This window comes from Nerophis lumbriciformis, linkage group LG04 (genome assembly GCF_033978685.3).
Source record: "Nerophis lumbriciformis linkage group LG04, RoL_Nlum_v2.1, whole genome shotgun sequence".
In the NCBI taxonomy this organism is placed as follows: Eukaryota; Metazoa; Chordata; class Actinopteri; order Syngnathiformes; family Syngnathidae; genus Nerophis; species Nerophis lumbriciformis.
Genome location: NC_084551.2, coordinates 6,324,562 through 6,445,000, shown reverse-complemented (window position 1 = coordinate 6,445,000; position 120,439 = coordinate 6,324,562). Strand labels below are relative to the sequence as shown.

Below are 120,439 nucleotides of genomic sequence, written 5' to 3'. Positions count from 1 at the left end.
GCTTGCGCCGCAGTGTCGGATATATATATATATATATATATATATATATAAAATCAGTGACGGATATATATATATATATATATATATATATATATATATATATATATATATAAAATCAGTGACGTGCAGTCACTAGAGGCTCCATCATGGAAAGAAAAAAAATGTAAAAAGAAAAAAGAAAAAAAAAAATTGTTATAAAGTTATTTTCCATTTAACTTCACCAGTTTTAGATTATTTTTATTCAAAATCGCTGAATTTTCACATTTGCCGTTCAAATACTGAGAAGAGACGGTGCGGTGAACAGCAGCCAGTTGAGGCGCGTCACTCAGTGCCTCACCATGGATTGCGCAATGACTCGGCTAACTGCTGGCCTGCTGTGCAGTGAGACTGTATTGCTATATGAATTATATTATACATTTCCATAGTTTAATTAGCTGAGGTATATAATGTACAGTGTATTTTGTCAACAACTGTATGTGTGTAAAGTATTTCTTGTGCTGAGCGATCATAAAACGGCTGCAAAAGACGCACTGGCTGAGGCTCCAGTAGCCCCGCCTCCTGCACCCCCGCCGTAGAATGCACGGCAACCCCTGATGGGAGTGTTATATCAACTAAAGCCCACACTTAAACTTTCCATGAATCTATTTAAAAAAGTTATTTCATAAGAAGCCAAAAAGTGCAAAAACAATGTTTGTGTTAGAGGAGTTGCGAATGACTGCTGGGCCACAACATTAGGTACACCTGCAGACTGCATGTGTATCTAATTCACAACTCCTCCAACACGAACATGATTGTTTTTGCACTTTTTGGCTTCTTATTAAATAACTTTTGTAACCTATTTTTATGGGCTTTCCTCTTTGTGATGTTAAGTTCCTGTTATGCGCTGTTATACAGTATATGCCTTGAGCTCTTATTTTGAAGGCGCCAAGAGCGGAATTTTGACAGGTTGAAGTGGAGCGGAAGTTTTTGAAAGAAGGTAAATAAAGTGGTCCTCGTGTAAACTGGAGCCTCCGTGTTTATTTTGTAGTTTCATACAGTATAGGCGACATTTATAAACCCTCGGTTACACTTTTTTAAATAGATTCAGTCTTGCACGTGGAAAGTTGAAGTGAGGGCTTTAGTTGATGTAACACTCCCATCAGGGGGTTCATTAATCCTGCACAACAGCGGCGCATTTCTAAGTAAAGGTAAGACCATAATAACGTTTTTTTATTAAATGTGCTTTTTTGTGTGCTACAGTTTGTATGTGTAAAGTTAAAGTTAAGTTAAAGTACCAATGATTGTCACACACACACCAGGTGTGGTGAAATGTGTCCTCTGCATTTGACCCATCCTCTTGTTCACCCCCTGGGAGGTGAGGGGAGCAGCGGCGCCGCGCCCGGGAATCATTTTTGGTGATTTAACCCCCAATTCCAAGCCTTGATGCTGAGTGCCAAGCAGGGAAGAATGCTGGTATGAGCTTTTAAACATAACCCGTTAACTGCTGTCAATCAAATGGTGAATAAGATACTCTGTAGGGTTCATATGTTTGTAAATCTGACTGTGATGAAGTCAGTGCCTCACCAGCCATCAAACTCACCGCACGTCACTGATATATATGGCTGTAGTTTGGGGACCCCTGTTCTAAATGGAAATTAAGCCAAGTTAATTATTCAGTTTCAGGGTCAAAACTGCTCCATTATAATATGTATCTTAACGGTTCAGCTAATAACATTTTCACTGATTTAAAAAAAATAAAAATCTAATTCCCTTTGAATCGTGATTAATAACAGTAAATTATTTGCTAGAAAATTTTTTATTAACTTGAAATACCCCAACATTTTGCCACAATTGCAGTTTTGTCAGAATGTCATGCACACACATTGTTTCAAATGTTTTCATATACATAATTTTCACTTAAAACTTGGTAAATAAATAATTTGGCGATTAATCTACGTTGATACACAATGGGATACATTTTGTGATTAATTACTGCACTAATTTTAACTGTCTAACTTAAAAGCCATCTCCCACTGTAAAATGAAACTAAACTAGTAACCTTTTAAAGACATTGTGCGGGAACAATAAAATCAATACTGTCACCTAGTGGCATAATATGGGTACTGCTGGAATGATAATGTGTTTGCTTATCTGCACATTCGTGAGTTTATTAAATAAAATATTATTCCGTATTAGTATTTTTAAATACTGGTTCTGTCCTTATTTCACTTTTTCAACTTCTACATCACTGATAACATTCTGCAGCAGAATTGTGAAAAAAGGCAAAATAGGTGCAAGAAATTACTTTTTGTGCAATTTCTTTGCATGTGTATTGTGGTGATGCTGTCCACGCCCACGTATGGGATATTTTTAGGGCCCCCAATGGGACATAAGGACCTATTGTTTTTCGTTCGTTTTATTCTTTATTATTATTCTTTATTATTCTTCCGCCGCCTCTTCGAGCACTAATTTGACCCACTTAACATGCTTCAAAACTCACCATATTTGACCCACACACCAGGACCTGCGAAAATTGTCTTTTAATAAAAAAACCAAACTGCAAAAATCAAAATTGCGCTCTAGCGCCCCCTAGGAAAAAAAAAAACTAGACTGCCTGTAACTCCCACTAGGAAGGTCGGAAAAACATGAAACAAAATCCTCTATGTAGGTCTGACTCAGACCTAACTTTCATAATGGTACATTCTCGGGCGAAAATCAACAGGAAGTTGGCAATTCCCCCTTCAAGACAAAAAAGTACTAAAAAAAGTCACTTTTGCCTCTTTGAGCTGTAATTTGACCCCCTTAACATGCTTCAAAACTCACCGGACTGAACACACACATCAGGACTGGCAAAAACTGTGATCTAATGAAAAAACCTAACCCCAAATCTAAAAATTGTGCTCTACAGCAATTTTTTAATAAAACGCACAAAAAACTGCTCCTCGGATGAAAAATCTGACAAAACTGCCTGTAACTCCCACTGGGAAGGTCGGAGAGAGATGAAACAAAAACCTCTATGTAGGTCTCACTTAGACCTACATTTCATAAATTTACAACCCCCAGCTAAAATCAACAGGAAGTTTGCTATTCCCCCTTCAACACAACATTTTTGTACAAACCCGTCACCTTTCTTCAAACATTATCTCCTCTGAGCGCGTTTGTTGTTTCGGCTTCAAACTAACACAGGAGAGAGATTGAACCCTTCTGATTAAAAGTTGGTGAAAGAGTTGTGATACCTGCTCCGGTTTTGATTTTATGACCCTTCAAAGACCCGCTGCACTGATGCTCCTGCGGTGCTGTTTTTTTAAGATGGCTGCTCAAAAGCAGAAAGCACCAACGTGCCCACACAATGCAGACAAGGTAGGTACACTAGACAAAAGTCTTGGGACACTTCAGACTAAAAGTAGACAAAAGTATTGGGACACTTAGGACTAGCACCTGCCAAATACGCGGGCCCGAACAACGCTGCTTGCAGCTTTAATTTTATTTTACTATTTTAAGCACATATAAAACCGCTCCTCCTTCAAAAACAAAGTATTAAGTTATAACAAAACTTGACAATAAAACAAAGCATTTAAGCTTCTTTATGGGAGTCGTCACTGTAGAAATGACATGTTGTATAAAAGAGGGTCCACATTAAGCATCCTTGGTCCAGTCTATTCAAAAAGTTCCTGGCGAGGGTGGGGTTCTATCACAAGACCCCCCACACCTCTTCAAAAGCAGAGCAGATCTTGGAACAGGTCACGGCTGCAGAGAGGGGGTAGTTACTGATGGACACCGTCTTCTCCGTGTAGTCTACGTTCACCTGTTAGGAGACGCTCGTCAGGAATCTGACACTAGACAAGACTTAAATAAGGCATCTCACCGCTCCGTGCGCAAACGCTCCGATCACCACTGCGGCCGGCCCCTGTGGCACCAAGGAGCGAGCGCACACGGCCTCTCCGGCCGAGAAAGACGTGGAAATCCGCGGGCAGCCGGGAGGCAGGTGGTCCGACACAGGGTTTTTGATCATTTTCAGGAGCTTCTGAGGACCGTCGGAGGCTCGCACGCTCAGCTTGTGCAGCAGTTGAACTGAAATAGTCAAATATATATTAGAGAGATGTTTAAAATGCAGGTCGTGTTTTAACAACACCCGTTTTACCCATCAGGCCACAGAAGCGCGGGAAGGTTCTTGGGATGCGAGTCTGCGGGTTGATCTCGATTAAGCCATTTTTGTCCGTGTGGATGTAGACCTGCAGGAGGCCCGCTCTGTTCAGTGGACTATCCATTAACATGAGCAGACACTAGAGAAGAAAGAACACTTTAAGTTAGTCATGTGTGCATGTTTTCATTCCATCTTACAAGAGTGCTAAAGAATGACAAAGGTACACACTATATTGCCAAAAGTATTTGGCCACCTGCCTTGACTCACATATGAACTTGAAGTGCCATCCCATTCCTAACCCATAGGGTTCAATATGATGTCAGTCCACCTTGTGCAGCTATTACAGCTTCAACTCTTCTGGGAAGGCTGTCCACAAGGTTGCGGAGTGTGTTTATCGGAATTTTCCACCGTTCTTCCAAAGGCGCATTGGTGAGGTCACACACTGATGTTGGTCGAGAAGGCCTAGCTCTCAGTCTCCGTTCTAATTCATCCCAAAGGTGTTCTACCGGGTTCAGGCCAGGACTCTGTGCAGGCCAGTCAAGTTCATCCACACCAGACTCTGTCATCCATGTCTTTATGGACCTTGCTTTGTGCACAGTCATGTTGGAAGAGGAAGGGGCCCGCGCTCCAAACTGTTCCCACAAGGTTGGGAGCATGGAATTGTCCAAAATGTTTTGGTATCCTGGAAGCATTCAAAGTTCCTTTCGCTGGAACTAAGGGGCCAAGCCCAACTCCTGAAAATCAACCCCACACCATAATTCCTCCTCCAACAAATTTCACACTGGGCACAATGCAGTCCGAAATGTAGCCTTCTCCTGGCAACCTCCAAGCCCAGACCGGTCCATCAGATTGCCAGATGGAATAGCGTGATTCATCACTCCAGAGAACGCGTCTCCACTGCATCCGACGCTTTAGACTTAGACTTCCTTTTTTATTGTCATTCAAATTTGAACTTTACAGCACAGATAAGAACGAAATTTCATTACATAAGCTCATGGTAGTGCAGGATAAAAAAGCAATACGGTGCATATATAAATAAATAAATATAAATAATATATAAATATATATATATATAAAATAAATAAATATATATGCGTCCATGTTTATGAATGTATGTTATACATACATCCATATGTTATACATACATCCACACAGCTTTGCATTGGACTCTGTGATGTATGGCTTAGACGCAGCTGCCCAGCCATGGAAACCCATTCCATGACGCTCTCTGCGTACTGTACGTGGGCTAATTGGAAGGTGACATGAAGTTTGGAACTGTGTAGCAACTGACTGTGCAGAAAGTCTTTGCACTATGCGGACTTCTCTCTGTCAGTTTACGTGGCCTACCATTTGGTGGCTGACTTGCTGTTGTTCCCAAACTCTTCACTTTTCTTATAATAAAGTCGACTTTGGAATAATTCATACTTGCCAACCCTCCCGAATTTTCCGGGAGACTCCCGAATTTCAGTGCCTCTCCCGAAAATCTCCCGGGACAACCATTCTCCGGAATTTCTCCCGATTTCCAGCCGGACAACTATGTTGGGGGCGTGTCTTAAAGGCACTGCCTTTAGCGTCCTTTACAACCTGAAAAGGAGACTATTATTTATGTCTCCGTTATCCATAGGTTTATCTATAACCCATAAAGTAGGCAGGCACGGAGCGATTTCTCAGCGTGTGTTTATTCCAGCCGGCACGTTAATACACTGACACACAACATCCGGATTCCCATCATGCATTGCTTCAAAACTACGGCAAGTAATAATGTCCAGCATTTCCAGCCTGACAAACAATATTGGGGGTCGTGCCTTAAAGGCACTGCCTTTAGCGTCCTCTCACCCCCCCCAAATCTCCCGAATTCGGAGGTCTAAAGTTGGCAAGTATGGAATAATTAGGAGCACGGAAATTTCACGATTTGTTACACAGGTGGCTTCTTATGACAGTTCCACGCTGGAAATCACTGAGAGCGGCCCATTCTTTCACAAATGTTTGTAGAAACAGTCTCCATGCCTAAGTGCTTGATTGTATACACCTGATTCTCATCATTTGCATGGGTGGCCAAACACTTTTGGCAATATAGTGTATTTGCCAAACAAATGCACTGCAAAAACTGAAATCTAAGTAAGATGAAATATCTCAAATAAGGGTGATATTTGCTTATTTTCTGTCTGATAAGATCATTCTTCTCACTAAGCAGATTTTATGTTAGTGTTTTACTTGTTTTAAGGGTTTTGGTCTTAAATGATCTCAGTAAGATATTACTGCGATTTTATGACCTATATTGAGTAAAACATGCTTGAAACTAGAATATCAACTGATGCAAAGCTGTGTCATCAACACTCACAAGTATAAAACTACTTTTTTAAAGTACCGTATTTTTCGGACTATAAGTCGCAGTTTTTTTCATAGTTTGGCCGAGCTCCAGTGCAACTTATATATGTTTTTTTCCTTCTTTATTATGCATTTTCGGCAGGTGCGACTTATACTCCGTGCGACTTATACTCCGAAAAATACGGTAGTCATTTCTTACTTCAAGCATGGAAAAAAAAAAATCATGATGCCGAGCGCATATCATTATGTCAAGATAATGGCACTAGCATTTACTTATTTAAGAATATTTTTCAACATATTGAGCAAAAAGGTCTAATTCTTTTTTTTCTACCAAGAAAAGTGCACTTGTTATTAGTGAGAATATATTGGCATTAGAGATGCGCGGATAGGCAATTATTTCATCCGCAACCGCATCAGAAAGTCGTCAACCATCCGCAATCCACCCGATCTAACATTTGATCAGAACCGCACCCGCCCGCCATCCGCCCGCACCCGCCCGTTGTTATATATCTAATATAGACGATGCAAGGCATTAGTAAGGTTATAAAGCTTTTGCCTGTTAAAGAAAGGAGACTGATCCAATGCAGCACAGACATTCGCGTGCCACGCTGTCACGACCCAGACGCACACCAGTGCGCAATCATATGGGAGCCGCGCTGAGCGCACCTCCAAGCGCGTCTCGCTGCCGGCGACGGTCGGGTATATGGGCCCGACGCTCCAGCGCCATCCATTTTCAGGGCTAGTTGATTCGGCAGGTGGGTTGTTACACACTCCTTAGCGGGTTCCGACTTCCATGGCCACCGTCTATATCAACCAGGGTGAGCCCCACCCCTTTCGTGAGCGCACTGCGCACGGAGTGACCCCTGTTACGCGCCCCCGGCAACAGGGGTGGCGGGCAGGTAAGCTGCGCGGGCGGAGCGCGCGGAGTGACCCCTGTTACGAGCCCCCGGCCACGGGGGTGGCGGGCAGGTAAGCTGCGCGTGACGCCGGCCGCGGCGAAGGCGGACGAGGCGGGGTGTCGGTGCGGTGGGCGCGGTGGTGACCCTGGACGTGCGTCGGGCCCTTCTCGCGGATCGCCTCAGCTACGGCTCCCGGTGGGGCCCTCTCGGGGGAAGGGGCCTCGGTCCCGGACCCCGGCGAGGCGTCCCTTCTCCGCTCCGTAAAAGTGTCCATCTCTTCTTCTTTTTTTCTTCTGTTGTGGCATATGCTGCAGGTGCCTGCTCGTTTTTCGTATGTGGGTAACAACATTTAACTATGTATATATATTTACCAATTGGTTTAACTGCCACCCGCCTGAATCTATTTAAAATCAAATTGTTTTTTATTTCAATCACCCGACCCGACCCGCCGATAAAATCTAATTTTTTTTAATTTCATCCGCCCGATCCGCGGATAATCCGCGGACTCCGTGGTTGTGCCCGCAAACCGCGCATCTCTAATTGGCATATTGGCCGTATTGGCATGTGTTGCAATGTTAAGACTGCGTGGTCGGTAGTAGTGGGTTTCAGTAGGCCTTTAAGAAAAGTGCACTTGTTATTAGTGAGAATATACTTATTTTAAATGTATTTTGGGGTTCATTGAGATTAGCTAATTTGACTTGTTTTGGAAAGTCTTGACAAGCCAAATTTTCTTGTTCTATTGGCAGATAATTTTGCTTAGTTCAAATAAAATACCCCTCATTTTTGTATGTTTTTTCTCGTTTTTAAACACTGACTTTTTGCAGTGTAGGGACTGAAAGTACTGACAGCCTACAGAACCAGGCCAGACACTACAAACTTCTACAGGAGCTTAATTTAAGAATATTTTTCAACATATTGAGAAAAAAGATTTTTTTTTTCTGTTAAAGGCCTACTGAAATGCGATTTCCTTATTCAAACAGGGATAGCAGGTCCATTCTATGTGTCATACTTGATCATTTCGCGATATTGCCATATTTTTGCTGAAAGGATTTAGTAGAGAACATCGACGATAAAGTTCGCAACTTTTGGTCGCTGATAATAAAGCCTTGCCTGTACCGGAAGTAGCAGACGATATGCGCGTGACGTCACAGGTTGTGGAGCTCCTCACATCTGCACATTGTTTACAATCATGGCCACCAGCAGCGAGAGCGATTCGGACCGAGAAAGCGACGATTTCCCCCATTAATTTGAGCGAGGATGAAAGATTTGTGGATGAGGAAAGTGAGAGTGAAGGACTAGAGGGCAGTGGGAGCGATTCAGATAGGGAAGATGCTGTGAGAGGCGGGTGGGACCTGATATTCAGCTGGGAATGACTAAAACAGTAAATAAACACAAGACATATCTATTAGCCACAACACAACCAGGCTTATATTTAATATGCCACAAATTAATCCCGCATAACAAACACCTCCCCCCTCCCGTCCATATAACCCGCCAATACAACTCAAACACCTGCACAACACACGCAATCCCACAGCCCAAAGTACCGTTCACCTCCCCAAAGTTCATACAGCACATATATTTCCCCCAAAGTCCCCAAAGTTACGTACGTGACATGCACATAGCGGCACGCACGTACGGGCAAGCGATCAAAAGTTTGGAAGCCGCAGCTACATGCGTACTCACGGTACCGCGTCTGCGCATCCAACTCAAAGTCCTCCTGGTAAGAGTCTCTGTTGTCCCAGTTCTCCACAGGCCAATGGTAAAGCTTGACTGTCCTCTTTCGGGAATGTAAACAATGAAACAACGGCTGCGTTTGTGTTGCTGCAGCCGGCCGCAATACACCGCTTCCCACCTACAGCTGTCTTCTTTGCTGTCTCCATTGTTCATTGAACAAATTGCAAAAGATTCACCAACACAGATGTCCATCCAGAATACTGTGGATTTTTGCGATGAAAACAGACGACTTAATAGCTGGCCACCATGCTGTCCCAAAATGTCCTCTACAATCAGTGACGTCACGCGCTGACGTCATCATACCGAGACGTTTGCCAGCAGGATATTTCGCGCGAAATTTAAAATTGCACTTTAGTAAGCTAAAGCTAACACATCTTAACATGTGTTGCAATGTTAAGATTTCATCATTGATATATAAACTATCAGACTGCGTGGTCGGTGGTAGTGGGTTTCAGTAGGCCTTTAAGAAAAGTGCACTTGTTATTAGTGAGAATATACTTATTTTAAATGTATTTTTGGGTTCATTGAGGTTAGCTAATTAGGGCCCGCATGGCCCATTGTATAAGGACTCCCAAAGGGAGTCCTTATACAATGGGACATAAGGATCTATTGAATTTGTAAGGTTTTATTCTTTATTCTTTCGCCGCCACATTAAACTGCAATTTGACCCACTTAACATGCTTCAAAACTCACCATATTTGACCCACACATCAGGACCTGCGAAAATTGCCTTTTTAAAAAAAAAACGAACCACAAAACTCAAAATTGCGCTCTAGCGCCCCTAGGAAAAAAAAAAAACTAGACTGCCTGTAACTCCCACTAGGAAGGTCGGAGAGACATGAAACAAAAACCTCTATGTAGGTCTGACTTAGACCTACATTTCATAATAGTACATTGTCGGGCTAAAATCAACAGGAAGCTGGCAATTCCCCCTTCAAGACAAAAAAGTACTAAAAACAGTCACTTTTGCCTCTTTGAGCTGTAATTTGACCCCCTTAACATGCTTCAAAACTCACCAAACTGAACGCACACATCAGGACTAGCAGAAATTGCGATCTAATAAAAAAACCTAACCCCAAATCTCAAAATTGCGCTCTACCGCAATTTTTGAATAAAACACAGAAAAAACTGCTCCTCGGAAGAAAAAAATGACAAAACTGCCTGTAACTCCCACTGGGAAGGTCGGAGAGACATGAAACAAAAACCTCTATGTAGGTCTCACTTAGACCTACATTTCATAAATTGACAACCCCCAGCAAAAATCAACAGGAAGTTTGCTATTCCCCCTTCAAAACAATTTTGTAAAAACCGGTCACCTTCCTTCAAAATCTATCTCCTCTGAGCGCGTTTGTCGTTTCGGCTTCAAACTAACACAGGAGAGAGAATAAACCCTTGTGTATAAAATAACAGAACAGCGTTTTAATACCTGCTCCGGTTTTGATTTTATGACCCTTCAAAGACCCGCTGCGCTGCTGTTTTTTTAAGATAGCTGCTTAAAAGCAGGAAGCACCAGCGTGCCCACACAATGCAGACAAGGTAGGTACACTAGACAAAAGTATTGGGACACTTATGACTACCACCGGACAAAAGTATTGGGACACTTAGGCCGAAAACTGGACAAAAGTATTGGGACACTTAGGCCGAAAACTGGACAAACGTATTGGGACACTTGGGACTACAACTTGCCAAAAGTATTGGGACACTTAGGACTAGCACCTGCCAAATACGCGGGCCCGACCAACGCTGCTTGCAGCTTTAATTAGGGCCCGCATGGCCCATTGCAAAAGGACTCCCACAGGGAGTCCTTATGCAATGGGACATAAGGACCTATTGTTATTCTAAGGTTTTATTATTCTTTATTATTCTTCCGCACCCACAAAAAACTGTAATTTGACCCACTTAACCTGCTTCAAAACTCACCATATTTTACCCACACATCAGGACCTGCGAAAATTGCCTTTTTAAAAAAAAAACGAACCACAAAACTCAAAATTGCGCTCTAGCGCCCCCTAGGAAAATAAAAAACTAGACTGCCTGTAACTCCCACTAGGAAGGTCGAAGAGACATGAAACAAAAACCTCTATGTAGGTCTGACTTACACCTACCTTTCATAATTGTACATCCTCGGGCAAAAATCAACAGGAAGTTGGCAATTCCCCCTTCAAGACAAAAAAGTACTAAAAACAGTAACTTTTGCCTCTTTCAGTTGTAATTTGACCCCCTTAACATGCTTCAATACTCACCAAACTGAACGCACACATCAGGACTGCCAAAAATTGCGATCTAATAAAAAACCTAACCCCAAATTTAATATTTGCGCTCTAGAGCAATTTTTGAATAAAACCGATAAAAAACTGCTCCTCGGAAGAAAAAAATGACAAAACTGCCTGTAACTCCCACTGGTCGGAGAGACATGAAACAAAAACCTCTATGTAGGTCTCACATAGACCTACATTTCATAAATTGACAACCCCCAGCAAAAATCAACAGGAAGTTTGCTATTCCCCCTTCAAAACAATTTTTTTGTAAAAACCGGTCACCTTCCTTCAAAATCTATCTCCTCTGAGCGCGTTTGTCGTTTCGGCTTCAAACTAACACAGGAGAGAGATTAAACCCTTGTGTATAAAATAACAGAACAGCGTTTTAATACCTGCTCCGGTTTTGATTTTATGACCCTTCAAAGACCCGCTGCGCTGATGCTGCTGCGCTGCTGTTTTTTTAAGATGGCTGCTTAAAAGCAGGAAGCACCAGCGTGCCCACACAATGCAGACAAGGTAGGTACACTAGACAAAAGTATTGGGACACTTCAGACTAAAAGTAGACACAAGTATTGGGACACTTATGACTACAGCATGACAAAAGTATTAGGACACTTACGACTAAAAGTAGACAACAGTATTGGGATACCTAGGACTACCACTGGACAAAAGTATTGGGACACTTACACTGAACAAAAGTATTGGGACACTTGTAGCTAATACTTGACAAAAGTATTGGGACACTTAGGACTAAAAGTAGACAACAGTATTGGGAAACTTAGGACTACCACTGGACAAAAGTATTGGGACACTTACACTGGACAAAAGTATTGGGACACTTGGGACTAAAACATGACAAAAGTATTGGGACACTTACAACTACAACTTGACAAAAGTATTGGGACACTTCGGATTACCACTGGACAAAAGAATTGGGACACTAACAACGAAAACTGGACAAAAGTTTTGGGACACTTAGGACCAAAACTGGACAAAAGTATTGGGACATTTCGGACTAAAACTGCACAAGATTATTGGGACACTTAGGACTAAAACTTGACAAAAGTATTGGGACACTTACGACTACAACTTGACATAAGTATTGGGACACTTCGGACTACCCCTGGACGAAAGTATTGGGACACTTAGGACTAAAACTGGACAAAAGTATTGGGACACTAACGACGCAAACTGGACAAAAATATTGGGACACTTGGAACTAAAACTGCACAAAAGTATTGGGACACTTAGGATCACAACTGGACAAAAGTATTGGGACACTTAGGACTACAACTTGACAAAAGCATGGGGACACATAGGACTAAAACTGGACAAAAGTATTGGGACACTTGTGGCTAAAATATGACAAAAGTATTGGGACACTTACAACTACAACTTGACAAAAGTATTGGGACACTTCGGATTACCACTGGACAAAAGTATTGGGACACTTAGGACTACAACTGGACAAAAGTATTGGGACACTTACGACGAAAACTGGACAAAAGTATTGGGACACTTCGCATTAAAAGTAGACTAAAGTATTGGGACACTTAGGACTACCACTGGACACAAGTATTGGGACACTTACACTGGACAAAGTATTGGGACACTTGGGACTAAAACTTGACAAAAGTATTGGGACACTTAGGACTAGCACCTGCCAAATACGCGGGCCCGACCAATGCTGCTTGCAGCTTTAATTTTACTTGTTTTGGAAAGTCTTGACAAGCCAAATTTTCTTGTCCTATTGGCAGATCATTTTGCTTAGTTCAAGTAAAATACCCCTCATTTGTATATCTTTTTTCTTGTTTTTGAACACTGACTTTTTGCAGTGTGGTGCTCCATATCGACACATAACTGATTACCTGGTGTGTGATATCCGGTCTGATGTGTCCTGGATCTCTTCCACTTTTAATAATCACATTTTTGTGTTGATCACAGTTCAGCAGCTCGAAGTTTTTTCCGACCTAGACAAGGTGGAACACGTACATCTTAATCATCGTCACACATTTGATCCTCAGTCAAACAAAGGCCGTGCGGAAATTGTGTTTATGGCAAATAGACCCCAAAAGGGACAAGCGGTAGAAAATGGGTGGATGAATGGGAGTCCCACTCGTTGTGGAAACTACCTAGTCGAAATGACAACACGACATGAGACTTTTACCTTCACGCTTTCCAACGAGGCTCCCTCCAGAATGACAACTAATCGTCTCTCCGACATGCGGTCATGTAGAGTGCGGAGATGTTTGGCGGCTTTAGGTTCATATTCGTCCAAATGTTCCAGGCCACGCTTCTTCCCGTCGGCGGCCGCCATCTTGTCTGGAACTTGTGTCCGTCTTCTCTCCAGTCGGCGGCCTGTCGCAGGATGGTTACGTCACTTTAGGGAAACATTGGTAATAAAATAATAACTATAGTCTTTAAAAATGATTTAGAACTCTACGTTAAAACATTCTCTACCTCCAACAACCAAAAAGCTGTGAAAACGATGATGCTGTGTTCCAAATTTTAGTTATTTACTGAAATTGAGTGAGCCTATGGCTTTGCACTTTGTTTATATATATATATATATATATATATATATATATATATATATATATATATATATATATATATATATATATATATATATATATATATATATATAGCATTCTATTGATTATTATTTTTCAACTGTTGTAAATGTTGAAATTTATAAATAAAGATTTATTTAAAAAAAATCAACTTCCGGTTCCGGTATAAAAAAAGTATTGATTGATTGATCGATTGATTCATTGATTGAAACTTTTATTAGTAGATTGCACAGTACAGTACATATTCCGTACAATTGACCACTAAATGGTAACACCCGAATACGTTTTTCAACTTGTTTAAGTCGGGGTCCACATTAATCAATTCAGGGTAGTAATAACTATAATTCTGTACTTACTTGTTGTGTTTTTTTTGTTGTTGTTGTTTTTTTGCACACTACAAATAAAGGTTTTTATTAAAAAAAAAAAAAACGTTGATAAGATTTCATTCTATTTTAGTTACTTTGAATTTACAACCCCCTGGCGCTGTTTTGTACTGTTTTTGTACTGTTTGTACTGTTTTTGTACTTATTTTGATTATTGTTTCTGTTGAAATTTATAAATAAAGGTTTAAAAAAAAAAAAATTATAATAACTATATATACTATACTACTGATGCTGTGTTCCAAATTTAAATTATTTACTGAAATTGAGTGAGCCTATGGCTTTTCACTTTAATTGTTTTATATATATATATATATATATATATATATATATATATATATATATATATATATATATATATATATATATATATATATATATATATATATATATATATATATATATATATATATATATATATATATATATATATATATATATATATATATATATATATATATATATATATATATATATATATATATTGCATTCTATTTTAGTTACTTTGAATTTACAACCCCCTGGCGCTGTTTGATTATTATTTTTCAACTGTTGTAAATGTTGAAATTTATAAATAAAGATTTATTTAAAAAAAAATCAACTTCCTGTTCCGGTATTTTAAAAAAAGTATTGATTTATTCATTCATTCATTCATTCATTGAGACTTTTATTAGTATATTGCATAGTACAGTACATATTCCGTACAATTGACCACTAAGATATTACTATTTAGATATACACAGTATGAGAAAAAAAATGAAAAGGAATTTTACCTTTGCAACCTCTTTATACTATTGGCTAAGTTTTATATTCATAAATGTAAGTTTCTCAATACCTGACCTATTTTTTGTGCCTTTAAAAAAGATTTAGAACTCTACATTAAAACATTCTCTACCTCTAACAACCAAAAAGCTGTGAAAACGATGATGCTGTGTTCCAAATTTAAGTTATTTACTGAGATTGAGTGAGCCTATGGCTTTGCACTTTGTTTATTTTATATATATATATATATATATATATATATATATATATATATATATATATATATATATATATATATATATATATATATATATATATATATATATATATATATTGCATTCTATTTTAGTTACTTTGAATTTACAACCCCCTGGCGCTGTTTTGTACTGTTTTTGTACTTATTTTGATTATTGTTTCTCGACTGTTTGTTAATGTTGACATTTATAAATAAAGGTAAAAAATAAATAAATAATAATAACTATAGTCTTTAAAAAAGATTTAGAACTCTACGTTAAAACACTCTTTACCTCTAACAACCAAAAAGCTGTGAAAACGATGACGCTGTGTTCCAAATTTGGAATATTTACGGATCTTGTGTGAGCCTATGACTTTACATTTTGTTACATATATATATATATATATATATATATATATATATATATATATATATATATATATATATATATATATTTTTTATATATATATATATATATGTATATCCATCCATCCATCCATTTTCTACCGCTTATTCCCTATATATATACATATATATATATATATATATATATATATATATATAGAATTTTATATATATATATATATATATATATATATATATATATATATATATATGTATAATTTTATATATATATATAACATTCTATTTTAGTTGCTTTATTGAGTTTACAAACCCCTGGTGCTGTTTTGTACTGTTTTTGTACTTGTTTTGATTGTTATTATTTCTTTGCTTTATGTAAACGTTGCATATTGTAAATAAAGGTTTGTTAAAAAATAAAAACAATAACTATAATTGTGAATGGTACAGTCAGTTATGTATAAAATACAAAAGAAAATTGTGTAAACGAAATAACATTCAAGTTGTTTAACTTTAAACCATTGATAGCTTATCACCTTTTTTTATATACCTTTATTTATAAAGTTCAAAATTTACAAACATAAACATATGAACAACGACAATTATAAAAGTAAAAAAAAAAACAGTGTGATACAGCACCAGGGGGTTGTTAATTCAATAAAGTAATCATAGTAGAATGTAAAATAGGATATCAACTCTTTTTTTAAACCTTTATTTATAATTTTCAACATTTACAAACAAGCAAAGAAACAATAATAATCATAACAAGTACAGAAACGGTACAAAAACAGTACAAAACAAAGACAGGGACTCAATAAAGCAACTAAAATAGAATGCAAAATATATATATGTAACAAAATGTAAAGTCATAGGCTCACACAAGTTCCGTAAATAATCCAAATTTGGAGCACAGCATCACAGTTTTCACAGCTTTTTGATTGTTAGAGGTCGAAAGCGTTTTATAGTAAAGTTATCATTCTTTTTTAAAGGCACAAAAGACAGGTCAGGTATTGAGACACTTACATTTATGGATATAAAACTTAGCCAATAGTATAATGAGGTTGCAAAGGTTAAATTCCTTTTCAATTTTTTTCTCATACTGTGTATATCCAAATAGTGATATCTTATCAACGTTTTATTTGATTTATTTATTTTATAAACCTTTATTTATAATATGCAACACACAAGCAAATGAATAATAATAAACACAACAAGTACAAAAATAGTATAAAACAGCACCAGAGGGTTGTAAACTCAATAAAGCCACATAAAATAGAATACAAAATATATATAAATATATATATGTAACAATATCTCAGCAACTTTGACTGCGAGTGAGCGATGTTTTGCGTCACACCTACGTCACTTTTGCGCGCCGGAAGTCTCTGCATCGTGGAAGTGGGTAAGATTCACGTGTGAGCTTTTCGTCCTACTTGAGCAAGTCAGCGTTCGCTTTGCAAAGTAAGTAAAATACTGTTGTAATGTCAGTGAGCAGGACGTATGTTAGTGTTTACAACAATATATGTGTTCGTAAATAATACGTAGAATGCATTAAAGTAGTGCCATCGCAAGATATCACATAATCTAGTGTCTGATGCACGATAACCATTCTGCTCATTCGCTAATTTCAAGTTGTTTTGAACATTTGTGTACAACATAACCTGATTGTGTAGCTGGGTAGTTAATATAAATTAATGTAATGTACAAATGTTAGACGTGCCGTCACATGTAATTTTGAACACGTTTTAATAATACCAGAGGTGGGTAGAGTAGCCAGAAATTGTACTCAAGTAAGAGTACTGTTACTTTAGAGATTTATTACTCAAGTAAAAGTAAGGAGTAGTCACCCAAATATTTACTTGAGTAAAAGTAAAAAGTATGTTGTGAAAAAACTACTCAAGTACTGAGTAACTGATGAGTAACATACACACTCATATCATATATATATATATATATATATATATGTATGTGTGGGAAAAAAAATCACAAGACTATTTCATCTCTACAGGCCTGTTTCATGAGGGGGGGTACCCTCAATCATCAGGAGATTTTAATGGGAGCATTCGCATACCATGGTTTATATAGGGCACAGAGTGGGTGGGTACAGGCTGGTGTAGGGGCGTGGTGATTGGCTCATGTGTTACCTAGGAGGTGTTTCCGTCTATGGCGGCATGCTGTTACAATTTCGCTGCGCTTGTTGAGGGATGACAGGTCTGGACGGTAAATAATAAACAGTTTCTCTTTCAAGCATAGGTTGCATCTTTTATTACCACTATTGTAAGGTGTGCTGGATGCAAGAATTTGCCATGTTATTGAATATTCAACATTATTGTCTTTGAGGTCCCAAATGTGTTTGCTGAGTTCTGTGGTATTTCGCAGGTTTTTGTTCCTGAAAGAAGCCTTGTGGTTGTTCCATCTGGTTTTGAATTCTCCCTCGGTTAATCCTACATATGTGTCGGATGTGTTAATGTCCTTGCGTATTACCTTAGATTGGTAGACAACTGATGTTTGTAAGCACCCCCCGTTGAGAGGGCAATCAGGTTTCTTTCGACAGTTACAGCCTTTGTTGGTTTTGGAGTCGCTCTGTCCGGGGGCCGACGGCTCATTTGCAATTGTTTTGTTGTGGTTTGAGATGATTTGTCTTATATTGTTCATGCAGCTGTAGCTCAATTTAATGTTGTTCTTGTTGAATACTTTTCTTAGGGTGTTGTCTTTGGGAAAGTGTTTGTCAATCAGATTGAGGAATTTGTGTCCAATGTTAGTTGAGACGTTTTTGCTGTATGGGGGGTTGTACCAGATGATGTCGTTTCGTTTTCTGTTATTTTTTGGCTGGTTTCCTGGCGTGGGTTCATAGGTGAGGGTGAAATTGTATCCGCTTTCATCAAGGGCTTTTTGGTACGGGGGGGTTGCTTGGTCAAATTCAGCTTTGCTAGATGACAGCATCAATAGCCTTTTATTGATTCCGGTAGGTATTCTTTTCGTGGTGGTGGGTGGATGGTTGCTGTCATGGTGCACGCATTGGAGTGTTGTGTTGGGTTTCGTGAATGGTTGGTAGCTGTTATTTCTCAGGTTGAAAGTGACGTCAAGGAAGTTGACGGTTTGCTTGTTGGCTTCAATCGTGATCCGTAGGCCGTTCTCTTTGAAAATTTGGCATATGCGCTTCTTGGTATTCTCGCTGCTCCTTGGCGAGGCGCGACACACTGCCAGTCCGTCATCTCGGTAAATACCAAGGTTCAGATTGAGCTGGAGCAGCGAGAATACCAAGAAGCGCATATGCCAAATTTTCAAAGAGAACGGCCTACGGATCACGATGGAACCAGATGGAACATCCACAAGGCTTCTTTCAGGAACAAAAACCTGCGAAATACCACAGAACTCAGCAAACACATTTGGGACCTCAAAGACAATAATGTTGAATATTCAATAACATGGCGAATTCTTGCATCCAGCACACCTTACAATAGTGGTAATAAAAGATGCAACCTATGCTTGAAAGAGAAACTGTTTATTATTTACCGTCCAGACCTGTCATCCCTCAACAAGCGCAGCGAAATTGTAACAGCATGCCGCCATAGACGGAAACACCTCCTAGGTAACACATGAGCCAATCACCACGCCCCTACACCAGCCTGTACCCACCCACTCTGTGCCCTATATAAACCATGGTATGCGAATGCTCCCATTACAATCTCCTGATGATTGAGGGTACCCCCCCTCATGAAACAGGCCTGTAGAGATGAAATAGTCTTGTGATTTTTTTTCCCACACATACATATATTGCGCTCTACTACGGTATCGAGCACTATTTTTTGGATAACCTTATTAAGACATATATATATATATATATATATATATATATATATATATATATATACCGTATATATATATATATATATATATATATATATATATACATACATATATATTGATATACCGTATACAGTATATAATTTATAAGTATTTATTTTGCTGTTTTTGTTTACATGTTAAAGGTGTTTTAATGAATATACATGCATGTTTAACATATAGATTCCTTTCTTTGATGAAGACTAGAATATAAGTTGGTGTATTACCTGATTCTGATGACTTGCGTTGATTGTAATCAGACAGTCGTGATGATAACGTCCACGTTTTCAAATGGAGGAGAAGAAAAGTTCCTCCTTTCTGTCTAATACCACATGAAAGTGGTGGGTTTTTGGCATCCTATTAGTCCAGCTTCCATATTCACTTTACAAGAAATATATTGGCGTCAAACTCCGTAGCTTGCTAGCTTGTTTACGCTGGCTTTCGGAGACTCTTGTTTTGAAAGCGCAGGCGCGATGGCGCGGCACTTTTATTGTGAAGACAGGAACGTCCTCATGTGCGGTCAGTCTTGAGGCTTTTGACGGTACGGTTGAAATAAAACAAGTATCTTTTTTCCTTCACACTTTTGATTGATTGATTGGAACTTTTATTTTTAGATTGCACAGTACAGTACATATTCCGTACAATTGACCACTAAATGGTAACACCCCAATAAGTTTTTCAACTTGTTTAAGTCAGGTCATGTGACCACCTGGCTCTGTTTGATTGGTCCAACGTCACCAGTGACTGCATCTGATTGGTGGAACGAAGTGAAACGTCACCAGTAAGGCAGGCACTTTGAAGGTCTGTCTGACAGACCAAAACAAACAAAGCGTTCATTAACAGATCGATAAAAATGAGTAGCGAGCTGAATGTAGATAAAAGTAGCGGAGTAAAAGTAGCGTTCCTTCTCTATAAATATACTTAAGTAAAAGTAAAAGTATGTTGCATTAAAACTACTCTTAGAAGTACAATTTATCCCAAAAGTTACTCAAGTAGATGTAACGGAGTAAATGTAGCGCGTTACTACCCACCTCTGAATAATACTAATTCAACGTAGTCGTTTACAGTCACCACATAGACTCGCTGGCCATTAGATTAGGTACACATGCACTAATAAATGTCATTTAAGTCAAAAGCTGCATTAGAAATTCTGTATTAAGAAATGACAATACTTTTGATTGACCCTGTCCATTGGCGTTGTTAGGCCTATTTTAGGGGGGCTCAAGCCCCCCTAAAATATTCTTAAGCCCCTTAAATAATTTGGTGTTTTTTTTTTTTTTTTTTTTTTTTTTTTTTTACAAATACATGCCGACATAGTCATTATAAAGTGGCCCGAATATGAGTTTAAATAAATAATCATATAACCTGTTATTATTCACTCAGTTTCCCCTCACTTCGTAGCGTAAGGTAGAGAGCCCCTTTAGTGTGTCGGTATCCAATCCATTCCACTTGTTCATATAGAAAATGCCCACATCACTCAAATTCCAGTCCGCATTTTCTCTGCGACCTTGCTTGCGGTCCTGCAGGTGTACGAAGCACATTATCTTCCTTTACAATGAGTGAAGCTGCACAAAACCTTGTGTGTGCAATTGTAAATCATTTATTTTTTAAGTTTTGTGTTTCTTGTAGAATCTATATAAAGTAATGTACATTAGCCTATTGTTAAAATAATGAAAAAAACATCATTAAATATATTTGTTGTATTGTATTGTTACATTAATAGCTGTTGTATTATTATAGGATGGCTTGTTAAACATTTCATAGGATTTTCAGAGGGAAGAAAAACCAAGACATTTAATATAAAATGTAAAATGAATAAATACATAAAAAGAAAAAGAAAAAAAATGGTTAAAAGCCATCGTCCCGGGGAGCATTTCATTTCGTCCCATGCATTTTTTTTAAATAATAATAATAACAATGAATAATTTCTAAGTCTTTGTTTGCCGTTTGTGAAGTTTTGTGCTTGCGCGTAACGTTCGCTCGCATCCTGTGCATCTCCTGGGGGCTAAGCCCCCCCTGTCCTTACAAGCTAGTGACGCCCCTGACCCTGTCAAATAAGACTAAGTATTACTTTAACAATACAAGATGAGTATTATGGTGGTTGTAATATTGTCTTTTTCTATTGTTAAGTAATGTGAGCAAAAATGTCCATACAGTTTACATCATAATTACAAAATAATGGGATTATTTACGGTTGCTGTGCATTGCTATTTACTTAATTAACATTATGACATGACATGGCTTTAATACCTGGAAAAATAATACCATAACAGCTATTTAAGAGGGAAATACATCCATCTTGCCATTCATGCGCGGCTGTTTTGTGTGTATTTTTGGATTTGTGCTTTTTAAGTTGTCCCGGTAAAATTCTGAAACCGCAGGAATGAAGTCCTGGTTTTTATAAGAAAAAAAGTAGTAATTGATAAAAAGACAAAAACAATATATTTTTCTAAAAAAATTAAATGAAAATACAACTTTGTGCTAACAATATTGTGGCTGTTCTAAAAAAAATAATGTTGACATGATTGTCCAAACAGTACGACTTTTAATTTTTTTTTAATTCATGTAAGATTCTGACTGTGTACCATTCTGACTTATTACATACAATGTATTTACTCCTGAAAAATGTTGTTTTTGTTGAAACTTAAGTCTTTTAACTATATAACTTGTTATCGAAAACTTTTTCCACATAACTTTATAATTTACTGTATTTTACTCCTTTAGAGCATCATTGGGCAATGTGACTCCTTTCTGTAAAGGTCCAAATTTATTCTCACAATATTGCAACTTTTTTCACATAATTGTACAGTCATTCTGTTTCTATTTTTTGTCCCTTTTGGACATGATACAATCAAAATAGAAAAAAAACACTTTTGTCCAGGAAATTGACATATGTGCAAAGTAAATGCAGTTATATTTAGTTGTTGGTTTCTCTCTATCTATATATATATATATATATATATATATATATATATATATATATATATATATATATATATATATATATATATATATATATATATGATGTGCTGTAGCAAAATAAATAAATAACATGGCTTTGCTGTTCTTCTTTTCAAGGTGTCCTTGTAGCGTGGCATCATGGGTCGTAAGTTGGATCCCACAAACAAGGTGAAGCGCGGTCCTGGGAGGAAATCCAGAAAGCAGAAGGGGCCAGAGACAGAGTTGGCCAAGTTTATCAAAGATGGTGACTTTTTTTTTTACTAAACCATAACAAATGTCTACGTGAATAAATTGTGACATGACAATAACTTTTGATATTCTTGCTTGCAGATAATGCTGATCCAAAACGTCTGTCAAGAAGAGCCAGAATAAGGTATGAGTGCGATGGAATAGAATAGATGAATGAAAATTCTCTTTGGATGATGTCTCTTTCTCATTCGTATTGTTGTCAATATATCTATCTACAGGAATGCAAAGAGAGCCAGCCTTTCAACAAAGGCTGATGATGCTGTTAAGAAGCAGCCCAAAAAAGGTTACTTTTAATTTTAGCTTACAATTAACTGCTATCACAAATGTAAAATATGCCTTTGGTTTGTGTATGTTTTTAATCATGTGTTTTTTTTCCCTTGTACTGTTTTTCTCACGAAAGGATTCACTGACGAAAACAGCAAGTGGCTGAAGCCGGTGAAGAGAAAGCGTAAACTGGAGGAATCTGACAGCGAGGACGACGATGAGCACTGGGAGCTGGAAGAAGATTTGGATGAGGAGAAGGAAGAAGAAGAAAAAGGGGAGCTACAGAAGCCACAACAAAAGAAAGGAGCAAAGATGAACAAAAAATTAGGACTACAAGAACTGGAGGGGGAGGAAGAGGAGGAGGAGGAGGATGATGAAATGGTAGATGACTACGGTGCACTTGAGGATGGCAGTGATGGAGAGGAAAGTGATGGAGAGGTATGTAAAATACTCAATAGGATTTAATACAAGAGCTGTATCAGCGATAATAATCAAGGTACCTGCGGGGTTTTAAAAAGTCTTAAATCCAACAATTTGAATTCAAGTCCTTGAAGGGTACCGTATTTTCCGCACTATAAGGCGCACCGGATTATTAGCCGCACCTTCTATGAATTACATATTTCATAATTTTGTCCACCAATAAGCCGCCCCGGACTATAAGCCGCGCCTACGCTGCGCTAAAGGGAATGTCAAAAAAACAGTCAGATAGGTCAGTCAAACTTTAATAATATATTAAAAACCAGCGTTCTAACAACTCTGTTCACTCCCAAAATGTACGCAAATGTGCAATCACAAACATAGTAAAATTCAAAATAGTGCAGAGCAATAGCAACATAATGTTGCTCGAACGTTAATGTCACAACACACAAAATAAACATAGCGCTTACTTTCTGAAGTTATTCTTCATTCGTAAATCCTTCGTCTTCGGTGTCCGAAGTGAAAAGTTGGGCAAATTTACGATCCACTGGCAGATGTTGGCGTCGTCTGGCGCTGCCTCCTCGTCTTAGTGAAGGTGTGTTCGCCTTCTGTCTTCCATTGTTCCCACGCAGTTAGCAGTCTAGCTTCGAATGCCCTGTTGACACCAATATCTAGCGGCTGGAGGTCTTTTGTCAATCCACCCGGAATGACGGCGAGTATTGAATTAAGCGCGTCAGCGTGTCTCTCAATGTGCTGTTATGAGCTAGCAAATATAACAACTACACTACCCAGCATGCAACGATAGTTACGAGCATGCGCGGTAGCCCTGAGAAGTTCCCACGCAGTTAGCAGTCTAGCTTCGAATGCCCTGTTGACACCAATATCTAGCGGCTGGAGGTCTTTTGTCAATCCACCCGGAATGACGGCGAGTATTGAATTAAGCGCGTAAGCGTGTCTCTCAATGTGCTGTTATGAGCTAGCAAATATAACAACTACACTACCCAGCATGCAACAATAGTGACGAGCATGCGCGGTAGCCCTGAGAAGCGATGTTGTATGCTGGGAGTTCGAATGTGGTTATGAGCACGCTGTGAGAAAACGTTGAGAACTCAGTTAACACGCCTCGTCTGCATTATTTATAATTAGACAGACAACACACTTAATAGGAGCCATTTGGGGTCTTTACATAAACACACAAATGGAAATGAAACGTCACATATCCCAGCATGCACCGCACGCTTCTTCTACGGGGAAAAAAGATGGCGGCTGTTTACCGTAGTTGCGAGACCTAAACTTTATGAAAATGAATCGTAATAAAGCGCACCGGGTTATAAGGCGCACTGTTAGCTTTTGAGAAAATTTGTGGTTTTTAGGTGCGCCTTATAGTGCGGAAAATACGGTAACTGTTCTTTTTGGGGGGGGAATTTTGCCTATCCTTTACAATCATTATGAAAGACAATTTTGCCTATTGTTTACAATCATTATGAAAGACATGGCGATGGGTGGATTTATTTTGAATTCATTCCAAATATCAAATAAAAGTCATCTTACAGCAAAGCCAATGGGAGCACCACTATTTCACCCATGACATTTGATAAATACCGTATTTTCCGCACCATAAGGCGCCCTGGGTTAAAAGCCGCGCCTTCAATGAACGGCATATTTCAAAACTTTGTCCACCTATAAGCCGCCCGGTGTTGTAAGCCGCATCTAACTGCGCTAAAGGAATGTCAAAAAAAACAGTCAGATAGGTCAGTCAAACTTTAATAATATATTAAAAACCAGCGTTCTAACAACTCTGTTCACTCCCAAAATGTACGCAAATGTGCAATCACAAACATAGTAAAATTCAAAATAGTGCAGAGCAATAGCAACATAATGTTGCTCGAACGTTAATGTCACAACACACAAAATAAACATAACGCTCACTTTCTGAAGTTATTCTTCATTCATAAATCCCTCGAATTATTCTCCTTCGTTGTCCGAATTGAAAAGTTGGGCGAATGTGGGATCCAAAATGTCGTCTGGCGCTGTCTCCCTGCCTCCCTGTCTTGGTGAACGTCACGTGTGTTCGCCTTCTGTCATCCACTGTTCCCACGCAGTTAGCAGTCTAGCTTCGAATGCCCTGTTGACACCAATATCTAGCGGCTGGAGGTCTTTTGTCAATCCACCCGGAATGACGGCGAGTATTGAATTAAGCGCGTAAGCGTGTCTCTTAATGTGATGTTATGAGCTAGCAAATATAACAACTACACTACCCAGCATGCAACGATAGTGACGAGCATGCGCGGTAGCCCTGAGAAGCGTTGTATGCTGCAGTTAGAATGTGGTTATGAGCACGCTGTGAGTAAACGTTGAGAACTCAGTTAACACGCCTCGTCTGCATTATTTATAATTAGACAGACAACACACTTAATAGGAGCCATTTTGGGGTCTTTACATAAACACACAAATGGAAATGAAACGTCACATATCCCAGCATGCACCGCGCGCTTCTTCTACGGGGAAAAAAGATGGCGGCTGTTTACCGAAGTTGCGAGACCGAAACTTTATGAAAATGAATCTTAATATTTATCCATATATAAAGCGCACCGGGTTATAAGGCGCACTGTCAGCTTTTGAGAAAATTTGTGGTTTTTAGGTGCGCCTTATAGTGCGGAAAATACGGTAACCATTCAAAAAGCGCCAACAAAACTCTATTTACATTTTGTGACTTAAATATTTACCAAGTATTAGTGATATTACTATTACAGACGCTAACGCAGACAAACTTTTTAGAGCGGCGCCATGATCACTTCCGGATGTGCCAATGTGTACATCATCGAGTGGTCTGCTGCCACCTCGCTTTCCTGTTGCCTGTAAGTTTATTGTAGATCATAAATCATGCATCTCACCTGGAAAATAGATGGCTCAGAATATAATCCGACAAGCTGGGACACTTTGACAGCCGTTTCAGACCTGGAACTGGCGAGGACGACACGAAAAACGCGTGTTCCCCTGCGCCCCCATCCCGTTTTTTTGTGAGGATTATGAGACATTTTTCATCTAAATGTGAATATCTGCTGTCGGCATTCTAATGACAGCAAACTTGTACAGTAAGTGAGGTATTATGTTTGTTGGCTCTCATAAAGTCTGCAGTGAGCAGAAATCATTGATAAAGGAAAAAAAAGCAGACATTGTGATGCGTTTTTGTATGCTTAAAATGATCAATACGTAATACGTTAAATGTTATTATAAATGTGCTCATTACTACTTAACATATATACTTACATCATGTTTACAGAACCCTAATTGAGGTGTTTGGATGTTTTTAGGGGCTGTATTGGCAGAATTGAACGGCTCCCATACGCTCCATTGTAAGCAGACTTTTGATCGAATATTTTAATATTTAGAATGCATTTTAAAAAATCCATCCGTCACCATGTCTTTCATGATGATTGTGAACGATGGGAAAAATTCCAAAAAAAGTGCAGTTCCCCTTTAAAATGTCTAAAATTCTCATAATATCTCATAAAAGGCCGTAAATACGATTTTGAAAGGTTTTAAAAATCTATTTACATTACTTTTATTTAAAACATGCATAAACTTTAGTCTTGCTTTTAAATTACCGTATTTTTCGGAGTATAATTCGCTCCGGAGTATAAGTCGCATCGGCCGAAAATGCATAATAAAGAAGGAAAAAAACATATATAAGTCACACTGTAATATAAGTCGCATTTTTTTGGGAAATGTATTTGATAAAACCCAACACCAAGAATAGACATTTGAAAGGCAATTTAAAATAAATAAAGAATAGTGAACAACAGGCTGAATAAGTGTACGTTATATGAGGCATAAACAACCAACTGAGAAGGTGCCTGGTATGTTAACGTAACATATTATGGTAAGAGTCATTCTAATAACTATAACATATAGAACATGCTATACGTTTACCAAACAATCTGTCACTCCTAATCGCTAAATCCCATGAAATCTTATACGTCTAGTCTCTTACGTGAATGAGATAAATAATATTTGATATTTTATGGTAATCTGTTAATAATTTCACACATAAGTCGCTCCTGAGTATAAGTCGCACACCCGGCCAAACTATGAAAAAAAACTGTGATTGATAGTCCGAAAAATACGGTATTTAAATGATAACCTACTCAGTGGCCTAGGACAGGGGTCGGCAACCCGCGGCTCTAGAGCCGCATTCTTTAGCGCCGCCCTGCTGGCTCTCTGGAGCTTTTTCAAAAATGTATGAAAAATTTAAAAAAAGATGAGGGGAAAAAATATATTTTTTGTTTTACCGTATTTTTCGGACTATAAGTCGCAGTTTTTTTCATAGTTTGGCCGGGCTCCAGTGCGATTTATGTTTTTTTCTTTCTTTATTATGCATTTTCTGCAGGTGCGACTTATACTCCGAAAAATACGGTAATATGGTTTCTGTAGGAGGACAAACATGACACACACCTCCCTAATTGTTATAAATCACACTGTTAATATTAAACATGCTTTACTGATTCCAGTATTTGGCGAGCGCCGTTTTGTCCTACTAAGTTTGGCGGTCCTTGAACTCACCGTAGTTTGTTTACATATACAACTCTCTCCGACTTTCGGGGACGTGTTTTATGCCACTTCTTTTTCTGTCTCATTTTGTCCACCAAACTTTTAACGTCATGCATGAATGCATAAAGGTGAGTTTCGTTGATGTTATTGACTTGTGTGGAGTGCTAATCAGACATATTTGGTCACTGCATGACTGCAAGGTAATCAATGCTGACATGCTATTTAGGCTAGCTATATGTACATATTGCATCATTATGCCTCATTTGTAGGTATATTTGAGCTCATTTAGTTTCCTTTAAGTCATCTTAATTCAATTTATATCTCATGACACACTATCTGTATCATGGCTTTTAATTTTTTGCTATGGCATTTTTACTATGGCTTTTAATTTTTTGCGGCTCCAGACAGATTTGTTTTTGTATTTTTGGTCCAATATGGCTCTTTCAACATTTTGGGTTGCCGACCCCTGGCCTAGGGGTTAGTGTCCGCCCTGAGATCGGTAGGTTGTGAGTTCAAACCCTGGTCGAGTCATACCAAAGACTATAAAAATGGGACCTATTACCTCTCTGCTTGGCACTCAGCAGCAAGGGTTGGAATTGGGGGTCAAATCACCAAAAATGTTTCCCGGTCGCGGCACCGCTGCTGCCCACTGCTCCCCTCACCTCCCAGGGGGTGAACAAGTGGATGGGTCAAATGTAGAGGACAAATTTCACCACACCTAGTGTGTGTGTGACAATCATTGGTACTTTAACTTAATTTAATTTTGCGGGTGCTATATAAAATGTTCACTAGTAAAATCATGCTGTAATGCCACGCAGTGGAGAAAAAGTGACACAGACGAGGATGCACGCTCAGTCGCGGTAACTCATTAGTCAACCAACTCTGGCGGAAACCCGTTCACACTCTCCACTTGCACACGCTACACACAACAGCACCATCCCTTAAAGGCACAGTACACATACACATACATCACAGATATTACAATACTATTACATACAGTAAGCAAATGCTATTTTTTCTGTGGTAGTAGTGTACTCGGCAGTAAAACGATAAAAAATACATAATTCCTTCTATTATTTCTATTGTTTGTTACAATAATTTCAGGTCAGCTTCTCATGCCTAATCTTTTCTCCAAGTTTATACCGCACCTGACACTAAACGCTGTAAATGTTGTCTGTGTTGTTGTTTGCACTAATTTTATGGTTGGGTGAGGAAAGCAAGGAATATTTAGGAATGTCATCATCCATCCATCCATTTTCTACCGCTTGTCCCTTACGGGGTAGCGGGGGTGCTGGAGCCTATCTCAGCTGCATTTGGGAATATCATCTTGTCATGCTTAAATGAAAACTAGTCCTTGTTTATTAGCAATATTATGTTTTCAGAAAAGTCACAAAAAACAGGTAAAATGTATTGCAAGCCATAATCGCCTTCTTTTTTTTTAGACACTCTGTGTCGACACCCGTTTTTTTTTACATCTTTGTGCGGCTGTAGTAGTAGTAGTAGTAGTAGTAGTAGTAGTAGTAGTAGTAGTGTAGATGTTTTTCTGTTTGCTCAATTCTGAGTCTCAAAAACAAAAGTTAACCAGCTTTAGCAGAGATGCTAGCAGTCCCTTTCACAGACAATATATTGTTGCGCTTTCCTCTACCATTGCTGACATTCTGGTTGTTGTTACGTGAAAACACTTGATATGCAGCACACCTTTGTACCTTTTTTGTCTGTATGAATGTGAAATGGTCGTAAATTATGTTCATTATGGTCTTAAAAAAGTTTTTAAAAGTCTTAAATTTGGCTTGTTGAAACCTTTAGAGACCCTTATAATGCTCAATGTAAAACGAGTATAGCTGTATCTGTATGACAAGATGTTCCAAAAGTAATCATTACATTTTAAATTGTTTTAAAATGGCAAAATATTCCATTAAAAATATTAATGTCATTAAATAGTTAAAAATGACCATGAAATATATAAAAAAACACAGATCATTAAATATAAAAAAAGTCATGAAATATATTGGTTATAAAATACATATTTTAAAATAATTACTTATGTAACGATTCAACTGTATTTCACAACTGAAGACATGATTTCACGTTTTATTCAATATGTTGTCTATTAAGCGTTATTCGTATGTGTAAGTAATAATGTGCCACACTAGCCATAATTAGATCATTTTGCTGCTTTTAAAAAAAGCATTATAAAAGTAAATTCTGTTAATGAATTTCAGCCGAGTTATTTCTCTTTTTCTTTAGCTTCTTCCCATTGAACGTGCAGCTAAGAAAAGCAAAAAGCTGAAGGCAACTCTGGGGCTTGATGACGACGATGATGATGATGATGATGATGACAATGACGGCGACGATGATGATGATGCCAAAAATGATGATGATGATGGGAAAGAAGTTAAGGATGAGGAAGACACAATCCAGACCAACATAGATGACTTGGATCAGTTCAGGTTGCCTGCAGCAGATGAGAGTGAGAAGGAAGGTGTGTAGCGGTTATTCATCTTTAATGACTGTATTTCCTCCAATAGTAACTTCCTCTATTATAATGTTATGAGAGGGGGAAAAGTTGATTATATGAAAGTAAATAAATTGTTAATTTTCCAAAATTACAGACACAATTTTAAGCAAAAAAAGTCCCTACATAAGTAAAAAGTGGTAATTTCACAGGACAAGTAGACAAAGATTCTCATAAAATATAAAAATGTGATCATTTTATTTAATAAAGTCCCAATTTTTAGAGACAACCATTCCATTATCATACAAATAAAATGTATTGTATGAGAACAGTCTCAATTTAAGGTGAAAACATTTCCAATATTATAACATTATGTTTATTATGCAATAGTACAGTCATAGTTTTAAGAGAAAACAATTCAAATATAATACAATAATATGCAGTAATCACACATTTTTGGAGAAAAAACATCGTAAAAACAAGACAAAAACAAGTGAATGTACAACAATAAAATGTCAATATAAGAAAAATAAATCTAATTTCAGACTAAAATGACAAGACATTGTTTTTAGAGAAAATGAGTAATGAGCAAAATTAGTAAATTTATGAAAGTTATGATTTTAAGACCCCAAAAATCCAATATTTTGAGGACAAAATTTTAGTTGTAAAATATATAAAGTCAACCATTTTCAAAAGAAAGATATATATGAATACTTGATTTGTTTAAAGGCTTTTTTGTTTATTGTTATTATTTCATTACAAATTTAGAAAAGACAAGACACACTTTATAATAAAAAAATCTTAATATGGGAACAAGTGTTAATTTTACAAGACAGTTGCTAATTGTAGAAGAAAAAGTTTCTAAAGATAAAGTGGCAAAAACTGATATTCGAACATAACCTTTTTCTGTAAAAATAACTTTAGTCCCCCATAATTGTGACATTCTTGCCAAGAAAAATATTACAATCTACTCAATAAATACAACTATTTTAGAAACACTGCGTCTAATAGTCCAATTTCTGGTGCGGTTAAGCAAATAATTGTCCATAATCCAAGGATGCAAACTCTTGTTTTGTCACCAACACAACGCAGGTTTACTGCCTGTGGACCTGAAGACAATCTACCAGAGGATAAAGGACAACGTCGATGTGCTGTGTAATTTTGCGGCCAAAAGAGAGGTTGGCAAAGATCGAGGAGAGTACGTATCTCTGCTGATTAAGGATCTGTGCACCTACTACAGCTACAATGACTTCCTCATTGAGAAGTTTGTGGACCTCTTCCCGCTCTCTGAGGTGAATATTCTCACAGTGACATGGACATAATGTCCGGATGAAATCTAGGATGGGTGATTTAACACCAGTCTTCTTGTCACAGCTGGTGGATTTCCTTGAGGCTAATGAAATTCAGAGACCTGTCACTATTCGGACCAACACGCTGAAAACCAGAAGGCGGGACCTTGCCCAGGTAAATCACCTAGTTGGCATTAGGGTTGTCAAAAGTATTGATACTTCGATACCAACACACAAAAAATACACCAATACCTGCTTTTTTCAGTATCATTAGTATTGAATTCTAGGAATGGCCCATATTGCCTTTAATCCATATTGCAGCCTCCTGTGATAATGATACACAGTATATCACAATATATTGTTTGGTATGTAAATAATAATGGAAACATTTCAGAACAAGTTACAAAGGCTGTTAAAAAAGGGTTAAAAATGCTAATACTTAAAATTTTCAAGATTATTGAATAATTTCTTTAAAACACAATAATAATCAGACAAAAACACCAGATAGCAGACTAACAATATTAATTAAATATTTAAATGTATTCCTACCATTGGCTCTGATTTTAAAATGTTTGGATTTTGTCTTTTAAAGCCCTCCTGTATCCACTGACTTATTTCCAAAGTTTGCAAACAATAACAATTTAAATTCTTTGCAAAAATATGTTGAAGCACAGTGATCTTAAATACTCGACAATTTTAAACTATAAGTTTCAATAAAGTAATTAATTTAAAAGCGCACAGATTAATTTTAGTTTTTTTTATTGCGTAAATTCGTGAAAATTAATTCATTCTTAAATTCTGGTAGCGTAAAACCCGAGTTGGGATTAGGAAGAATTAAAATGATCCGAATGCAAATAATTTCTTAACCCTAACAGGCTGCACCGTGGGAGTATCGCACAAATAAAAGTATTCATTTTAGAAGAATCAAGTCTCAAACTCTCAATAGTATGAGATTGTTTCGGAATTTTATTACAATGGTGGGGGGAGTTTTATTGTATGCAGTGGAACACAATGAAGTCGGGTCTGCTTAAAATGGTCAATTTATTGTATGCAGTGGAACACAATGAAGTCGGGTCTGCTTAAAATGGTCAATCTGTGGGCTTATTATTACTAAAAAGTGTTCGCTTAAGTTGACGGCTTTTGTTAACATAACATTTGAGACCTACGATCAGTTTTATTATGTCCACATGTGTTGTAGTATTATTAATTATTAATCCAGGACACGTTGGGGGGATCGTGTCTCCCAGCTGGCCTGGGAATGTCTTGGGATCCTCTGGGAGTAGCTGGACGAAGTAGCTGGGGAGAGGGAAGTCTGGGCTTTTCTGCTTAGGCTGCTGCCCCCGCGACCCGACCTTAAATAAGCAAAATAAAGATGGATGGTTAACATAATTAATGTCTACTTGGACATCATTAAAACATCCACAGGGTGACTTTCTGATCAGTGCAAAATAAGTAAAGCAAGTAAATATTGCAATCGTCATTTCCCATAAGTCTGCTAGGACAATAATAGAATCTGGACCGCACAACACTGAAATGCAATAAAAAGCAGTAATTTGGTCAACTGAATTATTTTATTTCTATTTTCAGGCCTTGATCAACAGAGGAGTGAACTTGGATCCACTGGGAAAGTGGTCCAAAGTGGGTTTGATCATCTTCGACTCCTCTGTCCCTATAGGTATGTGTGCTAAACTATGAACACTCCACTAATGTCAAGAATAAAGACAACACCCGAGAAATGCATTGGTGTGTTGTGATGACACAGGTGCAACTCCAGAGTACCTGTCTGGTCATTATATGCTCCAGGGAGCCTCCAGCTTCCTGCCAGTCATGGCGCTCTCGCCACAGGAGGGGGAGTTTGTGTTGGATATGAGCTCAGCCCCTGGAGGAAAGACCACCTATATTGGTAAGAAGTGCTAAATAGTGGCACCTATTGTTACAAAAACAGCTCCTGGATGGAATTTCATTAGATTGTGCAGGTGTATAAAATATGTGCAAATGTTTCTCTTCTAGCTCAGCTGATGAGAAACACTGGTGTGATCATTGCCAACGACGCCAAAGCTGATAGATTGAAGAGCGTAGTGGGCAACATCCATCGTCTGGGGGTCACCAACACCCTGGTGTGCAATTACGACGGCAGGGAGTTCCCAAAGGTAATGTGCATGCATGTTTAGACGTGCTTTATTAGTTGTGTACTTTAGACTAAAAGGTTAAACTTTGCATGCAGATCATGGGGGGCTTTGATAGAGTGCTGCTGGATGCGCCATGCTCAGGCACAGGAGTCATTGCTAAAGACCCCGCTGTGAAGACCAGCAAGGTAAACCACTCTTTACTGTGATTGTTTGGATATTTACAATATTTGGCAACCCCGAGAGGGACAAGCGGTACAAAATGGATGATTGTATCTATGTATGTATGTGTATATGTGCATGTATAACTGTATACAGTATATATGTATTTATGTAGGTATATGTGCATGTATATACATTATGTATGTATGTATGTATATGTGCATATATATATATATATATATATGTGTGTGTGTGTGTGTGTATATATATATATATATATATATATATATATATATATATATATATATATATATATATATATATATAACTGTTGTACTGAAACACTAGGAGGGGTTGGAAAAGAACAAAAGTTGTTTTAGACTTTATCTTCATTCGCCAAACTGCATTCATTCATGTGACACATCATTTTGTTAATGTGTTATTGTGTATAGTTAATTCCTATACGACATATTTCTGCTCAAACTCATAATGGATCTGTCCCGATACATCATCTACATGATGTACATAACTTTAAAAAAATAAAAATCAATCAATCAAAATGTAAAAATAGAGATAAAGGCATCATGTAATGACAAAAAGCTGACAAGTTGATGTTGTTAAATAAAAAAACAACCTAATATTTGTCTATAAATATATGGATATCGTTTATCTATAGCCTTTTTATTAGACATTATAAATGACATGATGGTATTACGTTCACACCCCAACACTGCTTTACTTAACAATCAATAATCATGATTTCAATATTGATAACAATAATCTTAATTATTACTTTGGCAGCCCTAGATCTCCTTGCCTTGGTGCCCTAAAATATGAGCCCTCCTTTAAGGCAACGCTTGCCCTGACCTTAAAAAGTTAAAATTTGAGGCCTATATGTAAAGTGTCTCAGTTTTTTTAAAGCGCTCTACAAATAAAAAATGTATTACTGGTAATAAAATGAGAAAAAATACATAATTTGATGAGAAGTATTTTCTATTACATTGCTGCTGTTCTTGTTTGTTTGATTTTTACAATAATTATCTTCAACTACCTGCATAGTTGGTTTAAATTGTACTAGATAAACGTGTAATAATATGCAAACTAAGAGAGAATTATTTGGAAAAAATATAATATACACTGTACAGTGGGGCAAAAAAGTATTTAGTCAGCCACCAATTGTGCAAGTTCTCCCACTTAAAATGATGACAGAGGTCTGTAATTTTCATCATAGGTACACTTCAACTGTAAGAGACAGAATGTGAAAAAAAAATCCAGGAATTCACATTGGGGGATTTTTAAAGAATTTATTTGTAAATTATGGTGGAAAATAAGTATTTGGTCAATAACAAAAATTCAACTCAATACTTTGTAATATAACCTTTGTTGGCAATAACAGAGGTCAAACGATTACTATAGGTCTTTACCAGGTTTGCACACACAGTAGCTGGTATTTTGGCCCATTCCTCCATGCAGATCTTCTCGAGAGCAGTGATGTTTTGGGGCTGTCGCCGAGCAATACGGACTTTCAACTCCCTCCACAGATTTTCTATGGGGTTGAGGTCTGGAGACTGGCTAGGCCACTCCAGGACTTTCAAATGCTTCTTACGGAGCCACTCCTTCGTTGCCCGGGCGGTGTGTTTGGGATCATTGTCATGCTGGAAGACCCAGCCACGTTTCATCTTCAAAGCTCTCACTGATGGAAGGAGGTTTTGGCTCAAAATCTCTCGATACATGGCCCCATTCATTCTTTCCTTAACACGGATCAGTCGTCCTGTCTCCTTAGCAGAAAAACAGCCCCCGAAGCATGATGTTTCCACCCCCATGCTTCACAGTAGGTATGGTGTTCTTGGGATGTAACTCAGTATTCTTCTTCCTCCAAACACGACGAGTTGAGTTTATACCAAAAAGTTCTATTTTGGTTTCATCTGACCACATGACATTCTCCCAATCCTCTGCTGTATCATCCATGTGCTCTCTGGCAAACTTCAGACGGGCCTGGACATGCACTGGCTTAAGCAGGGGGACACGTCTGGCACTGCAGGATTTGATTTCCTGTCGGCGTAGTGTGTTACTGATGGTAACCTTTGTTACTTTGGTCCCAGCTCTCTGCAGGTCATTCACCAGGTCCCCCCGTGTGGTTCTGGGATTTTTGCTCACCGTTCTCATGATCATTTTGACCCCACGGGATGAGATCTTGCGTGGAGCTCCATATCGAGGGATATTATCAGTGGTCTTGTATGTCTTCCATTTTCTGATAATTGCTCCCACAGTTGATTTTTTCACACCAAGCTGCTTGCCTATTGTAGATTCACTCTTCACAGTCTGGTGCAGGTCTACAATTATTTTCCTGGTGTCCTTCGACAGCTCTTTGGTCTTGGCCATAGTGCAGTTTGGAGTCTGACTGTTTGAGGCTGTGGACAGGTGTCTTTTATACAGATAACGAGTTCAAACAGGTGCCATTAATACAGGTAATGAGTGGAGGACAGAAGAGCTTCTTAAAGAAGAAGTTACAGGTCTGTGAGAACCAGAGATCTTCCTTGTTTGAAGTGACCAAATACTTATTTTCCACCATAATTTACAAATAAATTATTTTAAAATTCCTACAATGTGAATTCCTGGATTGTTTTTCATATTATGTCTCTCACAGTTGAAGTGTACCTATGATGAAAATTACAGACCTCTGTCATCATTTTAAGTGGGAGAACTTGCACAATCGGTGGCTGACTAAATACTTTTTTGCCCCACTATATATATACCGGTAATTTTTTTTCAAATTAGTCCTTGACTTTTTTCCTACTTTATTCTCAGAATGTAATATATTCTTCAGCGTAACTTAATTATTTTTTTGTAACATTAGGACTTAAAACAAAATTAAACATTATTCCCTCAAAATTTCAAAAAATGTTGTATCAGAACTTTCGTCCGGAACGCTACAGCTTTCGTCTCGTAACTTCAAGATTTTATTTGCATAACATTGCGCTTTTTTTTTTCTATTAAAAAAATACACCTTCTTTCTTGAAATGTTGTTTTTCCACATAGGATTGCGACGACAACATTACAACCTTTTTATTGTTATTTGACAACTTTTCCTATAACAAATACATTGAATTTCCTGACAGAATGAAGCAGACATCCAGCGCTGTGCCCACTTGCAGAAAGAGTTGCTGCTAGCCGCCATCGACTCTGTCAACGCCGAGTCGGCCACAGGTGGATATCTGGTCTACTGCACATGCTCCATAACGGTTAGTGTCTTGTGCATGCTTAATAGTCGAGCTGTGTTTGTTCACTTTCTGATTTACCTGTCGTCTGGCAGATGGAGGAGAATGAATGGGTTGTCGACTACGCCTTGAAGAAAAGGAATGTCAAACTAGTTCCCACAGGACTGGATTTTGGCAAGGAGGGCTTCACCAGGTATACAAAACTAGTCCACTTTGTATTTTGTCATACTAAAAGGTGCCTGCTTAAGTCGATGCCCATGGTAGACCACTTTTCTGGACAACATTTTACACCCAAAACGGTCATTTCAATGAAAAATGTTTGTCGACATGTGTTATTGCGAACTTCATCTTTATCCCTCAGCAACTACTGTCTGGTTGCACAGCATTACAACAAGCCATCCATTCATCCTACCGCTTATTCCCTTTTGGGGTCGCGGGGGGCGCTGGAGCCTATCTCAGCTACAATCGGGCGGAAGGCGGGGTACACCCTGGACAAGTCGCCACCTCATCGCAGGACCAACACAGATAGACAGACAACATTCACACTCACATTCACACACTAGGGCCAATTTAGTGTTGCCAATCAACCTATCCCCAGGTGCATGTCTTTGGAGGTGGGAGGAAGCCATTACAACAAGCAAATAGAGGAAAATAATTGTAACCATTCTGTTTTCGTCTGTGCGAAAATCACTAATAAATGACAACCGCTTATGTGGATGTAATCAGCCACTCTGAGAAGCTAAACCGCTTACACCAGGCTTGGGCAATTATTTTGACTCGGGGGAGCAAATTTAGAGAAAAGAATGTGTCTGGGGGCCGGTAAAATGTGATTTTTAGGAACACTAATACAACGCCTCACAATAATGTCTGATTGAATGCTAAAAACGTTATGACAGACCGCCTTAAAAACAGAATGGAATTTTACATTTTTTTACTGAATGAGACACCCAGAATGTACATCTATAAAGAATGTGGGATTTACAATATTAACTATGAACGATAAAACACTAAATATTGACAACATATTTAGTGTCCATCGACATGTTTTACAATTAAGCGAAACGCATCAAAAATGCAACAAACACAGGGAAATATGAACGTGAAGGGTAAAAAAAACCCCCACCTAAAATCTGATATATCACTAAGCTTTAGAACTTTCTTGTAAAAATCTCCTTCTGCGTCTGTCCCTGATAACCACATTTCAGGCTGGCTGCCCTGGAAACACTCTGTGGAAACGCTCCCCACCCACACTGCTTGGTGCCTCGTCTGAGCTGCTGTGACTTACATTACCACAGTAACTAATTAGATTACCATAGTAACTGGTATATCATGCACAAGCACAGATTCCAACCATTGAAATACTTTGTATAGTTCAAGACTTATGGTCATTTGAACACATCACTGCACATCATAATGATGCTATCGTAATGTTTCCATCTTAAAGATCTTCTAAAAAAAAGGATTTGGGAATGTCCAGCGGGCCAGATTGAAAAGCTTAACGGGCTGCATGCGGCCCCCAGGCCTTAATTTACCCAGGTCTGGCTTACACTGTCAAGAGTTCATCGCTGAGGTGTGTTTGTTGCACTTTTTCAGGTTCAAAGAGCGTCGATTCCATCCCACTCTGCGACTCACAAGACGTTTCTACCCGCACTCTCACAATATGGACGGTTTTTTCGTGGCCAAGTTTAAAAAATTCTCCAATGTGATTCCGATGACGCCTTCAGGAAAAGGTAACACTTGGCATTGCATCACATGCTGGCTTTCAGGTGATCAAGAGCTCATCTTGTTTGTCTGTCCCTATTATAGGGAAAGACATTGCAGAAGCTCCACAAGCGAAAGAGGTGGCAGATCAAGCAGTCAAAGCGGACAAGACCAAGAAGAGCGTCACCGCCAAGGCTGGTCCATCGTCCCAGGAGCTGGCCAAAACCAACGGTAAAGCAAGGCAGAAAAAGAACTCTTCGACTGGACCTAAAAACGCAAAGATCGCCAAGATGGACGGAGAGAGAGTGAAGGGGCTGGAGGTCAAGACCCCCTCACCTGCGGATGAGACGAAAACACAGAAGGCCGGCAAAAAGGATGGGAGCAGATTTGAGAAAAAGAAAAGAAACAAGAAAATAACATCCAATACAGCCAAGAATAGAATGGGAAAGACTAAATTCAATAATGTGAAACGCATGTCGCGTAAAGGACCCAGCAACAAGTGATCATACAAGCATGATCATGTCATTATTCTAAGATCACATTGCTGCATACATGCATTGTAGTAGGCTCATGTTTTCTCTTTGCATAATTAAATATCCTTTGTTTGTGGCATATTAAATTTTTTAAGATATGTTCTTTAATCAGAGTTTCTTGTATTCTTTCTGTTGTAACACTTATTCCATCATCAAATTTAACATTAAAATTGTGCTAAAAGAAGCTGTGATGAGCTGGAGTGAAACACAATATGCTTTTGAATATTTATATTTATATCTAACTGCTATAACTTGAAGACAATTACACATTTTCTTTTTGAACGTTAGTTTGAATGAAAGTTTACACAGCGAAGGCTCCCACGATGTCACGTGTGTGGTAACAACCAATCACACTTCACCGGAAGCTGTGTTGTTTACGTTTTCCAAGATGGCGGCGGGGATGTATTTGGAGCATTATTTGGACAGTAAGCGATACATATATATTTATCTAAAAACTATTTGAAAGCTTGTTGGTTGAAAAATAGTTATTTTTTTATCGTGTAGTCTAATGGATTGCACGCCAACGTCCGCAAGGCGAACCTTTTGGTCTTTTCCTAGCCTTTAGGCGGCATGCGGCTCAGTCTATTTGCTGGATAGGCGCAACGCAGTAAGCTTGGGAAGTCTGCCTATGTGGCCAAACACCACTTAAAATGATACATCTTTATTTAATAATAACACCATTATGATCATGTATACCTGACCATTAATTATTCTAGTTGCTACCAACAATTGTCTGCAAATGAACGAATGCTAATCTTGTCTTTTTACATTTTAGCTTCATTTAATATCAATTGAGTCTCTTTAATAATACACCCTTCTTTTTCACAATAGGCATAGAAAACTTGCCCTTCGAGTTGCAGAGAAACTTCAATTTGATGAGAGATTTAGATCAACGCACAGAAGGTGAGAATTTATTTTGAATGTGGCATCATCTGATATGTCGTCAAAACGTAAACCTTACTGCGTGTTTTATTCCACAAACGTGTTGCATTGCTGAGGTGCAACGTCATTTGTCCACATGTTTGTCTGTTAGATATAAGTGTAACAGGAATTTGAGCTACTGTGGCCAACTTCAACTGATTGTAATGAAATTGATATGGAAACGATAAAAAAGGTTATTGAAGAGATCTCAGGACCATTAATGTATATTAGTAACCTATCATTTCAAACAGGTACATTTCCAAACAAAATGAAAATAGCTAAAGTTGCACCAATTTACAAGGCTGGCGACAAACATCAATTTACAAATTATAGACCTGTTTCCTTACTTCCACAATTTTCTAAAATCATTGAAAAACTGTTCAATAACAGATTAGAGAGTTTCATAAATAAAAATAGAATACTCGAAGAAAATCAATATGGATACAGAGCTAATGTTTCAACTTCGATGGCTTTAATTGAGATTACAGAAGAAATTACCAATGCTATAGATAATAAAAAATGTGCGGCAGCAGTTTTTATGGATCTAACTAAAGCATTTGACACAATTAATCACAATATTTTAATCAAAAAACTAGAACGATATGGCATCAGAGGGTTAGTCTTAAACTGGATAAGAAGTTATCTAATGAACAGGAAACAATACGTGAAGGTAGGCGAACACACCTCTACAACGCTAAATATATCCTGTGGTGTACCTCAGGGATCAATACTAGGACCTAAATTATTCAATCTATATATAAATGACATTTGTAAAGTTACAAAAGATTTAAAGTGAGTATTATTTGCGGATGATACAACAGCGTTTTGTTCAGGAGAGAACACACAGAAGATACTACAAATAATAACAGAAGAGATTAACAAATTAAAAAGATGGTTCGACAAAAACAGACTATCGTTGAATCTCAGTAAAACTAAAATAATGCTATTTGGTAACAGTAGAAGAGAAAGTCAAACACAAATTCAAATAGATGGAATAGAAATTGAAAGAGTAAATGAAACCAAATTTCTTGGTATAATGATTGATGATAAATTGAACTGGAAATCTCACGTAAAAAATATACAACATAAAGTAGCAAGAAACACGTCAATAATGAATAAAGCAAAACATGTTCTAGACAAAAAATCACTTCATATTCTCTACTGCTCACTAGTGTTACCATATCTGAGTTATTGTGCAGAAATATGGGGAAATAATTACAAAAGTACACTTCATTCATTAACGGTGTTACAAAAAAGATCAGTTAGAATAATACATAATGTTGGATATAGAAAACACACAAATCCTTTATTTATTGAATCAAAGATACTGAAATTCTACGACATAGTGAATTTGCAAACAGCTAAAATTATACACAAAGCAAACTATAACCTGCTACCCAAGAATATACCGGTACAACAATTCTTCTCAAAAAAAGAGGAGAAATATAATCTTAGGGAGAAATGTAATTGAAAACATTTGTATGCACGTACAACACTTAAGACCTTCAGTATATCAGTATGTGCAATTAAATTATGGAATGGATTAAGCAAAGCAATCAAACAATGTACTAATATGATCCACTTCAAGAAACTCTTCAAACTTAAAGTGTTTACAAAGTACAAAGAAGAACCATGATAAACATTCTGAATTTATTTAACTCATCCATTCTTTCATTCTTTCACTCACAAAATAATCTTACTTATCTCAACATATGAAATGTAACTTACTTCACCAATTATCATTTATTTACATATTTTATTGTGATTAATTATGGAGTATATTGTGAATAAATTGAGAACAGGAAGTGAACAAAAGTTTTAGCAACTGTTATGTAAAAGAAAAGGGGTAGGATTAAATAAGCTCTGCTTCTTCCTACTCCTTTTCGAACATCTTGAAAAGAGAAACTGGAGATTGTAATGTATCATGTTGTATACTTGCATGTTCGAAATAAACTCAAACTCAAACAGAGGCAGACTATCAGTGAATGCCTAAACACAATTGATTGATTGATTACAACTTTTATTAGTAGATAGCACAGTACAGTACATATTCCGTACAATTGACCACTAAATGGTAACACCCGAATAAGTTTTTCAACTTGTTTAAGTTGTGGTGAAGAAGGAGCTGAGCCGGAAGTCAAAGCTCTCAATTTACCGGTCGATCTACGTTCCCATCCTCACCTATGGTCATGAGCTTTGGGTTATGACCGAAAGGACAAGATCACGGGTACAAGCGGCCGAAATTAGTTATCTCCGTCGGGTGGCGGGGCTCTCCCTTAGAGATAGGGTGAGAAGCTATGCCATCCGGGAAGAGCTCAAAGTAAAGCCGCTGCTCCTCCACATCGAGAGGAGCCAGATGAGGTGGTTTGGGCATCTGGTCAGGATATCACCCGAACGCCTCCCTAGGGAGGTGTTTAGGGCACGTCCGACCGGTAGGAGGCCACGGGGAAGACCCAGGACACGTTGGGAAGACTATGTCTCCCGGCTGGCCTGGGAACGCCTCAGGATCCCCCGGGAAGAGCTGGACGAAGTGGCTGGGGAGAGGTAAGTCTGGGCTTCCCTGCTTAGGCTGCTGCCCCCGTGACCCGACCCGACCTCGGATAAGAGGAAGAAGATGGATGGATGGATGAACTTGTTTAAGTTCCACGTTAATCAATTCATGGTACAAATATATACTATCAGCATAATACAGTCATCACACAAGTTATACCGAGTATATACATTGAATTATTTACGTTATTTACAATCCGAGGGGTGGGATGTGGAGGGGGTTGGGGTGGGTTGCTATCAGCACTTCAGTCATCAACAATTATATCATCTGAGAAATGGACAATGGATTGAAAAACACTCCAAACTCATCTCAGGGCATTCAATCGATCGCAACTGGACTGTTTGGGTTGTCTTGGAAGACGTTTCGCCGCTCATCCGAGTAGGCTTCACCAGTTCATGCACATAGACTTGGATTGGTCAGATATGCACATAGACTTGGATTGGTCAGATCTAGTCCAGCGGCTGGTGCCAAAACCCCAAATATTTATACTCCAAAAAAAAACAGCAGTCCTTTGAGAACAAAAATGTACAGATTCTGGACAGGAAGGACGAATGGTATGAAGGAGGAGTGAGGGAAGCCATTAGGGGTGTGGGAAAAAATCGATTGGAATTGGAATCGCGATTCTCACGTTGTGCGATTCAGAATCGATTCTCATTTAAATTTTTTTTATTTTTTTTTATTGTTTTTAATTAATCAATCCGACAAAACAATTCACAGCAATACCATAACAATGCAATCCAATTCCAAAACCAAACCCGACCCAGCAACTCTCAGAACTGCAATAAACAGAGCAATTGAGAGGAGACACAAACACGACACAGAACAAACCAAAAGTAGTGAAACAAAAATGAATATTATCAACAACAGTAGCAATATTAGTTACAATTTCAACACAGCAGTGATTAAAAATCCCTCATTGACATTATCATTAGACATTTATAAAAATAAAAAAAAGAACAATAGTGTCACAGTGGCTTACACTTGCATCGCATCTCACAAGCTTGAAAACACACTGTGTCCAATATTTTCACAAAGATAAAACAAGTCATATTTTTGGTTCATTTAATAGTTAAAACAAATTTACATTATTGCAATCAGTTGATAAAACATTGTCCTTTACAATTATAAAAGCTTTTTACAAAAATCTACTACTCTGTTTGCATGTCAGCAGACTGGGGTAGATCCTGCTGAAATCCTATGTATTGAATGAATAGAGAATCGTTTTGAATCGGGAAAAAAACCCGTTTATGAATCGAGAATCGTGTTGAATTGAAAAAAAAAATCGATTTTGAATCGAACCGTGACCCCAAGAATCGATATTGAATCGAATCGTGGGACACCCAAAGAAGCCATCTATATCAAGGTTGAAAAACCATCCTGAATGGAGGTGGTGGTCTGCGACACCACCTGTTTCCCACATACAACACCGTCCTTGTCAATCATTCCTAAAATACTTTGCAATTTAGCCTCCAACAAATTACAGGAGTTAAAAATATTCTGGTCACAGAAGGTGACCAATGTGACATTCGTTTACAACTGAATGGAATGCTTAAGCAGGGGATTCCGACTATTTTGGACTGGTATTAGTCGATCCACAGTGATCGTTCTGCCACACAATACCTCAATGCTAACGAGGGGAAAGTACACTTCAACGACTGTCGTTGGCTTTGACAGTTAGAGTTGTTCGTTTGCATTAAAACAGTTGTTTTTCTCACTACGATAGGGCGAAACCATCCTTGCCCTGGCACCCCCTCCTGGTGTTGGAGTGTAATATTTGGCTGCTGGACTAGATCTGACCAATCTAAGTCTATGAGCACGAACTGATGAAGCCTCCTCGGATGAGCGGCGAAACGTCTTCTAAGACAACCCAAACAGTCCAGTTGCGATCGATCGAATGCCCTGAGATGAAAATGACCTGGATGAATGAGAACACACATAGACGCTCCAAACACAATAACAATTTGGCATTCACAAAAGCTCTACATGACCAAAAAGAAAAATGCAAATGAAAAATGCTGCAAATGCCCAAAACACACCAAAAAGACTGCATGAGGGAAATTACGTAAGTTCATGGAACAAAACAGAAACTTGCCAGACAACCAAGGGAGGCGGACCTACTGAACACAACACTAACATTAGCTCCATCAGGGGAGACATAGGAAGTAGATCTTGCATCGGTTCATGGTCAAGAATGGGGATCCCGGGCTTAAAAATATTTGTGACCACAGACCTAAACTGGTTGCTTTATAATTTTGTGAAATATTGTGGCAAAGTCTTTACTAATGACATAAAGACAAATGTACTATTTCATTTTTCTTCTTCAAAAGTCAGCCAACTTTCTTTTGGGCATCACGTGACTTTAAAGAGGGATTTTGGCTCCACTGCTATTTTTGGCATTTGCAGCAGCAATAATGTGATTGCAGCTTTTTTCCAGTCTAATCTGTTGTGTGGTGTTTGTGTGTTTTTGGTGTTGAATCATTTCTATGTTTGGAGCGTTTGTACGTTGTTGTATTTGCGACTGTCGGCCACCGTAGAATACAGTAGTAATCGAATATTGCTGTAGTCTGCAACTTGTGCTTCTTTCATTCTCTCCTGTAGATCTTAAAGGACAGATTGACTCCCTCGCAAAAGAATACACGTCAAATGCTCGGACCCTCTCCTCTGAGCAAAAGCTGTCCATTCTGAGGCAAATTCAACAGTCGTACAGCAAATGCAAAGAGTTTGGAGATGACAAAGTACAGCTGGCAATGCAGACCTATGAGATGGTTTGTATCAGATCGCAAGAATGCATGGCATTGTTTACAGGGCCTAAAGTACAACGATGTTTTGCCTTCTCCTCTCTTGTCCTCAGGTTGACAAGCACATAAGACGTCTCGACACGGACCTAGCTCGATTTGAAGCTGACCTAAAGGAAAAACAGATTGAGAGCACAGATTATGATTCCACCTCTAGTAAAGGAAAGAAAGGTTGGTCTATTTTTCTGTACCACTTGTCTTTATTCGGGTTACACAGGCCTCAAATTTTAACTTTTTAAGGTCAAGGCAAGTGTTGCCTTAAAGGAGGGCTCATATTTTAGGGCACCAAGGCAAACATTATTTTCTTTCGAGGCAGGACACATATATATATATATGTATATAAATATACCGTATATTACCAAATAAACGCCCTTGTGCAAATAACCGCCCATGTCCTAATAGCCGCCCGGGGTCTGACCCCATTTTGTGAAATAAACGCCTCTTCCTAATAAACGCCTATGTCCAAATAGCCGCCCATGGGCTGTTATTTGCATAATTTAGATTAAAATCATATTGACTTCATTAAACCCAATTTATAAGCTAAAAGGAAAAGCAAAGGTGCAATAATTCTGGTCATTACGGTAACAGCAGACGTTACGTGGGGATTCTGGGTAATCAACATATTGCAATGGGTGACCGCATATAGCGTAACACACACTCAACGACAACAACAAACCCACGAGGAAAAGTTTCAACATGGCAAGCAACAGCAGCAGTGAGTTGAATGAACAGGATACCGGTACACCACAACTGATGGACGGGAATACTTTAAGGGGGAAGAACAGAAAGTTTGACTTAAAGTTCAAGCTAGCGGTTGTGAAGTAAGCGGAGCAGAATTCTGGTTTGGCAGCGGCCAGGCAGTTTAACGTTGACCCAAAACGTGTACGAGAATGGAAACAAAAAAAGGGAGAACTACAATCTCAGTCGGCAATCAATGGAAAACGGGCTCGCTTATCTGGTGGAGTTAGGAAGAAAGTGAGCGCCGAGCTTGATGCTAATTTGTGTCAGTGGATACATCACGTTCGTGGACTGAACCACCGTGTGTCCCGCAAAATGATCCGCATTAAGGCAAAGGACAGTGACAGTATTATTGTTCTGTTTTGATGGTGGGTTTTATACTTGAGTACTTGGTACCATAATTTTATTTTTCCCGGTAGGCTGCTTTATTTAAAAAGTTTATTTATTTTTAGTATTTGTATTCTATTTGACAATTGTTGCACTACTGTCATGTTGAGGCCTTGTTGATCTCTTGTCTTTTGATAGTCTTGTTTTTTTGTTTGTATGTTTACATTAGCTTTTACATTTAAAGTTTTTAGTACGAAAAAAAATACTGGACATTAACCATTGTAACCAAATAATGGCCTGGTGCAGGCTGGTGCAAAAATAAATAAAAGCCTTGTGCAAATAACCGCCCATGTCCTAATAGCCGCCCGGGGTCTGATATATATATATATATATATATATATATATATATATATATATACACTTATTTTGAAAGATGGCACCTGATGGCCATAAGACGTAACTACACTTTTTGTCCATATAGATAACAATAGTGTTCATGTATGAGATCTAGGGCTGCCAGTTATGGCCAAAGTAATAATTAAGATGATTGTTATCAATATTGAAATCATGATTACTGATTGTTAGGTAAAGCAGTGTTGGGGTGTGAATGTAATATCATCATGTCATTTGTAATGTCTAATAAAAAGGCTATAGATAAACCTTATCCATATATCTAAAGACAAATATTAGGTTTTTTTTTTTATTCTTTAATAATATTAACCTGTCAGCTTTTTGTCATTACATGATACCTTTCTCTCTATTTTTACATTTTGATATAGGGAGTTTCTTTTATTATTTATTTATGTTTTGAAGTTATGTACATTTATATAAAGTTAAAGTACCAATGATTGTCACACACACACACACACACACACACACACACACACGCACACACACACACACACACACACACACACGAGGTGTGGCGAAATTATTCTCTGCATTTGACCTATCATCCTTGATCACCCACTGGGAGGTGAGGGGAGCAGTGAGAAGCAGCGTTGGCCGTGCCCGGGAATAATTTTTGGTGATTTAACCCCCAATTCCAACCCTTGATGCTGAGTGCCAAGCAGGGAGGTAATAGGTCCCATTTTTAGTCATTGGTATGACTCATGTAGATGCTGTATCGGGGCAGATACATTAAGAGTTTGAGCAGAAATATGTCGTATAGTAATTAACTATACACAATAAAACATTAACAAAATGATGTGTCACATGAATGGTTTTTGAAGTAATACCTTTGTGACATGAAAAAAACACAAGTAATGTAAAAAAAACATGGCGTTTACTTTTTGTTATCAAAATAAAACACAAAGCAGTTTGGCTAATGAAGATGAAGTCTAATAAACAAGCTTTGTTCTCCTCCCTTGTGTATCAGTACAACAGTTTGGCCAACAAAAAAAAGAGGAGTGACACCGAATACACAATCTTCACAGCCTTCGTTCAGTTCGATGAGATGACAAAACATTTGAGCTAGTATTGATGTTATTTGAACTGATACAGTTTGCAGTTAAATAAAAGAGTGAGCATCCCAGTAAACAAACTAAAGACTTTGTAAACAAGTTGTGACAACGTTCACGACACATCACCTGCCGCATTCTCTTTTGCTGTAACTTTTAGTGTGGGGACAAATGCGTCTGTCACCAATATTGTCCACACCTGTTGCCATCTAAATACAGCAGTGCGCTCTTAAACGCACGTCGAGAAGCGAGGGAAAATTACGTTATATGGCCTTTTTTTAATATCGCGATATTTTAAGGCCATATCGCGATACACGATATATATCTCGATATTTTGCCTTAGCCTTGAATGAACACTTGATGCATATAATCACAGCAGTATGATGATTCTATGTGTTTACATTAAAACATTCTTCTTCATACTGCATTAATATATGCTACTTTTAAACTTTCATGCAGAGAAAGAAATCACAACTAAAAAAATCACTATTTTTTTCATACGGTTTTGATCTGGAAATGTTTGCCTCTGCATTTTGATGGTGTGGGCGTGTGGCACCGAACGGAGATGTTGACTGCGGAGTAAGCACTCTTCATTCTCTAGGTAGTGTGTGTATGACAATCATTGGTACTTTGACTTTAACAGGTGACTTTTCAAATGATGCTACATATTAGCAGTAATGCTACTTTTTATAGCAACGCTTTCGTCTCACACTTGACAAATTACGGTTGTCTGTTCAACATATTCCCACTTGAAGCCAAACCACCGCCAGACGATGGACCCCCTGCTGTTTTTTGGGGGAATTAGATATTCCTTCTTTTGTTACCAGATTCACACCTTCTTTCGCTCGTATTACCGCTAGCATCACAGCTAACGTTACCCATGCTGCTACCGCTCTGCTGGTGACGTATGTCGTGACCAGTGTTGGGTTAGTTACTGAAAACCAGTAACTAGTTACAGTTACTAGTTACTTTATTTCAAAAGTAACTCAGTTACTAACTCAGTTACTTACACCAAAAAGTAATGCGTTACTGTGAAAAGTAACTATTTAGTTACTTCTTCTACTTTTTTTTTTTTAAAGCTCCCATTAATGCCCTTTTAGCCTTCATTTCAGTACTGTTATTGCACTGGAGAATAATACAATCTGTTGATCAACTTGACATACATTTGCATCACTGAACTCTGCTAAGCAATGTGCTCTACATACAACACACAAAGACAAAGATATGTTTCAAAGGGCCAATTTATTTCAGGCCAGAACAAATTGACAAAACTATTTTAAATAGCTGCAACATAACATACATAAGTAACAAACAGCATAATAACACTAACACTAACACTAACCACGTTAAACCCAGATTCCGAACTAACAAAGGTCTTAACTCATTCTCTTTCTATGCCACTTCAATATGGAATGCACTCCAAACAGGTGTAAAAGAAAGGGCATCTCTATCCTCCTTCAAGCCCGCACTAAAAGAACACCTCCAGGCAACTACAACCCTAAACTAACACCCTCCCTTCCACATAATACCTCTTCGGATTGTAAATAATCAAATGTAGACACTTTTTCTTATACTTTCTGATCTCTCTCTCTGTGTCCACTACTTGCTGTACATATCCTACCAAGTCAGTCCTACACTGTTTCAATGTCCATTTCTCTGATGATGCAATTGTTGATGACTGAAGTGTTGATACCAACCAAACCTAACCCCTCCCCTCCATATCCCACACCCCGGATTGTAAATAATGTAAATAATTCAATGTATATACCCTGATGATTATCTTGTGTGAGGACTGTATTATGATGTTAGTATATATTTGATAGTATATATCTGTATCATGAATAAATTTACGGTAAGTGGATCCCAACTTAAACAAGTTAAAAAACTTATTTGGGTGTTACCATTTAGTGGTCAATTGTACGGAATCTACTAATAAAAGTTTCAATCAATCAATCAATCAACAACAAAGCTGTAAACCTGGCTTCACCTAAGGAAGGCACACGTGACATACACAGAGCCTAACCAGGCAGATTTGAATTGTTGTTTTGGGCAGGAGACGGGATCTTTGATCCAAGACACAACTTGCATTTAACTAAAATGTTCTTTTCTTTGTGCTCGACAAAAGAAAAGAAGTGAGAATATCTCATACTTGCCAACCCTCCCGAATTTCAGTGCCTCTCCCTGGGACAACCATTCTCCAAATTTCTCCCGATTTCCAGCCGGACTTAAGGCACGCCCCCTCCCGGTCCGTGCGGATCTGAGTGGGGACAGCCTGTCGTCACGTCCGCTTGGCCAACCAAAAAGTAACCACAGAACACTATACCGTATAGTCGTATAGTGTTCTGTGATTACTTTTTGGTTGGCCAACGGTTTACGTTGTATTGCGAACCCCCCTCCCCTCCCCTTCCCACACCCAGACACACACACACACAGAGAGAGCGCAGAGGAAGAATCAGAAGCACGTCTCTGCTTCGCTGCAATAAAACACACTCAGATCATCAGTTTCTAGCCGATACTACATAAAAAATAACGTAAAATAACGCAGTAACGCATCATGTAGTAACGGTAACTGAGTTACTGAATATAAAAAATAACGCGTTAGATTACTAGTTACCGCCGAAACTAACGGCGTTACAGTAACGCGTTACTTTGTAACGCGTTAGTCCCAACATTGGTCGTGACAGTATGTGACGTGTGTAAGAAGGTGCGCTTGCTGTCTGTGAGAAGGAGAGACAAGAAAGAGCGAGTAGAGCATGTAGTTTAATGCCCGCAGCTAAAAGCAACTGCGTGAGAACGCATACTCGAATATCACGATATAGTCATTTTCTATATCCCACAGAGACCAACCCACGATTTATCGCGCATATCGATATATTGCCCAGCCCTACTTTAAACCAAGCGCTTGGCTCTGTTTACTCTGAGGGGAAATCTCCGCAGCAAAGTCTGTGTAGTTAGTCCGCTATGATTATCAAGCCAAACACCGCAAGTGCACATGCGCCTGACTTCCTGTTGCCTAAAATGAAGTAATAAATGACGTTTTTTTAGGTAATTAAAAAATTAGACGATATTACTAACCGTCTGGAATTTTATCGCGAATTATCATTATACTGTTTATTGTTACATCCCTAGTCCATTAACAAATAAAAAGTAAAGGGCGGTCACGGCATGTTCTTGCCGCAAATGTTGGTCAATTTTTTGGGGCATTACGGCGAAAGATGAGGGCGGTCGCAGAAGTTGCCGCCGCGGTTGCAGTGGTTACATTCGAGCCCTGGTCACGGGTGAGCTGGAACATATCCAAGCTGACTTTTTGTGTGTGAGGCTGGGTAAACCCCTTGGACTGGTCACCAGTCAATCGCAGCACAAATGCAGACAAATACACAATCTTTGACCTCTTTGAAGACAATTAGAGTCCCCATTCAACATGGGTGTGCCAGGAAAAATCTACGCAAGCACAGGAAGAACCTGTAAACGGTTGCCCATTATGTGGTGGCAAAACTTGTATGTTGACTTCAAAACATGCATGCAGGAGCAAGCACTAGTTTGCAACTTAATCGTGTCATGAATATAGTGATCACTCCTCCCAATAATTAATAAATATAAACTCCATATTGGATTTTAAAAGAGAACACCTACAAATAAACCACAAACGTTGCAGTAATACAGCATTGTAAAAGGAATGCTGCCGTGTCCTTAGTCAGCAAAATGTTTGCACTGCGGTGTTATCTGACACATCTGTTGCATTTCCAGGAGACACCAGACAGAAGGAAAAGAAGTCGGCTAAAACAAGATCGAAAGTGAAGAGCTCAGATGAAGACGGCAGTCCCAAGAGCACCCAGAAGAAAGTCAAACTGCTTCAAACGTAACGTCTGCTTTGTTAGCTTCTCAGCCTTCATCTTCAAATTTGTATTTTTTTTCATTTTATGCCACATTTGGCTTTCAGAATCTTTCATAATCTTGTTTTTTGCGCACCATCAGGGGAGAATTCAACAGTCCTGCTTCCAACTTTGGGAATGTCCACCCGTCGGATGTTCTGGACATGCCGGTGGACCCCAACGAGCCCACCTACTGTCTGTGCCACCAGGTGTCCTATGGCGAGATGATTGGCTGCGACAACACTGATGTGAGTCCTGTGTCAGCTTCTCTCTTTCACATCAATACAAAGAAGTCATGTGACGTATTGTCATATTTACCTTAACATTTGGACACATGGCCTTTTCATACTAAATATGTTACCAACATCTTCAAGTAAAACTGAATGTTAAATTTGATTAATTAAAGAACACCTAACAATTTGTCTTTAAATGTCAAAATGACAATAAAAAATGTCTTAGTGTAATAAAATGTAATTAAAGCTGCAAGCAGCATTGGTCGGGCCCGCGTATTTGGCAAGTGCTAGTCCTAACTGTCCCAATACTTTTGTCCAGTGATAGTCATAAGTGTCCCAATACTTTTGTCTACTTTTAGTCTGAAGTGTCCCAAGACTTTTGTCTAGTGTACCTACCTTGTCTGCATTGTGTGGGCACGTTGGTGCTTCCTGCTTTTAAGCAGCCATCTTAAAAAAAACAGCAGCGCAGCAGCATCAGCGCAGCGGGTCTTTGAAGGGTCATCAAATCAAAACCGGAGCAGTTAGAAAAAAAGCGCTTCTGTCATTGTAATCACAAGGGTTCAATCTCTCTCCTGTGTTAGTTTGAAGGCGAAACGACAAACGCGCTCAGAGGAGTTCGTTTTTGAAGGAAGGTGACCGGTTTTTACAAAAAATGTGTTTTGAAGGGGGAATAGCAAACTTTCTGTTGATTTTTGCTGGGGGTTGTCAATTTATGAAATGTAGGTCTAAGAGAGACCTACATAGAGGTTTTTTTTCATGTCTCTCCGACCTTCCCAGTGGGAGTTACAGGCAGTTTTGTCATTTTTTTTCAGTTTTATTAAAAAATTGCAGTAGAGCGCAATTTTGAGATTTGGGGTTAGGTTTTTTTATTAGATCACAATTTTTGCCAGTCCTGATGTGTGCGTTCAGTTTGGTGAGTTTTGAAGCATGTTAAGGGGGTCAAATTACAGCTCAAAGAGGCAAAAGTGACTGTTTTTAGTACTTTTTTGTCTTGAAGGGGGAATTGCCAACTTCCTGTTGATTTTAGCCCGAGAATGTACTATTATGAAATGTAGGTCTAAGTCAGACCTACATAGAGGTTTTTGTTTCATGTCTCTCCGACCTTCCCAGTGGGAGTTACAGGCAGTCTAGTTTTTTTTTTTCCTAGGGGGCGCTAGAGCGCAATTTTGAGTTTTGTGGTTCGTTTTTTTAAAAAAAAGGCAATTTTCGCAGGTCCTGATGTGTGGGTCAAATATGGTGAGTTTTGAAGCATGTTAAGTGGGTCAAATTACAGTTTAATGTGGCGGCGGAAGAATAAAGAATAAAGAATAAAACCTTACAAATTCAATAGGTCCTTATGTCCCATTGCATAATGGGCCATGCGGGCCCTAATTAAGGATATAAAAAATAATAATGTATTTGGGCCTTAATTATGATGGTGCACATCCTTCATACTATATGTCAGAAAATCATGATAATGTGCTTTCATATAATTCGAAAATGCAGAAGAATTGAAGTACCGTAGTTGTAATATGATTTGAATCTCATGCTGTCTGGATAAGGTCAGAAATGACAGAGTGAAGAATAACACATAAATAATATGTCCTGGGCAGAACTGATATGTTGTCACTGCTTCTTTTTTTTTTTAGTTACAAAGAAACTTACTTTATTTTTGCCTCTAGTGCTCCATTGAGTGGTTCCACTTTGCATGCGTGGGTCTGACAACCAAACCAAGAGGAAAGTGGTAAGAGCCTGAAATGCTCCATAAATGTGTTATCTCCGACATGTGTCGTTCAAATGCTGATGCTCTTCTGTTCCATTGTCTCTGTGCTTAATGCAGGTATTGCCCACGCTGTTCTCAAGACCGAAAGAGAAAATAAAAGCTGCCTGGATGTCCTGGAACAAACACTGATCTGATAGTGAAAAAAACATTCATTCATTAATTGATAGATTTTTTTTCCATCTTCCTTAACATTTGGTGCTTTTTTTGTTTCTGTATTTGCCTTGAAGCACAGTGTGAAGGAATGGCGTGGTTACAAGTGTATTTAAAAGTGTATTTTCTTATTTGGTGCTCTTATTTTGCAAATCCTTTTTTTTCCACTTTCTGTTTAAACACTACAACTGTCCTACTTTAACAGTTCATATTTGCATGATACTTAATACTGTATTGACATGCAAAGCCGAAGTAGTTTCTCTGAGAACGATGTGGCCATTGCTAATTGATTGCTTTCGTTGTGTTGTTACTTTTTTACCAAGCCATGGAGAGCTAGATCGATTCTTTCTTTTTACAAATTCAAGCGGACAAAATAGTGTGAAAACAAATGCTGCATCACAAAAGTATTAGTCATCTTTTGGTAGTGACATTTTTTTATTTTAGGATTTTGATTGATTGCTGTTTAGAGTGCAAGGCATTTTTGTGAAAAGTATATTGATGTAGCTGGAGTATTGGTACAAAGGCGAGGGTGTGATTGTATTATCAATCATTTAAATACAGCTACTACCTCAAACTGATGGCTGTCGTGCAGTTTTTTTTTTGGTAGTTTTTATTGCAACCTATATATACAGAATATATATATTGTTTGTCTAATAGAATAGATCGGTCTTCCAAAAATGGCTGCCACAGTGACCACAATTGGGTGTTTTTGTGTTTGTGTTTTTACAATAGTTTGGGATGCTTTTGGTAACATATAGTATTTTTTAGATGTACAGTACTGGGAACCACATCTGTCCAACGTCCTCTACGATGGACATGAGGACTTTCACTCCTATTTTTTTTTCACATAAAATTAAACATTTCCCAAAATGGCTGCCACAGTGACCAGAATTGGATGTTTTTGTGTTTGTGTTTTATCAATAGTTTGGGGTGCTTTTGGTAACATATAGTCTTTTGTACAATGTCCTCTCAGAAGGACATAAGGACTTTTACTCCAACTATTTTTTTAATATAAAATGATAAAGACAGTTGATAGAACAAATGCACCAACATGCAGAAATATGTATGTGTGTCACCAAGAAGAAAAATGGCTTGCACTATGGTTCTAAAATTGTGCCATTCATTTTACAAAATGCCCAAAACAGGATAGCAGGGGTCTCCCAACATTTTCCCACTGAGGGCCGCACACTGTAAAATCAGAGAATGCGTTTGATATTTTTCATTTTCAAAACCAATACAATAGAATTGTTTTACCTATAGGGCTCCCCTCAAGTGTGATGGGGCGGCATGGCGTAGTGGGTAGAGCAACCGTGCCAGAAACCTGAGGGTTGCAGGTTCGCTCCCCGCCTCTTACCATCCCAAAAAAAAATCGCTGCCGTTGTGTCCTTGGGCGGGACACTTCACCCTTTGCCCCCGGTGCCACTCACACCGGTGAATTGAATGATGAATGAAAGGTGGTGGTCGGAGGGGCCGTTGGCGCAAATTGCAGCCACGCTTCCGTCAGTCTACCCCAGGGCAGCTGTGGCTATGAAAGTAGCTTACCACCACCAGGTGTGAATGATTGATGGGTTCTACATGTAAAGCGACTTTGGGTACTTAAAAAAGCGCTATATAAATCCCAGTTATTATTATTATTATTATTAAGTGTATGCCATTTTTGTTAAAGAAAACATGTTTTTATGGCTAAAACACAAAATGTGCAAAATTTTCCCCCCAAAAAAAGTTTTCAAAGTGAAATATTTGATGTGAAGTAATTTGAGCCCCAAATAGGACAATAATTCACGACAGCGTTGATTTTGATGGTTTTTTTTTAGCAATGGCAGTTTTAAAGAAAAAAATCCCACTCAAAAGTGTAAAAAAAATGTATGACTTATTTTTAACACTTTTTTATGTTGTTTTTTTTCTTTCTTCCAAATAGTATTTTTAGCGTGTGTCACTGTCCGTTAAAAAATTAGCTGCGGGCCACACATTGGACACCTCTTCTGTACAGTAATCGTACATTTTGCTATAACTGTAAACATGGTTAGTGAATGTATAAATCGCATATTGTGGATTGTTTATCTGTCACATTAAAATAGCACCTCCAAGTCCGAGTCCATGGTTCTCGCCCGAAAAAGGGTGGAGTGCCATCTCCGAGTTGGGGAGGAGATCTTGCCCCAAGTGGAGGAGTTCAAGTACCTCGGAGTCTTGTTCACGAGTGAGGGAAGAGTGGATCGTGAGATCGACAGGCGGATCGGTGCGGCGTCTTCAGTAATGCGGACGCTGTATCGGTCCGTTGTGGTGAAGAAGGAGCTGAGCCGGAAGGCAAAGCTCTCAATTTACCGGTCGATCTACGTTCCCATCCTCACCTATGGTCATGAGCTTTGGGTTATGACCGAAAGGACAAGATCACGGGTACAAGCGGCCGAAATGAGTTTCCTCCGCCGGTAGAGATAGGGTGAGAAGCTCTGTCATCCGGGAGGAGCTCAAAGTAAAGCCGCTGCTCCTCCACATCGAGAGGAGCCAGATGAGGTGGTTCGGGCATTTGGTCAGGATGCCACCCGAACGCCTACCTAGGGAGGTGTTTAGGGCACGTCCGACCGGTAGGAGGCCGCGGGGAAGACCCAGGACACGTTGGGAAGACTATGTCTCCCGGCTGGCCTGGGAACGCCTCGGGGTCCCCCGGGAGGAGCTGGATGAAGTAGCTGGGGAGAGGGAAGTCTGGGCTTCTCTGCTTAGGCTGCTGCCCCCGCGACCCGACCTCGGATAAGCGGAAGAAGCTGGATGGATGGATGGATTAAAATAGTACATGGATAAAATAATATTTTAGTTGGCAAAGCAGGGACACTAACCCGCAAGATAAGTAAATAGAACACTTTATGTAAAAAAAAAAAAAAACATTTTAATGCAAAATGCTACAGTATTGTTTATATTTATTTATTTTTATTTTTATTTAAATATGTGTTTCTAACTTGTCACTGTCTTCCAATAGGTGGCGATCTTCTTTACGTTTGTGAACTGAAGTCTCGCGTGTGTGTGTGACGTCACAGAGCCTTTGGCGCGATGTGCTACAAATTTGAAAATCCGAAGGCGGACACACACTGTTTGTCCACAGACGGGACGAAAAGACATAAAAACAAGTGGACAAACTTTGGTCCTCGACCGGCGACATTGCGGCGGACGGGAAAGCGACTACCAACAGTAAGTTCGATGGTTTAAACAACAGCGTTGTTATATCGGTAACGGCTTGTTGTCAGTCTAGCAACAATTATTTCCTACCAAGCTAACATGCTAGCATGCTAATTCATGCTTGCATGAGTGTTAAGAATATATTCTACTTGAATGTAGCGGTGAGGGAATTTATTGTGTGTGTGATTTATTAACCTAAGGTGTATTGTTGTGTTTAATTAAGAAACTATTGCAGGTAGTAAAATAAAGCGGTTGCCGAAAAGGCTTTGATATCCTGTGACGAATTACACTAATGTTTTCTCCACAGAAATGTCGTGGGACTTTTTCCTGCCCGTTTGTGTGGGCGACCTGGTCAAGTCTGGAGGAATAAACCAATACGTCGTGCAAGATGTGGTCTCCCCGAAACAGCTCCCGTCCTATCTTAGCAGTAAGTGTGTACTAATGTAGGCCAACAGGGCCAAACACGCAGTCAATTTCAAACACTGCAAATGCAGAACTAATCCAGAATAGCAAAATGTTTTTTTTTTAACCTCTTCATTTGGTTTATAACGGGGGTGTCCAAACTTTTTGAATAGGAGACCGCATTGGGTTATATATATATACCGTATATATATATATATTTATATTATCAATCAATCAATCAATGTTTATTTATATAGCCCTAAATCACAAGTGTCTCAAAGGGCTGCACAAGCCACAACGACATCCTCGGTATAGCCCACATAAGGGCAAGGAAAAACTCACCCCAGTGGGACGTCGATGTGAATGACTATGAGAAACCTTGGAGAGGACCGCATATGTGGGTAACCCCCCCCTCTAGGGAGACCGAATGCATGAATCTTTGGGTGTCCCACGATTTGATTCAATATTGATTCTTGGGGTCACGACTCGATTCAAAATCGATTTTTTTTTTCAATTCAACACGATTCTCGATTCAAAAACGATTTTTTCCCCGATTCAAAACGATTCTCTATTCATTCAATACATAGAATTTCAGCAGGATCTACCCCAGTCTGCTGACATGCAAGCAGTGTAGTAGATTTTTGTAAAAAGCTTTTATAATTGTAAAGGACAATGTTTTATCAACTGATTGCAATAATGTAAATTTGTTTTAACTGTTAAATGAACCAAAAATATGATTTATTTTATCTTTGTGAAAATATTGGACACAGTGTGTTGTCAAGCTTATGAGATGCGATGCAAGTGTAAGCCACTGTGACACTATTGTTTCATTTTTTTAAATAAATGTCTAATGATAATGTCAATGAGGGATTTTTAATCACTGCTATGTTGAAATTGTAACTAATATTGATACTGTTGTTAATATTCATTTTTGTTTCACTACTTTTGGTTTGTTCTGTGTCGTGTTTGTGTCTCCTCTCAATTGCTCTGTTTATTGCAGTTCTGAGTGTTTGTGGGTCGGTTTTGGAATTGGATTGCATTGTTATGGTATTGCTGTATATTGTTTTGTTGGATTGATTAATAAAAAAATAATAAATTAAAATAGCTTTTTTTAAAATGAGAATCGATTCTGAATCGCACAACGTGAGAATCGCGATTCGAATTCGAATCGATTTTTTCCCACACTCCTAATATATATATTTATTATATATATATATAAATATATATATATATATATATATATATATATATATATATAAAATGTGTGTTAATTTTCAATTAGGGCTGCAACTAATTTGATAATCGATTAATCTGTCGATTATTACTTCGATTAATCGGATAAAAGAGACAAACTACATTTCTATCCTTTCCAGTATTTTATTGGGAAAAAAAACAGCATACTGGCACCATGTTCTTCCAACTTACCAAATAAAACAAGGAAAATGTTACAAAAATGTTTTTTTTTATAAAGTACACCATTGTCATGCACAATAGCAATAATTTTGCTTGGGGGAATTTCAAAGCTGGCTACTACCTATTCCAACCATTCTGCAATGTTGGATGCTAAATGTCTTTCCTCTAGTGGCATGGTCGTAAGGCAGATTGACTTCATGTTCCATTCGTCTCCATTGTAACGGCATGTATTGCCAAGGTAGGCTTCCGTGGCTACACTTGTCCACGCGTCACACCAATAATAACACAGAAATGTAACTCATCAGATCAGAACTGGATCAGATAATGTACACGTTTCTGTTGTGAATAATAAAGGATTCATTTTAGGCTGCCTCTGAATAATAGCATGAAATATTCCAGCACCTTCATAACGTTTAGTTATACTGAAGCGTCACTCAAATCTAAATAGATTTATATAGCTTTATCGGCCCGGCTACATTGATCCATTATGAAACGAATCTGAGATATTTCTGTCCGTTACGTTTATTTCGAAATTGGTAACCGTTTTCTCTCTCAAAACTTTCTGAATAAGTTATGTGATAATGTTCATCAGTCAACTCATTGGTGTTAATTTACAATCTATCAAGATAGAAAATTATATACAAATTAAATTACAGAATGTTATTTATGTAGTTTGATCATTTTCCTCGACTGGTGCACCAACATGTGGTTTATTTTATTGTTTTTACATATGTAGCATCATCTACAAAGATACAAATAATTGCTATTGCGACATTTAGTGGACACATTTAGAACAGCAGTTTATTTCATTAAAACATTTTTATACTTGGCAAACTCATCCTGCGGGCCGGACAAAACCTGTTCGCGGGCCTGATACGGCCCTCGGGCCTTACGTTTGACACCCCTCAGCTTGGCAGTAGTTTAGCTACTCTTTTAAAGAGTAGCTTTTCTTGTAGCTTAACTACTTTTAGAACCATATAGCTAGGTATCTTAAGTCGAAGCTACACGCTACAAAGAGAAAAAATGGACTGAGAATCCAGGCCTAAAATATGGATAAATGAGAACATCCATACATAAGGAGAAAATCCATGAAGATTGGTTGGTGTATGATGAGTCACAATTAGCTAAGGTTGGGGTGAAACATTACTGACTGGCCCATCAGAGGCAAGATAAGGCGGGTTATGAAACTAGTATGCATAGTCATAACACACACACTCATGTCACATGAAGTCGTGGAAGTCAGAAACAGAGGAAGGCTTCAAGCTGACGACTCAGAAAAATAAACTTATTTGAAAATGGCAGAGGGATTTTGTCCCACAGATTAGATTTTTCCTTTAGTAATTAAGATGACGTGTAGGAAACTCACAATAATGCGTGTATTTGGTCATATTTAGACAAATGTATATGTTTAGAGAAAACAAAGCCCGAAACCTTAGTTTTAAGTTGTTTAAACTAAACCATAACATAAAACTAAACTGCTCTCTTTGCCCAAGACGTCCGACACAAATTTAGGAACTCGCATTAAGGTGAGATGAGGCCATGTAAAGTTTTACTGCACATAACCATTACCAACTGTTCCGAAACAACACACAAGTCATTGTTTTGTGTCAATATATAGATAGATGCTGGTTTTTTTTTTTTTACTGTAGGCTGAGAAATGAATAACATTATTGGGGTGGGTATTTGGACCATGGAAATGTTTTCAATCTGTGTCTTGTCTAAATTTCATTTAGGATTCAAGGCAGCATTGAGAAGCCAAGGGCCTTTGTGCATTCTAGAACACTTTGACACAGCATACAGTGTATTACAGTGAGTGTTTTTTATTTGTAGTGCTTTTTTTGCACTTGTATGAAACATATTCTTCAAATTTTAAAGGCATACCCACTCAGTGGATTTGAGTGTGAAGGAGGACACACTGGAATTGCTGGTGCAAGGTTAGAACTGCTACATTTACATGTTTTTTTCTTCAGCTGAATAAAATATTTTTCCTGCTTGTTTTTGTCGCAGTTGTTAACAGCCTGGCGACTTCCCTACCCGTCCTGCTTCTCTCCACCTCTGTCTCGGCGGCAGAGCGTAAGGAAAAGCTCAACGCTGTTAAGATGAGTGTATTCCTTCTCTGCAAAATCACAGAGTACCTCGAAAGTGACTCCTACAGGCAGAGCATTATCACGACATCTGGAAAGGTATCTCAATTAGCAGCTCACCTTACTAATTCTTATAATCGTCTGTTTAAATGCCCTGTGATGTAATCATGGCAGTTTTGTGATCCTGTTAGACCAGGGATTATGATACTCTAGCCTTCTGTTTTGACGGGTAATCTTGGTAGTGTCATAGTTATATTTCACTGCTGTAAGGGCCCACCTATAGCATAACTGGCACTACTTCTATGAAACTTGTCTTCAAAGTAATGAGGCAGGGCATCTAGGAGATGTCAAACAATGTATGGATGGTTTTTTGTGTGATGAATGTATATGTAACAGTTGGCAAGAGGGAATAATCTCTTTGGATGGTTTGCCAGGTATGAGCAGCAATCTTTGGTAATCTGAGGGCATCTGTTTAATGCTAACTACTGCCTGTCTCACCTAAAAATAAATCTAACAGGTATTTTCCACTCTTTATACAGAGTGGTAAAAAGACCAAAACTGGCGAGCGACTTTTGCAGTGGGACAGTGAAAGGGACAGTGTTCTTCAGGCCCTCGTGCAGCTCCTCCAGTTGGATATCCGTTCCCTCTGGAACCTCTCTCTGGTAGAGGAAGAGTTTATCAGGTAATTAATTTGAATATTAGCTAAAGTTCAGTGTCCTTGCTGGCAAAATTAATTTGTAGAGGAGGGGGGAGGTGATCGATTCTTTGATGCATCAGGGTTATAACTTTTTTATACATACATACACCTGTCCTTTCTGTCCAATAACACATGAAAAACGTGGTTCACTCTGGTGGGGGGAAAAATTGGCATAACTCGGGGTCCGTGGCCCGACTGCATTTTATAGCACATTGCTTTATATCGCACAGTGTTGTATCAAACTTTACTTGAATTTATCAAATCAAATGACTGGTTATATAATTTTATTGAAATTTATTTTCCGGCCACCTTATATTGAATTTGTTGGGACTATCGGGGTCGAAAATTATTCCGAGAGTAGTTGATCCATATGTTATGAATATGCTAATCTCGCCATTCAGGTTTCACAGGTTTTTTGTATTTCCCAGCATACATATTCCTGCTCAAATGCAGATACTGCCAACTTGTTATTTAAAGAACTACACCAGGAGGAGGTTGTCTACAGCCAAAGTTGTTAAAACCAATATTTTTTGACCAATTGCTTATTAGTTGGTTGGTCTTTTTTCTGGACCGTGCACCTGGTGACTTAATTATCTGTCTTACTGGATATTTAGGAACTAAAAGACCTCTACATGTTTCCTCAGCTGCGTGACCTGTTGTTGCTACAAACTACTCGAGAATCCGACCATCAGTCACGTCAAGAGCAAACCCACCAGAGATGGTATTATCCATTTGCTTGGAGTGCTGATCAAGAAGTACAATCACCTCCTTGGTTAGTTTGACCCCTGAATTGGTTTTTCCAGCTTCCACTCTATGGAGCTTTTTCTTTATTTTATTGACTGTGTTCTCAATCTGATCCTCGACAGGCGCAAGTGTGAAGGTGATCCAGTTGCTGCAGCATTTTGAGCAGTTGTCATCTGTCTTTGCGCAAGCTGTGTGCGTGTGGAGTACAGAATATGGAATGAGAGCAATCATAGGAGAAGTAATAAGGTCAATTCACATGTTTTCATGCACTTCGTCTTTAAAATAAGATTCTATGAGTGATTATTTTTCTAAATAAGTTTTGATTTATTTCTTAGGGAGATTGGCCAAAAGTCAAGCGAAGAGCTTGCCAGAGAGGGGTCAGGGGTCAAAGCATTTGCTGCTTTCCTCTCTGAACTTGGTGCTTTGTTACCAGAATTACTGATCCCCAACATTAGTGTGCTTATTACCCACCTGGAAGGAGAGGTGACAGCTTCATACCGTTCTTACTTTCCTACCTTACAGTATATAGGAATCTTTTTTTTAATGCTTCCTAGAGCCACACAATGCGCGTGGCCGTGTGTGAGGTACTGGGAGAGATCCTGATGCATGTCCTGTGCGGCGACAAGCTGGACGAGTCCGGAAAGGCTGACCGGGACCGCTTCTTTGACACGCTGCAGGAGCATCTGCACGACACGCACTCCCATGTCAGAGCGCGCGTATTGCAAGTGTACACGCGTATTGTCAACAGCAAAGTAAGTACCCTAGTCTACTCGAACAGTGTTTCCAAACACTTATTATGCTAAGACGCATGTTTTACATTCATGGTAAAATAATTGTGGAATCAAAAATGGCATTTGCAAAGGTTATTTTTTGGACATTTCTTGTTACACAGAGCAAACGCCATTTTTTGTGTGTAGTGTTTCAGTAAGTTAAAGGAACACAATTGACAATTCTGCATTTATTTTAAAATGATTATTCTCTGCACATAATTTCTGTACGATCCCATAAGCTAATTCTCTTATGTGACCATATTCCTGTATTAGGCATTGCCGCTTTGTCGCTACAGTGAGGTGATGAGTCTCGCTGTTGGGCGCCTGATGGACAAATCCATCAATGCTGTGAAGAGCGCCATCCAGCTGCTGGCAGCCTTCATAGCACACAACCCCTACAGCTGCAAGGTAACGCCAGACTAATTTAAGCAGTGAGTTCAATCAAAAACCTCACCAAGTTTCTTGTGTTTTTTAAGTTGAGCAGCGCCGATCTGAAAAAACCTTTGGAGAAAGAGATGGCTAAGCTCAAAGAGATTAAAGATAAACTGATGGAGAAGACACCAGGTGAAGTTAACTTTTAGGTCTTTAGTTTTTCTCAATTTGTTTTGCCCAATGATGAGACCAAGGCGAATACGAGCTGACTGAACAACAGCTGGCTGCTTCTTGCTTCAACTGGCGGGTAATCTTGGCAGTGTAAGGGAGTCTTCTTGCACTGCTGTAAGGGTCCGCCTATAGTAAACCAGGCTGCACCCTTATGCCTCCTATCAAGATTACATGGGAGTAATCTTGGGTATGTAGCCTACAGTGTCTGTCTGTGTGTGTGTGTTGAGGCCTGAAGTTCCCCAGCTGTGTTCCCTGTTTAGTTGGCTATGGGTTGCTTCTTTGGTAATCTGAGGGCAAAACATTGTCCGTCTCGCTCATTTCCTTGTTAATTCTCAGTCATTCAGCTCCTTTTGTTCATGTTACTCGTGAAGTGCATGTCACAATGCTTTGCCTATTTTAGCCATTTCCAAATTCTCAAATGCATTAACTCTGAGTGCTTTGAGTCATAAAGTTACACCTGTTTGCTGTTGCACAACAGATCACATTCAACGTTTGTGTGGATTCATTTATGTGAGTGAGGCTGCACTCTTTTAGAAAGCCTCTCAGAATAATTGAAAAGGCTTCATAAAGACCACGATGCCATGTATCTGGCAAAAGATGCAAGGCATTAGTACACCGCGATACGATAAGATGACATCACATTACTTCCTGCTGCGCTTGTAGCATCATAAGTGCCGTAGTTTTATTGGTCATCTTTTTTGTGTGCGTTTCTATAGCTGTAAGATATTCTCATTAAATGTTGTCTTGTCTCCCTGCTGGCAGTGCCTGTCATTAAAGCGTCAGAGCTGTGGGATGCCATGGAACCTGAGTTGCACGTCACTGTCCTGTCTGAGCTGGACCTGTTCGGTGATGCTGAGAGGAAGAAACCTAAAGACGATGATGATGAGAATGTGGTGGATGACGACAGGGCCACAGCAGTGATGATAGCTCAGTACCTGCGGGTAAACAAGTACAGGTGATTCAAACACCCCAATCTCTTTGGTAATAGCTGGCTGTAAAATAAGTAAGAGGTTTTCATCTTTACCCTGCACAGGAATGCGGTGCGTCTTTGTGTAAAAGCCCACAGTTGCTTCCCCAAATCGGAGATGTTTGCTGCCCTGTCTACTCTCACTCCAGAGACTCTAATGAACACGCTGGCTCTGCTCTTCAAAGGTAAACCTCTTTATTCACTGCACTTGGAATTTTTCCCTCTGCGGCGGATGGAAAAAAATGAAAACAACATTCAACTGCCATTAACATTCAGTCCTTAAGTGAGTCATTATTGAAGGACATTCATTCCATGTTTTCTTTGTGACCCTTTTAATTTAAATTGGCAGGTTCATAATAGATGTCATTGCAGGTACTATAATTGAGTTGTAGAGGTGCATGTGAAAAACCAGCTCCTTTTGTCTTTTTCCATTCAAGTTCTCATGTCCTGCAGCAGTGCATTGCTTGAAGTAAACTTTGACCTTTAGTCTTTTATATGAGAACAGTACTGTTATTTTATGCTTATTTTCTCTGACCTCTCCATTTTGTTAATGTCCTGGGAAGTTAATTTAAATGCAAATTATGTCTGGCATCTAATTGATGTTATGCATCAAAAGGGGAGATGCTTCTATGTTCACAAATTCTGAAGTAATATTATAATAATATACAACATAACCTTGGAAAGGGGACTTCTAATGCATATTTTGCAAGCTGCTTTTCAGACAGACAGACCATCAGCAGCTTCTCCTTAGTTTTATGAATGATTGTTCGCCGTTTAGATATTATTTTAACATATTTGGCTGGCATTATGTATTTTCCGGACTACAAGGCGCACTTAAAATCCTTTTTTTCCCCCTTCAAAACTCGACAGTGCGCTTTATAACCCGGTGCGCCTAAAGTACGGAATAATTCTGGTTTTGCTTGGCGACCTCGAAGCAATTTTATTTGGTACATGGTGTAATAACTGTGACCAGTGATGCACAATGATGGCAATATGACTCAAGTAAACATCAACATTTTATATGTTCCATTGAAAATATAAAACATTACACACGGCGCTCATCAATATATCAAAAATGTTTTAGTGCGACTTTGTTAAGCTATGAAGCCGCACCGCTTGATGTGCATCAACATACAAGTATTATTATGGTGTGTGTATAAGGTAAGACCTATTATCTGGCGTTTTGTTTTGTCAAATTATGCAAAAGCAACTTTTCTTACCTTCTGGTACCTGCTGATCTGTATTTGGGATCTGCATAAATCCTGAAAAATTGCATGCATCCGCCTTTTGTAGGCCGTGACGAGACCATAGTTGATAGGCTTCTTTTTCTCTATCTTCTTGTTATGGGACATTCATCCTCCGCTGTTGCCATTTCTAATATAAAGTAGTCTAAAGTTCTTACTTATATCTGTCAGTAAACTCGCCATGAAAGCGCTAAAATATGCCGGTGTAGTGAGTTTACATTATTCACCCAAGGAACTTTAGTTATTAGAGTTCCGGTCGGACGGTTTTTCACTAGAAACATTTCCGGTGTTGTTGTTTCCGGATGAGGAGATGCTGCTCTGTTATTGATTTAAGTAAAGTCTGAATGTCATTAAAACAGTTAGCTCCATTTTTTGACACTTCTTCCACTCCCGCCCTTGCATGCTACACCGCTACAACAAAGATGACGCTGCTGAAGATGAGCCACGTAAATAAGACCGCCCACAAAACGACTCATCTGGAAGCGACTGTAAGAAAGTGGCTTGAAGATGATCTGTAAAACATAATCTACGCAACATTTGACCAAAGAACCACCATTACATGTTATGTAAACCGCAAGGAAGTATTTTCAATTTAGAAAAAATAAATAATAATAATATGACTCCTTTAATGCACCCTATAATCCTTATTTATGAAAAAAAAAATCAAAAATAGACCATTCATCAGTAGTGCGCCTTATAATCCGGTGCACCCTATGGTCCGGAAAATACGGTCATCTATTTTGGAATGGAGCAAACTAGCAGTGCTGCGTTTGAACTGCTTTGCCAAGTTGGTTACACTCTCGGTTTTGATTATTTCTTTTATTTATTTCAATAGATATCATCCGCTTCTTTTCCCTCTCAGCACTGTCCTTTACACTCACTTTCTCTGTTCCAATGGTTGAAAAACAAAGTTATGTTGATCTCTAGGTATAAGCTAATGCAAGCAAGGTAAGACCAGATGTTTTGAGCTGATCTTACGGGGTTCAGTGGCATTCGCTTCGCTGACTATCAGGATTTTTGCCTGTAGTTTAAAGCATAACAATTAGCCGAGAGGCAGATTGTATCTTAAACACATAAGTTATGGCACTCTTAAGTCGAGGTGCCACTGTAATGATAAACCACTATAATTTTGTATGGTTACTCTTCAGTGTACAGTATTGGGTTGCGGCTTCTCATCGAGTTTTCAGTAAGTGGGGTTTCATTGTACTTTATAGATTATAACCACTAAGGTTGTGTAGAAAGCAGTTGACATTTCAAACTTTTTATGCTAGTTTTCACTATTATTGTTCACATTTCCCTAAACTTACTCCCTAGGGTCTGATAAGGATTCTTCTGAGCCCAGCCACAGCTTGCCTCCCACTCCACAGAAGGAGGGCGATCAAGAGGCAGACGATGCAGAGCTGAAGAAGCAGGAGATGTTGGTGCAGTACCTGAGAGATACAGAAACATTCGCCCTTCAAGTGGAGAGGGCCATCTCTGTCATCAACTCCATGCTCTACTGGAAAACCACTTCAGGTGGGAGGTCTTCCAAGAATTAGTGGCCACTGAGCCCAAATTTACACTCACACGTGTTCTGTGTATTTTGACATTTAGTGGTTCAGGAGGCAGTGCAGTTTTGCGTTGCGGTGTGCGAGTTCAGTGTTGCCAACTCTCTCAGCGGAGTAAGGAAGATGTTGCCATTGGTTTGGTCGACTGACGCTGCCATCAAAGATGCTGTTGTCCAGGCTTACAGGCGCCTCTATCTCAACCCCCAAGGAGAGACCACCAGGTTCTAAAATAATTTACATATAAATAACACGCCTATTAGTGGCCACTATTCTAATACATGTTGTGTGATTTGATGTGTTATGGACCTGCACACTATAGGCATCTGTAAAGCTGGAGTTAATGGCATAGTATAATTGTATTTAATATAAAAATCAAATGTTTGGTAGATCTCCCCTGATCACTATACAAGGAAATAAGGTATTGGCAACCCCTCCGCAACTATGTTAAATCCCCCTTTTAGGATGAAAGCTCAGACTCTTGTGGATAGTCTTTCTGAACTGATGGTGGATGCATCTCTGGGAACAATTCAGTGTCTTGAGGAAATTGTGAGTAGTTTACAAATCTCTGTTTCTCCAACTCTTAAGTCCAGTGATTCTCAAAATGTAGTGGTACGCGGGCTCCATTTAGTGGTACGCCAAAGAAATCTGTAAATATGTACTGTATATGGAGTATCATTGTTGATTGTGCAGTGTGTGTGTAATGTTACAGTGGCCAAAAATATTTAACACACTCAACGTTTGATATAACGTGGTCGTTGGGGTCCATAAAATACCGATTGTGTTATTCCAGAGATCATGTTGTATAGAAATCCTTATTTTTTACTTTTTGAAAAAGTTATGCGCGGCTGCCTAAACCTGCTTGGTGGATAATGCCCTAACGTGACATGAAGTAAATGGTGGATTGTGTTCCCACGTCACAAAATGGGGTAGGCACTAGCCAACCAGTAGGCTGCCCTGACAACATCCTGAACCATGTCGGCCCACGCACTGCGGTCCTGGTTGTCCTAGGTTGTAAGTACACGAGCAGTGCCTCGACACAGTAGAACCTTCGTTGATCAGCTACCGTCATAGGCCATGCGATAATTTGGTGGAAAACCAAGCGATTGACTGGTGGGGGGGAAAAACGATCATAAATTCGGGTCCACGACACGATCACATTTGATAGAATATCGCGTTATATTGGGCCGCGTTATATCAAACTTTGAGGTTATACATGTTAAATAAAACCTGCCTTTTTCTTTTTATGAATACCTAGGCCTACTATGCTACTGTAGTTTGATGTTTGCTGATTATGGTTGTACTTGGAAAGCCAAGTTTTTTCTGAGGCAGTATTTGATGAAAAAAGTTTGAAAACTACTATTGACTTAAGTCTAAAAAGTCTTTAGTACTTGGCCACGTTTACGCTGCAGGGTCGACTGTGCAATTCTGTTATTTTTTGTCAAATCTGATCTTTTTAGTAGCCGTTCATATTACAAAAAAAGCGATTTGTAATGTGAATGCAATCTGACTCGCACGCGGATTTTGTACAATTAAAATCAAAATTTTCTTAACCAAATTATTGAGCATAGAAAATTAGGAAGGAAGAGGACAAGTCTTTTGGCTTTCGCAGTTTTGCGGAATAATTAGCTTCGATGTTTGCTTTAAGAGCATGTCAGTGGACGAGCGATCGGAGACCTCATTGGAGAAACTTTCACGTGAGTTCCCGAAATATTTTTTTTCCACCTGTTTTGTGCTCAGAGGTCAAATTATTTATTTTGTAACAGTCTATTTTGGCAAGTATTGGACACTAATTTCTTATTGATGATGTTCTGGTCGGATTAATGCGACCTGAGCGTGGGAGTGATCACATTGCATTGCATATATATCCGATTTATTTCCACATACAAAAGAGGCCCGGTTTGAATATGTAAAAAATCGGAATTGACCTGCAGTGTAAACAAGGCCTTCATGATGTGCTACTATCATTAATACAGCATTGTTGTAAACCGCCAAACATGTCCCCGCAGGTGCAGGAGTTTTTTGGCAGTGGCAGCAGTTTGGAGTCGACTGTTGTGCAGGTTTTATGGGAAAGGTTTACTGGTAAAACTGAAACCTCTGCTCTGTGCAGGCGAGCTGCAGTGCTTCTGCTAGGCATGGCTACACGGTAAGCCATGGCCATACAGATGTTTGATCATTCTGATACTAAACATATCAAAAGGGTCCTGTTTTATAGGCATAATAATGCTCAGTTTTGATTAACACTTTCACAAGGTGCATAATCCTGTATAAAACAGTTACAGTACAAAAATAGTCATCACACATTTGCCAGCTGGATTTTGCACAAACCCTCCTATAGAACACATTTTAAATATATTATCATAGCCAAATTCCTTACATGTTGGTCCTGCGTCATCCAGCAAATCATCTCATTTGTACAAACATGCGCTCATCTGTGTAATTAAAGCCACAACCATATAGATAAGGCTGTTGCCAGTGCTTTTCGATGAACAAATGTATTTTTAGTGCCCCCGTCAAAGACTTCCACTGCTCCAGGGTAGAGCAAGCGAGAGTAAAGCAATCTGTAGTCCACCCACATTGCTGCCTCTCTTCATCCACCTGCTTGCATTCACAACCTATTAAATCTCATGTATTTCTTAAAACTCGTTCTCCCACGTACATTATCTTCCCAGCTGCTGAGCGCCAGCAAGGCCATCTCACATTTGAGACATGTAGTCCATACTTCTGCATAAATGCATATGTTTACACAGTTTTGCCCAAAATGTTTTGCTTTCCTTTGCATGGATGTGTTTTATTAACAGAGCTGAAAGGGAGGTGGTCCTCAGTAATTTGGACACTCTTTGTTCTGTGGCTTTGGGGGAAAAAGTGACTGAGGACTTTCTTTTGGCAAGGGACACCATTATCACCATCTGCAACATAACCGACCACATTAGGGTAAGACAACCTACATCACTGGCACATGTTTCATCAAGCTGGAGATTAGTACCTCCTTGGTGGGTGTTGGGATGGTGGCTGAATCACTAACAGTTGCAGAAGGAAGGCCACACCGTAAACAATGGGGAACATTGTGTGTTCTTTACGTTCCTGTTATTCGGAATGATAACTCAATATGGACCACCGAGCTCCAACCTTTAGGTACCGTACTATTACCCTTGATAACCCAACAGAGTGATACCAAAATGTTACACTATAGATTAGTTAATTGGGTTTTGGCAATATGAATTAACTGTGCTGCTGGATTTGTTCCAGTATTTAGTAGGGGTGTAAAAAAAACAATTGTTACAAATTGATAACCGATTTTAACTTTAGAGGTATGAATACATCGTTCGGCAAGCTTCTGGATCTATCTATATTTAGTATGGATCGGTCGATGTCCGGTTGGTAAGTGAAGAATCGGTTGACTGCAGAGCTGTTATAAAATATGGCCGTTTTGTCTTGTGAGACTTCTGCGATGACGTGTAACGAGAGTAACAGTCTTGTTTGCGACTGTCGACATCAACAGAGCAACATGGCATACAGCACCGAAAGAGTTAACAATGCTCCCCCGTATAGAAATGTATACCGAGTACCGGTATTTGTAGGTTCCGGTTCCTAATTGGATCGGTCGGCCGGCTTGGACCGTTACAATTCTGGACTAATGATACTGCTATCTGTACTTTCTTTCTTTTTTTATCGTTATTTTTACTTGATGCACAGCTCAGATTTTTTGCTACTTGAGCAAACATCAATTAGCTGGTAGCTTTTCCAAAAGTGTTTTGTTTACATCTTCTTTTCTTAAAGTTTATGGATTGCAATGCACTGAAGTTATTTGTTCATAGTTAATACAGTGTCTGTTTGGTCTGTCTATTTAAAAAAAATAAACAAATGACATTGTTCTGACATGATACAAACATTTTTTCACCATGAAAAATTCCATCTGCATCGAATCGTAATGTTTTAAAATATATTGTTAGTGAATCGTATCGTAACCCATGTATTTAGATTCATATTGATCGCCATTTACGGTAGAGATGCACACCCCTAGTATTTAGGTATATTTTCTTGGCATTAGTAATAGTGACAAGCATTTTCCCATAATGTTATACAAACCCCGTTTCCATATGAGTTGGGAAATTGTGTTGGATGTAAATATAAACCGAATACAATGATTTGCAAATCATTTTCAACCCATATTCGGTTGAATATGCTACAAAGACAACATATTTGATGTTCAAACTGATAAACTTTTTTTTTTTTTGCAAATAATCGTTAACTTTAGAATTTGATGCCAGCAACACGTGACAAAGAAGTTGGGAAAGGTGGCAATAAATACTGATAAAGTTGAGAAATGTTCATCAAACACTTATTTGAAACATCCCACAGATGAACAGGCTAATTGGGAACAGCTGGGTGCCATGATTGTGTATAAAAGTAGATTCCATGAAATGCTCAGTCATTCACAAACAAGGATGGGGCGAGGGTCACCACTTTGTCAACAAATGCGTGAGCAAATTGTTGAACAGTTTAAGAAAAACCTTTCTCAACCAGCTATTGCAAGGTATTTAGGGATTTCACCATCTACGGTCCGTAATATCACCGTAATATCATCAAAGGGTTCAGAGATTCTGGAGAAATCACTGCACGTAAGCAGCTAAGCCCGTGACCTTCGATCCCTCAGGCTGTACTGCATCAACAAGCGACATCAGTGTGGAGAGGATATCACCACATGGGCTCAGGAACACTTCAGAAACCCACTGTCAGTAACTACAGTGACAGTGGACGGCGTGGCGCAGTGGAAGAGTGGCCGTGCGTGACCCGAGGGTCCCTGGTTCAATCCCCACCTAGTACAAACCTCGTCATGTCCGTTGTGTCCTGAGCAAGACACTTCACCCTTGCTCCTGATGGGTGCTGGTTAGCGCCTTGCATGGCAGCTCCCTCCATCAGTGTGTGAATGTGTGTGTGAATGGGTAAATGTGGAAGTAGTGTCAAAGCGCTTTGAGTACCTTGAAGGTAGAAAAGCGCTATACAAGTACAACCCATTTATTATTTATTTATGCAAGGCGAAAAAAAATCATCCGGATTGTTATAGGCGCAAAGTTGAAAAGCCAGCATCTGTGATGGTATGGGGGAGTATTAGTGCCCAAGACATGGGTAACTTACACATCTGTGAAGGTGCCATTAATGCTGAAAGGTACATACAGTTTTTGGAGCAACATATGTTGACATCCAAGCAACGTTACCATGGACGCCCATGCTTATTTCAGCAAGACAATGCCAAGCCACGTGTTACATCAACGTGGCTTCATAGTAAGAGTGCGAGTACTTGACTGGCCTGCCTGTAGTCCAGACCTGTCTCCCATTGAAAATGTGTGGCGCATTATGAAGCCTAAAATACCACAACGGAGACCCCCGGACTTTTGAACAACTTAAGCTGTACATCAAGCAAGAATGGGAAAGAATTCTACCTGAGAAGCTTAAAAAATGTGTCTCCTCAGTTTCCAAATGTTTACTGAGTGTTGTTAAAAGGAAAGGCCATGTAACACAGTGGTGAACATGCCCTTTCCCAACTACTTTGGCACGTGTTGCAGCCATGAAATTCTAAGTTAATTATTATTTGCAAAAAAAAAAAGTTTATGAGTTTGAACATCAAATATCTTGTCTTTGTAGTGCATTCAATTGAATATGGGTTGAAAAGGATTTGCAAATCATTGTATTCCGTTTATATTTACATCCAACACAATTTCCCAACTCATGGAAACGGGGTTTGTACATTTATAATATCGCTCCTAATGCTTATTCGGGCTTCTTAAATATGTTCTTTTGGACATACAACATTAATAACATACTGTATTTGTTTTTCTCTAAGCAATCCAGAGGTGCACCGTTCAGACTGCCTCAGGAACATCAGCTCTTCACCTGCCTCACACATGCAATCGCTGAAGGTCTGTCTTTTTTTTCTTAATGAATATACTCTATTTCTCACCTGTCACACTCACTCGTTCCTTTCGGCAGGTGCCATGATGGAGGACACTCACTGGCAGAGCTTCATGGAGCAAGCCGTCCGCCTCATCTACTTTCTGGCTGAATGCCCCGACCAGCTGTGCTCTCGGCTGCTCCAGCGCACCACCCGACTTCTTTTAGATCAAGTTGCAGAAGGCCAACAGGTCAACAACGATGGCAATCAAATACAAGATGATGAAGAGTCTGGTGAACAAGGTGAGTACTCCTAGGTCTTATCACTGGCTTGTTTTTTGAGGCCTTACCATGTGTTCTCTCCCGCAGTGAACAGTGTGTGTCTGGCTCAGTTGCTGGCCCTGTGCGGTTCTGTGGCCTTCTGGCAGGTGTCTCACCTTGAGCGTAGTGTAAGCAGTGAGCTGCGAAGGCGCAGAGGAGAGACTGAGGAGAGGGAGGAAAAGGAAAAGGGCCCATCCAGCAAAGTTAAGGTACACATAGATGTCAATTTTTACAAGTCTAGCAAAATATTAACATTGCCTAGTTTAATAATAAATAATATTTTAATAGTATTTAATTTGGTCATGTTTACAAGTTAAGTTGAGGAACATCAAACATATTCAAGATGTCTGAAAAGAGTTATATGAAACAGAGCGTATTTATTTTTTACCTCTACTTCATGTCTTTTACTCATAATTAATTTGACTGTAATCCATGTCTTGAACATAACTGACACTAAAATGTTGCCTTTAAAGAGTTTGTGTCAACATTTTCTATTTAGTGAAGCTAAACAGTAATTGTGTTGCAATTGTATGCTTGTGCATTAACAAAAGAACAAAGGAGAAAAAAAATCATAATTGATAAAATGATAGTAGAAAAAAACTAACAGAATATTGCTTTTGCAGAGATAAAATTAAATAAGAATCGGAGATGTAAAATTAAAGATCCATACATCCATTTTCTACCGCTTATCCCTTTCGGGGGTGCTGGAGCCTATCAGCTACAATCAGGTGGAAGGCGGGGTACACCCTGGACAAGTCACCACCTCATCGCAGGGCCAACACAGATAGACAGATAACATTCACACTCACATTCACACACTAGGGCCAATTTAGTGTTGCCAATCAACCTATCCCCAGGTGCATGTCTTTGGAGGTGTGAGGAAGCCGGAGTATCCGGAGGGAACCCACGCAGTCACGGGGAGAACATGCAAACTCCACACAGAAAGATCTCGAGCGCAGGATCGAACCCAGGACCTTCGTATTGTGAGGCAGACACACTAACCCCTGGTCCACCATGCTGCCCTAAAATTAAAAATGGTTACGTAAATGTAAATAAAAATAGGTATAGAGATTAAATATCAATGAATAAATAAATTCTGGGGTAAAAGTGACGTGTATAATTAATACATTAATGTTGATAAACAAAACCTATTAATAATGATCAGTGAATAATACTGCTTTAGATTGTTGAAATTGACATACATGCTTCCGCTGTTGAGATGACTAATTATTTATTGTAAAATGTAGTATTGTATTGTTCTTGCGTGTTGCTAAAATTGAAAGAGAAATGCGTGACGGTTTTAAATAACCTATTTTTATTATGTCCATGCAATATTTGATGGTAGTAGTAGCAGCACCAAAAGAACAATTGAAGACCTTTGAATGGGGAGTTGCATTATCAGGTTATATAGGTTCAGTGTGAATTAGTCTTTGTTCACTGAGTTTTAGCAATACAATCATCTTGCTTGTGCTGTTCAAATGGCTAAGTGTTAGCTTTGAAGTTGTGCCAGGTTTACTTTAGTCCCTTGTCTCTTATGTAAAGCTTTTATTTTTCTCAAAGCAAACAATCAATGACAGCACAATGGAGGAGGATCTGGGCTTAGTCGGCGCCTCTGCAGAAGACACAGAGGCCGAGCTCATCCGCAAGATCTGTGAGACGGAATTACTGGCTGGTAAGGATAGCATCTAATTTTCTGCTTTGTCCTTCATTAAATGTACGCTGCTGTGACATTCATATGCTAATTAAATGTTTAGCTTAAACTCCCCCTCTACTCTTCTCTTGCCTCTAGAGGAGAACCTCTTGTGTGCGTTTCTTCCCTTGCTAGTGAAAGTCTGCAGCTCCCCTGGACGCTATTCCCACCCACAGCTCACCACTGCTGCTTGTTTGGCCCTGTCACAGTACATGATGATTAGGTAAACACCTCCTCTCTTGTTCAGTCACAACTGAGACTCTTATCGTCAGGATAATCATAACACCTCCCTTTTTCTCTCTCTCTCCAGTCCGTCCGTTTGCGAGGAGCATTCCCGGCTAATGTTTACAGTACTGGAGCGCTCTGCTCTTCCTGTCGTCAGGGCCAATGCCATCATTGCCCTGGGAGATCTCACCGTCCGCTTCCCTAACATTTTAGAGCCCTGGACACAGAATTTATATGCAAGGTAGAGCAATGAATTTGTTGATGAACTTGAAGCCGCTGGCTTTGATTAACCCGGACGCATTTGTATTTCACAATTAGATGCCCTTTGTGGCTTGATTATACAGAGTAACCCCCTGCCTGATGTCTAAGCTGGGTGGGCGATCTTGCTAAGTGACATCTTATCACATATGCCTCTGTGTCGTGTCCCTCTCAGCCTCTTTATACTAACATAACAACAACATAATGTGCAAAAGTTTACACTTTTGTTGCAACTTTGATGAAACTAACGGTCCTGTGGTTACTACATCAACCATCCTGACAGTGATTTTAGAGAGAACACACTAAATTAACTAAAGGTCAGGTCGCTTTAGACAGTGTCTTTTTTTCTAAAATTACTAATGTGTAACAGATTGTAGCTGGTAGCTGCTGTAATTATGCAGAGTGGCTAAGCAAGTAGGAGGGAATTTAAATGTTTTACACTTGTGTCAAGAAGTTCACTTTTAAAAACAATTCAATGGCTTTTATAGTCAAATTAAAGCCGGGTTCCCTATAGTCAACTTAGACGATGTTTGATGTGCTAGTTTTAATTATAATGCATCCACATTTAGGTGTTTTGAATATGTCAGTCACTTTTCTAATGTCTTACTGCCCTCCTAGTGTTTCCTACCTGATAAGTTCTCGCTAATTGTCTCCCACACAAACACCTCCACTGTCCTCGAAGGCTGCTGCTGCCTTGGAGCCTTCAGATAAGCGTATTAAGAATTAATTACCCTGTTCATTGCTGTGGTAAGCCCCTGTGTTAGCTTGTGCAAGAGCTGTGTACACTTTTCTGATCTTTTGCCAGAAACCCTACTCGCTGTCATGAATGGGGGGAATAGTTAACGAGTTTCTTTTGTGGTGTGGGTCGGAGTGAGGCCAACTTTAAATTGCGCTTTCACACCACACCAGACCAGCTAAACTGACTTTTGAGGATAGAAAAACGGGATGCGAATGAACTTGATGACATGTTTACATGCTTTCTTAATATTTTATTTTTATATCATGAGCCGACAGTCCAGCTTTTTACAATCTGGGACCAATCAAAATTGGAGAAAACTTTACTTAAGCCGATGTGAGTAACATTGGTTTAACTTGACTGTGGGGCTGCATGGTTATTTAATAATTTACTTTTAAATCCTCATTGGATTAATTATGACAATGTTAAAAAATTGTTGAATCGATTTTCTTTGTTACATTTTTGAATAAAATAAATTTGCCCTGTAACAAATGCAGACTCGGTGCTTTGGGTTCGCCTCTGCTCATAAATTATAATGAAGGTGTGGCAGTATGCGAAAAGGCACTTCACAAAACATTTTGATAAAGAATACTACTTCGCAGAAGGGTTCTTTGGTGCCAGTTTTACAACTTTGTTGCTATTGTTTGTGAAAGAGGTACACATTAAAAGTGAAAGAGGTGTGTGTCTTGCGTCATGTAGTTACTCTGTGTTCAAATACAAGTTTTAAGTATTTTCCGCGTGAGCACAGACCCGCCACCACAAGACCCGAGAATGTGCCGTGCAAAAAACCTACAGAAGCAACTCAACTTTTATCACTTTCGTTAGTACTAAGAAGACAGACATTAGAGACAAATTTCTGTTTGGCGACACATTACCTTCTTGGTAAAATAGAAAGCCAGGTGTATTCAAAGGGTGGCTGTGGGGCCGATTGTGGAACGCTGTCTTTTTATGGACCTGTGGCATATTGTAGAAATAAAAAAAACTCAACAAAAATGGGGGGGGGAATTGCAGAAAGCATAAAAGTAAAAAGAAAACATTAAATAGTTGACGCAAAACAGATTTGTTTTTAAATCTATAAAAAACAATTTACCCATTTCTTTACAAATTACATGACAGCATCAGCATTTTGAATTAAAAATCACTGCATCTTGTCTATCTGTGTTGGCCCTGCGATGAGATGGTGACTTGTCCTGGGTGTACCCCGCCTTTCGCATGTGTGCAGCTGGGATAGGCTCCAGCACCCCCGTGACCCCGTAAGGGACAAGTTGTAGGAAATGGATGGATGCATCTTTGCATTTAAAGATCATTTTAGCTTAACAGGTTTACAAAGTTTTTTTCTATATTTTTCTCCAGCTATGACTCTCCCTCCAGTGCTTTTGACCTCTCTTGTAATGCATACAATCACTTTTAAGACAATACTGTTGATTATTATGAAGTACCCAATGTTTTCTTACAATATAGGCACCATGACTGTAAGTTACTTTTTGATGGCTCGCTATTGGCGACATCGCTCTTTTGGTTTGGAGATTTGATCTTAAAGTTCAGCTTGGGCGAGAGATGTCTCGTTACCCTAATTTGACATCTTTTTCCTGTTACAGGCTCAGTGACGAGGTTCCCTCAGTGAGGCAGACAGCCGTGACGGTGCTGACACAATTGGTGCTTAAGGATGTTCTTAAGGTCAAGGGTCAAGTCAGTGAAGTGGCCGTGCTGCTAATTGACCCCGAGCCTCACATTGCCAGCCTGGCCCTCAACTTCTTCAATGAGCTGGCCACCAAGGTACGTGCATGCGCACGCACGTACACTCATACTTTTGAGAAAAGAGTTTGAATAATTGGAAAGTTCTTTACATCGTTACCTGCCAATCATATTCTTCATCAGGATAATGCAATTTACAACCTGCTTCCGGACATCATCAGTCGTCTATCCGACCCTGAGAGAGGCATGAGCTCTGAGGACTTCAACACCATCATGAAGTAAGAAGGCTCTCTCGCTGGGACATGTTGACATGTAAGATCATTTTTCATGTTCCATCTGATGTAATGTCTGTGTGTTTTTAGGCAGCTCTTCTCCTACATCACCAAAGAGAGGCAGACCGAGTCTCTGGTGGAGAAACTTTGTCATCGCTTCAGGACTGCCAGGTTAGACCATCACGCCTCTCACTGTTTCCTTTGATCGTGACCAGCTGTGATGTGAAGATGCAGGGGTAGGACATATGTAATTAGTTGTTCGCTTTGTCTGTATGTGGTAAGAGGCACCTATAATTCACAGTTGAATTCATCCAATAATGACACACTGACATCACTTGCACTCATCTTGTCATGGAGGTTGTGTCTGCGTGTTGTTGGAGAATGGAGGTGGAACAATGTAGCGTGACCTGTGCCATGGGTCCGGCTCTGAGTCATCCATACTCAAAGCTCAAAGGAAGGACATCTTACATTACTCAATGGCAAAGTGAATTAAGACATGGCGTTCAATAGAAAATGCAATTTGGTCCAAATGCCAGCACAAAGCCAAAACGCACAAGTAAAAGATATAGAATGGTGTGCAGTTTGCATAATTTCTAATCAAATTTTAATCCCTCATTCATCTTTCTTTTCTCCTTCCCAGGACGGAGCGTCAGTGGTGTGACTTAGCCATCTCTCTGTCCCTGCTGTCCATGTGTGAGCGTGGCTTCAAGAGGCTGCAGGAGTGCTGGGAGTGTTACAGTGACAAGCTGACTGAGCCCGGCGTTTATCAGCCCCTGCTCGCCATCACTGCCAAGCTGCGACGCGGTGCCAAGCTCCAATTCAAGGTGCAATACACACGCTTCCAGTAGGTGAGGCATGTGGTGGTGCTCAGCGTTAACATATGTTTTGCAACAGAGCCAAGTAGACGAGTTCGAGAAGCGGCTGACGGCGGTCCACACACGCGGCTTGGAGAATGTGGAAAGTCCTGATATGAATGAAGAGGACCAAAAAGAGGGACAATCTTCTGATAAGACACTTATGCGGAAGTCTAAGAGAGGTCTGTGCATAATATTGACCGTTTGACAGATTGATCACAAGACCGTGTCTCAAAAAAGCCCTAATGTACACTGTAGCTACTTTTTACATGTACACTCCAACTCTGCACTAGTTCAATATAATAGATATCCTATATCAGTGTTTTTACTAGAGATGTCCGATAATATCGGCCGATAAATGCTTTAAAATGTGATATCGGAAATTATCGGTATCTGTTTCAAAAAGTAACATTTTTAAAACGCCGTTGTACGGAGCGGTACATATCCGGTAAAACACGGCTATAAACCCAGTCAGCAGCCTCTCCCCTCTCCCACACACAAGACAGGAGTTGACGACTGCAGCATGAGAGGTTTACTGGCGACGCTTGATGACCTCATCAAACCGCCGCGGGCAGCATAACACCAAAACCCCCACCCTCCTCCGTGCGTCGGTTGAGGCGGGCGGGGTTTTGTGGTAGCGGGGGTGTATATTGCAGCCCGGAAGAGTTTGGGCTGCATGGGATTCTGGGTATTTGTTTTGTTGTGTTTATGTTGTGTTACGGTGCGGATGTTCTCCCGAAATGTGTTTGTCATTCTTGTTTGGTGTGGATTCACAGTGTGGCGCATATTTCTAACAGTGTTAAATTTATTTATACGGGCACCGTCAGTGTAACCTGTATTGCTGTTGGCTAAGTATGCGTTACATTCACTTTGTGTGTGTGTGTGTGTGCGTGCTGAAGCCGCACATATTACCGTATTTTTTGGACTATAAGTCAGTTTTTTTCATAGTTAGGCTGGGCTCCAGTGCGACTTAAACATGTTTTTTTTTCCTTTTTTATTATGCATTTTGGGCAGGTGCGATTTATACTCCGAAAAATACGGTATGTGACTGGGCCAGCATTTGCTGGACTGGGTGAAAAGCAGACGTGACGATTTTTGGGAGGGGCACTGAAGTTTGAGAGTCTCCCAGGAGGGTTAGCAAGTATGAGAATTAGCGGTGAATGCGGTGTTACCGCATATTGGATATCTGCAAAAAGCCATTATCGGACATCTCTAGTTTTTACCATATATATATACTTGCAGTGTGCATTGTTGGGCCACCAAAAAATATTTACCAGTGGTCTGTATGGGCCGCAGCAGAACTCAGTTGTGATACACCTTTTCACCACTTCCGGCAGTAATGACAATCTCAAACAGAAGACGTCTGGAGCTAAAGTCAAAGAAAAGTCTCTTAAGCGCAAACAATATGACTAAAGTGGTGAAGGAGTGGGTTTAATATTTTATGTGCTCTTAAATTTGATTACCGTTACAGGCATGTGATTTTTTTGGTCTATAGTCAGAAATCCGTCTTATCTCTGTAAAAAAAACCATTAATTAATTAATTAATTAATACTATGATTTTAGCATTTGGAGCTGTTAGAAGTGGAGAGGGAGTCAAAGAGACAGAAATTGGCTTTTTCATGAAGTTCAAATCACATGCCTGCAGTTAAAGGAATACTGAATTTTTTTTTCCATTTTGTCTATCATTCACAATTATATGAGAGAAGCACTGATGTCTTTTAATTTTAGGATTTTAAAAATGATCAACAATTGAAAAATGCAGCTAATAGGAGTTACGTTGTAGCCTTCAAAGCCCTCAAAAACAACTTCAAAACCCTCTGTTTTTACATACACACTTGTCCAAAGTGTCCCCTGCCTTCCGCCCGAGTTCAGCCATAAGTTCCAGCCTCGTCAATGTTTAGGTTTTTTGGGGGACGATTTAATGTAGTAACAAATGCGTTCATAACAATATATAATATGTTCAATATTTACCAAATTTTGATCATTTTAATCAATGCCAGGACTGATTTCTTCAGCGCATTGAATTTTGTTTCTATAGCAGCGCACGTCCGACTTCTGGCAACAAATGTGTGTTCCTACTTCCACAAACAAACGCGTGTGTGTGTTCTAATCATGGCAGTATCGATAACCGACAACAAAGACATCTATTTTGGACAAATGTGGATTCACAATCTTATATTTTTGAAGTTGAATATACTGAGGATAAACTACTGCTTATAGAAGCAAGCACGAAGGAAGGATAAGATGTTGGAGCAGACGGAAGCCGAGACAGTAAGATGAAAGTGACTTTGACACTATAAATGTGGAACTTTGAACCATGCTATTTAGACATAATACCCAAATAATTACCCGAATAAACCGGGAAAAAACGTCCTCGGCCAGCTTGACCAAACGCATAACTATCGAGTGAGTCACTTTTATATTGCTCATGCTACACGCATCATGTCATCCTTGTTATTACAACTACGGTACAGTACATACACTGCATGGCTAGCTGTGTACAAACAACCTAAAATGTGGGCTAATACTTTACAGATACTGTAATATGATTGTTCATGTTTTTCAGTCGGTACAAACGTCGTAGAAGCTAGCTTATCGCTTTCCGTAGCTAGCTTTTATGGCTAATATTGAATTATGCCGATGTGTTACTACGCTAGAAAAAGAGTTCCTCATTGCTCACTTTTACAATAACGATGTTGCTACAGCTTGGTTGTACAGGTTATGGCAAGTAGCTGAAGTATTCACGGTTTTTGAATGCATTTTTAAAGTGATTTAGAGGTAGGATTAATTTCTGCCATTAGCTTCATTGCCAGAAACCAAAAACGAGCTGTTTTTTTACATGTTGGAATGCTAAAAAACAAAAGCTTTTGTCTTTTTGTCGCTCATGATGATTGTGAACGATAGCAAAAAAAAAAAAGTGCAATTCTCCTTTAAAAAACCTTCATTACTAATTAAGTTTACTTAAGCACAACATAATTATGTAACTTTATTTTCTGTCAGTTATTGAGGCTCTTCTTGCGCAGTATACTTTTTTTAGTAATAGTTTTTCTAATCACCCTGAGCTAAGCCTAAGGTTTATGTGTTAAATTTATAATAATTTTTGATTAATACATTTTTTCATATAATTTGACAAGGTTGTAAAGTGTAAGTACCGGTAGGTAAGATATAATTATTGAATACCAAGAAAATCCTGTGTAAGATGATTCATTCAGTGTTATTTTAGTCGGTCCTGGGTCCCTCTGTTGTGGAAAAATTGTGCCTCAGGATCAAAAAGGTTCAGAACCCCTGCCATAAGTCACATACAACATAATATTAAGGAGTGAAACCGAAGGACACTGCAGTTTAGCACACATCTATAATAGTGTTGCTAAAATAAACAATCACGGTCGCCGAGCTTTGTCTATTTGCCGCGGGGAAGAAACTACATGATGAAACTTACAGCCCCCATCATCGAGCTGAGGGGTTCTTAACCTTTTTGATTAAAGTGCAAATGAAAATACAGCTCCACCATTTTGGTCATAGTTTTTGTACAAGAAACTTCACAATTACTTTTTTGCTCCAGACTTCTTCAAATTGTTTAAGCTCGTCATGCATCAGCTGTCACTTGACTGATTTATTACTGCCACAAATGGTGAAATATTATGTATTATGACTAGTTGACACATTACCGATAGAACATAATCAAAATGTAATTTTTCTGTAATAGGAGTCCTAATCAATTCAACTGTCCAATTTGGTGACATGTTTGCTGTCTTTTCTATCCAGGTAAATCAAAGCAGTCAGTTTGCAGCCGCGATGACAGTTTTGTGACTCCTCGAAAAACTCGCAAGTCAAAGAAACCTGCTATTACTTTCTCCAGTGATGAGGAGGAGGACGAAGAGGGTAAGTCTAATTTAAATGCTTACCCTACCCACCTGTTTGGCTGTAAGATTGAAGTTGAAAGTGTTGATTGGTAATGTGCCACTCAAGTCCAGTAGTTGGCAGTATTATGCGTTACAAGGACTGTCTTACATGGTTCACTTTACATAAGTCCGTACGTTTCCATGCACTAAATAGTTCTCAAATAGTTTGGCTCTAAATAAGCCTCCTACAACCCATTGAAACACCTTAATCTGATTGTATTCGGTTTTTGAAAAGTCGTGCTAACACACCTGTATTATGCGATTGGAAAGCAGACCTCTTGAGGGGTTGTGGCGGCCGGAGAGGACGCTTCGTATAGCGCATGCGCCAAGTTTAGCACACGGATGCAACGCGGAAGCAGATACCATTCAATAAAAACAAAGCAACCATCATAATGAAGAAGAGACTGTTAATTTAGTTCACAAATTAAAAAAAAAACAGAAAATGTTTGAAGTGCATCGATGGTAGAAAAAAGAAACAGATTTATTTAAGAAGGTAGCTAAGGAAATATAAAATGCCGGTTTAATTCGGACTCCCGAACAAAATATGAATGAGATGAAAGATAATGAAGCAGGTAAATTAAAGCGTACACAAACCTCTTACCGCTGCATTTGTGCAAGCCAACTGATTAACTTTCCGCACAAAGGGCAAAATCGTCCAGAACAATAGCAACCTTCCTCTGGATATCAGTCGAGACACAAACAGTCTTTTCCTTCGGATTTGAAAACTCCTTCCATCAATTCACAGAGCCTTTTAAATAAATTGAGACATTCAGAAAAGTTTTGTTTCCATAATTTTTGTCTGAAAATCCCCTGGGGGGAAAAAACCTCTTCCGCCGCCTTTCTCTACATCCGCCCGATACATTCTTGGTAGTTGTGTCATGTTCTTGGCGCAATCCAAGATAATTTCTTGATGCTGTTTTCTATTTAACATTAGCATAGCCATTGAAGATGTAATATTTGTAATTTGTGCCAATATTACAGCCAACATTAGCTAAAACATGTTGTAAGGATCTGCAAATCCTAGTGTGACGTCAAAGGTCAACCAGAAAAGTAATTCAGTTATCCGCGCTGAAGTGAAATAAGAACCCCCCAGTTTATGGGAGGCGCATGACCAATAGTCGCATTTGAGTGTGCATGGGCACTTGGACACACAAACAGGTGTGAAAATACAAAAAAAACAAGTATTTGAGAAATCAAACTAATTTAGTGCATGGAAATGTAGTGACTGGCATATAAGACATTTATGTTTGACACCACACAATGGAAGATTTACAAAGTGTGTTGTATATTTCAGTGACACTGATGAAGGATCCATGACATGTCCAGAAGAGGGCACATGATTTCTCACATTTCAATCCTTTTTTCTTTCATCAGATGCTGTTTTGACGGAGAGCGAGACCCCTAAAGTCACCACGCCAATTTCCCGCACATCTCGCCGATCTCGCCTCAGAAACTGATTTTACTTTGTTTGTTTTTTAATACTGTCTCTTTTAAAAATCCTTTTATTGTTCAACATTTTTCATATTTTACTTGTGTTTGTTTTTAGATAACCTTGTATATTTTTTAAACTGTCATTTTTGCTTAGCAAGCACCGATTTAATTATGTGCAGAGAAGTTGGAGTCAGGACATAATTGTAATAAACCCGCACCAGGTGTGGTTGGTTCAAAACTCCCGAGCAGCTGTGTCGCATCATTGCAGTCCAATGTGTCTGGTAGGTTAGGTCAAGGGGGTCCCCAAACTTTTTGACTTGGGGGCCGCATTGGGTTAAAACAACAGTTAAAACACACACACATATTTATATATACATATATATATATATACGGTATATATATATTTTACTCGTGCACTAATTGACTGAAAGAATGCGCACTTGCCACACGCTCGCCCAACACTGCGGCGCAAGCGCGATGTCACGTTATCGATGGGGAAATGCATTTTTAGACTATGATTTGCCTGAGCGGCTAGGAGACAAAGTGGTAGAAAATGGATTAGAAAGGACAGATTAAAAAAATTTAAAAATTATAATTAAATCCGGGCCGGATTTTGGATGCTGTTGGGCTGTGTCCGGCCCGCGGGCCGTGGTTTGGGGACCCCTGGGTTAGGTCCTTGAAATTTAAAACACAGGTTTTCAAAGTTAGGCAAAAATGAGTTTACTCTCTTTTCATTCTGAGTGCCAATTGTCCTTAACAGTCTAAACATCTATGAATTTGACTTTTATGTTGAAATTTTTTTTATTTTTCTTTCTTTTATTTGTATTTTTTTTCCAACTGCTGCACCATCCTTAGTGTTCTAGGTCTGCCTTGTACTTTTAAAACCGCTGCTTTCCTGCACCATCGCTGTAGGCGTCACCCTGTATGCTCCTCCCTTCGTCCAGTAGTGCCTTCCATCATTTCCCTGTTTACTAACAATCTTTTCTATTCCCCATCATTCATCTGGCATTTATTTTCCTAACAGGTTGGCTTCTCTTCGATAATCAATCTTCTTCTAGGTCTCTGCTGGTGATTTTTCCCCCCTTCCCTGCTGCCTACTTTTTCACCTCCCACGGTCTTTTTAGTGAAATCACAGTTTAACCCCCCTAACCGCTAATCTCTTTTGCCTACTGCCCTCCTCCACACATTGTCTCCTAAAAAGATGAGAGGGTTGTATGCCCCTTTTACATAACCACTCTGCATCATAATTGCATCCACCTTTAATTCAAATGCATCACCTTTAATTCAAATGCATGGAAATGAGCCATTCTCTGGGTTCCACTTCGGTTGATTACGGAGTTAGACCTGATTGAAATAATCAGGGGCTGCTGAACTTGACCGCTTTTGCGCTATAGTGTTATAATCCCGCGGCAGGGGGTGCGCGGAGCAGATGGCACTGACAGACTGTAACTTGCCAAACAGCGAGGGCAGGGCATGCTGGGGAAAGACCTGAGACAAAGGTGACGAGATCACCGTGTCTTAGTTAGCTGCAGATCTCTGGATTTGCACTCAGTAAAGAAGACGTCCAAAGAAAACAAGGCGTATTCTATACAACTAGATCATGCCTTAGCATTCATCCTCTGCCAGCAGCAGCAAGAGGGGAAAAAATAATTTCAATTTTACCACAGAGTGTCGGAGGAGGAGGAGGAAAAGGAGGCGTGGCCTGCCCAGTGAGATAGTGATGCTCTCAGCAGGTGCCAACAAGTGAAAGGTAGCTCAGAGCGGAGATGGAGAAGAGGCAGTAAGCGCAGAAGACGTCCACAAGGAGATATCCGTGCACTACAACCAACCAGGTGGGCATGCTTTTCATTTGCAAAGTAAACTTTCTGCATTGTTTTTGTGTTGAATATTTCACAAGCTGAAATGCAAATCTCTTCATTCTGTTTTGTCTTGGTATTTGTACACAATTGTTGCATTTGGAGTATTTTCTTCTATTTTGTTTTTTATTGAACATTTCATACTGTGCAAATGATCTGAGTTTACATTAATAATCTATTCACTTTTTTATTTAATCTCACTTTTTAAAAACTTTTTTTTCAACCCTACAATGTGATGCTTATTCCTACCTAAAAAAAAAAATCACGTTACGGTTTTTTATAAATGTATTCTTGTATTAGTAAATACGTTTTTTAAATTAAGTACATTGTAACCCTAAAAGGGTATTTTCTCATTTCTTCCTGTTTTTTTTTTTAATACATTTGAGTCAAATGATTTTACATTAATTTGTTTGACATTTTAAAGAAATAAAAAAACATGTTTTGTACTTTATTTTTAAATCATTCTTAAAATAATGTTTTAGGTTTTTTTTGTGTATTTTTGAGATTATTGATAGATGTAGAGAAATGTTTAAATCCCAAAAGACTTAAGTCTTTAAAAAAAAAAAAAAAAAGGTTTGTTTACTGATGCAAACAAATATTTGTTTTCGTTCTTTGCTCAATGGCACTACAGTGTCCATAATTAAGTCTGCTGTAGGATTTAAACCATTGACCTCCTTGTCATGTACTGATGAGCAAACTGCCTCTGCACAAAATGAAAGTAATTGTTTTCAAACGTTTGGTCTCTAGCAGCTGCTATTTCCAGTTGTCCAGCTCATCACCTGTGCTGCCATGATGCTTTGTCCCTTGTTGCTGGGGGCCACTCTGCTCGTCATGGCCCCCCTTGACACCTCTGAGGCTCGCGTGCTGCACCCTCCTCCTGATAGCAGCGCACAGGTATGCACTTGGTTGTTGTCGGTGGGAGAATAATGAAATGTCTCCACGATTGAATTATTGTCTCTTCTAATTTCATTTCTTTGTTTTATAACGTGAAGTTAATGGAGCAGCTGCTGGACCATTACGACTTGGAGAACCTCTTAAACAGCCCGGCAGAGGAGCAGTTCACCTTGTCCTCCGACTCCAAAGCTTCAGAGTTCCCCGCCAAGTGGGTCGACGTCCAGGCGGAGACACCCTGGCTCCGCCTCCTCAGAGAGGCCATGGCCAATCAGAAGCGAGCGGAGACAGAGCAGCGCTCGCGGAGGGGATGGAACCGAGGTTGCTTTGGTCTCAAACTGGACCGAATCGGGTCCATGAGCGGATTGGGCTGCTAGTAGAAATGTGCACCGGAACAGACTGCAGTCACCGTTTTAGATGCTGGAAGGTAAAGGGAATTTGACATGTTAGTTACCATGCCAGTAGAAGTTAATCGCTGTTTGAATAGTGCAGCTTTATATGCTTTCATGTGTAAGTATTAGAATGTCATCAAGCAGCATATGCTCATTGTAAAACTCCTGTTAATAGTAAATCATGTATAGCTTTTGTTTGCAAATCATAGTCAAATGTTGTCAAAGTTGTATAGTAAAAACTACTAGACATGTGCACACTTCCCACTTTTTGTTCACCTATTGATTTGCATGAATAAACAGATTTGGACATTTTGTTTTTCCTTATCTGTCACACATTTTTAATGAGATATAAGAACATTATTCATTTTATGTTTATGGGTTTGTACTTTTTTAAAGATATATATTTTACACTTTGTGACTTCAGAACACAGCTAAAAATGTCCTCGCCTGCAATCTAATAGATACAAAATACCTTCACTATGTTATAATCCACTGGTTTTTGAAGAACAAGTTGTAGGACATTGAGAGACTGGGATGGATGACACATGTTGGCTCCAGAACCTGTTTTTTAAATATTTGTAATTCTATACCAGTGGTCATCATACTACGGCCCGCGTGCCGGTTCCGGCCTGCCAGCATCCAAAATCCAGCCCGCGAAAAGTCACAAGTAAAGAGGAAAAAAAGTTTTTTTTTGTTTTTTTTTAAATCTGTCCTTTCTAATCCATTTTCTACCGCTTGTTACTCTCAAAAAGTTGACCCCTGTTCTATACTATCAAACCTGTCTATAGCGGCCACTCAAGGGAAATTGCCAACGTGCCCACTATATGCAGGTGGGTGACAGACAAACTAAAAAAAAAATTATATATATATATATATAATTTAAACCAATAAGGATTTCAGTTGTATTGCCATATTGTAATTGCACATGTTGATTACAGGCTCTAGCTGTGTCCTGCCAATTTGACAGTGACACGCTGCAACGAACATGTTCTCGGTACCGAGCACACTTAATGTCCCTCCACCGTGTGAAGTAGCTTCTAAATCACTCAACCTCTCTTTATGATGGCAAAAAAACTGTTTCTTAGCCATTCATCAACCCTTAAGTGATGATGCTTCTAACATGCTCCACTGAACACTGTAGGAGGATAAAAGAAACAATGCTAACCACTAAGCTAGAGTGAAAGTATATCAGTACTACGGTGATTATATCAGTAATTTTTTTCATCACAAAATAAATTTGGGGATTTTATTTTGTTAACACACTCAGGAAATAAGCTCCTGGAAACAGGAGGACTTTAATGACAAAAACCAAATGATTTAAAATCAGAGCCTCTAGTAATTTTTGCACTATTCACTTTATTTTGCTCATATTGTATGTATTTTTCTCATTTATTTGATACTGTTACAATTCCCTTTTGTTTTTGTCTGATTATAATTTTGATAAAAAATGTAATCATTCAAAGATATTGTAAACAATCAGCATTGGTATGACCAATACTTCCCCTCTTACTATACTTGGGATTGGATATTGAAACCCAAATTTACAAGTACAGAAGAATAAGTGTTGTTGATTACATTTGAACAGATGGAGATGGAACCATGTTACAACACAACGTAATCAGTAAATTAGCAAGTATATCAATAATAGTTTTGACGAAATAATACAACCAAAAGCGGCGCAGTGTTACTGCATATGTCAGAAACCAAGTTAAGAGACTTGGTAATCTGGTTTCGTTATAATTTATATACCAAATAATAAATTGTAATTTAGGCCATATCGCCTATCTCTAGTGGCCACTATATGCAGTCTGGGAGCCGTTTTGAGCTTGGTGTTGCTGTCTTGACGAACTTTTGGCGCGGATATTATGACATGGCACCATGGTATGCAACTTTTTCAACTGATATTATGGTGGAAAGCAATTAATAACAAGGAAATTCATATTGTAGCAAGTTTATTCTAAAATGAATGAACAATTATACAGGTAAAAGCCAGTAAATTAGAATATTTTGAAAAACTTGATTTATTTCAGTAATTGCATTCAAAAGGTGTAACTTGTACATTATATTTATTCATTGTACACAGACTGATGCATTCAAATGTTTATTTCATTTAATTTTGATGATTTGAAGTGGCAACAAATGAAAATCCAAAATTCCGTGTGTCACAAAATTAGAATATTACTTAAGGCTAATACAAAAAAGGGATTTTTAGAAATGTTGGCCAACTGAAAAGTATGAAAATGAAAAATATGAGCATGTACAATACTCAATACTTGGTTGGAGCTCCTTTTGCCTCAATTACTGCGTTAATGCGGCGTGGCATGGAGTTGATGAGTTTCTGGCACTGCTCAGGTGTTATGAGAGCCCAGGTTGCTCTGATAGTGGCCTTCAACTCTTCTGCGTTTTTGGGTCTGGCATTCTGCATCTTCCTTTTCACAATACCCCACAGATTTTCTATGGGGCTAAGGTCAGGGGAGTTGGCGGGCCAATTTAGAACAGAAATACCATGGTCCGTAAACCAGGCACGGGCAGATTTTGCGCTGTGTGCAGGCGCCAAGTCCTGTTGGAACTTGAAATCTCCATAGAGCAGGTCAGCAGCAGGAAGCATGAAGTGCTCTAAAACTTGCTGGTAGACGGCTGCGTTGACCCTGGAACTCAGGAAACAGAGTGGACCGACACCAGCAGATGACATGGCACCCCAAACCATCACCCAACCATGCAAATTTTGCATTTCCTTTGGAAATCGAGGTCCCAGAGTCTGGAGGAAGACAGGAGAGGCACAGGATCCACGTTGCCTGAAGTCTAGTGTAAAGTTTCCACCATCAGTGATGGTTTGGGGTGCCATGTCATCTGCTGGTGTCGGTCCACTCTGTTTCCTGAGATTCAGGGTCAACGCAGCCGTCTACCAGCAAGTTTTAGAGCACTTCATGCTTCCTGCTGCTGACCTGCTCTATGGAGATGGAGATTTCAAGTTCCAACAGGACTTGGCGCCTGCACACAGCGCAAAATCTACCCGTGCCTGGTTTACGGACCATGGTATTTCTGTTCTAAATTGGCCCGCCAACTCCCCTGACCTTAGCCCCATAGAAAATCTGTGGGGTATTGTGAAAAGGAAGATGCAGAATGCCAGACCCAAAAACGCAGAAGAGTTGAAGGCCACTATCAGAGCAACCTGGGCTCTCATAACACCTGAGCAGTGCCAGAAACTCATCGACTCCATGCCACGCCGCATTAACGCAGTAATTGAGGCAAAAGGAGCTCCAACCAAGTATTGAGTATTGTACATGCTCATATTTTTCATTTTCATACTTTTCAGTTGGCCAACATTTCTAAAAATCCCTTTTTTGTATTAGCCTTAAGTAATATTCTAATTTTGTGACACACGGAATTTTGGATTTTCATTTGTTGCCACTTCAAATCATCAAAATTAAATGAAATAAACATTTGAATGCATCAGTCTGTGTGCAATGAATAAATATAATGTACAAGTTACACCTTTTGAATGCAATTACTGAAATAAATCAAGTTTTTCAAAATATTCTAATTTACTGGCTTTTACCTGTATAATAACAGAGTCCATCTATCAACATCATGTATCATTGCTGCAAATTTTCATACAAGTAGCTTCTTCCGCTTATCCAAAGTCGGCTCGCGGGGGCAGCAGCTTAAGCATAGAAGCTCAGACTTCCCTCTCCCCAGCTACTTTGTTCAAAGAACCGTGGACTCTGACTTGGAAGTACTGATTTTCGTGCCAGTCGCTTTACACTCCGCTACGAACTGAACCAGTAAGAGCTGAAGATCCTGGCCAGATGAAGCAAGTAGCACCACATCAGCCGCAAAAAGCAGAGACCTAATCCTGTAGCCACCAAACCGGATCCCCTCAACTCCTTGACTGCGCCTGGACATTCTGTCCATAAAAGTTGTAAACAGAATCGGTGACAAAGGGCCGCTTTGACGGAGTCCCACCCTCACTGGAAAACTGGTCCGACTTACTCCCGGCAATGCAGACCGAGCTTTGGCACTGATCATACAGGGAGCATAGCACCAAAATCAGGCGGTCCGATACCCCATACTCTGAGCGCTCTCCATTGGACTTCCCGAAGGGACATAATCGAATGCCAAGTCCACCAAACACATAAAGACTGGTTGGGCAAACTCCCACGCACCTTCAAGGGTTCTTCAAGGGACAGACAGAGTTGGTCCATAGTTCCACGACCAGAACAAAAACCACACTGATCCTCCTGAATCCGATGTTCGACTATCCGACGTAGCCTCTTCTCTAGTACACTTGAATAGACCTTACCGGCAAGGCTGAGGAGTGTGATCCCACGATAGTTGGAACACACCCTCCGCTTCCCCTTTTTAAAGAGAGGAACCACCACCCCTGCCAATCCAGAGGCACTGCCCCAGATGTCCACGCAATGCAGCAGAGTCTTGTCAACTACGACAGCATTCAGAGCCTTGAGGAACTCCGGACAGATCTCATCCACCCCCGGGGCTCTGCCGCCAAGGAGCTTCTTAACAACCGCAGCCCCAGAAGTAGGAGATCCCACCACAGAGTCCCCAGGCACTGCTTCCTCATTGGAAGACCATACACAGTGTTGACAATGCACTGCTTCTCCTTCCTGAGGCGACGGATGTTGGTCCAGAATCGTTTCGAAGCTTTCCGGAAGTTGTTCACCATTGCTTCTCCGAACTTCTCCCATGTCCGAGTTTTTGCCTCTGCAATCGCCAAAGCCGCACACCGCTTGGCCTGTCGGTACCTGTCCGCTGCTTATGGAGACAAACACCAGTGGGTTCTGGGATTTCCACCACAGCAGTCACCAACTACCTTGTGGCAACAGCTCTGATCGGTTGCCTTGACAATAGAGGCACGGAACATGGTCCACTCGTAGTCAATATCCAGCGCCTCCCTCGTAACATGTTCAAAGATGTTCCGGAGGTGGGAACTCTCCCGGTCGGGACACTCTGCCAGACCGTCATTATACGTTTGGGCCTGCCAGGTCTGCATCCTCCCCTACCATCGGAGCCGATGTCATGCCGATTGACTGTATTTGGTCATTTATTTTAAAACCGGGTTCAATTCATTTTTTGATTTATTAATCATATTTTATGCCAGAGAAACAATTATTTGACTCTAGTAAATAAATCAATAACTAAATAATACATATTTTGAAGTATATACAGTTGTCCCTCGCCACATCAAAGATTGCGGCTTAACTACATCGCAGATTCAAAGAGTAAACCATTTTAAGCCTATCTTATGAATGTTGTGCAACAAGCGTTAAATGGCTAAATGAAGTAAAAATATCATTACTACAGTACTATTGGCCACTAGATGAGACCAACCAATCAGAGCGAGCTCTCTAGTATCGTGGCCACTGATTGGCTCCGCCTCAGGCAATGTAACTAAATTGGATTAAAAAGAGTGTAATGGTGAATAAAGGGTGGTATTTCAGAGGGCTCTCAACTCTATTTCGAAGGTTGTAAACCGGTATTTTATGCTTTAACTATGAAAATATTTGATTTATAATGAATAATTATTTATTTCCGGATATTAATTTTCCACAATCAGGCCAGGAAGTAAATAATAATAATAATAGTGGATTAGATTTATATAGTGCTTTTCTAGACACTCAAAGCGCTTCACAGAGAAGTGAGAACACATCCTTCACACCTGGTGGTGGTAAGCTACTTTCGTAGCCACAGCTGCCCTGGGGTAGACTGACGGAAGCGTGGCTGCCAGTTTGCGCCTACGGCCCCTCCGACCACCACCCATCATTCATCAAGTATTCATCATTCAAGTAGGGTTGTACGGTATACCAGTACTAGCATAGTAGCGCGATACTAATGAATCATATTCGGTGCTATACCGCCTCTAAAAAGTATCTCCCCCTTCTTTTTTTTTAACGGGCACGTCGTCGTCCCGTCGTGACGTTGCTGGTTTTACGAGCAGAGGAGCATGTTCGGCAGCGCACAATCACAGAGTACTTACAAACAGACACAATGTGTAGACAGATAAGGGAGAACGGACGCATTTGGGCTTAGAAACTAAAGATAAAGGTGAAGTTATAACACTGAAACGCCCTCAGGAAGAGATGCTTTAGGACATGGCTAGCTAGTTAGCGGCTAACGTCCATTCGCAGTCTGCAGTGTTGTATCTAATTCTAAATCACTAATCCTCGCCTCCATTTTGATTGATTGATTGAAACAATTCCGTACAATTGACCACTAAATGGTAACACCCGAATAAGTTTTTCAACTTGTTTAAGTCAGGGTCCATGGCGACAAATAAAGTAAGTTTCTTACAAGTATCATCCCTGCAGGACGAGGAATAGCTAAACATGCTTCACTACTAGAGATGCGCGGATAGGCAATTATTTCATCCGCAACCGCATCAGAAAGTCGTCAACCATCCGCCATCCACCCGATGTAACATTTGATCTGAACCGCCCGTTGTTATATATCTAATATAGACGATGCAAGGCATTAGTGAGGCTATAAAGCTTTTGCCTGTTAAAGAAAGGAGACTGATCCAATGCAGCACAGACATTCGCGTGCCACGCTGTCACGACCCAGACGCACACCAGTGCGCAATCATATGGGAGTCGCGCTGAGCGCACCTCCAAGCGCATCTCGCTGCCGGCGACGGCCGGGTATGGGCCCGACGCTCCAGCGCCATCCATTTTCAGGGCTAGTTGATTCGGCAGGTGGGTTGTTACACACTCCTTAGCGGGTTCCGACTTCCATGGCCACCGTCCTGCTGTCTATATCAACCAGGGTGAGCCCCACCCCATTCGTGAGCGCACTGCGCGCGGAGTGACCCCTGTTACGCGCCCCCGGCAACAGGGGTGGCGGGCAGGTAAGCTGCGCGGGCGGAGCGCGCGGAGTGACCCTGTTACGAGCCCCCGGCCACGGGGGTGGCGGGCAGGTAAGCTGCTTACCTGCTGCGCGTGACGCCGGCCGCGGCGAAGGCGGACGAGGCGGGGTGTCGGTGCGGTGGGCGCGGTGGTGACCCTGGACGTGCGTCGGGCCCTTCTCCCGGATCGCCTCAGCTACGGCTCCCGGTGGGGCCCTCTCGGGGGAAGGGGCCTCGGTCCCGGACCCCGGCGAGGCGTCCCTTCTCCGTTCCGTAAAAGTGTCCATCTCTTTTTCTTTCTTCTGTTGTGGCATATGCTGCAGGTGCCTGCTTGTTTTTCGTATGTGGGTAACAACATTTAACTATGTATATATATTTCCGAATTGGTTTAACTGCCACCCGCCTGAATCTATTTAAAATCTAATTTTTTTTTATTTCAACCGCCCGACCCGACCCGACCCGCCGATAAAATCTAATTTTTTAAAATTTCATCCGCCCGATCCGCGGATAATCCGCGGACTCCGCGGTTGTGCCCGCAAACCGCGCATCTCTATTCACTACACACTGTAGCTCATCGGCGTCACAATGTAAACAAACGCCATTGGTGGATCTACACCTGACATCCACTGTAATGATACCAAGTACAGGAGCGTATCTAGTGGATAGTACTATAATTCAATTGATAATTTTTTACTTCTTTCGTTTAGAAAAAATTCATAATATGTTTAGGGCAGCACCGTGATAGAGGGGTTAGTGCGTCTGCCTCACAATACAAAGGTCCTGAGTAGTCCTGAGTTCAATCCCGGGCTCGGGATCTTTCTGTATGGAGTTTGCATGTTCTCCCCGTGACTGCGTGGGTTCCCTCCGGGTACTCCGTCTTCCTCCCACCTCCAAAGACATGCACCTGGGGATAGGTTGATTGGCAACACTAAATTGGCCCTCAGGTGTGAATGTGAGTGTGAATGTTGTCTGTCTATCTGTGTTGGCCCTGTGATGAGGTGGCGACTTGTCTAGGGTGTACCCCGCCTTCCGCCCGATTGTAGCTGAGATAGGCTCCAGCAACCCCGAAGGGAATAAGCGGTAGAAAATGGATGAATGGATATTATGTTTATAAACTCCAAAAAAATGTCCCTGGACACATGAGGACTTAAATTATGACCAATGTATGATCCTGTAACTACTTGGTATCGGATTGATACCCAAATTTGTGGCATCATCCAAAACTAATGTAAAGCATCCAAACAACAGAATAATAAGTGATTATTACATTTTAACAGAAGTGTAAATAGAACAAGTTAAAAGAGAAAGTTAGCAGATTTTAACAGTGAAAGAACAAGTAGATTAATAATACATTTTCCACCACATGACAAAATAATAGAATGATAAATGACACAATATGTTACTGCATACGTCAGCAGCTAAATTAGGAGCCTTTGTTTGTTTACTTACTAATAAAAGACAAGTTGTCTTATATGTTCACTATTTTATTTAAGGACAAAATTGCAATAAGAAAGATTTTTTTGTTAAAATAAAGACAATAATTACATTTTTTGTGGTACACTTTGATTAGAAAATAATCAAAGTATCAAAATACATTTTGGTACCGGTACCCTACCAGGAAGTAAATAAAATCGATAAACGAAGAACTACTGTATTGTAGACTTAAAAATCCATCCATTTTCTACCGCTTATTCCCTTTGGGGTCGCGGGGGGCGCTGGAGCCTATCTCAGCTACAATCGGGCGGAAGGCGGGGTACACCCTGGACAAGTCGCCACCTCATCACAGGGCCAACACAGATAGACAGACAACATTCACACTCACATCAACACACTAGGGCCAATTTAGTGTTGCCAATCAACCTATCCCCAGGTGCATGTCTTTGGAGGTGGGAGGAAGCCGGAGTACCCGGAGGGAACCCACGCAGTCACGGGGAGGACATGCAAACTCCACACAGAAAGATCCCGAGCCCGGGATTGAACCCAAGACTACTCAGGACCTTCGTATCAATCAATGTTTATTTATATAGCCCTAAATCACAAGTGTCTCAAAGGGCTCCACAAGCCACAACGACATCCTCGGTACAGAGCCCACATAAGGGCAAGGAAAAACTCACCCCAGTGGGACGTCGATGTGAATGACTATGAGAAACCTTGGAGAGGACCGCATATGTGGGTAACACCCCCCCCCCTCTAGGGAGACCGAATGCAATGGATGTCGAGTGGGTCTAACATAATATTGTGAGAGTACAGTCCATAGTGGATCCAGCATAACAGTAAGAGTCCAGTCCACAGTGGGGTCAGCAGGAAACCATCCCGAGCGGAGACGGGTCAGCAGCGCAGAGATGTTCCCAACCGATATACAGGCGAGCGGTCCACCCCGGGTCCCGACCCCGGACAGCCAGCACCCCATCCATGGCCACCGGATCTGTGTGTCTCCCCTTCCACAAGGGATAGGGGGGAGCAGAGGAGAAAAGAAAAGAAACGGCAGATCAACTGGTCTAAAAAAAAAAAAAGGAGGGCTATTTAAAGGCTAGAGTATACAAATGAGTTTTGAGATGGGACTTAAATGTTTCTACTGAGGTAGCATCTCTAATTGTTACCGGGAGGGCATTCCATAGTACTGGAGCCCGAATAGAAAACGCTCTACAGCCCGCAGACTTTTTTTGGGCTCTGGGAATCACTCATAAGCCGGAGTTCTTTGAACGCAGATTTCTTGCCGGGACATATGGTACAATGCAATCGACAAGATAGGACGGAGCTAGACCGTGTAGTATTTTATAAAGTCACATCTTAAGTGCACAGGAAGCCAGTGCAGGTGAGCCAGTATAGGTATATATATATATATACTGTAGGTATATAAAGGTATATACAGTATAGGCGTAATATGATCAAACTTTCTTGTTCTTGTCAAAAGTCTAGCAGCCGCATTTTGTACCAATTGTAGTCTTTTAATGCTAGACATAGGGAGACCCGAAAATAATACGTTACAGTAGTCGAGACGAGACGTAACGAACGCATGTATGATCCTGTAACTACTTGGTATCGGATTGATACCCAAATTTGTGGCATCATCCAAAACTAATGTAAAGCATCCAAACAACAGAAGAATAAGTGATTATTACATTTTAACAGAAGTGTAAATAGAACAAGTTAAAATAGAAAGTAAGCAGATTTTAACAGTGAAAGAACAAGTAGATTAATAATACATTTTCTACCACTTGACAAAATAATAGAATGGAAAATGACACAATATGTTACTGCATATGTCAGCAGCTAAATTAGGAGCCTTTGTTTACTTACTACTAAAAGACAAGTTGTCTCATATGTTCACTTTTATTTAAGGACAAAATTGCAATAAGAAAGATTTTTTTGTTAAAATAAAGACAATAATTACATTTTTTGTGGTACACTATTTAGAAAATAATCAAAGTATCGAAATACATTTTGGTACTGGTACCCTACCACGAAGTAAATAAAATCGATAAACGAAGAACTCAATCAATCAATCAATCAATGTTTATTTATATAGCCCTAAATCACAAGTGTCTCAAAGGGCTGCACAAGCCACAACGACATCCTCGGTACAGAGCCCACATAAGGGCAAGGAAAAACTCACCCCAGTGGGACGTCGATGTGAATGACTATGAGAAACCTTGGAGAGGACCGCATATGTGGGTAACCCCCCCCCCCCCCTCTAGGGAGACCGAATGCAATGGATGTCGAGTGGGTCTAACATAATATTGTGAGAGTCCAGTCCATAGTGGATCCAGCATAACAGTAAGAGTCCAGTCCACAGTGGGGTCAGCAGGAAACCATCCCGAGCGGAGATGGGTCAGCAGCGCAGAGATGTTTCCAACCGATATACAGGCGAGCGGTCCACCCCGGGTCCCGACCCCGGACAGCCAGCACCCCATCCATGGCCACCGGATCTGTGTGTCTCCCCTTCCACAAGGGATAGGGGGGAGCAGAGGAGAAAAGAAAAGAAACGGCAGATCAACTGGTCTAAAAAAAAAAAAGGGGGGGCTATTCAAATGCTAGAGTATACAAATGAGTTTTGAGATGGGACTTAAATGTTTCTACTGAGGTAGCATCTCTAATTGTTACCGGGAGGGCATTCCATAGTACTGGAGCCCGAATAGAAAACGCTCTACAGCCCGCAGACTTTTTTTGGGCTCTGGGAATCACTAATAAGCCGGAGTTCTTTGAACGCAGATTTCTTGCCGGGACATATGGTACAATACAATCGGCAAGATAGGCTGGAGCTAGACCGTGTAGTATTTTATACGTAAGTAGTAAAACCTTAAAGTCGCATCTACTGTACTGTAGACTTAAAAATAATAATAATAATATTTTTTATTCAAATTATGTATTTATTATACTAAATACACTCTTTTATACTTGTTTATTTGCTAACAAAGGTTTAATAATTGTATATTGTAGTAGTTATTTTGTTTCCTTCATATTCTAAGTACCACTAGATGGCGACAAATCCTAACATTTTCAATGCTGCTGTCTCAAATGGACTTTACACTGGACTTCTTTACCCAAGTTCTCAAGTTGCTTTAATCACGTCTAAATGTGTTTTTCTTATAATAACTCGTTCATTTAAATATCAGCCGATTAAATTAAATCCAAAATGGGCTGTTGGAGTTTTCAAATGTCCATTTAACCCCACACATTCTTTCCGTATAACCAACCTCTGATTAAATCACTATAAAATCCCTTTTCTCTTGTCCCTGTGATATTTGGCACATTCATCACACCAGAGGCAGCATTTACTGTAGTCCTAAAAGTAAAATGTTGCTCTGCCAGCCGCCATCTAAACTTAGCCTGACCTTTCCTTCCCCTCTTTGACCTTAAGCTGCAGAGCAGGCACGCATGCCGACCTTCTGTCAGCTCCACTGGCACGTCTGCAAACATATAGCTGATAGCGGGGCACAATAAGAAAGTCAACATATTGCATACTGCATGTGTGGAAATGTCCACTATTGTGAAAAAGACACCTCATGAGGTAAATGACATTTGTGGTGCTCACTGTGGGTTGTGGTTGATTTAGAACTCATTACTTATACATTTTCATAGCTAGGGCATAAAAACCTACATTTTTCATCATTAGAAGAGCCCTGTAGACATGAAATAACCCCCTTTAGTCACCTTTCTTTTCACCCAATATGCTGCCTGAGGCTGAGCCAATCAGTGAACAGATTGGTTTAATCTCATCGAGGGGCCAATACTCAAGTATTAACATATTAGTTAATTTAGCCATTTTATGCATTAAAATGCTTAACATAGGGCAAAATGTTTGAAGAATATGCTTGTAAATACCAAAAATAAAATAAAATACCTGCGATGTGGTGAAGACACAATATCCGGTGCATGTAATACAGATATCATCAAAGTTTTTTTTTTAATTATTAGTTCCCTGGTTCTTGAACTTTTTTCACCAAGTACCACCTCAGAAAACACTTGGCTCTCCATGTACCACCATAATGACCAACATTAAAATACAGTAGCGTAGTAGGCCCAAGTGTTCATAAAAAACAAGGCAGAGGTTTTATTTAACAAGTATATTTGATATTTTTGGCCACTTTGACATTACACACGATGCACAAACGTCACCAAGGATGATACTCCATGTACAGTACATCTTTACAGACTTCTTTGGGCATGACAGTTTGAGAATAACTACAAACCCCAAAACCAGTGAAGTTGGAACGTTGTGTAAATCGTAAATAAAAACAAAATACAATGATTTGCAAATCCTTTTCAACCTATATTCAATTGAATAGACTGCAAAGACAAGATACTAAACATTCGAACTGGAAAACTTTGTTATTTTTTGCAAATATTAGCTCATTTGGAATTTAATGCCTGCAACATTTTGGTCTTCACATCTGTTAAAACTTTACAATGCAAAGCAAAAGCCATTTATCAACAACACCCAGAGGGTGGGCCCGAGCTCATCTAAGTTGGACTGATGCAAAGTGGAAAAGTGTTCTGTGGCCTGACGAGTCCACATTTCAAATTGTTTTCGGAAACTGTGGATGTCGTGTCCTCCGGACCAAAGAGGAAAAGAACCATCCAGATTGTTAAAGGCGCAAAGTTGATAAGCCAGCATCTGTGATGGTATGGGGGTGTATTTAGTGCCCAAGACATGGGTAACTTACACATCTGTGAAGGCACCATTAATGCTGAAAGGTACATACAGGTTTTGGAGCAACATATGTTGCCATCCAAGCAACGTTATCACGGACGCCCCTGCTTATTTCAGCAAGACAATGACAAGCCACGTGTTAAAACAGCGTGGCTTCGTAGTAAAAGAGGCTCTCCATGTACCACCATAATGACCAACATTAAAATACAGTAGCGTAGTAGGCCCAAGTGTTCATAAAAAACAAGGCAGAGGTTTTATTTAACAAGTATATTTGATATTTTTGGCCATTTTAACATTACACACGATGCACAAACGTCACCAAGTATGATACCCCATGTACAGTACATCTTTACAGACTTCATTGGGCATGACAGTTTGAGAATAACTACAAACCCCAAAACCAGTGAAGTTGGCACGTTGTGTAAATGGTAAATAAAAACAAAATACAATGATTTGCAAATCCTTTTCAACCTATATTCAATTGAATAGACTGCAAAGACAAGATACTAAACATTCGAACTGGAAAACTTTGTTATTTTTTGTAAATATTAGCTCATTTGGAATTTAATGCCTGCAACATTTTGGTCGCGACATCTGTAAGTGCAAGTTAAAACTTTACAATGCAAAGCAAAAGCCATTTATCAACAACACCCAGAGGGTGGGCCCGAGCTCATCTAAGTTGGACTGATGCAAAGTGGAAAAGTGTTCTGTGGCCTGACGAGTCCACATTTCAAATTGTTTTCGGAAACTGTGGATGTCGTGTCCTCCGGACTATAGAGGAAAAGAACCATCTGGATTATTATAAGCGCAAAGTTGATAAGCCAGCATCTGTGATGGTATGGGGGTGTATTAGTGCCCAAGACATGGGTAACTTACACATCTGTGAAGGCGCCATTAATGCTGAAAGGTACATACAGGTTTTGGAGCAACATATGTTGCCATCCAAGCAACGTTATCATGGACGCCCCTGCTTATTTCAGCAAGACAATGCCAAGCCACGTGTTACATCAACGTGGCTTCGTAGTAAAAGAGTGCATGTACTAGACTGGCCTGCCTGTAGTCCAGACCTGTCTCCCATTGAAAATGTGTGGCGCATTATGAAGCCTAAAATACCCCGCCCTGTTGAACAAACTTAAGCTGTACATCAAGCAAGATTGGGAAAGAATTCCACCCGAAAAGCTTCAAAAATTGCTCTCCTCAGTTCTCAAACGTTTACTGAGTGTTGTTAAACGGAAAGGCCATGGTAAAAATGCCCCTGTGACAACTTTGTTGCAATGTGTTGCTGCCATTAAATTAAAAGTGCAAAAAAGAAATCTCAGTTCGAACATTAAATATCTTGTCTTTGCAGTCTATTCAATTGAATGTAAGTTGAAAAGGATTTGCAAATCCTTGTATTCTGTTTTTATTTACGAAGTACGCAACGTGCCAACTTCACTGGTTTTGGGTTTTGTAATATAGGCTAACATGTATTCCAAAGCATTTTTGAACACAACCTACAGGGAGTGCCAAGAATGTCATGAATTTCTAACTATTATAAATGCCCTGTATGTTGGCATTAGTCAGGCCTCCCTCGCCCGCCTGCAGCTCGTGCAGAACTCTGCTGCTCGTCTGCTAACACAGACCCGCAGACGTGAGCACATCACCCCTATTTTAGCGTCCCTTCACTGGCTCCCTGTGCGTTACCGAATCAATTTTAAACTCCTTTTATTTGTTTTTAAATGTCTAAACAACCTCGCGCCAACCTATCTCTCCGACCTCCTTCAGCCTTACTGCCCCACCCGATCCTTAAGATCAGCCGATCAGCTGCTGTTGACGGTCCCTGACACAAGGCTGAAGCTTAGAGGTGACGGAGCTTTCGCCGTTGCTGCTCCCAAGCTCTGGAACGACCCACCTCTGAGTGTTAGACAAGCCTCCTCTCTTCCTGTTTTTAAATCTCTCTTAAAAACATACTTTTATTCCATGGCTTTTAACACTGAGTGATATCCATCCTGCAATGGCGCCCCATAATACACCTGCTGTGATCCTGTTTTTATGTTTTTATGTTTTTATTAATTCTATTTTAATTATTTATTTTTTATCGTGTTCTGTTTGTGTTGTGTTGTGTTTGCTCGGTACTCGTTTTATCTTTTAACCTGTTCATTGTACAGCACTTTGGCTACCCCTGTGGTAAATTTTAAATGTGCTTTATAAATAAAGTTGATTTGATTTGATTTGATTTATTCTCAATTAAAGGCCTTTTCTGTTTTGGATGTGAATTGCAAGACTATGGCATAACAAGTAAAGGGTCAGTCTGAGGGTTCTTCCTTCCCACATGCAGTGTAAAAGTGAAGGGTCGTGGTCTTTGGACATGAAATGTCACTGTAAGGCAGAAAGGGATATGATCCTTTTCTATGAGTGTGTGAGAAGGTCATAGAGGGACCCTCCAGATGGGCAGCAGTGGTGTAACCAAACCATTGCAGACATTTTATATATATATATATATATTTATATTTATATATAAATATATGTGTGCGTGAACATGTGTGCGTGTGTGTGGAAGCTTCGTGTGTCTCCATGCACTCACATGGTTCTGTTGCCGGCTGACCTTGACATTCAGAAAGGGGCGGGGTCAGACAGGGGGGGGGCGTGGCCTTTGCAATCCGGTTAATGATAAAAGGGCCTGCTCCACACTGCTCTCCCCCACTCTCACCTGGAGTTGCAGTACAGATTCAGGCATCTCACAAACGGTAACTTGAATTCGTTGCTTTGATTTTAACTGACTTTTTTTCTCCCCCCCATTTTTATAGCAAAGCTAGATTGGAAAGAGACACCAACATATTGAAATTGTTCTTTAAACGGATGGCACTCACTCCATAAATGGGTGTTTTATTAATTCAAATTATTTAATTCAGAAAACATTTATTTAACTTTATTGTTGTAATATTTTATATGCATTATATGTATTTTTTTATTCAAGTAAGACATAATAGCTATTTCAGCACTGCATACGCTTATTTGTCATTTCTTTCCTGCAGAGGACTCACTCAACTCAAGCAAAATGGTGAAAGTCGGTGTCAACGGGTGAGAAACGATATTTATGACGTGCTTCTACTTTCACATAACTTGCTTTAATTACATCTTTTCCATATGTGGTGCATGCAAGGTAATCTTCTTAAATGTCAAGCTATTTTTACCTCCCTCTAACATGTTTGTATATCACATTATACATCCACTGGGACCTGCCTCTTAATAAAGATAGTAATAACAGAGCTGATTAAAAAAAACCCTGTTTGAACTTTGACCTTTAGCAGATAGCATTGCAAAAGAGGCAAGTCCGACATTGTTGTTACATTCTTCTCAAGCCTCCATTGGCTGACTTGGTCATCTGTCCTCTCTCCTCCCCTCTTGCATTTTGAACCCCCCCCCCCCCCCCCCATGGTTAAAAAGTAACTGCCGCAGATCAAACATGGCACTTGTCGTCATCAGCGTTGCAACATAAGAATATTGGTTTTGACTTTTTGCACGTTGTCCTCCCCTTAACTCCTAAGCCCCGCCCCCTTTGTGCTGTGCAGGGAAGGAAAACCTTCAAGTCCATCCAACAAATGTTGATTTCATATATTATGTTAGTTTGTGTTTTTTAGATTTGTATGTCCAGATAAATACTATATGTTGTAAACTATCTGGCCCTTGTGCGCGTTGTCCCCCGACCCTTGTCCTCTGCAATAGACTTTAAACCTACATTTTTTACTTTAGAAAAAAAATTAACGTAGTATGTTTTTTTTACATTATATGCACTGACCTGGCCATTTCAAATAAGATTTCATAAATCAACACACTTGGGTAAATTATTGCCATTTAAAATATATATTTGAACAATTTCCCTTGTGGACGTTTATATATATATATGTATATGTATATATATATTTATTTATTTGAAAAGTAGTAATTGTCTTACTATGATAAAGGGATTTTAAGATGTTAATGGTTGGAACATGCATACAACTAAATTCAAGTTTAATTAAAAAAAAAAAGTAAAAATTATTTTTGCATGAATAAAAAAATCTTGTAATTAAAATTATACTTCTGCTAGGGCCCCAATTTATTCTGGGGCTGCCTTGTACTTAGATATATTTACTCAACATCAAGGTGTTGCTGTTTAAGTACAATACTGTAATTGTTTCATATTTAAAACAGTTTTTGAAAAGTAAGATATATTATAGTCATAACTCAGAGAGGTGCACAAAAAAATCGATTCACATCTGAATAGTGTTTATTTACCCCAAATTTAAATACATTTATAATTTTCAAAAAAATTTATTTTTAATTTTTTCTAAAAAAAATAAAAAAATAAGAAGACATAAAAAAATAGTTTAGGCCATCTCCATGCATTTCTTGAAAAAGATCATTGAACTTTTAATTTGCTATTCTACAAAATCCAAGTTTTTGAAGTACTCTGTGGGGGATTTAAGCAAATGTAGTTTATAATTTAAATGTACTTGCACTGAACATGTTTACGTCATCACTCCATTTCAGTGCACGCTGCCTCCTGCAGGACTTTGTGAAATAAAACGTTTAGTTTATTCCAAATGAAAAGTGACTAGAATTTCTCAAATCACTCCACCATGCTAAATTTGTCATCTGAAATATTTTGAATGACTCTAGGAACACAATATTTGAATATTTCCCCACTTCACAACCTACAGTACAGTCATGACTCAACTGCTTTGTTCTACGTGATTATGTCGCCATCTAGTGGCCAATTTGACAAATTACATGCTCAATGCAACCAGACTTGAAAGAGTTGGTAGTAGCTCTACAAAGCAAGGTCAACACTCTCTGCTAAGAACAGATGATCAGCGGTGTACAAAAAGCTGTTGCAGATATCCAACAACACGTAATCAAAGACAGAAAAGAAAATCGTAAAGATATGGTGGAATTTACAATGTTCAGAGAAGAAATGAATGCATTAAAACAGCAGGTGGAGAAGCAGAACGAGGAAAATGCATCGTTGCGTTAACACAGGGGTAGGGAACCTATGGCTCTGGAGCCAGATGTGGCTCTTTTGATGACTGCATCTGGCTCTCTGATAAATCTTAACTGACATTGCTTAACACGATAAGTAATGAATAATTCCGCTGGTAATCAGTCTTAAAAATAAAGTTCAAAATATAAAACATTCTCATGCATTTTAATCCATCCATCTGTTTTCTACCACACCTGTTCAAGAAGTTGCATTAATGGTATGAAGTATTTTAATTATTATTGGTAAGCTTCAGAATAACAATGTTATTAAAGAATAAGAGACTTATCATACTCATATCATAACATGTTGGTCTTATTTAAAAAATGCACACATTTAGTTGTATTCAGTGTTAAAAAATATTATATGGCTCTCATGGAAATACATTTTAAAATATTTGGCTTTCATGGCTCTCTCAGCCAAAAAGATTCCCGACCCTTGCGTTAACCGTTGCATGCCATGCAACAAGATAACACCCGTTGGGACAATAGACAACAGCCCAATGTCAGATGTCAACAATCTGGGGAATATCACTGTTGTGGAAAACATCAAAGAGGAAATGGATCCGTTTACACGACAGAATGACATCATCATTGCAGGGCTACGCATCAAACCTCGATCCTATGCAAGAGCAGTTGACAACAGAAGAGAACAAGATAACATGGACGCTGCTTCAACAGAGCAACAAGTGGTCAACTTTCTGCAATCCAAGGGAGTTGATGTGGATATTAACACCATTGAGTGTAAATGTTGTCCATCTGTGTTGGCCCTGCGATGAAGTGACTACTTGTCCAGGGTGTACCGCACCTTCCGCCCGAATACAGCTGGGAAAGGCTCCAGCACCCTCCGCGACCCCGAAAGGGACAAGCGGTAGAAAATGGATGGATGGATGATGCGTGCATTCCACTGAATAGAAGAGGCAACAACACAACGCCAGTTACCATCGTTAAGCTTGCCAACAGGAAATCCAAAATGGCATTGCTGACACAAGGAAAAAAGCTGAAAGACACAAATGTGTACATGAACGAGCACCTCGCTAAACGCAATGCTGAAATAGCCAAGAAAGCACGCGACTTGAGGAAAAGAGGGGACTTTGAGTGTCAATGGAGGTCCACAAGCAAGAGTCCTAGTTGTTAATGACATCAAGGATTTGGACGAATATCAGAACTCCCAGCAACTACAACGATAATGGAGTCTGACGGAAAACTAACGTTGACATTGTACTACAAAATGACAACGCTCCAAGGGATTACTGAACAAGATGACCTTCACTCAGGTGCACATTCAGCTACACTTATAGACATTGTTGCGTTTTGGACCAGTTTTTCCTCCCAGGGAATTCAAGTCTCAATTCGCTCCCAAGTTCTTTCCGACACTTAAAGCTGAGTTGAAAAAACCCACCAGAGACAGAATAGGTATTTTGTTGTATATATTCTCAAAGCTTTGACAACATATAAATATGATTGAGACCAGTCTAACCCTAGAACCTTCTATCGCGCACCCCCAAAATGGTCTCTCTTCCCGATCCCATCACCCTCTCTTTCCTTCCCCCCTCACTAGCCATAACAAAAGCACGTCTCCCTAGCCATAATACATTCCAAAGAACTCAAGGTTATCACACATAGTATGCTTGCTGACAGAGCATCAAGAGAATAAATGGAAAAGACGAGCTGTTTTCAAATATGACTACTAAATGAAAGAAGTACAACTTAAATTCGGATATATGTAAATATCTGCCTCCGACAACATTCAGAGAGAAACACAAATGATAGAACAGGAAAGTATGGAACTGAAAACCTTCAGCAGCATAGGTTACAATAGTACGGAATTAGATAAGGATATAGATCCAGTTGAATTTTTTTTCATTAACACCAGGAATAATTGTTTTTATACAGACGAACAATATAACGGAAACATTGAAATAGACCACAAATGACATTTTGTAAAGTTACAAAGGACTTAAAGTTGGTATTAACTGCAGATGATACAACTGTGTTTTGTTCTGGAGAGAACACCGAAAAGCTACCGTATTTTTCGGAGTATAAGTCGCACCGGAGTATAAGTCGCACCGGCCGAAAATGCATAATAAAGAAGGAAAAAACATATATAAATCGCACTGGAGTATAAGTCACATTTTTTGGGGAAATGTATTTGATAAAACCCAACACCAAGAATAGACATTTGAAAGGCAATTTAAAATAAATAAAGAATAGTGAACAACAGGCTGAATAAGTGTACGTTATATGAGGCATAAATAACCAACTGGTATGTTAACGTAACATATTATGGTAAGAGTCATTCAAATAACTATAACATATAGAACATGCTATACGTTTACCAAACAATCTGTCACTCCTAATCGCTAAATCCCATGAAATCTTACACGTCTAGTCTCTTACGTGAATGAGCTAAATAATATTATTTGATATTTTACGGTAATGTGTTAATAATTTCACACATAAGTTGCTCCTGAGTATAAGTCGCACCCCCGGCCAAACTATGGAAAAAAAACAACTGCGACTTATAGTCCGAAAAATACGGTAATACAAATGAAAAAATGTAAAAGATGGTTTGACAAAAACAGACTATCTTTGAATCTCAGTAAAACCAAAATAATGCTATTTGGTAACAGTAGAAGAGAAAGTCCAACAAATACAAATAGACAGAGTAGACATTGGAAGTGTAAAAGAAAACCCTTTTTTGGGTGTAATAGATGATACAATGAACTGGAAATCTCATGTAAAAAAATATACAACATAAAGTAGCAAGAAACATGTCAATAATGAATAAAGCAAAACATGTTCTAGACCAAAAATCACTTCATATCCTTTACTGCTCACTAGTGTTACCATATCTGAGTTATTGTGCAGAAGTATGGGGAAACTACTACAAATTTGCGCTTCATTCATTAACTGTTACAAAAAAGATCAATTAGAAGAATAATGTTGGATATAGAGAACATATTTATTTTATTATTTATTTATATAATCAAAAATATTGAAATTCAATGATTTGGTGCATTTGCAAACAGCTAAAATGATGTACAAGGGGAACTATAACCTGCTACCTAAGAATGTACAACAATTCCTCAACAAAAGAGGATAAATATAACCTCAGAGGAAAATCAAATGTAAAACATTTGTATGCACGTACAACACTTAAAACCTTTAGCATATCCATATGTGGATTTAAATGATGGAATGGATTAACCAAATAAATCGAACAAAGCAGCAATATGTTCAGTTTAAGAGACTGTTCAAACAAGTGTTCACAAAGTACACAGAAGAACAATTATGATCATCTTGAAACCCTTTTTTTCTTTTGAGATAATTATGTTAATATTTACTTCCATCCATCCATCTTCTTCCGCTTATCCGAGGTCGGGTCGCGGGGGCAGCAGCCTAAGCAGGGAAGCCCAGACTTCCCTCTCCCCAGCCACTTCGTCCAGCTCCTCCCGGGGGATCCCGAGGCGTTCCCAGGCCAGCCGGGAGACATAGTCTTCCCAACGTGTCCTGGGTCTTCCTCGTGGCCTCCTACCGGTCGGACGTGCCCTAAACAACTCCCTAGGGAGGCGCTCGGGTGGCATCCTGACCAGATGCCCGAACCACCTCATCTGGCTCCTCTCGATGTGGAGGAGCAGCGGCTTTACTTTGAGCTCTCCCCGGATGACAGAGCTTCTCACCCTATCTCTAAGGGAGAGCCCCGCCACCCGGCGGAGGAAACTCATTTCGGCCGCTTGTACCCGTGATCTTGTCCTTTCGGTCATAACCCAAAGCTCATGACCATAGGTGAGGATGGGAACGTAGATCGACCGGTAAATCGAGAGCTTTGCCTTCCGGCTCAGCTCCTTCTTCACCACAACGGATCGATACAGCGTCCGCATTACTGAAGACGCCGCACCGATCCGCCTATCGATCTCACGATCCACTCTTCCCCCACTCGTGAACAAGACTCCGAGGTACTTGAACTCCTCCACTTGGGGCAAGATCTCCTCCCCAACCCGGAGATGGCACTCCACCCTTTTCCGGGCGAGAACCATGGACTCGGACTTGGAGGTGCTGATTCTCATCCCAGTCGCTTCACACTCAGCTGCGAACCGATCCAGTGAGAGCTGAAGATCCTGGCCAGATGAAGCCATCAGGACCACATCATCTGCAAAAAGCAGAGACCTAATCCTGCAGCCACCAAACCGGATCCCCTCAACGCCTTGACTGCGCCTAGAAATTCTGTCCATAAAAGTTATGAACAGAATCGGTGACAAAGGGCAGCCTTGGCGGATAATATTTACTTACTATGGTATTTTATTTATTTATTCACTGTTCTGTTGCAGAGGACAAGGAAATGGGATAACATTGCAACGGTATGAAAAGGGGTAGGATTAAACAAGCTCAGCTTCTTCCTACTCCTTTTCGGACGTGCCGTAACGAAACTGGCAATATGTGATGCATTACATTTGTATGGTATGCATGTTCCAAATAAACTGGAACTGAACCGAACATTTATCTTTCAGATTTGGCCGCATTGGTCGTCTGGTAACCAGAGCTGCTTTCCACTCCAAGAAGGTGGAGATTGTGGCCATCAATGACCCTTTCATCGACCTGGACTACATGGTACAGAACTATCACAGCACTTGTATTCAGGGTCATAGCTTAAATGAAGACCATAACCATAATGCTTCGTTTTTTTGCTTCAGGTCTACATGTTCAAGTATGACTCCACCCACGGCCGCTTCCACGGGGAGGTCAAGGTTGAGGGTGACAAGCTGGTCATCGATGGACACAAGATCACCGTGTTCCATGAGTGAGTTCATAGAATTCTTTAAAAAAACAAAACTATAAGATGGATAATGAGAGAGGGGGGGGGAGTTTGCAAAGTGAGGTTGCTCCCTAGTGGAATTTATGAGGTATTGCTTGTGTTGGGTGAGAAATTGGGGTTGGAATTGGGGGTTAAATCACCAAATGACTCCCGAGCGCGGCGCATGCTGCTGCTCACTGCTCCCATCACCTCCCAGGGGGTGAACATGGGGATGGTTAAAATGCAAAAGACTAATTTCACCACACCTAGTGTGGGTGTGTGTGTGTGTGACGATTGTTGGAACTTTAACTTAAATTGAGGAAAAAATAGTCCCCAACAGAGTAAAAAATGTGTTTAGTCAGGCATTAACAGCAATAAAAGTGAGACTCTATTATTGGCCCTAGTGTGTGAATGTGAGTGTGAATGTTGTCTGTCTATCTGTGTTGGCCCTGCGATGAGGTGGCGACTTGTCCAGGGTGTACCCCGCCTTCCGCCCGATTGTAGCTGAGATAGGCTCCAGCGCCCCCCGCTACCCCAAAGGGAATAAAGTTAAAGTTAAAGTACCAATGATTGTCACACACACACTCTAGGTGTGGCGAGATTATTCTCTGCATTTGACCCATCACCCTTGATCACCCCCTGGGAGGTGAGGGGAGCAGTGGGCAGCAGCGGTTGCCGCGCCCGGGAATCATTTTTGGTGATTTAACCCCCAATTCCAACCCTTGATGCTGAGTGCCAAGCAGGAAGGTAATGGGTCCCATTTTTATAGTCTTTGGTATGACTCGGCCGGGGTTTGAACTCACAACCTACCGATCTCAGGGCGGACACTCTAGCCACTAGGCCACTGAGTAGGTCGGTAGAAAGTAAAGCGGTAGAAAATGGATGGATGGATGTATGTTTAATACTCAATCAATCAATGTTTATTTATATAGCCCTAAATCACACGTGTCTCAAAGGGCTGCACAAGCCACAACGACATCCGCGGTACAGAGCCCACATAAGGGCAAGGGAAAAACTCACAACCACAATGGGACGTCGATGTGAATGACTATGAGAAACCTTGGAGAGGACCGCATATGTGGGTGACCCAGGGGTTCGGCGGAGGTCAAGACTCATCGTGTAAATAAAAAAAACTTCTCCCTATCGGCGTACTATGGATACCCCCCAAACAATGTTCTCTCTAATTTTCCATCTGATTTACAGGTGTGTAATTTGTTGTGAGTTCATGTACTGTGTTGGTTTTGTTCTTTGAATAAGATGATGTTCATGCACGGTTCATGTTGTGCATCACTAAAAAAACATAACTTTGTTTTGAATTTGATAATTTTTGTATTTTTATTTGCACTAAAGAAGGGTTCGGTGAATGCGCATATGAAACTGGTGGGGTTCGGGACCTCCAAGGTTAAGAACATACTTGCCAACCTTGAGACCTCCGATTTCGGGAGGGGGGGGGGGGCGTGGTCGAGGGGGGCGGGGGCGTGGTTAAGATATATATATATATATATATAGCTAGAATTCACTGAAAGTCAAGTATTTCTTATATATATATATATATATATATATAAATAAAAGAAATACTTGACTTTCAGTGAATTCTAGCTATATATATATATATATATATATATATATATATAAATAAGAGAAATACTTGAATTTCAGTGTTCATTTATCTACACTTATACACACACATAACACTCATCTACTCATTGTTGAGTTAAGGGTTGAATTGTCCATCCTTGTTCTATTCTCTGTCACTATTTCAGAACACATACAAATATACATTATACAATCAATAAGAAAACGGGAGCTCTAATTTGGGAGTCTGAATTAGGATCAGAAGTACCTATATAAACATTGCGTACTCAGGTCGCCATTTTATATTGATTACTGCAGCTGTGCACTGGATTCATTCACAAATACAAATACAACTCACAAACACTTTAGAGTTAGGCTCCACCATCAGAATGTGTACTTAAACTTATAAAGATCACATGGATATTATTCAGTGAGTTGATTCACCAAAATTAACCTGTTATACAGGAGGAAAAAGCACACAGGACGTTTCAATTGTTCACAGACTGGCCGCGCTCATCAGAATGACAAGACACTTCCGGTCTGCAGGTGATAGCATTCAATTGGGAAGAAACGCCCTACTGCCCCCTACTGACCAATGTGAATACTGATAAATGTGTAATGACAGCTCCAAAAACGAATTCAAACCATAAAATAAATAAATCAACACAAAAATGTGACACATTATGGGTGGGTCACATATGCATGTACAGTACTGTTTAAAAGTGTCACAACATTGCTGTTTACGGCAGACGAACTGCTTTACGGTAGACGGAAACTTGACTGCTGTTGTGTGTTGTTACCGCGCTGGGAGGACGTTAATGAAACTGTCTAACAATAAACCCACATAAGAAACCAAGAACTCGCCCTCCATCATTAGCTGTTTATATTGTGGGAAAGCGGACGTGTGAACAGGCTGTCAACACGTCACTCAGGTCCGCATGGAGCTGGAGGGGGCGTGGCCTCCAGCTCCGCCTGAATTTCGTGAGATTTTCGGGAGAAAATTTGTCCCGGGAGGTTTTCGGGAGAGGCGCTGAATTTCGGGAGTCTCCCGGAAAATCCGGGAGGGTTGGCAAGTATGGTTAAGAACCACTGATCTACAAAGATACAAACTGCTATTGCGACACTTAGTGGACACATTTAGAACAGCAGTTTCTTTCATTCAAAAATGTTGGCTCATTTTTATACTTGCGGGTTTGACACCCCTGATCTAAGTTATTTATGAAGTGATGGACTATACATGGCGGTCGTAGTTACATGTCCACGAGGAAAGGTTTGTCCTTCATGACGTCAGGGGAACCTCAAAGCGAGTGTTTGAGCTCTCTGTGGACAAAACTCCACTTTTCACACATTTAACTTGATCTTATCTGTTCATAACTTTTATGGACAGAATTTCTAGGCGCAGTCAAGGCGTTGAGGGGATCTGGTTTGGTGGCTGCAGGATTAGGTCTCTGCTTTTTGCAGATGATGTGGTCCTGATGGCTTCATCTGGCCAGGATCTTCAGCTCTCACTGGATCGGTTCGCAGCCGAGTGTGAAGCGACTGGGATGAGAATCAGCACCTCCAAGTCCGAGTCCATGGTTCTCTCCCGGAAAAGGGTGGAGTGCCATCTCCGGGTTGGGGAGGAGATCTTTCCCCAAGTGGAGGAGTTCAAGTACCTCGGAGTCTTGTTCACGAGTGAGGGAAGAGTGGATCGTGAGATCGACAGGCGGATCGGTGCGGCGTCTTCAGTAATGCGGACGCTGTATCAATCCGTTGTGGTGAAGAAGGAGCTGAGCCGGAAGGCAAAGCTCTCAATTTACCGGTCGATCTACGTTCCCATCCTCACCTATGGTCATGAGCTTTGGGTTATGACCGAAAGGACAAGATCACGGGTACAAGCGGCCGAAATGAGTTTCCTCCGCCGGGTGGCGGGGCTCTCCCTTAGAGATAGGGTGAGAAGCTCTGCCATCCGGGGGGAGCTCAAAGTAAAGCCGCTGCTCCTCCACATCGAGAGGAGCCAGATGAGGTGGTTCGGGCATCTGGTCAGGATGCCACCCGAACGCCTCCCTAGGGAGGTGTTTAGGGCACGTCCAACCGGTAGGAGGCCACGGGGAAGACCCAGGACACGTTGGGAAGACTATGTCTCCCGGCTGGCCTGGGAACGCCTCGGGGTTCCACAGAAAGAGCTGGACGAAGTGGCTGGGGAGAGGGAAGTGTGGGCTTCCCTGCTTAGGTTGCTGCCCCCGCGACCCGACCTCGGATAAGCGGAAGAAGATGGATGGATGGATGGAACTTGATCTTAATACCGGTTTGTTTTGTCTTGTGCAGGAGGGACCCTAGCAACATCAAATGGGGGGATGCTGGTGCCCAGTACGTAGTGGAGTCCACTGGTGTGTTCACCACCATCGAGAAGGCCTCTGTACGTTTACCCACACCTGTCCTGCACTTTCACAACATTCTATTTCCATTCATGAACTAAATGACACACGCCCAACGCTGCAGGCTCACTTGAAAGGCGGCGCCAAGAGAGTCATCATCTCTGCCCCCAGCGCTGACGCACCCATGTTCGTCATGGGGGTCAACCACGAGAAGTACGACAACTCCCTCAAAGTTGTCAGGTAAGTGAATGGTGAAGTTTGTGGTGTGAGTATTGTAAATTTTTAAACTCGTCTGTTTTGCTCTCCTTAGCAACGCTTCCTGCACAACAAACTGCCTGGCCCCCATGGCTAAGGTTGTCAATGACAACTTTGGCATCATTGAAGGATTGATGGTGACTATTAAAACACCCGGAAATGCGAACAAATGTAATCCATTTTAATTGAATTGTTCCCGCTTCCCTTCAGAGCACCGTTCACGCCATCACCGCCACCCAGAAGACCGTGGACGGCCCCTCAGGCAAGCTGTGGAGGGACGGCCGCGGCGCCAGCCAGAACATCATCCCTGCTTCCACCGGCGCCGCCAAGGCTGTCGGCAAGGTCATCCCCGAGCTTAACGGGTAAATATTTCAACCATTTCCATGAATGTGATTTGAATTTAACCGGTTTGTTTTTTTGACAGCAAGCTGACCGGCATGGCCTTCCGTGTGCCCACCCCCAACGTGTCTGTGGTCGACCTCACCGTGCGTCTGGAGAAACCAGTAAGTCATCATTTAGATCCTATGTGTCAAAGTCAAGGCCTGAATGAATGATCTATGGCCCCCGGGGTGATATTTGATTAGTATTAGAACCGGCCCGCAGGCCACAGCCGCCTGCTGCCGTTTTGCACACACCAATACTCCATCAGTGATGGTGCTAGGAATTTCCAACATGGGGTCCCAGGGATCCCATCAAGTCATAAAAATGGGGTCCCATAGTACATTTTTGGGGTCCCACTTTTTTGTAACCGTTTTGATAATAAATGTAAGCATTATCCTGTTAAATCCATCCATCCATCCATTTCTACCGCTTATCCCTCTCGGGGTCGTGGGGGGTGCTGGAGCCTTTCTCAGCTACCTCACATTTTATATTGTTTTGGAAAAAGGTTGTCATAAACGTTACTTAATTCATGAAAAAAATTATACAAAAGAAACCGTTTTTATTCAAATGTAAATTCAGTTATAAAAAATTACTTTTTTTCTTTCCTTCATGGATATAAGCTTCACTGCTGCCGCTAGTTTTTTTCTATATTTTTATTGTAATATTTTCAGAATGTTTTCTATTTTTGGCCAAAGTAAGACAAAGAAAACAATCTGAAGTTGTCTTTATTTTTTAGTTTTAACGCCATGATTTTGATAGTCTGGCCCGCGTGTGCACAGATTTTCCTCCATGCGGCCCCTGAGCTAAAATTAGTTCGACACCCCTGATTTAGATGTTTCCTGGGATTCACATATCTTGACGTGATGGTAAACCAGTTCCATCTTGCATGTAAACACTCCAATCCCTCATTGTAGCAGGCGGTCCACACTCGTGCCAGTCTTGGCAACGTGAGCACAGTAGATGGCGCGCTCCATTAACAGAAAGCACACAATAGTTACATGTTTATGTCCTATAGTTTCATCAATCAAGCGTTAAAACCAGTGGCGTTGGGTTTTGAGGGGGGCTAAAAATTTGACGTTTTAGTTTTAAAGTATTTTTTTATTTTTATTTTTTTACAAAATTGTGTTGACAAATTTAATGAAGTAGCCAGAATGTGACTTAATACATATACAACCTGTCATTATTCACTTAAATTGTATTTTAAATGTCCAGTTTCCCTTTACTGTGTAATTTAAATTAGAGATAAAATCATGTCAGATTATAGGATAGGGTAGGTCTTTATTGTCATTGCAGAAGTACAACGAAACTTTGTTTTCAGCACAAACCCGTTCAAGATTAGACAAACAGTGTACAGGGTTACAGAACAGGAACGCTGATGGGTCGCCACAAGGCGCCCTGTAAAAGATGGGGGGGGGGAGGTAAAAACGCTGGGGAAGCATGAGTAAAAAAAATACTCTCTTCCCTCTGTTACTAGATATCTCGAGATGTATGTTGTATTATGTATATGTGCTTTGCTATGGAGGTTTTTTTCCCCCCACTCCAGACTGGGCCCCCTTATGCATCACATTACCGTATTACTGTACAATCATCGGATTCAAAAGATTAAAATAGCTCCCCACTACTTCCCGGTGGATTTATTTTCAAATGAGGGGAGGTGTAGGATTACACACTGGTTAAGTAGTCCATCCATCCATTTACTACCGCTTATTCCCTTCGGGGTCGCTGGAGCCTATCTCAGCTACAATCGGGCGGAAGGCGGGGTACACCCTGGACAAGTCGCCACATCATCGCAGGGCCAACACAGATAGACAGACAACATTCACACTCACATTCACACACTAGGGCAAATTTAGGCTTGCCAATCAACCTATCCCCAGGTGCATGTCTTTGGAGGTGGGAGGAAGCCGGAGTACCCGGAGGGAACCCACGCAGTCACGGGGAGAGCATGCAAACTCCACACAGAAAGATCCCGAGGCCGGGATTGAACTCACGACTATTCAGGACCTTCGTATTGTGAGGCAGACGCAGTGTTGGTCATAAAGCAGAAGTAATGACCTCAATCTGTATGCAATTTTGCACCAAATCTGGAAAATTGTTAAAAATGGTACATTTAGGTTTTGGAGGGTTTTTTTCCCCACTCCAGACTGGGCCCCCTTAGGAGCCCAGTCTAGAGTGGGGGGGAAAAACCTTCATAGCAAAGCACATATACATATTACAACATACATCTCGAGATATCTAGCAACAGAGGGAAGGGAGTAGTATTCAGGATATTTATCGTCATGCTAAGTGTTAATTATAATTTATTTAAATAACACATTAAAAGCAGTTGTGCATCTACAGGGATTAAGCCTCCCTGGTCTTAAAAGGGGAAAAAAAAAAAAAAAAAGTGACCAGTTTTGAACTTTAAACCAAGGTTCCTTGAACGCACCACAATTGTGCTGAGTGTCTTTAAACATAATTTTGTCTGATGTTGCCACAAATGGATCATATTTTCACCTCATCTTGGTTCCCAAATGTTGGCTGTGTATGAATGCGAGTTTGATGACGTTATGACGTCTACTTGGCGGTTTACTCAACACAATCAGGCTAAAGAAGGGTTCGGTCGGAGGCAGATATTTACATATATCCGAATTTAAGTTGTACTTCTTTTATTTCATAGTCATATTTGAAAACAGCTCGTGTTTTCCATTTCTTCTCTTGCTGCTCTGTCTGCAAGTAAACTGTGTGTTAACCTTGAGTTCTTTGGAATGTGTTTTGACTAGCATTTGTTTTGTCTACAGAGATGGGACGAGAGAGAGGGGTGGTGGGATCGGGAAGACAGACCATTTTGGGAGGCGCAATAGAATGTTCTAGGGTTAGACTGGTCTCAAAATGTATATTGGCAAAGCTTTGAGAATATACAACAAAATACCTATTCTGTCTCTGGTGGTTTTTCAACTCGGCTTTAAAGTGTCTTAAAGAGCTTGGGAGCGAATTGTGACTTGAATTCCCTGGGAGGAACAACTGGTCCAAAACGCAACAGTTTGCAGCTAACAGGAGGACTAAACCATGTTGTATATTTGCCAGGGGGTGTAGGTTGTGTTAAACGTCCTCATTAACTTGGACCGCAAAATTTATGTTATCTATTTTATTTATTTTACAACTGACAATCTTCATATCTTTACAAAATCCATCAAGTGGCCTGTAGTGTTTATGCCACTCATGTTGGTAGTTTACCTGCATTCTCTTTGTTCTGTGCAGGCCAAATATGACGACATCAAGAAGGTGATTAAGGCGGCGTCTGAAGGCCCCATGAAGGGCATTCTGGGATACACCGAGCACCAGGTATCCACTTGTTACGTGGATTAATCACTCGCTTGATTGACGCTTGTTAACGTGTCACTCTGTCCATCCCCTTGCAGGTGGTGTCCACAGACTTCAACGGCGACACCCACTCCTCCATCTTTGATGCTGGCGCTGGCATCGCTCTCAACGACCACTTTGTCAAGCTGGTCTCATGGTAAGTGCGCCAGTATACGCGCACTGATGGATGATTTTGTATATCCTGTTACTAATGGTGACTTTTATGCACAGGTACGACAACGAGTTTGGCTACAGCACCCGCGTGTGTGACCTGATGGTCCACATGGCCGCCAAGGAGTAAACCCTCATCAATGCACTTTGTCACATTCTTCACAACAGCTTTGTTTACTACACACCTCTCCACAGATTGCAAAATATTTAAACTAGTGACCAATTCTTGCCTGAAGTTATCTGTTCTCTTGTGAGGAGTGAAGGTGGAGAGTGTCTGGTCCTGCACTGCTGCAGTCAGCGGAGAAATTAAAGTCCTCTTTGTGAGATTTACTGCCTCCTTTTCTTTTTCTTTTTGTGTGGCGTTCATGCATCACATTACCGTACTACTGTACAATCATCAGATTCAATAGATTTAAAATAGCTCCCCACTACTTCCCGGTGGATTTCTTTTCAAATGAGGGGAGATGTAGGATTACACACTGGTTAAGTAGTGTTGGTCATAAAGCAGATGTAATGACCTCAATCTGTATGCAATTTTGCACCAAATCTGGAAAATTGTTAAAAATGGTACATTTAGTATAATAGATATTCAGTGGCCTAGTGGTTAGAGTGTCCGCCCTGAGATCGGTAGGTTGTGAGTTCAAACCCCGGCCGAGTCATACCAAAGACTATAAAAATGGGACCCATTACCTCCCTGCTTGGCACTCAGCATCAAGGGTTGGAATTGGGGGTTAAATCACCAAAAATGATTCCCGGGCGCAGCACCGCTGCTGCCCACTGCTCCCCTCACCTCCCAGGGGGTGAACAAGGGGATGGGTCAAATGCAGAGGACAAATTTCACCACACCTAGTGTGTGTGTGACAATCATTGGGACTTTAACTTTAACTTTAACTATTGTACATAGTTGCAACATGTATAAAATATGAAACTCACTCCTTTCATAAATGCTATTTGTATAAATTCATTACAGCCTTGGATATTTTGCTTTTTGTATCTTAAACATTTTATTTTATATTGTAAACTTAATTATCCTTCCATTTTTACCGCTTGTCCCTCTAAATAATTAGTCCTTTCATAAATGTGAATGGTATAAATACATTATAGCCTTAGATATTTTTTTTGTATCTTAAACGCATTTTATTTTAATTTTAAATTGTATGAACTAAATTATTCATTTTTTTTACCGCTTGTCCCTCTAAATCAGGGGTCCCCAAACTACGGCCCGCAAGCCGGATCCGGCCCCCCAGCATCCAAAATCCGGCTCA

At 40.0% G+C, this 120,439-nt stretch overlaps 6 protein-coding genes and 2 non-coding genes across 12 annotated transcripts; 7 read left to right on the top strand and 1 right to left on the bottom strand.

Annotated features, from left to right (window-relative positions):
* Positions 1 to 3,547: 3,547 nt before the first annotated feature.
* Positions 3,548 to 13,919, bottom strand: emg1 (EMG1 N1-specific pseudouridine methyltransferase). 2 transcript variants are annotated; one of them, XM_061944539.1, is made up of 6 exons: positions 13,806 to 13,919; positions 13,513 to 13,703; positions 13,214 to 13,315; positions 4,121 to 4,262; positions 3,845 to 4,050; positions 3,548 to 3,784 (listed from the first exon to the last, which is right to left on the bottom strand). In XM_061944539.1, exons 2-6 carry the CDS (start codon positions 13,660 to 13,662, stop codon positions 3,671 to 3,673), a joined length of 714 nt encoding a protein of 237 aa, XP_061800523.1. In that variant the 5' UTR covers positions 13,663 to 13,703; positions 13,806 to 13,919; the 3' UTR covers positions 3,548 to 3,670. The 2 variants fall into 2 exon arrangements, with proteins under 2 accessions (XP_061800523.1, XP_061800515.1); XM_061944531.1 differs by having other exon boundaries at positions 13,513 to 13,850.
* A 3,064-nt stretch (positions 13,920 to 16,983) lies between these two features.
* On the top strand, positions 16,984 to 39,551 carry nop2 (NOP2 nucleolar protein homolog (yeast)). 2 transcript variants are annotated; one of them, XM_061948192.1, is made up of 16 exons: positions 16,984 to 17,116; positions 22,580 to 22,706; positions 22,793 to 22,835; positions 22,930 to 22,994; positions 23,112 to 23,413; positions 30,191 to 30,425; positions 31,491 to 31,690; positions 31,773 to 31,862; positions 33,275 to 33,362; positions 33,450 to 33,590; positions 33,698 to 33,837; positions 33,912 to 34,001; positions 37,095 to 37,217; positions 37,289 to 37,386; positions 38,787 to 38,923; positions 39,000 to 39,551. In XM_061948192.1, exons 2-16 carry the CDS (start codon positions 22,601 to 22,603, stop codon positions 39,395 to 39,397), a joined length of 2,256 nt encoding a protein of 751 aa, XP_061804176.1. In that variant the 5' UTR covers positions 16,984 to 17,116; positions 22,580 to 22,600; the 3' UTR covers positions 39,398 to 39,551. The 2 variants fall into 2 exon arrangements, with proteins under 2 accessions (XP_061804176.1, XP_061804184.1); XM_061948200.1 differs by having other exon boundaries at positions 17,040 to 17,057.
* Positions 39,552 to 39,750: 199 nt separating this feature from the next.
* Positions 39,751 to 54,810, top strand: ing4 (inhibitor of growth family, member 4). 2 transcript variants are annotated; one of them, XM_061948173.1, is made up of 8 exons: positions 39,751 to 39,852; positions 40,259 to 40,330; positions 45,498 to 45,664; positions 45,751 to 45,865; positions 51,967 to 52,078; positions 52,195 to 52,339; positions 53,986 to 54,047; positions 54,144 to 54,810. In XM_061948173.1, the coding sequence occupies exons 1-8, from the start codon at positions 39,816 to 39,818 to the stop codon at positions 54,181 to 54,183; spliced, it is 750 nt and encodes a 249-aa protein (XP_061804157.1). In that variant the 5' UTR covers positions 39,751 to 39,815; the 3' UTR covers positions 54,184 to 54,810. The 2 variants fall into 2 exon arrangements, with proteins under 2 accessions (XP_061804157.1, XP_061804164.1); XM_061948180.1 differs by lacking the exon at positions 39,751 to 39,852 and adding an exon at positions 39,917 to 40,034.
* Positions 54,811 to 57,248: 2,438 nt separating this feature from the next.
* On the top strand, positions 57,249 to 85,386 carry ncapd2 (non-SMC condensin I complex, subunit D2). Its single transcript, XM_061948162.1, has 32 exons — positions 57,249 to 57,416; positions 57,712 to 57,831; positions 60,953 to 61,028; positions 61,095 to 61,153; positions 61,227 to 61,402; positions 61,843 to 61,985; positions 62,645 to 62,772; positions 62,867 to 62,990; positions 63,080 to 63,227; positions 63,299 to 63,496; positions 63,788 to 63,922; positions 63,991 to 64,078; positions 64,880 to 65,072; positions 65,151 to 65,269; positions 67,643 to 67,843; positions 67,922 to 68,096; positions 68,337 to 68,421; positions 69,882 to 70,018; positions 70,674 to 70,806; positions 73,718 to 73,793; positions 73,864 to 74,067; positions 74,134 to 74,294; positions 75,646 to 75,757; positions 75,875 to 75,998; positions 76,086 to 76,241; positions 78,593 to 78,770; positions 78,873 to 78,967; positions 79,052 to 79,132; positions 79,602 to 79,785; positions 79,856 to 79,997; positions 83,581 to 83,697; positions 85,092 to 85,386. Exons 2-32 carry the CDS (start codon positions 57,714 to 57,716, stop codon positions 85,172 to 85,174), a joined length of 4,149 nt encoding a protein of 1,382 aa, XP_061804146.1. The 5' UTR covers positions 57,249 to 57,416; positions 57,712 to 57,713; the 3' UTR covers positions 85,175 to 85,386.
* Positions 61,455 to 61,770, top strand: LOC133605482 (small nucleolar RNA U85). Its single transcript, XR_009815150.1, has one exon. It is a non-coding gene; the product is annotated as a small nucleolar RNA U85 (small nucleolar RNA).
* LOC133605481 (small nucleolar RNA U85) lies at positions 64,122 to 64,413 on the top strand. Its single transcript, XR_009815149.1, has one exon. It is a non-coding gene; the product is annotated as a small nucleolar RNA U85 (small nucleolar RNA).
* A 1,269-nt stretch (positions 85,387 to 86,655) lies between the features above and the next one.
* nppcl (natriuretic peptide C-like) lies at positions 86,656 to 88,589 on the top strand. 2 transcript variants are annotated; one of them, XM_061944513.1, is made up of 3 exons: positions 86,656 to 86,980; positions 87,752 to 87,898; positions 87,997 to 88,589. In XM_061944513.1, the coding sequence occupies exons 2-3, from the start codon at positions 87,794 to 87,796 to the stop codon at positions 88,270 to 88,272; spliced, it is 381 nt and encodes a 126-aa protein (XP_061800497.1). In that variant the 5' UTR covers positions 86,656 to 86,980; positions 87,752 to 87,793; the 3' UTR covers positions 88,273 to 88,589. The 2 variants fall into 2 exon arrangements, with proteins under 2 accessions (XP_061800497.1, XP_061800504.1); XM_061944520.1 differs by having other exon boundaries at positions 86,657 to 86,980; positions 87,755 to 87,898.
* Positions 88,590 to 103,958: 15,369 nt separating this feature from the next.
* On the top strand, positions 103,959 to 119,500 carry gapdh (glyceraldehyde-3-phosphate dehydrogenase). The gene is made up of 12 exons (XM_061948148.1): positions 103,959 to 104,026; positions 104,315 to 104,360; positions 110,810 to 110,909; positions 110,993 to 111,099; positions 114,976 to 115,066; positions 115,150 to 115,265; positions 115,336 to 115,417; positions 115,491 to 115,642; positions 115,705 to 115,783; positions 118,902 to 118,985; positions 119,063 to 119,160; positions 119,235 to 119,500. The coding sequence occupies exons 2-12, from the start codon at positions 104,338 to 104,340 to the stop codon at positions 119,302 to 119,304; spliced, it is 1,002 nt and encodes a 333-aa protein (XP_061804132.1). The 5' UTR covers positions 103,959 to 104,026; positions 104,315 to 104,337; the 3' UTR covers positions 119,305 to 119,500.
* The last annotated feature ends 939 nt before the right edge of the window (positions 119,501 to 120,439 follow it).

Coding starts and splice junctions, on each gene's coding strand:
- ncapd2 (XM_061948162.1), top strand. CDS start 57,714: ATGTCGTGGGACTTTTTCCTGCCCGTTTGTGTGGGCGACCTGGTCAAG. Junction 74,295..75,645: donor GCCCATCCAGCAAAGTTAAG/GTACACATAGAT, acceptor TTTTTCTCAAAG/CAAACAATCAATGACAGCAC. Junction 83,698..85,091: donor TGAGGAGGAGGACGAAGAGG/GTAAGTCTAATT, acceptor TTCTTTCATCAG/ATGCTGTTTTGACGGAGAGC.
- emg1 (XM_061944539.1), bottom strand. CDS start 13,662: ATGGCGGCCGCCGACGGGAAGAAGCGTGGCCTGGAACATTTGGACGAA. Junction 4,263..13,213: donor GACCGGATATCACACACCAG/GTAATCAGTTAT, acceptor TTTCTTCTCTAG/TGTCTGCTCATGTTAATGGA. Junction 3,785..3,844: donor GAGCGTTTGCGCACGGAGCG/GTGAGATGCCTT, acceptor GTCTCCTAACAG/GTGAACGTAGACTACACGGA.
- ing4 (XM_061948173.1), top strand. CDS start 39,816: ATGGCGGCGGGGATGTATTTGGAGCATTATTTGGACA. Junction 52,079..52,194: donor AAAGTCAAACTGCTTCAAAC/GTAACGTCTGCT, acceptor GCGCACCATCAG/GGGAGAATTCAACAGTCCTG. Junction 54,048..54,143: donor ACCAAACCAAGAGGAAAGTG/GTAAGAGCCTGA, acceptor TGCTTAATGCAG/GTATTGCCCACGCTGTTCTC.
- nop2 (XM_061948192.1), top strand. CDS start 22,601: ATGGGTCGTAAGTTGGATCCCACAAACAAGGTGAAGCGCGGTCCTGGG. Junction 31,691..31,772: donor ACCTCTTCCCGCTCTCTGAG/GTGAATATTCTC, acceptor TTCTTGTCACAG/CTGGTGGATTTCCTTGAGGC. Junction 38,924..38,999: donor GATGACGCCTTCAGGAAAAG/GTAACACTTGGC, acceptor TCCCTATTATAG/GGAAAGACATTGCAGAAGCT.
- nppcl (XM_061944513.1), top strand. CDS start 87,794: ATGATGCTTTGTCCCTTGTTGCTGGGGGCCACTCTGCTCGTCATGGCC. Junction 87,899..87,996: donor CTCCTGATAGCAGCGCACAG/GTATGCACTTGG, acceptor TATAACGTGAAG/TTAATGGAGCAGCTGCTGGA.
- gapdh (XM_061948148.1), top strand. CDS start 104,338: ATGGTGAAAGTCGGTGTCAACGG. Junction 115,067..115,149: donor CCACCATCGAGAAGGCCTCT/GTACGTTTACCC, acceptor CCAACGCTGCAG/GCTCACTTGAAAGGCGGCGC. Junction 118,986..119,062: donor TGGGATACACCGAGCACCAG/GTATCCACTTGT, acceptor ATCCCCTTGCAG/GTGGTGTCCACAGACTTCAA.